Source organism: Plectropomus leopardus, chromosome 18, assembly GCF_026936395.1.
Source record: "Plectropomus leopardus strain MGB_pleo_1.0 chromosome 18, ASM2693639v1, whole genome shotgun sequence".
Classification (NCBI taxonomy): Eukaryota; Metazoa; Chordata; class Actinopteri; order Perciformes; family Serranidae; genus Plectropomus; species Plectropomus leopardus.
The window spans coordinates 3,069,773-3,190,533 of NC_142193.1; the positions used below are offsets into that span (position 1 = coordinate 3,069,773).

The 120,761-nt window shown below is 39.2% G+C and overlaps 1 protein-coding gene across 1 annotated transcript; it reads left to right on the forward strand.

Annotated features, from left to right (window-relative positions):
- The first annotated feature begins 7,032 nt into the window (after window positions 1-7,032).
- Window positions 7,033-112,204, forward strand: LOC121956082 (uncharacterized). Its single transcript, XM_042504171.2, has 11 exons — window positions 7,033-7,317; window positions 26,677-28,248; window positions 82,659-83,072; window positions 86,370-86,498; window positions 97,952-98,033; window positions 100,748-100,885; window positions 101,526-101,643; window positions 102,448-102,543; window positions 104,493-104,589; window positions 105,291-105,342; window positions 107,431-112,204. Exons 1-11 carry the CDS (start codon window positions 7,263-7,265, stop codon window positions 107,594-107,596), a joined length of 2,919 nt encoding a protein of 972 aa, XP_042360105.1. The 5' UTR covers window positions 7,033-7,262; the 3' UTR covers window positions 107,597-112,204.
- The last annotated feature ends 8,557 nt before the right edge of the window (window positions 112,205-120,761 follow it).

A 120,761-nucleotide genomic window follows, 5' to 3' on the forward strand; every position in this document is an offset into this window, starting at 1 on the left:
GTGAGTTACCATTGGAGTACGCTGAGTCCCAAATACCACTTACTGGCCAAACACACAGCTGGTGCGCAGACTTCCTCCCCTCGCCACAGGCAGACCACACTGATAGTTTGCCGCCTAGACGGCTCTACAAGTGACAAACTTTCAACAGCGATGTTGTTGCTTGTTGGGCTTAAGTTTACCATTGGATGCTTTCAGTATATTTTTGGCGCATGCAGTACCTTTGAGGTTATTCTGGAATATTTTCTGGACTGTATTTGTCATTGTTTTGGATTGTTGGAATAATAATAAACATACAATTGCATAAAGCAAACATGTATGCCCAGTCCCATATTGATAAGAGTAATAAAAATGTGAAAAATATCACCCTTAAGGTACATTTAGAACAAATAAAAAGTGTGCGATTAATTTGCGATTAATCGTGAGTTAACTATGGACAATCATGTGATTAATTGAAATTAAATATTTTAATCAATTGACAGCCCTAGAAAATAGAAATAAACCTAAACTCAAACTTGCTCTCACAGTTTTTTTTTAGTGAATAGATTGGGGGGCTCATGAAGTCTTTAGTGGAAAGTATGACATGCCAACACAGTGTCACAGAAATACAAGAAATGGACACAACTTCTGAACAATGTATTATGTATTAGTTCAGGACAAAAATAATGTGCTGGCAACATGAAAATGCCAAATGCAAAATCTGTTATGAACACATGAATTTTTATTGTGAAACACTTGACTAGGTTTACGGAACAAAAATATACTTTGTTAAGTTTAGGAAAAGATCGTAGTTTCGATTAAAATATCTGAATAGGACATAAGGGACAAAAACATATGTACTCTGCGCAGTAAGGGAAAGTATCTATGGAAAGTACTTTCCCCGTTATAGTTTTTTTTTTAGTTTTTCCTTAGCCGATGTGAGGGTCTAAGGATAAAGGGATGTCTTATGCTGTAAAACTCTCTGAGGCAAATCGTAAATTGTGATAATGGGTTTTTCAAATAAAACTGACTCATCCTGAAAGATCCTTATTGACTTTGTATTGGCATTATTCGGCGCTCCCAGTAAGTGATTTCCATACATTTCATTCTCACCACCACACAATGCATTATTAAGACCTTGGGTCAATTTTAGGTGTTTCTATGAAATCTGGCTGTACATGCTGCTAAAACAATATAACCATACATATATCCAATAAAAATGCACATATAACAGTTCACATGATATCCGTCAAAGTAATGCCTCGCGAATGATATTACATCTTCAATGTATAGTAATGTAATTAATGCAAAGTTACGGAGGTTTGGTTGCAGGGGAAAGTCCTGTGTTACTGTCCCAACATGACTCCTAACTGAACAGCGCGGCGGGCTTCCTTGTTTCTTCCCCTCAGTGTATTAGTCACATAATCACAGCCTTCTAAAATGCATGAATTATACATGATGATCTGGCTCATTATTATGTGTGAAAGTGTATGAACAGTGCACGAGAATAGTCTCAGCCTAAAGTCAGTAATTCCATTATTTTTTTTACACACACTTTACACAGACCAAGAATGGACTCCTACACCTCTAATGAAATATATTCAAACATAAAACATGTTTATTAGACAACTGAAAATTTACTGTGCAGCATTTACAGTACGTTTGTGATTGATGAAAAGTGTCTTTTGCAAACCTTCAATTAAATTCATAAGAGCACTTCTTTGATGTCCCACAAACTTCTTTGAAGTGTCTCTAAAAAACAAAGTTTAAAATGCGCATTTCAAAGCCAGTTCCAAGGTTTCTAGACAGTCAGATGAGACATTTTTACTATTGCAATTACAAACTTGCAGGTATAAAACCAGCTTATGATAAATACATCAATCTGTATTTTGTTAAATTTAAGAATGTAAAAAAGAAAATTGTGACATGTTTTGATTCTAAAATATTTACTACTGCCAAAAAAGCAAATTCAGCTTCCAATTTTGAATGTATCCTTACTTTAGCTGGAAGCATTTCATCAGTTGCAACCAGAGAAAGAAGTAAAAGCCTAAGGAATTCTTTTTGAGAGGCTGGAACATAAAAGTTGAAAATCAGCCTGTTGCACACTGGGTTCAGTCTTTAATTCATGATGTTTCTATATATCACCATACTGACAAATGTGTGAAGGCATTTGAATGAATGCAGTCCATATATCATGTACAGTATGAATGCAGTGTGTGTGAGGTTAGGAATTTATTATTATCTTTTACAAGTTTGCAGAGCAGCTGTTTATGGACTGTAAAGGTGCTCCAGGAAGGAGTGTCATGTCAGAATCCAGCTGTCTAATCAGCTTCAATAATAAAAGGGGTCCACACAAGAGTGACCACTCATCAGTGTCTGAGCTCACCAATCACTTTATTTTTCCAAAAGGTCCTGGTGGTTACTAAGGGAAGGGGAGGAGTTTAAGTTTCATTAATTGCCATCTTCATGAGTTACTGAAACCTCCTGTGCATTAGATAAAACTGATTGTAATATGTGTACTACACAGTATACGATAAACATGTTTTGTGTATGCAGACGATACTCAAGTCCCACATTAGACTGGATATATAATCCCAAAAATCGTCTTGGGTCTTCTACATTGTTCTTTTCCAAGCTGGACCTGTTTGGATTACCTCCAAAGGGAAACAAGGATGAGGCATCCTCGTCAGATTACCAGAGCACCTCAAGTCAAGTAAATGTAATTTACATAGCACTAAATCATAACAAAAGTCATTTCATACTTTTCATATAGAGTAGTTCTACCTAAACCTGGCTTTGTGGCTCTCTTCCTAGCTTCTGTAGGGATGAGCCCGGCCACCTTATCAAAGAGTTGTCATTTTGGCTGCTTTAGAGATCTTTAACCATTACCCAAAGCTCATATGTAAGGTTAATGATAAAGAGTAACTGGTATATTGAGAGCTTTGCCTTCAGGCCCATCTCCTTCACCATGCATGAACATTCTATAAAGTTTTGTCTACCGACATGGCAGCAATTCATTATCTCTCCTGGTTCATCCTATTCTTAAACAAGACCCCAAGATAGCTGAACTCCTTCATTAGTACCATGGTCTGACACTGCGACTCCTCCAATTAAAAGCGTTGACTCTCATTCCGGCTACTTCCCTCTTGACTGCAATCCATCCCAGCATGCACTGGAGGCAAAAGTTGGCCAATGACAGCTGATTTCTCCTGTATCCTCGTTTGAGTAAAGAGCTGGTAAACTGTTCTATCCCTTTCTCTTCCTTAAACTGGTCCGATCCCTTGTTCACTCCAATGGACATAACTTTTCTAGGATGTCTACATCTATGAGTACTGTCATCTGACTCCACCTAAACACACAAAGTTACTCGATGGTATGTCTGTCAACCAATCACTCATCATCGAAAGTGGACTGTGTAAAATCACGCCTCCTTTTTTTAACAAACATGGTCGACCGTAAGAAGAGGGGGAAGTGCAGGGCAAATTACAATCTAAAAATCCTCTTAATAAAATGTATTCTGTGTTTAAAGTAAACATTAGATGATATTTTACTTACACATGTCAAAAAAATCATATGAAAGATTTACACCCTTTACTCAGTACTTTTACAAAAATATACAATATGTCAAGGGAATAGACAAGGGATATGAATGTCAGTGGAAAATTAAGAAGGAAAATACTGCTTTGATTTAATTTTCTGATGATTTAATCAGTTTGAAATGCAAATTATGATTATATTCACAAAATATTCATCTTTGGAGGTTTTCAATATACTGTTTTCTGAAAAGACTTTTGCAATTTATGGTATTTTGAGTCTTGATGACAAATACAATACAAAATGTATATGCAATGTGTTTTGAAACACCAATTCATTCCTTGATATGAGTTATATATTCATGAAAATCAAATAATAACTAAATAATAATATTTATTGTCATTTTTTTACTATTAGGCAGTTTTCAGTTTTTAGTTTTCAGGATTCTCCATCTATTGGAATGGACTGGGAAAAAACACACATTACAAGTATCCTAATCTTTTTTGTTTCTTTGTTTTTTATATTTTAATAACTTATGAGTGCATTTAGAGTACAAATCCATTATTATAATACATTTTTAAAATTGGAATATAATTGCGTTCTGGACTGGTTAAATGAATGAAAACTTTTATTTCCACAAAAAAAAAAAACTTCATAAAACACTAAAAAGCATAATCACCTGAAATATTATGGGGAAAAATAAATTAATTATTTAAGTAAATCCACTGTGAAAATGTATTTTTTCACAGTATGTATTTATCGCTTTAATTATATTGTTATGTCACTTTATTATGCATGAATTTTGTTTCCACATCTAAAAACTTTTTCTTTGCCCATTCAAATGTTGCATTGCGGTGTGTAGTGGTTCCCATGCACACTTGCACTCTTTAGTGAATGATATCATATTCAATAGACAGGATGGCATAAACTGTAAAATAACACCAAAGTTATAAAAAAATAGAGTTTTCCTTAAAGCTAATGCCAGTCTTCATGTATCATATTTCACCATGTCTATGAGCCTTTCTATCTAAATGGCTCTGGTATGTGGTGCCTGAATTCTTTGGCCCTGACAATTCACTGCAGACATCAAGCACTGTGCAAGAAGAGTCCTTCAGGCGAGTCAGAGCACGAGTATACACACACACACACACATGCACGCACACACACAGTTGTAGTCGCACTCACACATGTATATACACACAGATGCACCGTCTGGAACTATCGAGCATATCACAGGAAACAGGGCAATTAAGCAGCCGCAGAGAGAGAAAGAGAGGAGCCAAACCCATGTGACTAAATTCCCACAGCCACCACAACACACACACACACACACACACACACACTCACGCACACACTCCTGTTGGGTCGGGGGGCTCTCATTAGCCCTGTGGCTCTGAACCAGGGAGGATTAATGCCACAGTGGCTTTTCATGATCTGAACAGAAGGCGGTGTGTGTGTGTGTCTGTCTGTGTGTGTGTGTGTGTGTGTGTGTGTGTGTGTGTGTGTGTGTGTGTGTGTGTGTCCCTCAGTTGGGGTTTAGTAGGCTACCTGACTGCAAACACACTGCGACTACCCCCAGAAGTGTTGGAGAGCTGCTCAGAGTGTCTGCTTGTTACAGTGAATGAGGTTAAACTTAAGCAACATGCCACAAAAAACAAACACACAGTAGTTTTCTTTATTCATGTCACAAGGACACATGAAATTACTTGTACAATAAGAACTGTATTGACATCAAGACTAATTATGGGGGGGGGGGGGGGGATTATAGTTTTCCTATGATGAGGAATGTTGTCTTTCAGAAAAGTCTGTTTTAACTATACCTTTAAATATATGTTGAAACATTTTATTACTAACATTTATTCCTCCTTCCTTCAAATAAGAAGAAAAAATGAAAAAAGGGAATATAAATGATGAATGATAAATAAAAGACCTCAAGGTGGAGGAACTCATATTTATAAGTTCTGAAATGAGTTTCATAATGTCAAGTCATAAGAACTCATTTATAATGGACATTTTAACACATCATAGTTCCGACACCACTTAGTCCGCAAGGTGTCTTGGTTTTGATTTGTGTTCCAGTTCTGTTTTGTAGAATCCAAGAACTCACATCAGGCAGGAAAACACTTTGATGAGGTTTATTTTGGAATGCAGAAAAATACAGCAGGCAAAGTCCTTCCATAATCACATCTTGTCTGGTCCATACCAACTTGATTTTCTATTCCTATCTCATATAAAACGGTGCAACATGTTGCCACATGATAAAGCACAGTCAAAGACTTATATCAGTCCTCACCTTCACCGACTTTCCGTCGTCTTCTAGCGCAAAGAAATCCTGTCCTCTTTTGTCTACATGTAGGCCTACTGTTGACTCAGCAGAGACCACACTGAATAAAAAGCTGATCGATATAGGGGAATTCATATCTGAACACCACAGAATGCCTGAGAGCTTTACTGCATGAAAGAAATGAATTGGATGAATTTTGTGTTTTACTTTAAATAAAAAAGGCATTTTCACCATAACTTGGTGCATAAAAAATCAGCAGAATGTGTTTTGACTTTCAGAATTTCCTGGAGGGCACCTAGACCCCTGTTTTCTCTCTGGCTGCTGTTTGGGATCAATAATTAAACCTAATTTGAATTTGAATCTGTTAAATTTCTAAATGATGCATTTGTTTATATATGTATAAGTAAAAAAAATGGAATATTAAAAATATAAGAAAAATAAATGGCTAAAAAAATAAATATAATATGTAAACTGGGAATGGCCAAAAATTACACCAAAATTGAGCATTCAACTGAAAATGGCTAACTTCCAGATAGGTTTAGGGTGTGACTCCAAGAGACTTTTTTGTAGATTTTGGGATGTTACATGTGTCACTTTGCCACTTTTCATAGCTGTAGGTAAAACAAGCTGCAGGGGCTCCTTCATTGAAATTTTGTTGGGGGTGCTACTGACACATTACCTCACACCTGAGAATGAGACCCATAAAATATCACATTTCACATCAGTTCTGATAAATGGGCAAAGTTGAATGAGTTTAATAGTATGATAAAGTCCTCAAAAGGCAATGCATTTCAGATAATAATAATAATGATAATAATAATAATACGAACACCACAGAAAACATAATTGTTTAAGAGCTTCAAGTAAAAATAAGCGCTGAAATAAATAAAACACACTTGGGTTCTTAATAAAACGTAAAGTGATGCAAACGTAAAGTGCTGTAAGTGTAAAAGTATTTTTTTAAACAACAAACAAAAAGCAAAGAAACAAAAAAACAACAACAAATAAAAACCCAAAACAAAACAAAGAAACAAAAACTCAAGGGTTAGGTTGATATTCAGATAGTGGGACACACATCTCGACGGGAAACAGTCTTGGACGCAACATCGGCCGGGGGAAAACACAGCCAAGAAGAGAAATTTGGCAGAGGATTTTTTCCAGGTGTTGCACGCGGCTCCGCCCTCGTGCCGCCCGTCCCCCGCCCCCCTGTCACCCCGGGTCCAGGCTGCAGCCTGCGGGCAGCCGAGCAGGGGGGCAGGGGGGCCGGGCCACAGACACGCCGGTGCTCCTGGAGTCTGCTCGGACAGACATCGAGGACACACACACCGAGAGGACAGCGAGGGACACGGCTCGGTCTGCCTGCAAACATCACTCCAGCTCTGTTTTATCGGGGAATACAAGTTTTGCGTCGAGTTCCGTTGTTTGTTCGGCTCGGAGCGGCATCACGGAGCTTCTGCACTCAGCCAGGATGTCGGAACTTTCCGTCAATGACCACCTCGAAGGGATTTTATCAGATTTTGAAGGTATGTAGGCTGTAATATTGGATTACTTTACTGCTGCCTGTTTTGTTGGCATGCAATTAAAGCAAAGTTGTAGCTTCAGGCTCTTTCACCTTCTCTGTTTAAAAACTCGTGTTTGTACGGGGGCTAAACGGTGCTAAATGCGTTTTCTGAGCTAGGTGGACTACTTTTCCCGAAAATTAGACTATTTGCTGACAGGTGCGCAATAACACACCGCAAACAACCACCTGCAATAAAAATCAGATTCTTTGACTTTGTAGTTAAAAACAGAGCTGGAACAATTAGTCCATGTATTTATAGATTGTTCAAAATAGACAATGAAATGAAAACATATAAATGTTTTGAGCCTTTACACATGGTGGAAAACTCAAATAGGCCGACATAGCGGTCCCATGGCCATTCTTTTTGACTTTACAAACATGTAACATTGTAAATGATAATTATCGATTGGGGCGTTAATTGGATTTGAATTACTTAAAAATGGAAGGAATTAAGTACAGTTAGTCAAGTATAAGTATGGATTGAATGGTTATTAGATCCAGGGTTTTTTAAAAATCATTATTAGAGACTGTTTGTTATTTATGAGAGGGGAGGGGGTGTTGCAAAAAGGGAAAGGCATGACAAATTAATCTTACACTGGGGATGGACTCTTATATTTTTTAATTAATATTTTGGCTTAGGGGAGGGGCATAAAACTTGTAATGGTATATTTTCTTCAACAAATGATGATAATTATGGTAATTATTATTATATATGTTTTTTCTTTTAAAATGTGTGATTTGTTTCCCTTCAAAATTTTGGTGACTTTTAAAGATGTTTGGCATTTTTTTCCCTTCAAAATTTTTTACAAATTTAATTTTCTTTAAAATATGGGACTTTTTTGTCTTTACAATTCTTTGGGTAATTGTTTTTTTTTTAAGTTTTGCTGATTTTTTTTCTTTTAAATTTTTGGGGGATTTTTAAAGAAAACATGCCTTTCAAAGCTTGCCAAATAACACCATTTTTCACAACCAGAAACTGTAAAAACAGAAATTATCAATGGATTTTTTTGGTGATCTTTGAACACATCATGTGGGAGGAATATTTCATGCATTTTCCCAGTGTCACTCAGGGAGGTTTAAGGAAGAAATATTTGTAGCTTTAGGGAGGGTCTAAAAAACCAGCCACAGGAATGTATGGATTACATTTACAGCCCATTAATAAATCATTTAAGTAAAATCTGGTGTTCTGAACAAAGTTGCAGAGGTTGAAGATTTTTTTTGTCTTTTTCATAAGAAGAAATAGATTGAGTCACTTCATAATGTTTGGTTTAGTGTGCCTTTAAATGAGACTTACAGTATAATTACTGGAGTCAGATGTAAAACAGCCTGGGTAGGTAAGAGAGCAGCACTAATAACATAGTGGAAGCAAAGCCTTGAGCTCCTAGTGTGTGTGTGTGTGTGTGTGCGTGTGTGTGTGTGTGTGTGAGAGAGAGAGAGAGAGAGAGATAGAGCATCTCATAAGCGGACAATAGTATCTTTTTGAGGCAGTAAATGTAGCTCTGTGAATGAGCTGGCTGTTCGTCACTGTTCGATCTCTCCTGCTCGTTTCTGTGTCAGTCCACACTTTGAAGTTCCTCTGCTGAACATCAACTTTGCAGGCACAGTCCTTTTTTTCTGTGATTTTGTCAGCCCGTATTAACAATTTTAACAGTTTTCATAAAAGTGAGTATTCAACATTCCAATAACACAATAAATGAATACTTAGGCTTTACTTAAAGGGAAAATTGAGAAAATGTCTAGATAATTAACTCAAAAACATACCTACATAAAGAAAATAAACAAAAAAAGAAAAAAAAAAAACCCAGCTACCTAAATTTTGCCACAAAAAAGGGAACTGCGGTCCATATTTAATAATGAGCGCAGTAAATGTTACAGGAACAAAATATGCTCTCTGGGAAGACTGTGCCCTGTTGGGCTCAAGGCCCATTAATAAATAATTTAGAGCAATTGGTAGTGGATTTTTGAAGGAAATACCAATATGAATATTTTATAGTTAAAAAAAATCTAAATCCTGTGATCAGACACCAGCCAAGCTTACAACATTTATAATAAGACGTGCCAATTTTTTGATATTTTATCTATATTGTGATGTGAGACTGGATGTTGATCATTAGATTAATAGAAATATTAAAAAGACCTTCCTGCAGTAATATAATGAAATCTATAGACAACAACAACAAAGACAACAACCACAACAACAGGGGTTTCTATCTTCTGAGCACTTGAACACAGCTTTTTTAAAATACCTTTCAAAGTGAATACTAGGGTTGCAAATTGTTGGCACTTTCGTTAATTGATTAATCCATGAAGTTACTGAATCATTAGTTGATTAAAGTGTTATTAAAAAAAAAAACATGAAATTTTTGCTCATTTCAAACAATATCAACTGCATTTAATCTTCAGTCAAAGCTCACAGCAACATATTGCATATATTTTGACAGCATTTCATAGCCTATCGATGAATCGATTAAATTTCATGTTTGATCAAATTCTAAACAACCAATTAATCAATCATAGATTAATTGTTATTATCCTTAAAAGCCTGGTCCTATGTCACAGTGTGGACATGGAAAACACAGGACATATGATGTGATTGTTGTGATAAACTGCTGCCAGTGACAATAACAATACTCTATAGGCCTATTTGAAACCCTGTTAATTAGGTAAAGGTTAAAAAAAAAAGAAACTGAGAAGAAGAATGAAGAAAAGCTTTAATAACTACTGTATGAATGTCTTTGGTGTAGGGACAGTGAAGGAGGGTGAGAATGTCAAAATGAACAGACTTTGTTCTTCCCCAGGGTGATCCATCATGTCCTAGGACCCTGCAGGGACAGTACAACAAAAGCTGCCCCCTCTCCTTTTATTCTTACTTTCTTTCCACATTCTTGTGTTTAGACAGGTGTTGATCTGTGCCTCTAAACAAATTAGTGTGGCCTTTGGACGCAGACTGCCACTGTAGCTGCCTTTGCACAACTGTTGTGTATTTGACACCTGAAACCAATGTCGTAGGACAGTCACTACCTTTACTCTTCAAAAATGCAACTAGCCAAAGAAATAAAAGTAAAGATTTTTACAGAAATCAGTCGTAATTATCTTTTTGTAAAATTATAATTGTTTTTCTGGCAGTACTATGTTGACAACCTAAATACAGTCTCTGTAGTATTTTGCGCTTGATAATGTGCCACACATTTACAGTGGGGACAGATTTGGACTGCAGGCGGGCCAGTCTATTCTAGTACCTGCAATCTTTTACTATGAAACCACGCTGTTGAAACATGTGCAGAATATGGCTTGGCATTGTCTTGCTGGAATAAGCAGGGATGTCCCCTAAAAAAACATTATCTTAATGGCTGCATATGTTGCTCCAAAACCTATATGTACCTTTCAGCATTCATACTTCCTTTACGAACATTATCCCCCAAAGATGGTGGCTCTTCAACTTTGCAGTGGTAAAAATCCTGATGGTTTAGTGCAGAGGACACAACATCCATGATTTCCAGATGATTTTAAATGTGTACTCGTCAGACCACAACACACTTTTCCGCTCTGCATTAGTCCATCTCGTCCCTGATGAGCTTGGGCTCAGAGAAGTCGGTGGTGTTTATGCATGTTGTTGATGTATGGCTTTCACTTTGCACGCTAGAGTCTGCATTTGCTTTTGTAGGTGCATTGCAGACTATGTTTACACACCATAATTTCCCAAAGTGTGTCCTGAGCACATGCAGTAATATCCTTTATGCAATCATACAAGTTTTTAATGCAGTAGCATCTGAGGGGTTGAAGGTCATAGGCATTTAATATTGGTTTTCAGTCTATTTCTCCAGATTATCTGAATCATTTGAAGATACTATGGATTGTAGATGCTGAAATCCCTAAATTTCTTGCAATTCTGGGTTGAGAAACATTGATCTTAAACTATTGGACTATTTGCCCATGCAGTATTTCACTATGAACATCACACCATCTTTGCTTTTGAGCAGCTGAGCCTTTCTAGGATGCCCCTTTCATATTCAGTCATGATACTGTCACCTGTTACCAATAAACCCATTTACTTGTGGAATGTTCCAAATAGGTGTTTTGTTTTTTTTTTAGCATTTCGCAACTTTGCCAGTCTTTGTTGCTCTTGTCGCAACTATTTTGGAACATGTTGTAGTGTATCAAACATTAATAACCTTGTTTTTGTACTGTATTCAATAGAAAATAGATCAAATTGGGTTTTGCAAATCATTGCATACGGCTTTTATTCACGTTATACACAGTGTCCCAACTTTTTTGCTGTTGGGTTGTACTTGAATATGTTTATGCTATGAATCAAACATACGGAGGCCAGATTTAAGTATTTGATCTTCTGTGCCACAGACACAACTTACTTGGTTCTCAACAATCATAAAGGCTCCATATGATCTTGTGTTGGTGGCAGTGAACCCAGTTCTTCCAGCAACTTGCTTAGGGCCGAGACCCCCAATGGAAGGAGGTCATCAGACGTGACGGATCTAAATTTGATTTGGTAACAGGGGAGCAATTGTTGATGCTGGGCTGGCCTGCCAGCTGTGGAATGCTGTGTGGAAGATAGTGTCTCATCTCCAGTGCCCACTTCTGTTTTAATCAGATGGATTGGAGCCGCCATGTAGAAGGCATGTGATTTAAGGAACAAAAATGAGTTTCATATGTGTCTTCACTCAAACGAGTAGAAAATATTTTTCCCCATCGTAAAGGTAAATCATTGAATAATACTGGCATTCAAAACATTCAGAGTTTTGTAGAATTATTCAGTATAATATTTTTGAAAAACCTACAGAATGTACGAGTAGTGAGTCAGAGCCTTAAATTTGATTTATGGAGCACAATGGATGCATTTTAGAAGTAAAGGACACCTGATTACTGTTACTGCATTTACTGTGTTGTTTAAATGTGTGTAGTGTGAGACATGTATGCTTAGTGTCCACTTTGTTAGGTACAGTTGTTCAGTCTAAAAACCCCTGGCAACGAACCAAACAACAGTCCTTTGTTGTTTTACCCTCCAACAACTACCAGCAAACTTCACACTTCCCATGCTGTCTGTACCCAGGATGTGAATGCAGCACACTGGTCGAATTTTAGAGGTGACTGTGGTGTTACCACAGCTTCGCTAAGCTTGTCTTATAGTTGTAAGGGGCATCACTTGGGTTTTTTTTTTGGCAAAATTTTGTATTAATTCCCTAAATTAATACTTTTTGAGCTTCTCCTACTGAGTTACTACAATTTTTAGAGCTGTCCCAAATATTTTTGGTGCTTTGAAGTTTTATTGACAGTTACTCGCAAATATTCAAAGCTTGGACTGATAGTGACAGGACCTGGATGGGTGGGGATTCGGGGGGGCGATCAATCATATCTATAGAATCTAATCAACCATCTGCACCTGAGCTGACTTAACTAACACTGTGTGTGTGTGTGTGTGTGTGTGTGAGAGAGAGAAAGTGATAAAGAGAGGGAAGAGAATACCACCACGTGCAAACGTAAAAACAACGAATAGGAGGTTTTTCTTTTTTTAAATTGACATGTTTCCATTAGGCATATTTTATATTTGCAGTTTCAATGCACGCAACTTGAGGGTTAATGGAAACTTGCTACATGATGGCATTTCTGAGTAGCCCAACTTATTCTGGAAATGATGTTTAATTGCATTTGAGTGTGAGGGTACATTCCTCCATGTTCTGGAGTCCATTTCATTTTTTAAAGATGGGGATAAACATAAGAGTCACTTGTGCTAATCAGCAGACTAAGTAGAGGCAGCGGACAGTGTTTACTTGATTGGAGGGAGAGACAGGAGCGTTGGGGCCCTTGGGTGACATGGGAGATTAGGAGAGGTCAACGGGGGCTGAGGGCTACCCGCCCAGCCCTGTCACATCCTGGTACTGCACTACAGCAGGGCGCGAACCCTGCTAAGATCAGAGGGGGGTCCCATGACTTACTGACCCAGTGACCACACACACACACACACACACACACACACACACACACACACACACACACACACACACACACAGCTCGTTGTCTTTGCTCATGACATGGTACATTCCAGTCTGCATCAACGCAGTGGAGCACACACACTGACAGAAAACACTGATCAGTTTGTGTTTTCTATTTGCCATTAACACAAAATGAAACAACGGTGAGCTACATAGGTTGAAGTGCACATTAACATGCATGTGCTCACATGTTGCGCACACACTTTCCCCTGATCTCACGGACAAGCGTTTTCACCTCACCAGTCTAAATCCCTCACTGTCTTGAGCCCATGATCACACATGCACACGCACACACACACACACACGCACCCACACACACACACACACACACACACACACACACACACACACACACACACACACACACACACACACACAGGTAGCACTCGATGTGTCTTGGTGCCAAGTCATTCTTCCATAATAGATCAGAACTTGGCACGACATCAGTGCAGGCTGCCTGGTACTCAGACATGTCTGGGGCTGTCAGGCCCTTAAGACACACTGGATCAGTTCTAATGAACCAATGGGAGAGCGAGCACAAAACCATTACTGCAGGGAAAGTGTGAAGAACAAAATACCAAAGGTTCAAATTCAGTATCATGATCTCAGTTTCTAATGTTCCCTTTGCACGCCTGTATACCTTAGTGATCTAATTGCGCTGAACTATGCTCACCGAATATATTAATTTGCTGGAAACAAGGCTCCCATGGCTGATTGGTGAATGGTTGAAAACAGGTACACCAATTAGGTGCTAATTAGTTAAGCCATGTCTTCCAGTACCCAAAACCATGTCATCTGTAGTTATGTATCTACTTGACGTGCTGCTGGTTGTGTCTGGTTGCTGATATAGAGCGGCCCAGGGGTGACGGTTTCCTGTAGGCCAACCTGGAAGCTGATGTTGCCCTTATACCTACATCCAAAGCCTATGGGATTTTTCCATTGGGTTTTAGATTAGGGTTCAATAGATTGTCGACCTGGTCGATTTTTGGGGCCGATATTTGGCATTTTGAGGATTATCTGTATTGGCATTTTATTTGAATTCTGAGTTAAATTAAAATTAGTAATCGGAAAAGTGTGGGAAGGCAGAATGCAATCCATGCAAAAAAAAATGTCAGCATAGGAGGAACTTTTACATTATAAAACCTCAGGGAGCTACTTTTAGTCATTCATTTTTTTTATTTGAATTTTCACTGAGCTTTGTAAAAAAAGTGAACTTGCTGAAAATTATGTTGAAAGTTTCAGTTTTCTTGAAACATTTGCTTAAAGCATTTTAAAAGTTTTGTGTTGGAGTGTGAGAAATATTCCAAATTCTACATGTGAACAGAAATATTTTCATTTCTATTGTAAATGTATATCAGTTCCAAGTATCGTCGGTATCATTAAGTTCTAATAATTGGTATCGGTATTGGCCCTAAAAAAAAACCAATATTGGTCGACCTGTAGTTTGGATTATTGCAGAAAATAAACTCTGTGGTAAACACATATTTATAATACTTACACGTTTTGTCTTGCGAGATAATCTTTACAAATGAACGCTTTTAGGATTTTTGAAGCCTAAACATGATTGCCAGATGTAAATAAACAAACTGCACTACTGTTGTGTTGCCACCACTACGAGGCTGTAAAGCAGTGTTTGGTGCGGCTCCGTGTGATGATGTTCTGTAGTCTCATTTAGCTACTTGTCAGCAACCACCTTTTTTAAAACAAAAATGCCACAAAGTGAAAGTCTATTCAGCTTGTATTAACCACAGACCTTATTTTAGACATCTAACCAAAAAAAAAAAAAAAACATTAAAAAAAACTCATTGACTTATAGGTGAGGGAACTGGAGGTTTACTGGGTTTTAGGACTCATTACTGGGATTGTGTATGGAATATCCACAGAAGTAAACATGCCGGCACAAGGTAGAGTACCTGCTCTGGATAAGGGGAAGGCTGAAGCGTACAGGGAGACAGGATGGACCCACCAACCCGTGGGTTGATTAGAGAAAAGAAAAAAAAAAAATATATATATATATATATATATATATATAATTGAAATATTTCTCTTGCATTGTTGATAATTGGACTAAGGTTGATGAACAGTTCATTTGTCAACTCCTGGTTGGTATTCCAGAAAGCAGGTTATGTGAAACTCTGAGTATGTTAACCCTGAGATGAGGAAAACTCTATTCTATATGTTCCAGAAAGAGAATCAAGTCAAACTCAAGTCAAATAATTAGTATTTTATTGAATTTTCATTTACACAAGACCAAGATTTTAGTCTACAAATCGATGATACCAGTGTGGATAAAATAAAGAAAAATTAAAAAATAAAATATAAAATGAATATATTAAAAACAATAAAATAAAACAAAACCCCAATAATAAATTACATTTAAAAAGCATCCAAACATCCAAACAGCTAAAATACCACCATACAATAAAAGACAGTAAACAAAATCAATAATCAAATATCAGTCAGCTGAATAAAAGTACTACCCCCACATTTGTATGCACCATAATGTAATACACAATCATTATAGTAATTCTCATTCCCATGAAGAAAATTAATATTGTGTTGACGGTTTGAGCTTTGTATCAATATTAAATGATCATTTACTCAGCAGGATATTAGGCGAGAGGACATATATGTGTTAAAACAGCATTCTGTTGGGGGTTTAAATGACTACATGTTGAAATAGCAACTGAAGGAATATTTACTCTGTTTCACGTAAAATATGAATAAAACCAAAGTGAGGTCAGCCTGCAATCATGCCTGAGTGAAATATGCCTCATCTTTCTGATCTTTTTATATGTTTCATTTTCAGTTGCTTCAAAGTGCATTTTCCCCTTCTGGGATTGCACCTAAATGTAAATCAAAATGTATTCAATCCACCACTTTTTCACCTGTATGCTACGATTTTAATAAAGTGTGGTTAATGTTTAGTCAATAGACATGTGCATTCAAACATGCGCATGGACACAAATGACACAGGCAGCGATTTTCTCCCATGAGGCTTTTCTCTCCTTAGTTACTGCAACTGTGTTACTTTTCTTTCTAAATATGGGCTAACATTCGGCGTAGGCAGCATTAGGACCTCTATGGGGTAAAGTAGCTTGGTTTCTGTTTCTCAGCGGTTGCCATGGTGAATTGAGGTATCGGGTCTCCATTGATGATGGCTTTTTATTTAGGTTGTTCACGCGCTGAACTCACATATTTAGAGCTGATTGAACTTATTCAGATCGGCTGTTCTGGAACCAAGTACTCAGAGTTTCCCATCTCAGAGTAAATCGACTCAGAGTTCAGGGTTAGACTCAGAGTTTGTTAAACCTCCTTTCTGGAATACCCCCCTGGTGTTCTGAACAACACAGAATAGGAAGAGCTAAGTGCAGAATAGATGTTCAGCGCATCGTCACGCAGCTGGTGTTTGTAGTGCATCGACAAAAACCATTGAAGCATTGAAAAAAACGTTTGCCTCAATAAAAACGCTTTGGTGGATATTGCCCACAAGAATGAGTGCAAGATTCGTGGCTTTCTGCTAACCTCACAATAGATGAGAACAACACCTGTAACTATGGTTACATCCACATCAAAGATGGCAACAGCTGTAGCCTCAGCTCTAGAAGAAAAAAAATGATTCACGACAAAAACAAGACTAAAGGAGACAAATATTTAGATGATTTAAATGTCATTAGAACTCACAAAAAACGGAATAAATGGAAACTAATCACATGCTCAGCCCTGCAGGTTTGAAAGGTGGCTGTTAAAAGCTTCATCCATTATTATCTTCTCATTATAAAAACTGTATGTAGAGATGTCTAATTCTGAGTAACATTTTCTTGGGAGGACACATTGCTTTTAAGTTTTACAAATTTCATTTCTTACTGCTGTGTGCACAACAAAACCAATGTCATCCACATTTGTTGGTTTTTTGACTAATAATGCCTGGCTATAACAAGGGGTAATTGTGACTTTATACAACATCTGCCTGTCACCTGGAGTGACAACATCTTTCCTTCATTAAACAGGCGTGAAGCGCTGGCAGTTAAACTTTGGACACACTGTCCCTTTAATAGACTCCAGCCTCTGTCCAATATTTTTCAGGCAACAGGTGCTTATGAGGCAAATAGTAGCCAGACATCTCTTTCTCTGTGTGTGTGTGTGTGTGTGTGTGTGTGTGTGTGTGTGTGTGTGTGTGTGTGTGCTTGCGCACGTGTGTTTTTGCATGTTTATGAGTCCTCAGGCACTGTGTTATTTTCAGTGTTACAACATTGCGACGGTCTGCTTGGAATGTGTCTTCCAGATGTGGTTTTAGTAAGTGGAAGTTGTCTTAATGTGTTTTTTCGTGCGTGTGTGGGTTTTTGTGTGTGTGTGTGGCTGAGAGAGAGTGTCTGCCCTGTGTTGTGTTGGCTGCAGTATGCATTTGTCTAAACATAACTGCAGGTTTTCGTGTGTGCGTTCGCACGTGTCACTACACATGCTGTCTTGTCTGTCAGAGGGTTCTACCTGTGTGGAATGTGCAGACAAGGGGGGATTGGACATGGACATGCCCAAACTCAGCATCCCCCTCATTGTGTGTCCACAGGACAGTCTCCCATCCTCTCAGTGCTAACTGGTTCCCAGATCAACACATCTTACTGGCTTGTAGCTGGTTACTCATCAGAGGGCCAAGTTTTGTAAAGAATCGACAGAATGCTTTCCTCAGTTTTCTCACACTTCAACTACAACATACTGTAACTTTACCCATGGGTATGCTGTGTTGTTAACACTAAATGATGTAATATATATATATATATATATATATATATATATATATATATATATATATATATATATATATATATATATATTTTGGATATATAGGAGGATTTATTCACTGTAAGCTGGAAACAAGCAAACACCTCTGCAGGTCATATGTTAATAGTATTTGCAGGTCGTAGTGTTGCTCCATGGTTGCAAAATGTGACTCAGTAGTCACGGTCTGGAGCTCTGCAAAAGCCCTGCATTGTGTGTGTGTGTTTGTGTATGTATGTGTGTGTGTGTGTGTGTGTGTGTGTGTGTGTGTGTGTGTGTTTGTGTATGTATGTGTGTGTGTGTGTGTGTGTGAGGCACAGGGCCCTAGGAGAGAGGGGGAAAATGAAATGCGACACCGTCTTGTGCTAAATCCCCATGTTCAGTATCACTTCTCAGCTGCTCCACGTTTATTTGTTTTGGTGCTGTGCATTGTGTAGACGCCCCCTCAGCACAGACAACTCAGACAGATGCAAAGTGCCATGCTGCTGTCTAGTTAGTGTTTTGTTTGTGCTACATTCAATGCATGTTTTCATCTTTTTATACTTAAAACAAAAAAAGACACTGCACAGGAAGTGCTGCATTTTACTTCACCAGTTTGTGTAATCAGTAGAATAGAATACATTTTGCTTTAAAGACTCTCCATCATCTTTTATAATATAGCAAGGGCATTTGGTGTTCATAGGGACAGCACACACACAGCATGGATTTCCTCTTGGAGGGAATGTGATTCTGACCAGCTGAACTGGAGGCCAGTTGTTCCATGTTTTCCTTCCTCTGGTGTTCTGGCCTTTTGCCAAAAGCTGCAACAACTGCAGCTCTTCACTGGCCAGTGTTTACAGACTTCAGAGCGAGAGGACACATTAGCCCCTTTCACGCACGCTCCTCAATACGTTAAAGTCACAAAGCAGTCTGTAGGAGTGACACCTGAGACATTTAAGTCACATTAATAGCACAAGTCTGAACTGATGTCACATGGACATTAAGGAAGAAGCAGCATAGGTGTTAAATGTGTATATTTTGTTCACCTTTATAAAACATTTCTTACTTATTATCTTAAAAAACATGAATGAGAATTTTAAGTTGCTGAGGAGACTCTTTTCATGTCAAGTAGATGTAGAATATTTATTTATTTTGAACGTATAAATCAAACAGAAAAATAAGAATAAAAATAGAAATAAAAATTGATAATAACCAATGCTTAATGAATAGATTAGAACAAGCAACAAGAAATTGCAATTTATATGCTTGAAAAGGAGTAGGAGGAAGTATAAACTTGTTTCCTACCCCTTCTCAGCTAATCCGTTAATCTGTGAACTTCATCACCAGCAAATATACATACACTTACATATTCATACATGCATACCAATATTTAATGAATAGAATGTGTATATTTGTGTGCACCTGCACACAACCTGCAACCACAGTTTATGCACAGTAATTCAAGTTGTGTGTTTATAAAATGAGGTTGAACAAAAACATTTTAATTAGACGAGCACTTCCTCTCTATAATTTAAGCATTCATGGCATTATGAGTATTCAGTCAGTTGCTTTACATCTAACATGTGAGTTAATAATTTAATTTTAATCTTTAATTTAATGAGAATCTCAGCTGAAATTATTATTAATAATAATAATAATTATAATAATAATAACTTAGCCCCTTTCATGTAAGAAATGCAGCCCAGTGTGCTTTACAAGAAAGAAATTACATACACCAATTGCTTTCTGACAAAAGACATAGAGGACCTAAATACATAATAAAACCTCCATGTAAAAATAAAATAAGATCAGAATAGAATACACAGAATGCTAAAAATAGAGTGTATAGAACACACACTACAGGCAGTGTGTTCTAGAGCTTTAGGGCGTAACTGACAAACGCTGCATCCCCAATTTTCTTCTGGCTATTTTTGGGAACCTCCAATAAACCAGCTGCATATGATTGCAGTCATTCATCTTGTCAATCCATACGTGTCCACTGTCAGACTTTATAACTTATGCAGCAAAATTCTATTATAAATGATAAAAGTTCAGAAAACTCATCGTACCGTTCACTCCCTTGCTCTCATGATAGTCATTAATTAGGGACACTACATCTCATGCGTCAGCTACAAAATCTCACTTGAGATTGAGGCTCCTTTACGGTATTGGTTCTGTCATGTCGGAATAAAGCTGCAGAGAACATTTACACCAAAAAAGCAATTTTTAAAAAGCAATTGCATAAAGAGATATCCATATTCTAGCAATGAAAAGGACTATAGTTGGTAGACTGATCACAATGCAAAGATACCATGGCTTGAACTGATTGGTGTCTGTCTTGGTGTATGTAAGCTAAAAAAAACTTGAATCACAAGGAACGCATTTCAATAATATAAAGGAGCTTTAGTGTGATTACATGGACATGAATAACCTATTTATGAGGCTTATCCTGGTTATGACCGTACTTGGAATATTGTGTTTACATGAACAAATTGAAATTGGATTATTCCTATTATTCCTATATTTTTGGAAACATCTTCAAATGGTCTGCATTTGATCTGGGCCATTCCGTCTTCCTGTTGAATTGGCAAACTTTTACTGCCATATCTGGAGCTGGCGAATGATCAGTTCAACATCAACCTGGTAAGCACAAGCTAACACAGCAGCAGCGACATACAACAAACACAGAGAGGTTAAACAATCCCAACAAACACACAAAGAAACCAAAACAGCTCGATTTTGTTGTTAAACCTGTTAGGTAAAGTTATCTGTGTGATGTTAACAGTTAGCCCTGTCACTGTGTCCGGCATGGAGCTCATACTCCCACAGCAGCAGCTTCAGCAGCAAAGTATTTTTTCAAAGGAACAAGCATTTTTCATGTTCCTTTTTCAAAAATGTACTTCTGTTTTATTCAAGAATATTTTTTATCCAGTAATCTATTTTTTACCACAGCCATGCTACTGAGTCACCGTTATTTCTGAGGGTGCTAATGATACGCTTCACTTAAAACACTGCTCACCACTTTGAATTGTGTCAACCTGTCACTACCACAGTGTAAGACATGGGAGCAGTAGATGAAGATACCCAACATCTTTCATTACCAAAAGGCAAAACCCTTTTTCTACGTCACTCCAGAAGTGAAACAGTGTTCAAAAACCAGGATAAGGTGTAGACATGCAACGGTATCCCAGTTTCTTTCGTAGTACACCAGGTAATATATCTGTGTGTCTGAAAATGGGATATGGTGTTTAAATGCTTAAACACATGAGGGGATACTCCTCCAAACACCTGACACTAAAAAATCTGATTAAATATGGGTTACTCATGTCCATATAAATGCACTAATTGTTTCTTTAATATAAAATTGACTTTGATTGCTTCACTAATCATAAACCCAGAAATATTAGGTTTTATAATTATGCTCGCTGAACTTAACAAAAGTTCACAAATGCAGCATAACGGGGGAAGATGAAGCACAGCACTCACATGCAAGACTGTTTATACAGGAAGCGAGCTATCATCACATACGCTGACCCCCCCCCTCCCACACACACACACACACACAAAAACACACCTATCCCAGTGAGCTGACCTGCAATGGCCATGAAAGGACGCTTCACACATCTGCACACACGCCTACACACACTTTCCCATAAACTCAGTCATGGCTCTGAGAGAATGCAGCACAGTGTGCGCTAATGTGTGTGTGTGTGTGTGTGTGAGAGAGAGAGAGCGAGAGAGAGAGAGAGACTTTGAGCATCTCTCTTTATCAGATTGAGTTGGCATTGTGTAAGAGAAAAGGATTAGGGTCTGCACAACTGTGAGCACAGAGGGAGTGGAGCCAAATGTAGACAGCTCAAACACACACACACACACACACACACACACACACACACACACACACACACACACACTAACATGCAGGTAGAACAGAGCAGAGATGGAGCGCACCACTGCCACCGTAATTATTTCCCCAGCGTTTGACAGGGTGCCAGCAATTACCTGATACAAGGACTCCTTATCTTTTGTATGGAGGGCAGGTTCACACTTGTAGCCTCAGCGAACTCAGGCGAGTCCACACAACCCTCCCCCCAACACACACACACACCTACAAAGACACACACCCCTCCCCAGCCTGCCTGGAGCCTACAGAGGCTGTGATCCTGCTCAGGTAGGAACTAATCTCCGTGAACAGATATCTGCATATGTGCAGAATCTGGAGGCAACGGGACAAAATTTTGGTCTCTGAAGTGTTCCATCTTCTGTAAGTAGTTTGTCTGTAGACTGAGTAGTAATGACCACAAATTGTTTAAATAATGTGCATAGCTACCATGATGTCAACCATTGGTTTGTGGACTGCTGTTTTAAATCCTCGAGTTCGGCCATTTCAGATGTCCCCATTTTGATTTTTTAGAGCCAAAAGTGACCATTATTGGGGGAGGGGGTTGAGGGATGGATTTGACTCGCAGACCATAGTCATGCATCGCAGACAGCCTGTCACTGAAGAGGCCCTGCTCTTGAACATGCGTAACTTTGGCAAGTTGGACATTTTTGTCATTGTTGTTTGTGGGGATTCACTCTTGCAGCCTCAAGTGGCCACTGGATGAACTGCAGGTTTTGGCACTTCTGCATTTGCTTCATTCAGAGGTTGCAGCTTGTTTTTGACCAATCATGTTTGAGTAGCAGGTAAACAGTTAGTATGTTTACACAATGTCACAAAAGGCAAATTATTGTGTTAGTATGATTAAAACTGGACTTTTAAAATACATGTTAACATGTTAGTCCGAATGAGATTGTACTGAGCCAAATTTCTCGAAGCCAGACTAACACACCTAGATAATGTGGTTGGGGGTTGATTTACTCCCTCAAGGATAAGCCTTACTTGAACCTGAACTGGCCTAGGTGTTCTGCACATGGTCCATAGTCCTTATGCTAGGCTTTGGCCCGGAAGTCGAACACGTAAATTTGTAGAAGAAATTTGGGAAACACAAGAGAAGTATTAAAGAAAACAAAACAAGACAAAGGTATCAAATAAAGCATAGAGTATGTATGAAATGTACAGTGCCAAAAAGTTTCCATGGTTTCAAAGTTTGACATGCAGCCTGTTTGCTGCTTGCTAATTTGTTTGGTGTGTGACGTAATAGATCAACAGGAAGGTCCAATAGAAACTAGCTGAAAGGGGGCATATCTTCACCTACTGTGGAGGAGTCGGACATACTTCCACCAATAAATGGATTATCCCCAGGTGCTATATATATATGGCCAAAAACGCTATAGTATAGTATGTCGAAAAATATCAAATTTTAACCCGTCGTAAAAATGGCTGAAAACTACATATTATAACTTGTAGAGACGTGTCATAGTGTACAAACTGGAAATAGAGGCCAAAAAAGTCCAAAAACTTCATAATTTGCATGTCCAAAAAATGGCCAAAAACACTGTAGTATAGTATGTCTAAAAATGTCAGATTCTGACCCGTTGTAAAAATGGCTGAAAAACACATATGGACTACAAAAATAATGTTATTCCAATATTGACTCATGACCCCCTTAATGTGTACGGTGATGTATTTATACACCCAGTGAATGCAGTGTATGTTTTTTTGTGTGTGCGTGTGTGTGTGTGTGTGTGTGTGTGTCACTGAGAGGTCATTGGTCTGGCTGTACAACACAGACTGTGTTTGAAACTTAATGACATGAGAGGAGTCCTGTGATTACACCTTAGCTCACTAAGCTGAGCAGTATGGATGCACACGCTCACTCTCGCCTCATCTAAACAAGTGTGAATGAGCTGCTTTGTGTGTGCTGCAGTGTATTTCACCTTTTTAGGGAAAATGTGTTTATTGCAACCTAGGTTTTACCTTTGTAACTATGGCCTTCAGCGCTCTTAGTCATAAAGTAAGTGTCAGAGATCTTGTAATGGAGCGGTGACAGATGGACGATGAGAAGCTTAAAATGGGACTACAAACAGTAAGATAATTAAACAGGTTGCCAACCAGTTGTAAAACAGTCCTTTTTTAAATTTTTTTTTTTTTAATTCAGAAATGTTGGCACACACAAAATCACAAAATGATATAGTGGGTGCATACACAGACTAAAATTTCCTAATTTTTATATGGTGTATAATAATATGTTTATCCTACAGATGGACAAACAATGTAAAAAATGTGTCCTTTTTTTCCTCAGCAGCAGTTTGTCAAGTGTTAGTCACTGGAGGTGCATGGGTGCATGATGACCGAAAACTTTCTTTTTTTTTTTATTCTTTTAAATGCTTGCTGTCCCTTTTTTATCATTCTGTTTCCCCTTTCTAAATTTGGAGTTTTTTAGAACACAGCGCAGGTGGAGTTCTCTATGAATTATTTTTTCCTCAGCAGCAGTTTGTAACTCACAGGGTGGATGATTGATCTGTCTGAATCTATAAATAATAATAGGTTCTGCACTTCATTATTAATTCACTTACAAGAATCGATCAGATCAAAGCATGCAAAAGGTGACATGACGATAAAATCAACCAACAATAAAAATATGTTAGATCAGGTGGAGAGCTATAATACATTGGTATCAAACGAGAGCATTTTCGGTTGCAAACATTACAAATAATGTAGGTAACAGCTGTGGATGACTGTGGATGACATCTCGGCTTTCACTTTGAAAGTATAATTATATACCCCTCTTTCTGAAACCCACCCACCCACTCCTTCTCATGGTATGTCACGTTGCAGTGGTTGGTTTTCGTAACACAAAACCCCACTGGATGCCCTGACTCCAGCCCCGACCTCAATCCATCCTTTGTGTTTGCAGCTTGCAGGAAATGTGTGTGTGTGTGTGTGTGTGTGTGTGTGTGTGTGTGTGTGTGTGTGTGTGTGTGTATACTCAACAAAGCAAGGGGACACTGTTCCCATACAAAGGCAAGTGGCTAAGATCATTCAGGACCCAGAAACCAAAAGAGAGAGATTTAATATGATCTTCTGAGAAGAGACACACAGGCACATTCACAGAGTGTAGAGCATATATTTCCACACACACAGCATCCATTACATTCTGTCATAGATGTGTCATTTCAGGGATTCACCATAATATTGGCACGTCATTTGAATTGGCAGATAATGGCATTGTAAATGAAATATGGGCATTTTCCCAAATTTTTTTGGGTCAATAAGATGATGCTTTAATTAGCAAACTTAAATTACCTGGAACGGGTCAATCATCAGGATTGTCTCAGGGAGAGCATTAGAGCCTGTTAAAGTTCTTATTTATGCATTATTGTTGTAAATTTGTCTGTAACCTAGGTTAAAATAGGTTTCTTGTTTTGCCCAGTGAATGTGTAGATTTTGAAAATGTTTTTTCAGTCTTCATCTGCCAGTCAGCCATCAAGATAAGAGTAGGTGTAACATGTTCATTTCACTGCAGGGGAGGCTTGATGTTCTCTGCAAGTAAGTGGAAAAACACGTGAACATATCGGTATCAGCAATCTGCCAGTATGACCTGATAAAAACCAGTATGCCAGTATGACTTGAAAAAAACAGATATCGGCAAAAGTCCAATATCTTGCATCCCTGTTCATGAAGTATAGCAGCTGGCAGCACATGCATACTACAAATTATCTGTGTTGTTTTCTATTTTTATTATTGACGGTAAATTGTTTTGTCCACTGTCAACGATAAAATGCCATGTTGAGTTACAAGGTACAAGGTAGAAGATACAAGGTAAGTTTATTGTCATTTTTAAATTTAAAGGTAATCTTAAATCCTGCTACATTGCATTGGGAGTTGAATTTAAAAGAAAATAGACTAAAGCTGTTATTGGTGGGTATTTGTGCTGAACCATCGCAGTACAGGGCTGGCAGTTCGGCGTATGCAGCCGCACGCAGAATATACAATATGTAGATTGATGTGCGAAATGCAACACCAATGTTCATGAACGGAAGTACTGCCTGGAAACTTTTAGCTGATTGGCATAAGAGTCAGCCACAATAGGGCCAGTGCAATGAAAAACTGAAGCTGGAGGGCATGGTTCATGGTCAGCTACTGGACAGAAAGTTGTACAAGATCAGGATGGTGGCTTGGCGTTGCTCGACTATTGTTGGTTATGTGATGCTCGTGAACATTCAACAACATCGACCAGATTTGTCCCCACTGCTTTCAAGCAGTCATTGAACCCAATAAAAGAATAGGATGAAACATTAGGCCTGATCAACTGAACAAACGTCTTAAGAACAATGGATGGCCAGACTCACATTCTCGAAACCCTTATTGCAAGAGAATTTAAACATAACATACACTTAATAACAATTGGGTATTTTTAGCTCTGGTCTTCATTTTTATCAACAATGTTTATGTTATTCTCACCAAATTAATTGCTGATATCTCACTAAAAGTAGGTCCAACTGGTCAAGAAACATTATCAGTCTGACAATCATGTCAATTGGACTTGTTTGGAGGACATAACAGTTATACATTGCAGTTTGCCACCCACATACGGCAAGACTCACTGGTTGAATATCAGTCAGAATTAAGACATATTATTAATGATTCATGTATTCTTTCTTCCCACCCACAGCGCTGAAGAGATCCTTCGACATTGAAGATGTGGATGACATACCATCCTTCTCCTCAACTTCACCCATCTCCAGCCCCGTTTCTCCCTCTTCCTCCCATTTCTTCCTCAATCATAACAAAGCCAGTGAGGGGCGGGGAGGAGGTGGCCAGTCCCCTTCATCATTAGCCTACAACAACAACAACCTGGGCCCCACAGCTCACCACTCCCGCATCAGCCTGAGTTCCAATCCCAGCCCAGTGCTCAAGTCCAGAAGTGTAGGCAACAGCCTGTCCTTCAACCGAGGAACCAAGTCAGCCATCCACAATAACGGCTCCTCAGTGACCAGAGCCGCATCCTTCCAGAGCAGGTTAAACCCCAACAGTTACTCCATTTTGTCTGGGCCAGGCAGTGACAATGACAGCCTTCACAGCTCCACGTCCAGCCTCGAGTACTCAGGTGGAGGTGGAGGTCCCCTCCCTCTTAATAAACCGGGGTCATATCCCAGCTCTCCACCTCAGGGGGAGTATCATCGAACCCAGCCCCACCTTCCACAGCAGCACAGAGAGGGAGGTGCCAACTTGGGAAGCAGCCCCAACCTGAAGAAGTTTTCCTCTCATGGGAGTGTTTTCCACTCTGAGATGGACCACGGGCCAGGGGTGATGCCCAGTGTCCCAGAGCCTTGGGGGGTGAACCATGGCTCCATGCCCAGCCTAGACCTCCAAATTCATGATGGAGGAGGAGGAATGGTGAGTATGCAAAGAGGCGGAGGTGGGGGTATCGGCAGGATGTCTCCAGGGTTGAGGTATGCCAGTGCTAACGCCAACTGGAATGGGCGTCTTCATCACGCCAGTTCCTTTGGGGAGGAGGGCTACAGTGGCCCCCAAAACCACTGCCAGCAGCAAGGGTCTCAGATCCTTAAGTCCCCTCAGCCCAAGGCCAAAGAGACTTCACGTCTCAACAAGTTTCCCTTGGATCTGGACAGCTTAGTAAGCAGCACCTCAGCAACTCCTGCCACCATGGCTCAAGGAGGATCCACGAGCCCTAATCCCCCCAGGCCTCCACCAAGGAGCACAGGAGGCCTCAAACACAGCATGAGCCCACCGTCCACCCCAGCCAGCCCTTCAGCCTCCCTCAGCAGCCTGGACAGTTCATCTGACACCATTCCCCTCTCCCTCCACCATCCCTTTCTGCCTCTCTCCCCACGCTCTCAAACTCCCTCTCAGGGTTCCATCCCTGTCCCACAGATGAGCTGCTCCCCGGGGCCCCTTTCTCCAGCCCAGAGCCCACAGCTGGAGATTCTTCCAGGGCCCCTAGGTGTCCAGGTGGTCCCTAGCCTGCCAAACCCTTCCAGCCCTGCCAGTCCCAGAGGCATTTGGTCTGTAGAGGATGGCCCAGGTGATGCAGGAGATAGTGTGGGCTCAATCCTACAGAGGATCGCCTCCTTCTCCCAAAACATTGGTACTGACACCAAAGCGGCACCTATGACGCAGCCCCCTGCAGTCCAAAGCAATGGTGAGGTGTCATCTGCATATGGACATCCTGCTGAGACCACACACATGCCCACATGGAAGCAGGGGAAGAGGAACCAGAAAGGTAAGATGTTTTGGAAAATTCTTAAAAAGCTGCATTTGCACTGTGTGTATGTGTAGCTACCTTCATCTTTTTTTATATGTACTTGGTGTGTGTATTTGAATGTGAATATTGCAACATGCAACATCTGTACCTTCTTATGACCACTGATATGAGAAAACACTACTCACAAAGAAACACATGCACACACTTTTTAAGAAAGGTTTGTAGTGTTTTCAGACTGATTTGATTCTACAAGCTGCCATCATATTAACCAGATCAGAGTTAAATCTGTGCTTTGTGTTTGTGTGTGTGTGTGTGTGTGTGTGTGTGTGTGTGTGTGTGAATTTGTACACACTCTAGTTTTTTCATATAGTGTTAAACTCTTGTCATCAGTAAAAACGAATGAAGTGGCCATTAGAGGAAGCGCAGTTATTGGAACTTCTGTATAAGTCTGAATTTTCAGCCCGAGAGGCTGCCAATCAAGTAGAAGCTGACAGTCATCTCTTTGGTGGTTCTCCAATGTTTACAGAATTAACATTATTTTCAGACACTCAGCTAGAGCATTCAAAAACATGGGGTAGCAGATCATGTAAAACACAAAAGACTGATACACCTAGAATCCATTTGTGAGTGTGTGGGTGCAAGTGTGTAAAAAGGTTTGTTTTCTGTTTTCATGTCAGCAAAGGAAGACAAGTCAAGGTTAGCAGATGAGTCTAGCAGCCACACCCATTGTAATGGTTTCCTGTTGTATTGAGCTTCATTTTACACACATGCTCACACCAATACACATTCAGTATTTTTTAAATGTTTGTTTTTGGCTTAAACCAATACATCTGTATCATTTTCAATATTTCGTTCAATGCTCCAAACTTAATCCAAGCAAACACATTCCCATGTTGTGTGTCTTTGTGTTTCAAGCTTATGTGGCATTTTAACAGGGGTTTTAAAGCTATTTTTAGACCACCTCCTCCCTGTTGGCCTTTGGCTCCCACTTCCTCTGATAACAGAGTCAACTTTTCTGTCTCAGCACGACATTTACTGAAAACAAGTTACATTGAGTACCACCCTATCAAGCCACAAAAACAATAGGAAAGGCCTACATTAGAGAACATTAGGAATGTAACTACGGTTTTGTGACTCCTAGATGACCACCAGAGTTTTCTGTGTTTAAGCACAACCTCTGGCGATCAAAAAGGATGAAATAGAGCCACCAATAGTGAGCACACCATTGACCGGCGAAGGGGAAAATCAAGCTTTGCATTTTTGAACCACAAATTCAAATTAATCGATAGAATATATTTATCACCAAGCCCCAGGTTGCAGGTTCAATCCCCACCTCCTCCTTTCCACATGTCACAATCTCCTTGGGCAAGACAGTGAACCTCAAATTGTTTCCCTTAATACCTTAACTATGTTAATGTCATCCATGCAAATCATTTGTGCATCAACATCAGATAGATGTTCTGCTGTGTTCCAGTCTCACTCTGATTACGTCCAATGAGAAGTCTGATTCCACAAGAATCTTGTCCAGTGCAGATTCAAAAACACACAGGAGGCATCTGTTTCAAGGCGCCTATTGGGATTTTCCCCCCTCACCTCATCTAATCTCGTCAGGGAATTCATCCAATACCTACCTGACAGAGACAGAGAGAGAGAGAGAGAGAACAGAACATCCAACTTTACTCGTAGCTGCCTTCTCAATTTACAAGCTCACATGACAACAGGAAGGATAAACAAGAGGATGTGAGTGAGTATTTTACATGGTATGTCCTGCAAAAACTCCTGCTGATACGCTTAACTTGCTGATGTGATATTTTGGGCAGACTGGTTTGTCAGGGCAGGGAGATATAAAAATCCCGATCATATAAGCTTGTCACGTTTCAAGTGGCAAAGAGAGCTGTTTAATTTTTGAGATTTTGGAGGCTTTAAAAGACTAACAAGTACTGGTACCCACCTTTTTCCTTACCCTATGATGCCTTGTGGGAATTATTAGTGCAACATCCACGTAGTTTGCTACAGGTGTCATCCCTTTTCTTCTACTTTTTTTAAAAATGTATGACAGCCTGTCACACCTTGAAATAAAAGTTTGACATTAAACTAGTGTTTTCAAGCTGTAAAAACTCCCACTTTTATTAAGGCTGATGAAATTCTGCCACTGCAGCAATGGGGGCGTCAGAAAGATTCAGATCTAAGCAGATGTGACTGAGGTATAGGGTTTAACAGGACTAGGTCAAAACCAAAGTATAGTATATAGCTGGACCGTATATAATTGCTAGATGGTTTTAATTTGACTCAGGAAGTGGCGGTTTTTACTCAATCACAGACTTTGCCCCGCTGTTGTGGTTGCACCCAAAATGAATATAAGTATTTTTAAAATGAGCAATACACTTAGACTCAGTCACACAACAGAAGGGTTCTGCTTTCTCTGAAGCTATAACTGATGATTTACCATGACCTTCCCTCTTCAGCTCCGGGTGGTGATGTATGTATCAGCCACGATCAAAGCCGAGTTCAGTCAAAAACAATAGTTTCTAATTGTCTTATGGGTGCTGATTAATCTCCCAAACCGCATAATTTCTGTGTCATCCAGACGCAGCTATTCCTCAGACAAATTGATCAGGTGATCCTCTCTTTCCTCCATTCAAAACTGCTGTTTCTCTGTAGCTGCCTAGTTTGGTGTCATTAATTAAGTAATAACAATGCGCTTACCTACTCTGTGAAAAGATTGTGTTGATGAAGCATTAAGTAAAATTTACTCACGTAGTTGCTAGCTGGCTAACCAGTGTGCTAATTCCACTATGCTATCATATAGGGCCTGGCAATATGGCTTTAAAATAATATCGCAATATTTTTACGCCATATGGCGATACACGGTATATACCTTGGTATTTTTAAATCTCATTTAAAACTACTGTTAACTACTAAAATACAAAATTATTTAATACAAAATATTAACTACTTTTATAAATAAAGTAGCTACTGGCACAAAATAAAGTTAAATAAAACACTGTTATAAAAACATTTTAAAATACTGTTATAATGTAAAATAAAGTAAAGTATCAAGTTTAATAGTAATAAGTACTGTTATAGTAAAGTTAAATTCAGTATTCCAATTAAATAAATCAAAGCAGAACCGATGGATCTTTTGTTTTGAAGGAACTGCCTCATCTCGGGCTGGAAGCGTTGATGCTTTTGCTGCTGCTTTTCTTGAGTGTGTGTCTCTGGGAGGCAGAGAGCCGTAGGAGAGAGAGAGAGAAAATTGAAACACCAAAGCGAGTCTGGTTGCTAAAAGAAAGAGACAGTTTATATTTGATGTTCACAATATAGTTATTTTACACATCGCATGTAGAACAAGCCGCGATACATTTCAGTATATTGTCATATTCACCCTGCCCTAGCTCTGTGTCTGACTTTTCATACCCAAACCACGTCCAAACAATAGAAGTAGCTTCTCCTGCTTTTGAGCCAGCTGGTCAGTGTCAGCAGGTTATACCACTTCTCTTGCGAAGTTATGTGACTTTCCTATCGTGATAACATACATCCAATAATAATGGCGTTGGATGTCCAAAACATTGGCAGGCTTATTTCTATTGCAGCCACTCAATAAAGCCAATCTAATATCACCGTCATTTCTTTGTCTCGTATCAGAGTTAAAAAGATATGGTCTCTTCCTCTGTCCACACATACTGAGTCATGTTTTGTAGAGTGTCATGTGACTTTGTTTTACTTTTTCTTCTTGTTTGGGTTTAATGGCAGTTGGCATCCACGAAGTCACATTACTGCCACCAGGTGTTACATCATATGAGCTATAAAAGCAAAAAAGTGTTTCCATTGCAGTTTTGAGAAATATGGCTTTTTTAAATTGCCTGAAATACCACCTCATGCATGTGTAAAAAACTTTTTTGCAATAAACAGGACTTTTTTTCCCGAAATTGCAGTCTTTCCATTAGGTGTATTCCACACGTTCAATATCGCTCTCTAGCTCCTTCATGTTTGTTTTGGTGACATGTAATGTGTCGACGCCCCCTTGGCTGTGCAGACTGACTGTGTTATCAGATGAGAGCATCTGCTGCTGTTAGCAAATATTTGTTCACTATATAATACTACCTCCACCTTGTAGCCCCTTAGAACCTGAATCAAAATCAGTTTGCTGATACCTTTCACAAGAATTTAAACCTGTGGGACCTGAGAAAATTGGTTTGATTTCTTTTAAAAAAATGGGGAAAAGGTGATGAGCAACATGGCAAGAATGGGTCCTGCAAATTGCTAAAAAATAGTAAAAGGTGACAAGACATGGACTTAAAAAATTGGCTGTTGGGAGATTATTAGATTTTTAAAAAAGGGAAAAATGTTCAGGAAACAATATTCATAATTCGTATAAATATATATATTATTTAAAATTATGTGGCAGTTGTCTTGTTTCTTTTTTTTAACCTCCATTTATTTATTTATGCAATTTTATTGTCAAGTTTACTATTTTTTTTGCAATTTTTTGTTGGTCATTGCTTATTGCCTTCTCCTAGTGAAACCAAGCCAATTTGATAAGGTTTTGAAGCATTAATATGTAGTTGAAGAAATGTTGTGCATTTGGGCCATTTGCTGTCACCTTGATGTCAGTTTTTGGTGGAGGAGTTGAATTCATATAGCTGTAGTTGGCAAGAGCAGCTTTAATGAAGTTCTCAGTCACACTCAGAGTGGGGATAAAAAATAAAAATAGATAGATAAAATTTCTAGAGAGATAAAAAATCTTTCAGGGTGCAGCTTCAATGGAAACTTTTCCCCAGAGTATCCACAACCATCTGTGCTGTCATCAGTGTTCACTTTGTAAATAACAGGCTAATGTGCAGTAATGGGTGTTCACGGTGAAATGATTGTTTTGCTCTGTGCGGTGTTTTACTCACATCATTTGTTTCCCATAAAATACTCAAAACAAAAAAGTTGCCCCCAGGGGCCTTTTCCTCTACTCCCTTCCTCTGCTCTTAGAGAAACATACAGAGGAAAAGAAAAGGCAGACAGTAAAAGAAAACAACAGGAAAAGAGTGAAACAAACAAAAATACAGAGGCTGTTGGTCATCATCAAACTCACAGTGAAGAGCTCTGAAGTAGAAATGAATGTCTTTTGTTTTATCAGACAGTCATAATGCAGCCAGCGCTGTTTGTTGTCATGCACTGAATAAAGATGAGTATTGTTGAGCCCACAGATAATCCTCCTGTTCATATCTCACATCTCCTCCGTCCTGGGAAAGCACTCTTATCTCTGCGTCTATTTTCCACACGTCTTTGCTCCATCAGTCCTGCATTCCCCTCTACCTCTTCTCCTCATTATATCTGCCACATGTCAACTGAGCATTTATTCTACAGGAAGCCACCAAACAGCACAAACAGCACCGTCATTATCCACAAGAACTTCATTCAGTCCTTCCTCTCTGCTCTTTTAATCATTTTCAGACCTCCTCTCTCTCTCTCTTTAGCTGTCATGCCCAGGCCTGTCTGGACTCCTGCTCCCAGTCCCTCTCTTTTTCTGATTCCAGCTTTAATGACAGTGATTTGGGGAATAAATTCCTCACCAGCAGATGTCTAAGCCCTTGTCCTCTTTCACTCCTCACTTTATGTCCTCTCTGTGACAGAAAAAAAAGTTTGTTTTTTGAAAATATATTGGTAATGATTTTATGCATGATTCACATGTAATATTTTCTATGATCATCTGATCAACAGCAGGTTTGGGCACTGTTCTGATGGCAATGACAGGGTGACAGTAACAGTACCTACTGTACTTGTAGAGTTGATGATGATGATGATGATGATGATGATGATGATTCTGTCAGTAACAGTACATATTGTACTTGAAGTACTGATGATGATGATGATGATGATGATAAGGTGACGATAACAGTACATAATGTACTTGTAGTATCGATGATGATGAGGATTTGGTGTCAGCAACAGTACATATTGTACTTGTAGTACTGATGATGATGATGATGATGGCAGTAACTGTACACATTGTACTAGTGGTACTGATGATGATGATGATGATGATGATGATGGTGATAAGATGACAGTAACAGTACACATTGTACCTGTGGTTTTGATGATGATGATGATGATGATGATGATGATGATGAGGATTAGGTGACAGTAACAGTACATATTGTACTTGTAGTATTGATGATGATGATGATGAGGATTAGGTGACAGTGCCAGTACATATTGTACTTGTAGTATTGATGGTGATGGTGATAGGGTGACAGTAGAATTACATATTGTATTGTGGTATTGATGTTTATGATGATGAAAATAATTGGATGACAGTAAAAGTACATATTGTACTTGTAGCACCAATGATGATGAAGATGTTGATGATAGAGTTGTAATAACAGTACATATTGTACCTGTGAGCTATACTGCAGCATCGGCCTTCATGCTGCTGGTCCTGATGCTGCATTCTTGTGACTGTCATCACTTGTTAATGGTGATGTAAACTACACTGGAAATGTTTTACATTATTAGCAGCTGTCATATTTAACACAGAATTATTACAGGCCCTATTGCGTGGACACTTATTAGTCTGCTCCTGTGGAGCTTGAATATGCACAGGTGCAAGTCACCCTGTGTACAGATTAATGTCAAATGCTGTATGTTTTTGTGTCATTTTGTTTGCACTTTGTGTGTTTGTATTATGTTTTTACACTTGCTGCAACACAAATTGCCCTCTGGGACAAAAAAATGAATTGAATTAAATTAAACCGAATTGAACTGAACAACCGATGAACACATTCTGTTTGACAGAGAGTTGCCATCAGAAAAACACTCTTGCATAAGTTCCACTTGTGGTACATAACTCCTGTCTCCTCGTTGCTTCCTCTCTCCTCATCTTGTCCTCATCTCCTCTCTCCTTTTTCCTCGTCTCCTCTGGAACCGTCTCACCTCTGTCTTCTTACTTCACATCTCCTCTGAGGCCTCCTTTCTCCTTGTCTCCTCCAAAGCCTTCTTTCTCATCATCGTCTTTTCAAAAGCCTCCCCTCTCCCTGTATCAACTGAAGCATTCTCTCAAAATGTTCTTTTCTATACATTTAATGAACATTGCTGGAGGGAGTGTGAGCTTTAAGACTGCCAAAGACTGCTTCTCTGTGATTGTTTTGAGTATGACAGAAAAGCAACTTGAAAAAGGAAGTACCCTGTACAAGTGACTAAGTGAACCCTAGAAACGAGGGCTGCCTCTTGAACTCGTACTTCTGGGGAGGTTTTGCTCCTTAGATATTGCTGTGGAGTGAGTGCTCTTGACTTTCACGCTCCTGTTTTCAGCTGTGGACATGCAGACAGCGGCACAGAGGGAGAGAAAGAATGCACAGTAAAGTGAGGAAGTGGTGAATTTATAGTTCACAGCAAGTTAATAGGATACAGTCTCTTCTTCTGTTTCATATCCAGTGTTGAAAAAGAAAATGCTGTTGCGATCCATCATTAGCACTGGTAGGTTTATATACTCGTTAGGTTTCCATATTATAGCCACATTTACACTGTCTGTCCAAGGCAGGAATATCACACCGCTATGCTGCTTCGCCATTCTGTATAAAACGTCTTATCACGGACAGGTGGGACAGAGTGGTCTCACCTCTGAGCCGGGAATGGAAGTAGTAACGGCACCGTAAAGAGCTCTGTGTAAAATGTAAAGCCAGAAAGACCATGACCCCCACGGGTGGCAGAGGTGTGATATTTTGATCACATGTTTATGTGTGCGACCCACGACCCCAAAGAGCAGAAAAAAATGTCCGCAAACTAGGCAAACATGAGCTTCAGGAGCTCTTTACCCCCTGAGCAGAGGACAAGATCAGCTGTCATATAACAGAGAAGTTAAATAATTGTGATTTATGTGTTATGCTTTTATTATTGTTTATAAAGCGCTGCTGACGCATATATTATATGTCACACTAGAGGTAGACGCTTTTGTTTTAAACATCACGCCTGTCATGCCTGTTTTACACACTGGAGCGTAGTGATGTTTGCTTGATTGTTTGGCTCTGTGTAAATATGCAGTGCAGTATAAAGAGGGGACTTTATTGCAGCCCTATAGCGCCATCTCTGTGTAAAGTGGAAATGCCGCTGTCACACTGAATGTCACGTCAAGTCCCATTTAAAAATTTTCGAACTTTATGTGAAACAAAACCAATTGAGAAATATTCATATTGAAAAGCCAAATCTGATTTGACTGGCCTAATTCTAAGTTGGGTACAGCCATACCAGAAACATCAGCTGTCTGTGAACACAACACCAAAATCACTCACAGCAACTCAACAGTCAGAGGAGTGGTGGAGAAAGATCAACAACAGTCTCAAAGAACTTTTTTTTCCTTCAGTCCCAGCAGTATTGATAAAAAAGCACAGTTCTGTAGTAAAGGACTGGAGAGTTGGGTGATCAAGAACATAACACATGAAAGCCAATCAGATCTCTCTCTGAGGGAACCTCCTCTGCACTGCTGTTTGTTGCTGTTTCAGCCCACCAGTTTGTCCTTCCCATCAGCTCAGATTAGAACCCCGTTTCCTGTCCAGTTGTTTGGTTCAGGGCCCTGAAATGTGTTTCCTGCACCAAATAAGATTAGCTCACCCTGACACTTGAGGCTTGTTTTATGAACACATATACACACCCACGCCAGGATTCACAGCAATGAAGACACTGACAAGCAAACATGGAGAGACTTAAGATGACTCATTCTAACCCAAAACAGGCCTCTTATAGAAGAGAGGCTTAGTCAAAAAATGACCTCACTTTGTAAAAAGTGGCCTCAAAAGAGCTTGCACACATAAGTACTGCCGTAATGGTAACTTCCATTTTAAATACAGGGATAAACAGAGAGATAAAGGACAAGAAATCAGGAGCGATGACTGAGTGAGGCTCGTGCTTCAAAGGTGTAAGAGGTAAAGGTAAGACTGAGTGCACAGTAAATCACAGCAACATCAACAGATGGTAGATTAAAGGGCGTTTACAGGGTAAAACTTCTTCAAAACACTTCTGTGCTGATGAGTCACACAGGTCACTGAGAATGCTGAATATTTACATTTGTAATACAAAGCTGCTATGCATATGTGTATGATTGTGTTATTATTATTTTTTTTATGCTTATCCGCTGGTATTAGTCATGGCCGGAGGCATCATGTTTTCAGGTTTTCCGTCTCATTTTTTTTTTCAAATTTGTCACAAAAGTTCACTTGGACTCAACAATGAACCGATTTTAGTGCTCCAAAGTCAAAGGTCAAGGTCATTATGACAAAACCAATTATGACACAGTTTCAGACAAATGTCTAACAGGATAAAATGGTGAAGTGCTGTCATTTTATATTCAGAAAGTCAAAGGTTAACTGTTATCACGTAATGTTCTGCATGAACAATTTTTTGGACATTACTCAACATCATATCTCAGAAGGAGAAGGGTAGACATTTGGTCAGGTACTGAATTGGCGATTCTCATTTTGAAACTGTGCTGATTGTAGGTCTTTTGTGCTGCTGGGGGGAGGATATGTTTATAGCCTCTATGATTTTCCAGACATAGATGTAAACTGTAAGTTGAATGATATTTCCTGTCACTGATGGCTTGGTCCTGCTGCAAGCTGATCATGGGCACTGTGTTTTCTTCTGTGTCACTGTCACTTATTTCACTCACCACCATTCTATTTATTTATTTACAAACCTGTCAGCTAATGTGTCTGCATACATACCTCTGATCCTGCAATGTGATTGACAGTTTGTCTACATCTTCTGTTTAATGGCAGGGGGCAGCTAGCGTTTAATGTGCATAAACGCCTCTCCCTCTCCCTGTGTATGGCTGGTTTAATTATATCAACATTTGTTATATTTCTATTGAGTACATTAATATCAATATAGTTATCTTTATTGCTTTATTGTGCGACCCTAGCTCAGGTCAGACTTAGTTTTAACTGTGAGAACACGTGATGTGAACCTAAGGCCGATTGTGTCAATCAGTTAAGCTATGAAACTTCACAAATGCTGTTTCACATCTGTTCATAGCTAAATAATCTATTCATATCTGGTTGCATGCTGTAACATTGACATATGGATGTGTTGTTGATGGCTGGTATGTGCAGGGAAAACAGAGAGATGACAGGAACTGATAAAGAAATGCATTTTTTTTTGTCTTGGCGTCTGGTAACCGTTTGAATTGCATTCTTCTGTACATTAATCACAGAGACACTCAGTCCAATGGATGATTTGCAGCAATCACATTATGTGTTCTTGGCAGCTTTGCCTCCATGTACAATCCCTCATCTAATTACAATATCACTGAATCTGTGACAAAGACAGCCAGTGTTTGTTTGCAGTGTTCAGGGTGGCAAGAGAAAGCAGGAGGCTGACACGGAGTAGCAGAGAGTCCAGAGGAAATCCTTCACTAGATGTCTTCCTCTCTGGTTTTATGAGTGCTGTTTGGTATAACTGTTGAGGGATCTCTTGTTTCACACATATTTTCTGTTTGCTTGTTAGAGGCTGGTTAGTACATGTCCCAGTGGTAGCTCCAACCTTTCTGTAGAGAATGTTCTGAAGTGTCAGAAAAACACAGGCCTTGTCCTAAATGTGTCTCACTCACTCACTGCAGCCATGTGTGAAGGAAGCGAAGTAGGGATTTCTCTTTGGAGGCACGTACAGACTGGTCACTCTGTGTGTGTGTGTGTGTGTGTGTGTGTGTGTGTGTGTGTGTGTGTGTGTGTGTGTGTGTGTGTGTGTGTGTGTGTGTGTGTGTGTGTGTGTTAGGTGCAGAAGCAGCAGACGCCTGCAGCTGGGCTTGGCTTGGATTTGTTTCCAATCTGTTTAGTTGTCTCAGCATGGCTGCCCTTTGGCTTGTCCAATCAAACACAAGAGCTGTGGAAACAATCCTGTGAGCTCCACACACCTACCGAGTGCTTATCTAAAGCCCCTTTGCAACTGGACAAAAATCCCACAACACCCACTAACACCTGGCTTTTGTCTGTAGTGGGAAAGGTTACAGACAAGATTCATTCCCAGGACTGTTGTCACAAGTATTTAGAGGCATTATGTGTTTGGGTTGTCTGTCCATCCGTTTGTTTGTCTGTACGTCCTATTCTTGTGAACGCAATATCTCAAGAACACGTTAAGCGAGTTTCCTCACATTTGGCACAAATGTCCACCTCTAAAAATGGGTGTATTGCACCAGAAAATGTAGTGTAGATATATATGTATATATGTACACCCATTTTTCTGGTGCAATACAATCACAAGCCACCAAAAATTCCATCCATCTCCATCCAAGCAGCACTCCAACATCATTCCAAATTTAAACAAATTTAAAAGAGAGACTAAATAACCGATATATAAAAAGTAGCCACCATAACATTTTCACCGGCCTCAATGCTGCTTTCCCATGTTGACTGGTCCTGTTTTCCGATGTATTAGTGAGGTCGAAGCTAAAACACAAGTAAAAACAACAGAAAGTTATAATTGTCTATTACAGAGCCATGTGCACAGCTCTGATGTACCTTCCCGTTCTCATTCCAGATCATCAAATACAGACATTTCACCTCGGTGGCCACAGTTCGTGTCCCATGTAAAGTGCCTGTTGTTTCAACATAACATTATGTTATTTACAAATGTTTGTTGAACACTGATGTAACCCACTTGGCATATTTATGTCATGTTATGCACTTTTTTTTGCCCCTAACAGTTTTCTAAACCTAACCAAGTAGTTTTGTCATCCTATGCGAACGTTTCACAACATTAACCTTATCTTACAATGTGTTTCATCTGTGCGTCACGTAGAGACGCTGAAGGATGCCCTGTTCATCACAGTCAGAAATTGCAGGGCATGACAAAGCATTTGACAACCTATAGACTGATTTCTCATAAGCACTTTCGAAGGAATGTTGTTTTTTCATTCCTCAGGAATTTGAACGAGACTTGAAAAGTACTTGCATTATTTTTTTTTCTCCATGTAATCTCTTTCCATTCATCATCTCTGTCTGTACATGCATCCACAGAGGTATTACATTGACCTGTACATGTTATCTTTGATCTACTTCCTCTACCAGCAGCAGCAAACTTTCCTCCATGCACCAGTCTGGCTTATTTTTGTTACCACTTTGACCGGTTTTAAACAGAATAAACTCAATAATCATATAAACAGATTATTTTATTAGATTTGTTTCCCCAAAATGTCCTTTTTCCCAAAAGTCTTTGATGTTATTTGATTGGCTGCCTCTGGCTTCAGAACAAAGCAACAACCACATGATGAGTATGAAATCATTGTATAAAGATTTTGGGAAAAGGACATCCGTCAAGGCAGGACGAGTTCTTAATGAATTCAGATTATAAACACAGTAATCAAAGGGACAGATTTGGGCTAAATCCTTGGTGCTGATTGACTGCTGGTCTCTAAGCACTGACATGGGTAACCATATGAAGTCACTCTGTAGTTTATAGCAGTCAGCTGTCGTGAGTAAACACTTGAGAGCCCATTTTCAGGGTTACTCCTACACTTTGCTGAAAAGAGTGAGCTCTTCAGTAAACGTCTTATTCTTCTCCTCCTGTAATGAACATTTTTACCAATTCGCTGGTTATGCACACACAGAGTGTCCTTGAGTGTAATTCTCAGACTTCATAACCTCTTTGACCGTTTTCATGCCCACCCCACCCTAAACCTACATAGCTGCCCTTATCCCTAACGATTATCTCTTCTCCAAGGAGATTCACTCAAGAGAATTCCCATGATGTGCAATGGCAGGTCCTTATAACATGGTCCTTGGCCTCAGGGGGGGCAGCAATCACTGCTAATTCCTCTAAAGTAAGACAGACAGAGGGATAAAGAGATCGGCAGAAACGAGGGAAGAAATAGACAGACTAGAGGAAGAGAAATGGGGATGAAGAGAAGAGTAAGTAAAAGAATGAAGGAAATTATGAGAAAGAAAGCGAGGTATGAAAGGCCTTCCTCTTGCGCCTCAGGCATAGTAATGTTCTGTCAGCAGTTGGCGAGAATGCTTGACTCTGTCCTAACAATCTTCACGTCTCCAGAGCTACAGTGTGCGTGATTTAGTATAGAGTGGAAAAGCTGCTGATTTATAATCTTCTCCAGAGTGATTCTATCTGTGACACCCGCCTAATGGGCTGCAGGGAACATCAACAACCTGTCCAGCCCTGACTAATTGCTTTTAGAACATCATAAATAGTAGCTTAACTCTGTTTCACCCGGAGCCTTTTTTTGCGGGCTTTTCGTGTTCAGAGCAGGTTGAGTGTGACAGATACAGGTCAGCTGAACATGTGAAGAATAAGGCTTTCAATAACACATAATTGATGAATGAAGATGTACTAAGGTTAAGATGGAGCCTTTCTGTCCCATTTTTCTTTTTTTGCAGCACCAAATTACATGGTTCTAGACTTGAATGGATGCAACGATTGTGAAATATCAACAGAACATTTAGTCTGCATAAAACTGATGTGACACAACGGAGAAACATCATCTACCACTGTTACCTTGTGTGCCGATAGACTGATGGCTGTCAAGCAGGCAAACATCAGATGACACAGATGTGAAGCTGATAAATCAGTGCATCTCTAAAAACTTCAGATTATTATGAAATGATTGGGAAATGATTGACCAAAGGGAGAAACTTACTGCTGACATATTTATTGAAAAAAAAAAAGAAAGCTGAAGTTTCGGTCAAGCAGACAGTCATCGCGTATGATGGCAGCATCAAAACATTTCTCTACAAATACAGAGACTGCCACAATATTTTAATCATCTAATCAGAGGACTGCTGAGAGCATTTTTTCAAATGATTGACCTGTAAAATAACAATAAATAAAAGTTTGCTATTCCAACAACACAATCTTTATCACATTGGCTGCATTGAAAAAGATTACAAAAATAAATAGTTAAAGATAAAAAAAAGCTACCATTGTAAGTTGAACCATTTGTGAATAATGACATTTTCTCCACAGTGTTTAGAAGGGAGATGCAGAGGGTATAAAGGAGTGTTTGGGTCTATTGGTTGCAGTTACTAGAAGTTGAAGTAGGATTCCAGATGGCAGAAACTAAAAGTGTTGATGTAAAGGATGGGAACAATCATACAGGATTGATTCTGCTTTCTTACTGTTTGTTGTAAAGATCCAGATAAAACGTTATTGTCATTATCTTGATTAATGCACTGCACTGTTCTTCTAAAGAATGGCCTCTAAGAGTGCTATGGGGAGATGTTTACTTGTAGGTCAGCATGGAAGTTAACTCTGCTCTGGTTCTTTCGTCAAAAAGCCCATGAGATTTTTCCATTGGATTTTGCATTGCTGCTGTAAATAAGCTCTGTGGCAAATAAACGTTTATGATATTTAAACGTTTTGTTCAGCAAGATAAACTCCACAAATGAACACCACTTTTATGATTTTTGAAGCCTAAATATGACAATTCCCAGAACAAAATAGTTAATGATGCTGTGATGTCTTATTTAGCCACTCGTAGAACAAAACATTAAAGTCTCTTAACAACCTTATATTAGGCATCCAACCAAAACCTATCCAGAAAACACATTGACTTCAAGACTAGGGAACCAGAAGTGTTCAAATACTGATTCCTGGTTGTAAGGCCTCATTCCTGCACCAGTCTCACAGCCCTTAAAAGCGATTTTAAATGACACATACTCACATAAATGCCAAACAGTCCTCCATGGCACCACAATGACTCATGAGTGGTCATGAGTCTGACTCATTTTAAATTTTACAAAATTTGTTATTTGTAAAAAATCCTTGTTTTTCTTAGACCACATTGACGATTTTCAAAAAATATATACATACATCCATTATTATATCTGGATGCTAATTCTAAATTTTCAGGTAAAAAAAATGGAATTCAAAGGATTGTGTGGCTTTGGTGGAGGTATCTAAACAGTGATCCTAATCACTAAACATTTGGAGGTTATCCAAGTGCTGATCTGTGTGTGTGTGTGTGGGGGGGTTTGTTGCGGGCCCAGGGCCACACAGTACTTTACCTAACTTCACATCAACAGGAAACTGTAAAGCTTCAAGTACCACTCTGAGCAAAGCTTTCAAGCCTGACTCATCTTTAATAAACCCCTACGTCTGTGGAAGTGAGTGTGCACAGACACTTGTTTGTGAGACATCCTCTTTGGTATAATAATGGTTGTGTCTGAGTTCAAACTGTACGGAGAGATTTACAGGACAAACTGGCTCCGCTCTGACATCCACAGCAGAGGATCCATTCAGCAGGGAAACATGGACTGCAGTTAGAAAAGGCTCCCTCCACAGATGTTCTTCTTTAGGGTCAGTTTATTAGTCGTGACGAGTACTACTCAGCTCAGGAAAACAGTTATAAAATGTGTTGTGAAGGAGCTTTGTCAAAGTCTGGCAAAACAAAACAGATGATCTCATAGTGGTTTCAGATATATCTCATATTGGGCTGAGATACTACAAATGTATAACAGAAGGCCAGCATTATAAACTGGAGATGCACAGGTGGTGTTTTAGCAGCATTTTCAGGCGTCCATCTGAACTACAAAGGTGTTGCGTTGGGTTTTTGGCACTGTCAAAATGAGAGGGACCAACTCTCAGAACTGTGGCTGAACTCAAACTGTGTAAACACAGATGGAGCACTGAAGCTGACTTCACTGCAGACAAGTTATAAAGGGCAGGTGATTACCAGATAGGAAGAGTCTAATGAAAGGACATCTCTGCTGTAAAAAACAGCCTAAAACCAGCTTATGCTGGTAGCTGATTTTAATTGTTTTTAGCTGGTTGAAGATGGTTTTAGATGGTCCTGACCCAGTTCTGACTGGTCTTTGACAGTTGAGATGCCACCAGCTCGACATGCTGGTGTGAGCAGCCTGTGCAGATTTATTTTTATGGATATCACATGACAGGAGACCTTACTGATTTATGCCCTTTGCTTTTCATACTTCTTATTTCTCCATATTTATGGACATTGGTCTGGTTTCAATTTTACAGTAACTTCAACAGATAAACCAGCCAGAGTGTCCATCACACGCTGATATGAGTAGCTAAGCCATCAAAAGTTATGTGAAAACATACATTAAGCTGGTCAAACATGCTGGTCAGCCAGTTTAACCATCTTAAGCTGGTCAAGATTTATTTCTCAGAAGGGATTATCGATTTAAGAAATATTTTGTTTATGTTTCTACATTGAATTTTTTATTCAACTTTTTTTTTTTTATTTTAAAATCTGATGAAAAATAGTCTGATTTTTGCATTTATTTTTAATGACTCGATTTTAATGACTTTTATCAATTATTATGGTTTATTGACTTACATAACCTTTTACCTTAGGTTGTACAGATTTTAGGGATATGAAGCATGTCAAGATGCTCCCAGAAAGTTTTAAGGGTTAATAGCGTAAATTCCTCACATACAGCCATCAACAAATACATTCAGTTTGAAAAATGTCTTTCCAACCAATATTCCAACTTCAACAGTTAAAATGTTTTTTTTCTTTTTCTACTCTGCATTGATTGATTCCAGACATGTGTACAATGAGTCTCAAACAGCCCTGGCACCAGCTCTTATTTTATTGCTCATTAGATGAAGTGCAGCTGGGCTCATTAACATCTGCAGAAATTGTGGTGACACAAAAATGTTGCACCGTGAAGGTAATTTGCAGGAATAAATATCTTGTCTTGTCTTGTTTACTAGAAGAAGAGTGCTGAACCCACTGTGGCACGCGTGCGTGTGTTTGTGTTCATCCTCAGCTTGACAGTTTCATACAGCAAACCCGGTCATACAGGGACGTGAATGCAGACACACATACACACACACCACAAACACACAGCATGTATTGGTGTTTATGCTTCCGCTGGATGAGAAAAGAAAGCAGGATGAGGAAGCAGAAAATAATAGAGAGATAGAAGACGGATGGAGAAACAGTTACCTGCCTTCCTCTCAGCCTATCAACAGCTCATAAACCTCCTCCTGACTATGAGGAAATACCCGAGATAAGACATCTGTATTTTGGTGTGTGTCTGTGTGTGTGTATGTGTGAGTGAATGTGTGTGTGTGTGTGTGTGTGTGTGTGTGTGTGTGTGCTTGTGAGGTGCAGCTGTGTGTGTACATACTGCTGTGTATCTGGGTGTGTCTGTTTGTTTGCAGTCTGTGTGTGTGTGTGTGTGTGTGTGTGTGCTCTCCTCTTCAGCCACATCAACTCTCTGACCCTCACTGCCTCACTGTCACTGCGTCAGCACTTTTGACACTTTTGTTCTGCCAACATGAAATAAGCACGTGTCCTTTTGTTCAGCTGTTTGCTTTATTTATTTCCAAACACAGCCATGTTGATTGATTTTACACTGTAGGTAGGATAACATACGTGGATAACAGCGAAGTTAATAGTACTTTCCCCAGCCAGAGTTTTACTCACTACTTAGAGTTTTGAATATATAAACAATAATCACATCAAACTAAATAACAGATGTTGTTGTTTTCATACCCAGAAAAACATTTTATTTTAGCTTCTTCCACTCCTTTTGTATCAACACCTGAATTTGTGCATTTTCATAAGAAAAACAGCATTTCAGACTAATAATAATAATAATAATAATAATAATAATAACTTCATTAATATAGCACGTTTAAAAACAGTGTTGACAAACAGGGCAAAGCAGAAGCAAGAGGTATTACTTGCAGAAGAACATAACTGAAAGAGCCAAACAATAATACCAACTAAGGCCAGACAAGAGAGACAAATTACAGAGCAAAAATAACAACAAGCCATACTAATGAGAGTAAATGCTGTTTAGAATATTAGCACTGAACACAAAAATAATAGTACTGATAGTAGAATTGAACACGATCAGATCAGAATAAAAGAATAAATTAAAAGATAAAATAAAATGTAATCTAAATTAGATGAATTAAGATAGAAAAATTGAAATAGAAATGAAAAAAAAAAAGAAATAGCATTCATTTTTGTCAAAGAAAGTCGCATGCTAATCCGCTTGTACTAACCTTAGCAGATATTGTTAAGAGTGTACAGCTTTCTGGGTGGAACTCGCACTTATTAACTTAAGTTCCACATTGCGTGCATCAATACAGTCTACAGCACCAGTGTAATATGTCGGGTGCAGTGAAAATGTTCAGTCGCACTTGACACATTTTTGCAACCAGGATCCCTGCAGGCATAAAAAACGAGCAGCTGTCATTCTGCTGTCAGTCTCTCCCACTCTGTCCCTCTTTAGCCCTTTTGCTGTGGTTGTATAAACACATCAGAGTAATGATTAACTTCAAGCCGTCATACAGACATGCACACATCTTACCTCTGATATGCACTGTGCTTCTGAAGGAGAGAGAAGAGAGTTCTTTTTCATCTCACTTGTCCAACAACATCAGTATCCTCATATCCTCCTCCACCAAACACACACACACACGTTTGCGTTCCTAATCTTGTGAGGACCGTCACATTCGATTCTTCAACTTAATTTTTAATTTTAATTACTGTCAGTCTCAGAATTAGAAAGAATGTCTCCAAAAACATCTATCTAAACATCAAATCTAAAATATCTCCAAAATATCTTCACTTGTCACTTTCCCAACTGTCTCTAAATACATTTTTTTCTTTTCCAAAATGTCCTCACTGTCCTCAAAACATCTTCACTTAAAAAAAAAAACCAAACAAACAACATTTTCCCCAGTAATGACCGCAAACATTTTCAAACTGGATTATGAATGAATTATCTCTGCAGCTCATGTCTGTGCTTTTGCTGTTTTTAATGGTGATTTTTAATTTTAAATGTTCATTTAGTAACTGATTTGACCTTTTTGTTTTATGTCATCGCTGGACTCTTTTATTGTAAATCTGACTCCTTCATTATATTTTATTGCTCTGTGAAGCAGAAATGTGCCATACAAATAAAGCTGCCTAAAATGTAAAATATATCCAAAATTTCCTCGTCGTCACTTTCCAAACCGTCACCAGACATCTTTAAAAATATCTACTTTTTTTCCAAAATGTCCTCACTTCTCAAAAAGACTCCCAGTGTTCTAAAAGTGTCTCTAAAATGTCCCCTTGTTCTAAAAATGTCTCCTTTTTGAGCGATTTCACTTCTCAGGTCTCAAAGTGAAAGTGTCCTCAGAGAGACGGACATCCTGTGACATCACTGGACACAACCAGTGGACTTTTCCAGAGGACATTACTGCAGCGTCTTTGTACCCAACACACACAAAGACGTAGTGAAGTTTGTTTCCTGTCTGATGTCCCTCAGCAGAGGATGGAGAAGACACACTGACCACTGCAGCACTGATGGACTCAAACTCACAACACAAGTCTATCAGGTGGAGGACAGACACAGCTGGAGGACAGGTGACTCCTAACATCGTCCTCTGTTGCTGTCCTGATTCGTATGTCAACACCAGGATGCTGAATTGATCAAATGTCCCCCAGAGGACAGAGCCCTGATTTGACCCTCCAGATGATAAATGTTTGTCCCTTAATTCATCAGATTGTCTCACTATGAGTTTGGCATTATGTAACTCGATGTGTCTGGACAGGTCGGAGTGTGTCTTCATATTTTCAGTGTGTCTTCATATTTTTGTCCTCAGTCACGTACAGAGTGTCCTGCAGGTCATCTCATCGTTCAGCTGGAAACTTACTGAGAGCGTCAGTCTTCAATTCAATTTTCGGTTTAGATTTTTATTACAGACATGTCGAATCAAAAAGGAGAACACAATACAATTGTGCAAGAAAAACAGCAGAATGTCCTTTGGACAGATTCAGGAAACAAACGGAAGTATTTCATGTCCAAAAAGGAGGAAATGACACTTACTACTAAAAAATTTAAACAACAGCTTTCCGAATTTCTGCCCCGATATTCACCAAACACTAAAGAAACAAGACGGAAATGACTTCACCTCTCTGTGAGGTGTTTAGGGGGCGTTACCTGTGCTGACAGGTGACTAACCCTAAAAGTGCTCGCCATGACGCCACCGTGCCGCCCCAAGAGATAAAATATCAGAGAAATTTAAGGCCGTGTTGCTGCATGAGGGCCGGTATGAGCAAGTTATCATGAAGGGTCACAAGTAGACGCTGCTTTGTTTTGATGAAGTTGTGACCTAAAAAGAAAACCACAGGATGACATCTGCAAACCCAATTTTCAGTGTGCCATCCTGATTGTCAGCCCTGAACTCCACTCTTGATGCCTCGGCTGGTGTTGTGTACATATAAATAAATAAATAAATAAATATCATGAATAATTATGGGTAAATAATGTTAAAAATACTCATAAGCCTGTCAGTGATAAAAGTCACATGATTTGCCCTACAGAAAATCAGTTTATTACAGAACCAGCGCCTAAAATACCATTTGGAACATCTTTTTTAAAATAAATTGTATTTATTGTATTTATACAATTTTTAATGAAACAAACTTACGAGTAAATACAACAGAGAGAATGCAAAAAAGAGCAGCAAACAACAAAAAATAAAAAATAGACAGACTGCCAGAACTCAGACAAGCCAGAGAAAATAAAATGTACAAGTACACATGTCAAATCTTGAACGCAATCACCCAGAGCAACTATTCCTAAAATTGGGAGTCAGAAATTAAGTCCAAGGGACCAGTATCAAAGGAGATCAAGGCAGGCCCTGTGCAAGATAGGGTAGCAAAGTTCCATGGTAAGTATACAAAAATCTCAGTACAGTACAACTGAACAGGACAATCAGTTCATAGATTGTGATCTCTCCCTCCTGACCCTAAATCTTATTAAACTTGGCGTGAGAGTCTGACAGAGTGTACCTAATCTGCTCAAGATGTCATTTAGCCACTTTTTGAAGCAGGGGCGAGATCTTGACTTGACAGAAGTTATTCCAGGTCATTTCCTTGTTTTAAAAAATAATTTTTATTTCGAAGTAGTCTTTTGTTGTTGCTGTTTATTTAACTAATTTCCTGCTTGCATCATCAGTCTGGTTCATGTCTTTTCAAGTTGCTCATTGCCTTCTCACTTTTTGAAGAAATCAAGCCAATTTGACAAACTTAACTTTAAACAGATACTAGTGCTTTTACTTCTTATGTATTTATTCAGCAAGGCAGAAACAGTAAATATTAGATTGGTGTTTTTATTTATTATGATATTATGTGATTGAAGTGGGGAAACCTGAGCTCCAGGAGAAACTATATTAATAAATTATCCCCAAACAGTTCCTCAATCAAGTCAAGTCACTTTTATTTATAAAGCCCATTATCACAAATCACAGTTGGCCTCAGAGGGCTTTACAGCATACGACATCCCTCTGTCCTTCGACCCTCACATCGACTAAGGAAAAACTTCCCCAAAAAATCCTGTAATGGGGAGAAACCTCAGGAAGAGTGGCTGAGGAGGGATCCCTCTTCCAAGACGGACAGACGTGCAATAGATGTCGTAAAAAAAAATAAATAAATAAACTACAGTAGATGACAAAATGATGTATAGCAGCAGCCAAAGCAGGGAAGCCCAGACTTCCCTCTCCCCGGCCACTTTGTCCAGCTCATCCTGGGGGATCCCGAGGCGTTCCCAGGCCAGCTGTGAGACATAGTCTATCCAGCGTGTCCTACGTCTTCCCCGGGGCCTCCTACCAGTGGGACGTGCCCTCAACACCTCACCAGGGAGGCGTCCTGGAGGCATCCTAATTAGATGCCCGAGCCACCTCATCTGGCTCTTCTCAACGCGGAGGAGCAGCGGCTCTACTCTGAGCTCCTCCCGGATGAGCGAGCTTCTCACCCTATCTCTAAGGGAGAGCCCAGCCACCCTACGGAGGAAGCACATTTCGGCCACTTGTACCTGCAATATTGTTCTTTCGGTCACTACCCAAAGCTCGTGACCATAGGTGAGGGTAGGAACGAAGATCAACCGGTAAATCAAGAGCTTTGCCTTTCAGCTCAGCTCCCTCTTCACCACGACAGACCGGTGCGGCATCTGCAGTAATGCGGACTCTGCACTGGTCTGTCGTGATCCGCCTGTCGATCTCCTGCTCCATCCTTCCCTCACTCGTGAACAAGACCCCGAGGTGCTTAAACTCCTCCTCCTTGGGGCAGGATCTCGTCCCCAATCTGGAGGGGGCACTCCACCCTTTTCCAGCTGAGAACCATGGCCTCAGATTTGGAGGTGCTGATTCTCATCCCGGCCGCTTCACACTCCGCTGCGAACCGATCCAATGAGAGCTGGAGGTCACGGCCTGATGAAGCCAACAGGACCACATCATCTGCAAAGAGCAGAGACCCAATCCCGAGATCACCAAACCGGACCCCCTCAACACCCTGGCTGCGCCTAGAAATTCTGTCCATAAAAGTTATGAACAGAATCAGTGACAAAGGGCAGTCCTGGTGGAGTCCAACCCTCACTGGAAACGAGTTCGACTTACTGCCAGCAATGCGGACCAAGCTCTGGCACCGGTCATACAGGGAACGGACAGCCAGTATCAGGGGGTCCAAAACCCCATATTCCCGGAGAACCCCCCACAGGACTCCCTGAGGGACACGGTCGAATGCCTTCTCCAAGTCCACAAAACACATGTGGACTGGTTTGGTAAATTCCCATGCACCCTCAAGGACCCTGCCAAGGTTCCAGAGCTGGTCCACAGTTCCACGACCGGGGCGAAAACCGCATTGCTCCTCCTGAATCCGGGGTTCGACTATCCAGCGCACCCTCCTCTCTCGTACACCCGAATAGACCTTTTCCAGAGAGGCTGAGGAGTGTGATCCCCCTGTAGTTGGAACACATCCTCTGGTCTCCCTTCTTAAAATGAGGGACCATCACCCCAGTCTGCCAATCCAAGGGCATTTGCCCCCGATGTCCACGCAGTGTTGCAGAGTTGTGTCAACCATGACAGCCCCACAACATCCAGGGCCTTGAGGAACTCCGGGCGGACCTCTTCCACCCCCGGGGCCCTGCCACCGAGGAGCTTTTTGACCGCCTCGGCAACCTCAGTCCCAGAGATAGAGGAGTCCACCCCCGAGTTCCCAGGCCGTGCTTCCTCACCGGAAGGCGTGTCGGTGGGATTGAGGAGGTCTTCGAAGTATTCCTTCCACTGATCCACAACGTCCCGAGTCGAGGTCAGCAGCGCCCCGTCCCCACCATACACAGTGTTGACAGAGCACTGCTTCCCCCTCCCGAGACGCCGGATGGTGGTCCAGAACCTCTTCGAAGCCATCTGGAAGTCGTTCTCCATGGCCTCACCAAACTCCTCCCACGCCCGGGTTTTCGCCTCAGCAACCGCCGCAGCTGCATTCCGCTTGGCCTGTCGGTACCTGTCTGCTGCCTCCGGAGTCCCAATATGACTACCTCTTCAGCTTCACGGCATCCCTTACCGCCGGTGTCCACCAGCGGGTTCAGGTGTTGCCGCCCCGACAGGCACTGACCACCTTACGGCCACAGCACCAGTCGGCAGCCTCAGCAACGGAGGCACTGAACATGGCCCACTCGGACTCAACGTCCCCCGCCTCCCCCGGGACATGGTCAAAGCTCTCCTGGAGGTGGGAGTTGGGAGGTGGGAGTTGAAGCTCCAATAACAAAACACCACTTGGGTTCAGATCGGGGGGGCCATTCCTCCCGATCACGCCTATGGTCCAAACAGCAGTTCAGAGTATCCACCCTTTTTGGAGTCCATAGAGGGGGTGCTGGAGAGTGCTCCTTCTGGGGACTCCCTCGTTCTGCTGGGGGACTTCTGCTGGGATAAATTTGTGTTCAATGTATTTTTTTTTTATGTGATTGAAGTGGGGGAACCTGAACACCAGGAGAAAACCCACAAAAAATATTAATGAATTATCCCCAAACAGTCAGTCACATAAAAGTTAAGAATGGCCAATTCTTTATTGAACATTGACTTTTATGTGATTGATATTTAGGGGATACATTTTTATGTGATTGAAGTGGGGGAACCTGAGCACCAGGAGAAATCCCACATGGAAATACCATTGAACACTGATGTGGTTGATATTTGGGGGATAATTTAGAGTGTCCAATCTGCCTAAAGTAAATATTTTTGGGAACGCGGAGACAACCAGGAGACAACGCATGCAGACACAGGGAGAATATACAAAGTCCACACAGATGGACAGGTGGAGGTGCTATGAGGCTGCAGTGCTATTTACAAAGCCACTGTGTCGAGGGGGTGGTGGGTGAGGTGGGGGTGATGTTGATGGAAAAGGGAAGGGGAGTAGAAGAACGGATCTTCCTTGGGGCAGACCTAGAACACACTGGAGGTATTATATTTGCCATCTGTAGTAGGGAAGGACGATCTTGAAAGCACTGCAAGGGAGCGGGTAGTCTGGGCTATCCTCATAATGCTGGTCCTGCGACACAGCTGCAGATGGGAGGACGGCAGCGGATGGTTGAGGGACAGTAGCGGATGGTTGATGGACGGTAGAGGGATCTAGGTAGGGAGGCGTCTGAAGGACTTGTCCAGCTTGAACAACCAGGAGCCTCCTCCTCCCTCATCTCCAGATGACATAAAATGCGCTATTTTCCGAATCAAGATTTTGAATTCGGTCTTTCTCCAGACATAAAATGAATGCGCATCGAACCCGCGGGACTCTACCGCATAAACGCGCATGTAACTCTAAGAGTTTCTGACACAGCACAGGCTTTGCACCGGCCATAGTAATGGATATTTTTTGCTGTAATTCATCTTTTTTTTAATCACAATTCACAATTTTTACCATTTCACAACACATCCATACACTGTTGGCTGTAAAGCCTGTAATATGGACGTCTTACCGTGTCTGTGTCAGAGACCGTATGTACAGTCTGTGGTCTGTATTCAAACTACCAGTTATCAGTGAGCAGTGCGGAGCACTAGTGACAGTTACTGAAAGGTACTGAATGTAGTATTTACTTTAAGTTGAGCTGTGTAATAAAACATGGGGCAATATTACAAGGCACCACCTTTTATTACCTTTTTATGGGCACGACACGTTCTGATTCTGTTAATTTGATTTCTCTGGTCGTGATTACAATATCATCCCCTGATGAGTTGTATGTATATTTGTGTGTGTGTGTGTGTGTGGAGAGAGAGAGATAAATATACCATTATCTGATAATCACGTAAATATTAAAACCGACAGCATTGTCGTTATACCGCCGATTAGCTGCTGTTGCTAATAAGCTAAGCTACTTCAAGCACTCGGGTCATCTGTGTGAGCGAGCCAGTGAGTTGGAGTCAATGCTTGGGTACACTCGGCTGCATTTGGCTGTCGTTAATCACTTCCACACATGCTCTATGGGCCAGTAGATCCAGGTATTTTACACTTTTCTAAACCCGGAAAAAGAGTTTTCTCTGCTTCATGCGCCACTGAGCAGCTCTCATAGGAATGAATGAGGCCCCGCCCCCACGGCTGTATCCAGACTTCCTTATAATACATCCATGATGTAAACGTTATCCTCCATTAGTCTGAAATGTTGGAAATGTATTTTTTCATGAATGTAACTGCTAGACTTTGATACTGAATAAAAAGTTAATTTAAAAAAAAAGAAGATGATATCATGTTTCCCTGTAAATGTGACGTGGTCTTTTCACGGAAGGCTGTTAAAGACCACTACTGAAATAGTTTTGATACAGAGCCTCATACTGTATGTAGAACCAATTCTGCCATAATTAAAAATAAATAATTAAGTGAATAAGTAAAAAATACCTCCAGATATATGCCATAAATAAATAAATAAACATATCACTTAATACCTAAATATATGCTATAAATGCTATTTAGTTATTTATTTATGTCATGCACGCACGCACCAAGAAATGTAATGCAGATGAGGGGGCTGTCCATGCTGGCTGAGCTTTTCACCTACCTAAGAAGCCTCTTCAATGAGAGGTGAAACGTCTTCAAGAAAACTGTACGTCCAGTTGACCTGACTTAACTACAGTCGATGAACGATGACTTGGATGAATGAGAACCTTCACAGACACCTATTGGTTGATCAGCAATGCACGGATCGAGCCGACGCAGGCGACCCCACTTCAAATCAGTAGACTGTTACAGAGCTGATGCGCTGAGCTGATGTTTACAGAAAGTAACACTGTTAGTCAGGGCTATTTAGATTTTGCAGTGGAAAACCCGACTAATATGCTGTTACTTTTGGTGCTGTACACTGACACAATGCTCCTGTCCATTAGGCAGTGGGTGAGGCTGTCAATGTCCTCCCCATGGGCGTCACTGAAAACATCCTATAGTGTTATGTTGAAACAGTGTTTCAGGGCCTCCTCAGCTTCTTCAGACCATTTCTGCCAGCAGGCTGCCTGTGCGCAAGAGGTTTACTGTATACACAGGCAGGAGGTGCACAATATTGTGGTTGGCTCGGCCCAGGGGAGGAAGAGGAATGTGAGCATGTGATGTGTGACTGGTACGCCTCCTTGGTGTTGGCATAAAACAGGTCCAGTATTTAATTGTCTCTGGTGTGGCATGTTACATACTGGGTGAATTTGGGCAGAGAGGAGGATGGAGAGGCATGATTGAAGTCTCCAGAGATGAGGAGGAGGGCATCAGGGTGCTGTGTCTGCAGCATGCTCACTGCCAAGAGCAGGACATCACAGGCTGCACTGGCGTTAGCAGAGGGGGGGGCGTTCACTACCATTGCGAGGGCATGTGTGAACTCCCGCAGCCGGTAGTAAGGCCTCATGCTCATGGCCAATAGTTCAATGTCCTTGCAGCAGTGCTGTTCCTTGATAGTGATGTGCCCAGGGCTACACCATCTGTCATTAACAAACACTGCCAGCCCTTCTCCTTTCCTCTTACCACTCTCCCACCCGTAGGAGTGTGAAGCCGCGCAGTTCAGCAGCCCTGTGGCTAACTGTGCTAACTCGCACAGTTAGCCACGTCTCTGCGAACAGCAGGAAGCTGCACTCCCGATGAAAAGAAAATTTTACAACACAAAAAGTAGGAAAACTAGAAATAGTATAAAAGTATGAAAGTAAAGAAAAGAAAAGCTCAATGGTGTGCAGGAGCTGCTGTTACAGGCTGCCATTCAGATGGTGCCGCAAGTCAACTGAGTGAATAGATAAATTAATAGCATTTATGGCATATATTTAGGTATTAGGTGATTTATTTATTTATGGCATATATATTTAGGTATTAACTGATTTATGTATTCAGTTATTTATATATGGAATGTATCTGTAGATATTTTTTTATTCATTCATTCATTTATTTTTTTATTTTTAATTTTGGCAGAGTTGGTCCTCTATAATACTGAGCCGTACTGAACAGCCAAGCGAGTAGTGTGAGGAAAGAAAAACATGAAAAAACAGAAAATGGATGCCAAAGGTCACACAACAATGCTTTAGCTGGGTCTAAATCAGCCCTGGGCAATTAATTTCTATAGGGGGCTGGTATATCTAAATGCTTTAGATATCATATTCACAAGAAAATGATGAATATAAGACTCCACGATCCTGACCTTTGACCTCCAAAATATCACAATTTGATCCTACCACCCAAGTGTATATGTCTGCAACATTTGAAAAGAATTCCTCAAACGGTTCTCTAAATATGATGTTAACAAGAAGCCAATGACACTTTGTATTGCAATTATATCACAATCAGTTATATTAAATTATTTAATTGTTTCAAATGTTTAAATGCAACTGAATTAACTGTTATAAGTTAAAAGAAGCAAGTCTTTACTTCAGATGGCTGCTTATATGTCTACTTTAGTCCAGTGTGTATCAAAGTGTGTGTGGATGCAATACCGCTTTCCACCATTGGGGGCCAGCACTGAGTTGCCTCAGTCATACACAGTCTAGCACACTTATGTTGGTAAATGTGCATCATGGGGTAACCCCTGAAAATTTGTTAGGGCATTTTTTTAACCATCCTTTTACTGAATTAACGGTTATTTTGTGGGGACCTGGTTTTTGGTCCCCACAATATTTTCAGTCCCCACTCTGTGCGTGGGCTAACACCAACAGGTGCCCACAATGTGATAAAGACACACACAAACACACACACACACACACACACAAACTCACAAAAAAACTAACTACACACAAAACACATGGAAACATTAACAAATACACACACACACACACACAGTGGAAACAGCGTCCAATAGCTTGTTCAAAGCCAAAAAACATGGGGTCATCCACCACATGTGTTTCCTGTATCTGACCGCTGTCATTCTCATCTTGTTTTCCTGTAACATCAAATCAGATTTGCTGGTAAGGGTGAGGCTCAGGTATGTCTCCTCTGTATAACAGAGAGGGACATACAGTGGCTCAATGTTCACCTTACTTGAAAAGGCTTCTGGGGTGGAATCTGTGTGTTTCTGTTGCTTTTGCTTCGCAGTAACCACCACAATCTGACAGCTAAAGGAATAACCAGGAACACTTTCTATGAAGAGCACATCCATAATGCATTTTGAAGGCATTACATAGTTAGGTAAAGCATATTGTAGGGATACTGAATATTAGTAGTTATTGAGACCAATAACCAATATTTGGAACTGATATGCATTTGCAGTAAAACAGAACATCTTTCTGTTAATATTTAGAATTTTGAGTATGATAAACTCCAGCACAAAATTGTTCAAATGTCTTTAGCAAATGTTTCATCAAAACTTCAACATCATATGCAGCAAGCTCCCAGCAATGTTTTTATTTTTATAAAGTCAAGGGAAAATTAAATTAAAAAATAAAAAAAAATTAAATCCTGACACTTTCTTTGCACTTTTTAATTAATTAATTTTATTACCAATAATTAAAACAAAATGCCAATATAGATAATCTGCTAGTTTGGATCATTTCAGCCATGTATGTATCTGATCAGTTATCTCTCAATGTGTGGGGAGATGATGGAATTTAGTTTTTTAGTATTGACAGTTGTTTTTAGTGAAATAAATAAGCACGGCAAAAGTCCTAACTGGTTGCATGATGTGCAGTTTTGGTTTCAGCCTCTGCACCGATGTTTCCACAGTGCACTCTGTTTCTGGGGGCTTGGTTTATCCCTGCTGTGAATGTTTTCCCTCAGTTAGCTCAGAGCATGCTGTGATACACTCAGCCTCCCTGTGATGGTGACTTCAGTATAATAGAGGACCTGTCTCTAGTCTTCACATTATGTGACTGTGGCTGCTGAACTATGCCTTTAATATCGGCTTTGGTTGCAAATGAACATCTCAGAGACTCTGTCGTACAAATATTTGCTATGAATACTTACAGGGGCGAGTGGAGTAGTAGATGTTTGAATGCCACAAAAAACATCTGTTCAAGAGCAAGGCAGCAAAGAATCTGGACAGTTTTTTGCAGAGGTACAAAGTAGCTCATTAAGAGCAATGTGATAGCTGCATTAGTCATTGCACCGACCTAAACATGTTTTTGTCACCGCAAATCATAGCACAAGTAATATCTCAAGTTAATAAATTCCTGCTCGTGTTGGAGGACCCTAGGGTCAGGCACACGTTCACTTTAAATCAATTGGTGGCAAATGTTGGCACCTGAGAGTGCATCTGGGTCAGCGTCTGGTCCGTTTTGTTTTCTTTTTTCAATCCAAGTATCACTGCAGATTGTAACCTTTTTTTTATTCAATTACATACTAACACACTTATTTCACATATATTTCAGTTATGAATCTGAAACTCAGTCTACACTGTGCTATTGGGCTATCTCAGACAAAAGATGATCATTGTGAAGGAAATGTGGCAATATCTTTGGTCGTGGCTCTAAAAAGGTGGTACGTCGCACAGTGAGAGAGGTTCACGGACAGCCACTGTCATGTTTGTACGATCAAAGACAGCCTGGGATTAAATTCTGACAGTGTTAGAAATTTGCGACGACCATCTCACTGTGTGACTGCTGTAACAACCTACGAACCAACCAATAGAAATACAGCATGAAATGCTAGTAGATGCTGATACTCTTGTGCCAAGTTCGTCTTTCTTCCTCTAGCCACAGCCGCATCCACATTCTCCTCCTCTTCGGACTTTTTTGGACACATAAACGCTGCGATAGCAAGCGCTCCATTTCTTTATTTACATTTCTCTCTCCACACTACAGCAGTGTAGATGGATGACGCACACTGATGACGTTTGTTCTTGTGTATTGACATCGATGGACGTATATCGTAGCCTGTGAATCAGTAGGTCATTGCACACTCTGCATACATCAAACTTGATGTCATACCCAAGTTTATTAGATCCAATTTGCAGAGTGAAGCTGCACTAACCTTCTTAGATTGCAAAAATCAAACAGGGATGGGCCTTAAAACTGATAGAATGTTGCTGGGAGAAACTCGAATACAAAGGAATGCATTATATACCCCCATCAACTGAGTACATAACACTGGTGACCATGAACATTCACAACAGATTTTAAGATATTAAGAAAATAAGTTTTAAGATTTTTAGAAAGAGGGTGGACATACCTCCATCAACAAATGCTGGTATACTGGGACAAGGACAATAGTCCCATTAAATGACCTAATCAAGCTAAAACCGTAGTTCAGCTAAACTGTGGATGAAAATATTCTGATTGACAGAGAGGTTAGGGGGTGTGCCCAATGATGGACATGGATGACACCATATGTAGTCCATAGACAGGAGACGTGTGTCTCACATGGGACAGCACTCAGACTGTGCAAAGTGTCAAAGGAAAGGTCAGGAGGTCAGCTCAAGCACCAGCAGTCGTCAAGATGTCTTTCAGCGGGCCGACGTGTTGCACTGACAGACTGACTAACCATGATCACCATCACGTTGAGTACAACCTTGTTGAATCTTTTGTCAGAGTCCTTTTGATAAGATAATTGTGTTTTCAACAGTCTGTGTATGTTCTTCACATGTGCATTGTCATAAATATGATGTGCTGCTCTAAAGAAGACAAACAAATCTTCTGATTAACGCTTGGGGACTGTTTGGCGCATTTTATGCGTTTTTCATTCTTTTTTTTTTCTTGATAATTTTGGCTGTGTTCATGCATATGGCATACATTTTGGAATAATCTTGGAATTTTCCAGCTCAGCTCCTACAATAAGTCTAAAATACACTGTGTAAACACATTTTTTACATTTATACTGTTAAGTGCAAAAAATGCTCCATTGAAATCCATTCAAACTGCATTTTTTGATGCCACAGCCATCAAGGCATAAAAACATGCATTGTATTATTTCTGGGTGTCATTCTGGGGTTTTGCCTCAGAATTTGTAATTTTTACTATTTTCCATCTGATGACATCAGTTTTTTCTTTTTTTTTTTTTTTTTTTACCACATTTTGCATATGGAGAAAATACATGCTATTTCCACAAGGTGCAGTCACAGTCTATGTTTCTGCTCATCATTGACATGACATAACATTGACATTGATGAAAAAAATCTACTTTGCATGTAGTAAATTGAAAATGATATATTTTTTTGTGTTTTCTTCGACTATAAAAACATAGAAGCATCATCACAGAAATCTGGCATTTAAAGGGTTAAAATTCTGAACATTAATGAATATTTGATTTATATTTAGGACTTATGTTAATTAAAAAATTAACTCAATGAAAGTAAAAAATAATATTCATGTATAATATTATATTATCTTTTTAAAAGCGCATTTTGTGCGCAGAGCAAAATGAGTGTGTGTAATATTAAAGCGGGCCCTAAGGGTTAATTATAGCAAGAGCATTTAATCGGAGGAGTGAGTACGCTGAGAAAAACATTCCTGTGAGAGGAGATTTTGATTCTATCTGCTGTTGTTCTCTGCGTTTATCAGTCAGGTAGTTTAGTTTTGCTTCACAGAGTTTCTCACATAGTTTGAATAAATAGCCCACACTCTTCACCGGCCCTTCACCGCAGTATGTCTCTGCTCCAATCTCTGCTCCAATCTCTTGACAGGTCTGTGTGTGACTTCATGTGTACACCTTTTCACCACTTGGGGGAAGCACTGAACCCTTATGGAATTCACCACCATCCTGCAGAGCGGTAGCTCCCTCTTTATTATGTCCCACACATTTGAACCACATTCACCCTTTGGAAAGTGGGCAAGTTGGCTTGATTTCTCTCTTAGCTTAAGAGGAAATGACCTAGAAATTAGTAAGAAATTAGAAATTAAGAAATTAGTATAAAAAAATAGAAAATAATAAAAATTACCTGATAATTAACAAAAACAAAAACAAAAAACAAAGGAAAGTGGGAAAAAAACATGGAAACGACCTGGAAAAAAACTGCTTAAAATTATAGTAATTCTTTCAAAAATAATTCTAATAATATAATTTTAGAAACATAGTTCTCTGGACATTTTCCCAAGCTTTTTTTTTTTAAAAAAATGTCTGAATCTACTAATTTCTTGTAATTTCCAGACATTTTTTGGTATGTTGCCCATTGACTTTTTAACCCTCAGTTCTAGTCTCAAAATTATTGCCTATTCTGTTCAATACTTAATGAACCACAGATGAATCTGGAGGAGTTCAGAGTGTGTTCAGCTCTGAGCTAACCATATTATGTTATGGGAGCTCAAGCTAAAGGCAATAAGCCTTGATAAGTGTGTGCATGTCTCATATTTGCTTTCAGACAGGCCACAACAGTCTATGACAATGAATTACACATGCAGTGAAAGACCAAGAGGTGTGGACTCAAGTCATATGACTTTGACTTGAGTCAGACTTGAACTACAAATTTGATGACTTAAGATTGACAAAATTAAAAAAAAAAGAAAAAAAAACTTGTAACCTGGCTTGGACACTAATGACTCGTGACTTCACTTGGACTTGAGTCTTTTGACTTGGAAACATTTGATACCTTCCTCCAAACCCAAAGATTACAAAGAATGTTATTTAAAAATGTGACACTTAATTCCAAGATGATCTGCTTTGGTTGAGCCAATCTGACAGCATCCAACCAGGTTGCAGCAGAGAACCATGAGAGAACAAACATTATGTTACTGGGCGCCAAAGATAATTTTGTTAGCAAACAAAAACTGTGGCTGGTTATCAAATAACAAATTGCAATATGTAATACAGAGACGAAGCAACTTCCAACAAATTTATTGTAACAAAAGCATTCATGATTTCTGTAAATGTAATATATTATTACTCTGTTGTTCAGATAATGTTACGTTTGGTATCGAGTGCATTAAAACTTGTTAAAGACACGAAAGTCAAAGTTTAGGTGTTAGGACTTGTGATTTACACAACAATAACTTGGCCTCACCTACTTTTAGTGTGATTACAGCCCTTACATGGATTATACATAATTTGAGATTCTTAAACACCTCCTTTGATGCATTTAACAGTTAGATCGTAAAGCCTACTATGTTTTTGTTGGACCAAACAGACAAAAATCTGTATTTTGTAGATGTCGCACAGTTTGTCTGCATCCATGTCATCATTTATATATACGTGTGTGTGTGTGTGTGTGTGTGTGTGTGTGTGTGTGTGTGTGTGTGTGTTGCTTTGTGAATTAAGTCATACAATCTGATGTCCCATCTTCAGCCATCGCACAAACTTGAAGAATGTGTGTTTTATCGTGACTTTAGGACTTTTCCTATAAATACAACAAACAGTAGCATGATAGCAGACTGTGCTCGTCCAGCAGAGAGCTGGGAGGATTGTGTGGATGGAGAGATGGAGAGAACAGAAACGGAGGGGGGGAACCAGTGGTATCGTCTGGCTGCAGCCTGTTCTTTTGTGTTTGCATGTTGACACTTGCAGGGAGGCACACACTCCACATTCCTCTCCTAACCTCTGTGTGTGTGTGTGTGTCTATGAAAGGACTGTGTGATAATTGGATATTAGCAGACATTATTTTTTTAGTAAAATTGTGTTGCTTTATGGAGTTTTGTTCTCAGATGAATTTTTAACAGCACGCATGGAATTGCTAATGCCAGATAAAGTTTGTTCCCCATTGCCAGCTCTGACATGTTGAAGTGAAAGGGAAAGTTAGTTTGCAAAATACGTCTTCTCTGCAGCATTATGGGATTGGTTCCTTACATTTGTTTTGTAATAAACCCTGGAAGTCTATCTGTGTTCTTGAGACTGTCATTGTTATGCAGCAATTTCAAAGTGAAAATACTCAGCCATGGTGTGTTGACTGCTTATTATGCTCATGATATGTCTTCTAGCATATATATAAAAAAAATAAATAAATTATATATATATATATATATATATATATATATATATATATATATATATATATATATATATATATATATATATATATATATATATATATATATCATATCGACATGATAACCAAAAAAACCAGTGACCGCCTCTGGTTATTCAAAACCAGAGGCGACTGTCATGGGGGTTCATCTTGTCTGTTGTCCAAGTGTGTCCGGGTGTTTTTTGTGATAGAAAGGTATCTGTGCTTTACCAGCATGTTGCACGCAATGGAAAACTTTTTTTTTTTTTTTTTTTTTGCAGAACATCAGGGGATTGCCAAGCATTATCTTAAGAGGTACCTTTTTTGGTAAATGTGAGACATTTGTGTTGCACAAGTCTGCATCGTCACAGCCAGAAACAAGAAAGTAAGTTTGGTGAGCTGTGAAAACTACAAATATTGAATTGAATTTGCATTTATTTTTGTGAATATTGCAACATGGGCTGCAGAATGATTACTTTTACTTTTATGTAGATTTTGCTGATAATACTCCTACATTTTTTAAGTATAATTCTGAATGCAGAACTTGTAGTGGAGTATTTTTACACTGGTTTATTGCTACTTTTACTAAAGTAAAGGATCAGAATACTTCCTCCGCCTCTTCTCCTTTCTCATTCCAAGTAGCTTAAAACAGCTAAATGTGAAAATTTCCATGTAACTGAGTAAGCTTGGAGGGAATGCAATATTTCATATCTTTCTACCTTCCTGAAATTTCATCGAGGTAAAAGTTATATAATGGTTTCAGTGGGCAGCGTTAAAACCCCCCACCCCTTTTTCAGACTGATAAATTCCCAACAGACACTCACAACGTGTTTAGAAAAGTAATATTCTCACGCCTATTAAACAGAGACATTCAACTGTACATCTTTTGAGTCCAACTTTCTCTCGGTCACAGAAGACTGATGAGGCTTAATTGCCTTTGATTTTTGTTTGTTTGTTTGTTTGTTTTTTAGATTATTTTTGCTGGCTTTTTCTTTTTTCTTTTTGCTTTTATTGACAGAACAGTTAAGCGTGAAATGTGGAGAGAGGGGGGATGAAGTGCAACAAAGGGCCGAGGCCAGAATCAAACCTGCAGCAGCTGTGGCAAGCACTCTGTGCATGGGACACCCGCTAATTAACTGAGCTACTACTACTGAGCTACTTATTGCTTAATTGCTTTATTAACTCATCATAAACCACAGTTTATTCAAACTGGACAGAAACAAAATAAAACTCACTCAAACCATCTTGGTTACTCTTGCTGGTAATCTAGTCAGTAAGTCCACTGTTCCAACAATCACCAGCTCTGGTTTGGTCGAAATAAATCCTTAATTCACCAAGTTAGATGTAAAAAACATGCTATTATTCCCCAAAGTCTCTCTGCCTGCTGGCCACCAGCTGTTGAAAGTCCTGTAACTTCTACCACTAGATGTCACTGTGTCCTTCAGCTCAACTACCTGTTCCACCAGTAGAGACTGGAGACTGAGCTCTGGTGGTGCGTGCTGTGCACTACTTATCATGAGTTTAATAGAAAGAGAAGCGCTATTTATTACGGTATTGAAAAACATGCTTTCGGGATTTCTAAATGCCTTAATATACCGTAATACAGTGATACCACCCAAGCCTTTAGCTGGCTGGTCTTTGACTTATTGTATGGTATCAGCCAGCACTAGCTAATTTGTATCTACTCCTATAATGAATCCATCATGTTTACCTGTCTAATTACGAGTACATAAAAATTTAAATTAAACTGACCTCAGTAGTTGGTTGAACATTGTGTGAAATGGTGTGTTCATTGTAAGATAGTTTTGCACTAAGTACTGCAGGTTTTTGTTGAACTGTGTCAAACTTGAATTGAATTAGGTGATATTAGGTCTCTCTCATGTGTATCCAATGTGGTGTTTAGGACAGACACAACTAGTGGAAGGACATTATTTGGTGTATTATGTTAAATGTTTTATGTTACTCTCTGGGGATCAGTATTTTCTCACGATATTCACAGGGTTCAGTCATTGAGCAGCTGTGTTTCTGTAGTGTAGGATGGAGGAGTGGGATGGGAATGTGAAGTGTCTGGGAATCATATAATGTGGGTGATGCAGGAATGCTGTCACCTCTCAGTGTTCAGTTAGCAAAGTCCTCCCATCAGCTCGCTGTCATTTATGGGCACAACAGGACAAACGTATGTTTACATTTATCACTGCAGCAAAAACGAACAGGAAAGGAGCTAACTGAGACACGGTCCATTTATTGGCAACATAATAGTATAAAAAATAAAATAACTAATCTCAAATTAACCCTTGGATACCTGAACAAATTGGTTTGATTTCTTTCAAAAAACATGGGAGGAAGGCAATGAATGTCGAAATAAAAACTGACCCAAAAATTAGTAAGAAGTTAGTATAAGATAACAGAAAATTACCGGAAAATTAGTTTAAAAATATATAAAATAAATAAAAATAAAATAAATGATAAATTTGTAAGAATCTGGAATCCTGTCATGAAATATATTTTAACTAAACTTTAACCCCCCACCTTATTTAATATAACTCCAAATGAACTAAGTCATATTTATTCATCTACTTGCGTCTTTTGATAGCCAATCACAATTGGCTTTTATTTCTTTATTTTGTGCAACTACATGTTTTTGTTTTGTTTTTTTATGTTTCTGTTTGTGCGTCAGTGTCTATATATGTGATTATGTATGCATATGGGTATGTGTTCATTTCATTTTACTGTTGTCTTTCTTTTATGCTGTGTGGCAGTTTGCATACTCCCAAAAGCCAATAAAAATGTGTTTAAAATAAATAAATAAATAATTTCTTAAAGTTTAAAATGAGGCAAACAAGACTTGGAAAAAGTGTTAAAAAATGATAATAATTCTGTAACATAATATTAAATATATAATTATGGTTACTATTATCAGTATACTTTCTCTAGCTTTTTTATATTTTTTTTTTTATATTTTCCTAAATCCTCTAATTACTGGCAATTTGTGAAACATTTCATACCAAGTTGCCCATTGCCTTTATCCCATGTTTTTGAAAGAAATCACAGGAAATTAGCTCAGGGTTCAAAGGTTTAAATACTTGTGTAAAACACCTGAAAGCAGCACACGAAAAATAATGTTGCTCCAGGTTTCAAAGGGTTAGAGGATAGTTTCTTATCTTAATACTCACCTGCCTATATGTAGAGTGACGCTCTTTTTAGTTGCATACCTCCGGTCTATACAAGCCATAAAGAAATCAAGTAGAAATTAGACAAATCAAGTGGTCATCCTCTAGAGTGAAGGCCACTGTCATGTGAAATTACCTCTTTGTCTTACTATTCCTCCCTAAAATGTTACTTTGGATGAAACTCACTTGATCTGTCCAACTTAGACTAACACCATATTTTTTCCATTTTCAGATCTGTAGTTTTCAGATACAGCTGAAAAGTGACAATACTTGAGTCACACAGCCCGTTCTGGAGCCACAAAGTTTCCCCTAACTCCTTTCACACATGCAGTGCAGTTTTTCCCACAGAATGAGGATCTATGTGTGGTGGTGAGTGACATCAAATGGGGAGGTTGTGTGTGTGTGTTTGTGTCCTTTTGTGAACATTCTGCATCCCCTCTCTGATTTTGAGGTTTTTGGAGGCAGTTTGTTGAGTTTGAGTTGCTGGAGGGAGAACTGGATCAGTCAGTGGAATGTGGTGAGATTGATCAGAGCTGATCAAATCAGATTGTTGAAGTAGAGGAGCAACTGCTGCAGAGGCGAGTGAAAGCAAAGTTTTAGACCTGGACAGTGGCATGCACACAGTTTTGGTGAAAACATAACAGGTTTTATCAGAAGTGGGTTGGAAAAATGATGGAGCATGTTGTTCTAAGAAATAAAGCGTTATATTTCAATATTGATGCATTGCAGCTTCATCTGTGCCCAGAGTATGCTCTTCATACCTTCCTGAAAACAATGTTGTGGTACTGAGAGTAGGGGTGACGTGTGTCATGTCTTATGAAGAATTCCATGGTCTTCATAAGTTCCCTTTTTTTTTTTAGTTTAGTTTAAATTTTGCCCCCTGCTTGTTGTTTATGGCTCCTGCATGGAAATAGTGACATAATAGGAATAAAAACACATGGTGATACACACATAATGTTTTTGTCATGTAACAGTATGTTATTGTTCAGTTAAACTGCCAGCAGAAGATCTAACCAGGAAACAGTTTCCCCCACAGGCCAGGAAATGCATCATCCTCTGACACACACACACACACACACACACACACACACACAGTGCCACGCCCCTCCACACACACACAGGCAGTGATATGACATCCTGCCTAGTTGTATATGTGTGTCACTGCTGACTGCTGTGTCTCCACACCAGGTAAAGAACAGCTCTCTCTCCTTCCTGTTTTCAGGCCCTTTAAACAGTTTTTAACGTGTCCACAGTCCTCAGAGCCAGACTCTTTTTAATGTGCTGCTTTATTTACTCTGTCGGTCAGGCACTTGTTATTCTGTGGTGAAAATGTTTCAGGGTTGGTCCTTGAGGATCTGAACATGTGAAAACTAGTTTGCATGCTTGTCAGCTGTGAGTGTGTGGGTGTCTTAGCACAGGGAACAGAGTTTAGTAAAAATAGTAGTAACTACAATGCAAACAAATGAAATGGCTGTTGGAAGGCTAATTCTTTTCACATTGAAGATTAATATTAACACATTCATTGTGGTGATATTGTAGTTTTGGGTTGGTATTTGTTTTGGTTTTTTTGGCAGTTTATGAATAAGCATTTGATGTGTGGTGTTGAATGAACAACTATCTATCTCAATAATTGTTAAAAAGAATTACCATAATTTTTACACAGAGATTGCACTATAGAGCCACTATGTAGTGCCGTCTGTGCACTGCCTTTACATTTGGACTCAGAATCAAATGATGGCAGCATCATGTTGCTTCAGTGATTTAAGACAGCATGCCGGCAGTGAGGAATCAAAAGAGGTGTGGCAGGCCTGACGTTTAACCCAACAGCGTCTGTGTCTAGTTTGACATATAACATATGCATTGGAAGCACTTTTTAAACAACAACAATGGCATAACATGTCAATAGCAATTATTTATCTTCTCTGTTATACCACTTTTCCAACAAAATCAGCGCGTACATGCAGTTTTTTTTTAATCATAGGTAAAACTGCTAGAAGTAGGCTTTACACTGCTTTCCCATTGCCAGTAGAGCAGAGTTTACACAGCTCTACCGAAGATGGGCATGTGTGTGTGGGTTGTTTTGGTTTGTCCATCTGATGTCACGAACAGGCAGAAGAACAGGTACACAGTAGAAAGAACAGACAGAGGTCTGTAAAAACTTCATGATGGTTACTTCCCCTCATATATCTCTTAATTATTCAGTGTTCTCTTTTAAACTCTGTGCAGACAAATCCAAATTTGTCTGCACATTAGTGTGCTAACAAGGTGGAGACGGACAATAGTTAGTTGTGGCCCATCATTGCATCTCGCCAGTTAAGGAGCACAAAGTAGTACATTCACCTGTGTGTTGTGTTTTCATCAATGCCAATCAGAGCCAGAGGAGATAAATACTTGTGTCTACTGCATTCATTTGAAGCAGGAGTGAATGTAGATCATACACTTCAGCTCAAAGGCGGGACAATTCTGTCCCTCCATTCTGTGATAGTACCTTTTATACAGAACAATGAGGCAGCATAACAGCAGTTACAGCTTGTTTAATGCTGTGTCACTATGTTTAAGGCTTGGCCGGTATTACAGTATACCATGGTATTTAGAAATCCAAGAGGTATGTTTTTCAGTGCTATCATAAAGACAGATGCTCCTCTTTCTATTAATCCCATTGTTCGTAGTGTACAGCACGCACCACCAGAGCTCAGTCTCTGGTCTCTAATGGTGGAACAGCCAGCTGAGCTGAAAGACACAGTGACACCTAGTGGTGGACAGAGAAATTACAGATCTGTAAACAGCCGGTGACCAGCAATGACAGAGAGACTGTGGGGATTAATAGCATGTTAGTGCTGCACACTTACAGTCATATACTGAATACCCTGGTAAAATTGCAAGTAGGTATGAAATATTACACACTGCCCAAGCCTACTGTGTTATGTATATAATTCTCATAGAATTTTGCTGCAATGCATTGATTATTTCTTATAAATTATCGACAAATCGCATGAATGGTTCATTGTCACTCAGTTCTCTATGCTGCACTCAGCCCATTCACTTTTACTTAAGCCATACAACTTATTAACAGTTCATAAATAGACAACAAAAAGTTCAGGAATATGCTGAAAGTGGGCACTTTTTGTCAGGTACAAATTGCTCATACCCGTGGAAATAGTGCATTTGTTTAGGACTATTTTCAGTGGTGGATAAATACACATTTCAATCAATGAGACTTTATTTGTATGATGCCTTTCATACAGGAAAGATTCAAAGTGCTTTACAGATGACTGACAAGCTGATAATAAGGCAGTACAGATGTAAACACTAAAACAGTTACACATGAGACATAAAAATAAGGAAAATATAATAATAAAACCAATGAAGATAGATTGAGAAAAATTTATTATAAGATTAACTAGGGAAAAAAAAAACAAAAAAAAACATTTGGTGATCTAGAGAGTGTTTCCAGCAGCAGGGTGGTGTATGAGGGACTGAGTCAAAACAAATATGTCAGCAAGTGCAACGATGTGGCTCACTGATTTGTTTCTAATAGTTTTGGACAACAATAGAGCTCTATGATACAGAGGAATACAATATGTCAGCTTACAGTCATACTTGGAATCAATTCACTGACAGTTTGTCTCTGCAGATGGGACATTTTTACTAACATGGGATTGAGGAAAAGTTTAGAATAACAACTGGAGATACTTTTGAGTCACCTCAAAGAGAGAAACATTGCCTTTTCAGAGTCTGTTACTGAGTTTTCTCTATGTAAAGCTGAATTTCCTGTTCCCGAGTTTCATCAGCTTGGTTAACTTTTGAGTGGCACGAACATGCAGCAGTGAAGTCTTCTGGGTTTCCTAACAAACTTTACATTACACAATTCTAACAGTCTTGATTACTGTAAAGGCTGCTTGTCACAAAGAAGTTGCAAAATAACATCAGTGTTTAAAGATCATGACTGTGCATTTAGATTCAACTTGTAGGAAATGTTTCTTACTGTTAATAATGGGTAAATATTTTGATAATTATAACAATAATTTTGACTAATAGTTTATATTTTTTAGCTCCAGCAGTGATGTAGGTCACATGGCAGGATATTTCTGTATGCACAACCAACTCCTATTATTTACCAAAGGCTCAATGTGATCTCATCCCCACTTGGCAATTCATGCCTCCTGGGCAGAAGCCCTGGCATAACTATTATGTTGCCCGGGGCAACCGTTTGCATAGTACCGTGATACAGAGGGGTCGGCGGATAGGTTAATACAACAAAACTATTTGGTTATGGTCAGAAAAAGATTAAATAAACACCCAGTTTTCAGAGTGGCACAAATATCCTACACCTCAAAACAGGGAGAAAATGTCTAAGGTGAAAAAAAAAAGTTAGTGGAAAAAATTATGTAAAATGATATGTAAAATTACATATTTAAAATTAAGTGACTTAATTATTATAATTTTGAAGCACTTTTTTCAAGTTGTTAGTTTGTTTTGTTTTTATAACTTTCTTTTATTTCTTTATTTCTTTATTTATTACTAATTTTCAGGTCATTTTCTTGCACTTTTCACTAAATTCTTTGGTCATTTCTTGTTTTGTTGTTGTTTTTGAAATAAACCAAGCCAGTTTGCTCAGGTTTCAAAGAGTTTAACAAATAAGTCAACAGGTTTTGACTATACCAACAGTTTTATTAACTATGTTAAAAACTATGTTAGCCATAGTAATATTAAAAATAAAATTGTCAACAACATTTGGAAATAAATTCTTAGTCTAATTTGTCCCTGCATTCCAGCCTTCAGTGCTGTTTTCAAAGAGATAACCCATTCAGAACCCATATACTTTTAACACCCCCAAAAAATATTGTAGTGATGGATTTCTACATTTAATTCTCTCATAAATGAATTGCATTTTTTTAGTCAGGATACTTACTGGGTTTCCTGGTTTCCTGTCCATTCCAATGGATGAGGAATCTAAATGTAGAATCCCAGTGAAAATGGTTTTGACAGACTTTTTTCAACTAAATGTGAGATTATTGATTTTCAGTGGGTAATTAGCTCATATCAATATATAATGTGACGTCTTAAAACACATTACATATATATTTTTGGTTCATTTTTCTCAATGTGGCTCTAAATATCCTTGATTTCTGAAGTATCTTCTGAGAATAGCTGCTGCTGATCTGCTGCTTCTCGACTGAGAGCACAGTTCCAGTGCATGATGGTACATGCATGCTATGATGAGATGTGGCAAAGCAGCTTTTTGGAGGGGAGAGGTGAAATTAACTGGAAATGTTGATCAATTACCTGATATTGCTTCAAACCATTTTAACGTAGGTGAGTCATTTGAAAATGTTTCTAGTCATAAGATTACCTGGCAGTACAGTGCACTTTTGGAAATCAGATAAGATTCTTCTGCTCACGGCGCCGAGCTGTGCTCCTGACTTAAAAGCAGTTATATGAGTGTGAACGTGAGTGTCTGATGGCATAATAAAAGAAATAATTTACAAATACAGTCACACTTCCCCAATTCTCTCCCCTGACACATCGCTTTCCCATTTCTCTCTGTCTCTGCCTCTTCCTGAATGCAAAGCAGGGTTGGGGTTGTTATTTAAAAAAGTTAAGTAATTCATATTATTAATTTAATACAATTCAATTATTATTTATTATGCTCTCCGGTTATGTTTTGAGGCAGAAATGTGTTTGGCAAGGTTTTTGTTTTTGTTTGTTTGTTTGTTTGTTTGGTTTTTTGCTCAGAGCATCAGGGAGTTGCTTTTCACTGTCTTTAGTGTTTATTTTTGTTGGTAAATGTGAGAGGTTTATGTTGCACATGTTTGCATCCTCACAACCAGAAACAAGGAGAAGAGTTTGTTGAGTTTGGCTAGGGACCACGATGAGTGGTGAAACTCCCAGGAAACTGTGATGATTAGTCACATTTGGGGAGAAGTTGTGTTGATTGGACAGGATTCACAGGGATTGGTTGAATTTGTCTCAGCTGTTGCAGTCTTAGCATGGCAGCATCTAGGGGGGCTGACTGAGTGTCTGCAGGTCTTCTACTCAGGCTGCAGACATTCCCAATAACCTCCACTAATCAGATGGTCAGGACTGCCTGAACATGTTGCCTGCAGGCAGAACCCAGGGCTGAGAGTTCTCAGTAATAACTGAACTCGCCCCAGATTAATTTATCAGCATATTTTTCAACAGATAGTAAGAGGAAGCTGTTCGGAGATTGTAAACCAATAACAAAAATGTTTAACAGTCAAAAATAGACATTTGAAAAGGTCAAGCTAGGGAAGTGATAAAAAACAGGAGGCAGGTGTGTGTGTGTGTGTGTGTGTGTGTGTGTGTGTGTGTGTGTGTGCAGGAGACAGTCTAATGATGTCTCTTTAAGGAATCACACTTGAATTCAGCTAATTGGTTTTATGGGGCAGTCACAGAGCCACTTGGAGCTGCTCTGTGCCTCCATCCCACTGACTGACAGCTCAGCCACGGCGGGGTAAATGATTCTGACGGGGGAGGGGGAGGAGGAGGAGGAGGTTGAGGAGGGATGGGGGAGAAGTGGGGAGGCGTAGTCCTTCTCCTCTCAGGGATTAGTGGAAGCTTCTCGGGCCATTTGCATGTGAATGGATCCTGGAGCTGCTTTTAGCCACCAACAACCTCCCTCTCTCTCTCTCTCTCTCTCTCTCAGTCTCTCTCTGTCTCTCTCTCTCTCTGTGTCTCTCTCCTCTTGTCCCTCACCCTTTCTCCACTCCCCACACTCGTCCTGCCATCAGGGAGAACCAAAGAGCGAGAGAGGGAGAGAGGCGGTAAGAGAGGGAAAACTGTGACAGAGAGAGTGCAGGACCATCAGTGCTGAGGCGGACTAACTTTGCAGAAAGAGGAGTTTAGAGTGCAGAGACACTTTCTTCAGTCTTTTCAGAGAGCCGTTCGCTTCCAAGAGAGTCACACATCTGGCTTTGGTGAATGAGAGAAGGTAGGATTATTTTGTGTATGTGTGTGTCTCATCCCCTGTGGATATCAATGGGGTACTTTCAGTCTTCAGGGCTAACAATGAAAGCTGACAGGACTGGTCCACTTTGGCGGTCAGGATGGGGGTGTGAGGGTTTTTAGGCCTCGGCTGGCTTCTTACCAACTGTTGAATCAAACACATCCTACACAACAGACATGTTGTATAAAACTGAAGCGCACTGTGGTTTGCACGGCTGAGGCAGTACTATAACTTCTGCTTTGTTTTGGTTTTAAACGAATGTTCAACTGAGAACTGCGCTGCTTTTGAATATCAGGCACATTTTCAATTAACTGATTCACTCACTTCATCCAAATGCCACTTTTTCAACATGTTCTGTAAGTCATGGAACTGCATAACTGCAAACTAAATGAAGATCAGTTTTCATGCATGACATATTTTAATGTATAAAGCTTGTTTTTTATTAATTTAATTGTTTGTATAGTGCCTATTGACCACAAGCATTGTTATTTTCAGACCCTTTAGACCAGTAATATTCAATTTACAGCCCGCAGGCCAAATCTGGCCCCTGATAGGGTGCCAGGTGGCCCCTCAACCGTTTTTCTACTTCACAATAAAAATAGGGATTCACTCTGGAGATTTTTTGTTAGTATACATAAAAGTGCATAAAACACTATCAAAATAGAGCTAGTTTATTAAAAAAAAGGGCTAGTGGAGGATCCTCCACATACCCAAAAAGAGGTCCTAGCTCTGTTTTAATGTACTAAAATTTTAGAACTGTCCTAAGATCCTAGAAACGTCTAAATTTCTAAACATGTGCTAAAATCCTAGATTTGTCTTAAAATCCTGGAAATGTCTTAAAGTCCTATAAATGTCCTAAAATCCTATAAACAACCCAAAGTCCTAGAAAGAAACTAAAATCCTAGAAATGTCTGTATATCCGAGAAACAGTGTAAAATCATAGAAATGTCTTAAATTCCTAGAAACGCCAGTAATCCTAGAAATATCCTAAAAATTAAATTGTAAACTGAAATGCTACAGGCTGCAAAGATCATTTTATTGTATAGGTATAGTTCACTAATGTATGAGAAACTTTGTGAGCAGTGGTTAAACCAGCACAGCTCAGTCCAGTTGATTCTCTGCTGACCAATCAACAGTCTGCAGCATTTCTAGCACCACCCAACAAAAGACTGACAAAAAACAGTAGATTTAAGACTTTTCAAGACTTTTTTTGTAATGCCACACAGAAATAAGTTTAAGGCCAAGTTTCTAATAACCAAATTTAAGTTATTTGAACAAATGTTTATTGTACCATAAAATATGAACATGGGAAATTGTGTGTTTATGGCCAGTTTTCTTGCCGATTTTGTATTTGTCAATCTGCATGTGAAATTCTGCTGCTTGGATTTCCATCATGATGAGTTTAATAAAAGGAAATTCTTTAACAAAAAAATAATTATTCTTTCTCTCTTCTTCTTCTTCTTCTTCTTCTTCTTATTATTATTATTACTATTATTATTATTGGTAATTTATTAATTATTGACATTTTATAGTGCAACATCAGGAAAAAAAACTATGCATAAAATCCTACTTTCCATGTCAGCATTTTTAAGACTTTTGGAAGAATAATTGAAGTCAATTTAATGCCAAAGAAGGCCTCATTTTTAGGTAAATTTTTAAGTCAATGCCAAATACTTCTTAAAAATCCATAGGAAAAGGATAATAAAAAAAAAAAGGATAATTAAAGGATAATCTGGTTTATTAAGAATTGGATCTTATTTTTACTGGTTCTGGTTTACAGTATATATGATAACATCATTCTCACCAAAACAGTGTTTAGGGGAACACTGTGATATTACTACAGAACATCAGAAGTTCAGAGAAATTAGAGCATCTGGTCAGCCCAAGCTGTTTGAGAGAAGAAAATGAAGATGAAAAGCAGCTTTATTACATGATTACCCAAACTGTTATTAACATCCATGACAATTTTACACACAATCTCTCTGTTTCAACTCACCTACTGTACTTTTGTAAACTGTTTTTCCATGCAGTCAGGTGTGATGACATTTCAGGTGTGATGACTCAGTTTGACCTCCAAATTAAGAAGTTTACATAATCTGGATAAACGGTTTGTTTGTTTCCGACCTGTCTGATCATCTGACTGCTCGTGTTCGATGCCTCAGCAGCAGATTTAATGTGCTGTAATGTGTCTGTTGCCCCACATCTCTTAGCAATTCATTTGATGAGTACAATGTCATTATAAATCAGAGACAGTATTGCCAAAACTACTCAGTGAAACTAAATTGACATAAACTGGAAGTATCATATTGTTTGTTTGTTTTTTAAGATAAATAGAAGTAAGCCGTTCTATACAACTTATTTTGACCAAATGGTATTTTAAAAAAAATCCTGACATTGGAGAACACCAGAGAGATGGAGTTGTGGATAGTACTCAGTACTTTTGTTGGCACAACCTCGGTCTAGGTTTTAATTGAGCTGAGTGGGAATTAAAGAAGTCCTTTACTGCTGGAAAGATGTTTTTTTGTTTGTTTGGGTTTTTTTTTTTGGTAAACCTGGGCTGTCTCTGCAGTAGAAAGAAGCAAATACTTTTGAAATTGGTGCTACATGACCGGAGAAAACATAAGGAAACTGACATGGTTGACATAGTTGCTCATGAGGTAGAAATTCTGCATCTACCAGAATACGCTGCACCACAACCATTAAACACCCCTCTTGGTGGGTGACATAATGCAAGCCAGTTTTTTTTCCACAGGAAACAATATGGTGGCAGATTGGTAACAAACAATCTTAAATTACAGTTAAACAGCCAGCTAAACATGTTTCTTAAATCATCTGAGGCGAGAAATATGCAACTCACTAACAGAATCTTGGTTTATATTTTATCAGACTGCTTACTTTTACTGTTTGATCTCTTTTAGCCTCTAATTTTACAATATAGGAAACAGCATGGCACACACTTCCTGTTCATAAATTCTTGAATTATAGTTAAAGAGTGCACTAAAATATATTTCCTAAAGTTTTTTAGGTGGGAAAAAAAGGGCAATACATTTAAGGAACCTTGGTTAATATTTAATCAGCGCTGCTCAGTTTTACCGTTAAATCAGATTTGGTCTTATTAAGAGAGCGTCCTTACTCCTTGTGTTCATGTTAGTGAGGTTTATGGAAATGCAGAAGTATAATCTGTAGTTTGAGCAAAAGGCGTGTTGTGGAGCCATAATGGAAAGGCAAGCCCCTTATACGTGGGAGTGGCCATGTATGAGGGATTTCTAGGAGGTGATAGTCCATGATTTCACAGAGAAATTTGGATTCAAAACTTCCGGATGATCCAATCAACTTTTGAAGAGTTATGTGATGCAATCATGAGGGAGACAGTTCTTACTGACAAGCACATAGCCATAGCATCACGAAACCTAGAAAAGCCAAAAAATTGTTTCCATTGCAGTTTTGCAATCTTTTCTGTGATAAATGGGATGGGATTTTTTTTTTCTTTTTTTAAATGTACGTATTTCCAGTAGGCGCATTTTATATCCACTATTTTAATTTGCGCAATTTACACCTATTACCCATTATGTTATGCTATAAAACTGGTTGAAAATCTGCAAAATATCCCTTTAACACATTGCATCTTTAGAATTGTCACTTGTGTGACATGAGACATTATGCACAAACCCGACATTTTTTAGTATCGTCAGCCACTTTTAACAGTAAAGCAGCTGTCAATAGCACCCACATTTTTTTAAAAAAAATAATTAATTCAATCAAAATTTTAAGGATTGTCAGCTAGCAAAACTATGTCATACACCTCACTCAAAGAAGTGCAGATGCTAACTCGAGTCGAGTCAAGCTAAACCATTCAGTGGAGATGAGGCATACAGAAATTGCTTAGGACGCCTCAGTCACAGAAGTACAGAGTTACGAAAATTCAGAAACTCCCGACTAGTACATAATATCTGTATGTGTAGCTACAGTGTAAATAGTGCCTCTAAGTACCTGTGGATATGTCGATTCATGCTTTATACTTCAGCAGGTTCACTGCAAGATTATTTGTTGTGAGCTCTGCTGGCTCAGCACTAAATCTGTCTACTTTAGAGTTTTTCCTCACTCCAAACTCACTTTGTTTTTTGTTAAATGCTCCAATTCCTTTTTGAACTCCACACACCGTTGTTAATCATGACTCATCATGTGGAGTAAGTTCAGGCGGAGTGTCAGGTCAAGCTGAGTGGGACTTAAAAAGCCCTGGGGGAATTCAGTTGCTGTGGCTATCATGGTCTGTTATTGACGAGGCTTGAGTGAGCTGGGTTTGGCTCGGGCATGTCGTGGTGGAGAGTCTGACTAGGCTTGTGTCTGCTTCGAACAAAGTGCTTGTTGGATTGGCTAAGAACATCTTAAATCCCTGTTCTGAGGGCACAATCACACTTTCAGAACTTGTCAGGTCTGACTTTTTGGAAGACAAACAGTTACACGTGCTTCATGATGAGGTGAGAAAATAGGTTGGTTTTGAACTTTTCTCTTTTTTTCCATTCATTACTAAACTACTAAAATCAGTAGTTTCATATATATATATAATATGTTTATATAAAGTTAGAAAAAGTTGAATCAGTCCAACTAAAGCTGGAGTTTTAAAATACACGTATACATGTTAGTCCCACTGAAATCGTGCTAAATCTTATTACTTGAAGCTGGACCAACACACGTAGATAATGCTGTTAGGGGTAGATTACTGTTTCATGTATATGCCTCAGTCACACCTGAACTGGCCTCAGTGTTCTGCACAATGCTGAAAATGAATTATGAGAGTTTGTTTTTTTCCTGTAACATAAATTCAAATATATAATTATACCAACTGGAGTTTTCTGGAAAATAAAAAAATAAAAAAATAAATAAAATGTATATATATATATATATATATATATATATATACATATATACATACATACATACATACATACATACATACACACACACACACACACACACACACACACACACATATATATATACATTTGGTAATTTTTTTAAATATAATTTTCTAATAATACACCCAGAAATAATAATAATCATTTTAGGTCAAGTAACAAAAAGTAACCCAAAAGTGCTGAAAATAAAGTAATTATAGTTAATAATTAGAATTTTCTGGACATTTTCCCTAGACCTCCCCCCAATTCACCACCACCATATTAAAAAACAAACAAATTCTCTAATTCACTAATTTTAAGGTCATTTGTTACCACTCTTTGAATTAATTTTTCACAATGTCTTGCTAAGTCAGTCATCGCTTCTTATAATAAATAATAGTAATAATACATTTTATTTATGGGTGCCTTTTAAGACTCTCTAGGTCACCTTTCAAGGAACAGCAGCAATAAAACTGCATAAAATCACAAATGAATACATAAAAGTTCAACAAAAGTGAATTACAGAGAATAGGCAAGTTTGAAAAAAAAAAAAAAACCCCTTTTTGCTAAATTTTCAAAGGGTTGAATCTAGTATGATATGGGTATAGTTTCTGTAGGTATAGAGTCTTCATAGGATTGTCTCGATAGGGATGATGCATGAATATTGCAGTCACTTTCAATATTTCTCTGGTAAAACCACTGACCCAATACAGTAATGTTCCCAGTCATCCTGCTGATCCTATCCCAGTGTGCTGTCATCATAGCTGATGTACTACTGTGGCTTCACACCATTTGGTTAATGCAAACATTTTGTCTATTGTTTGAGAGGACAGTCACTCTCTGAGCCCAAATGTTGTCACATGTGATGGCCGATGACCTCCCCTCTATTTAACCAACACCACGTTCATATTTGATATTCATGAGAGCATTAACACCTCCAAAGAGCTGAGTGGGCGAGGCTGCTGCTGCATGGTCCTGTGGGTGATCTGCTTCTTTGTCATTGTCTGATCTTTGTCATGACGTTGTTTAGACATGTAGTTAGAGGATGGTGTTTAGGAAACATTGAAAACTACAGGTTAAAACATGTTAAGTTGTGAGGTTTCAGCATTTGGGCCCTTTGCAATCACAGGGTTTCCCACACATTAATTTATTTGTTGCGGATGGCCACAACTATATCATCCACCGGTACATAAACATTTTTGGTGCTGGACTGGTTATTAGGAGCGCTATTGGAATACGAACAGTCACTCTTATCCATCCATATCATCTGATCAGCTGTGAAAGGATCGATGGATCAATTATTCACCCTGTGAGTGACAAACTGCCGCTGAGGAAAAAAAGAACTCATGGAGAGCCCCCTCCCCTGTCAGATGTGATTTTTGCTGAAGTATTCAGATTTTTAAACAGCCTGTTCAATGCAGGAATGTTGCACAGTAATTCAGCCTTGTTGTTTTTCTTTATATAACGTATGAACACAATGAATAAACATTGTTGTTCTGCTATTAATCCGTTTATAAATATTATAATGATGGATTTATACTCTAAATGCACTCATATATCATAAGTAAAAAAACGTTTTAACCCTCTGAAACCAGAGCAAATCGGTTAATTTCTTTCAAAAACATGGGGGAAAAGGCAATGACCGACTTCGCAAGAAATGTCCTGCAAATTGCAAGAAATCAGTCAAAGGTGACTGACAAAATGACCTGATAAAGTAAAGGGTAAAGGGGTAACAAAATTATCAAAAAACTACAGGGAAATGTCCAGAAATCTATATTCATAATCATTATAATTATATGTTTAAAATTATGTTACAAAAAAAAAAAAAAAATTGCACCATTCGGGTCATTTTGTTGTTTGTTTTACTTCGATCGTTTACTTTAATCGTTTGCTTATTTTCAGGTCTTTTCTCTCTAATTAACAAATTGATTTGATTTCTTTCAAAAACATGGGAGAAGGTGATGAGCAATTTATCAAGCGTGGCCCAAAATTAAGAAAGAAATGAGAAGGAACTTACAGCAATATTACACAAAAATTAGCAACAAAAAATATAGTAACAAACAAGAAAATAACCCCCAAATTGCTGAAAATAAGTAAAAAAAAGTGGTATGTGTTTGTCTGTAACATAAAATCAAATGTATAATGATGATAGTTATAATTCTCTAGACGTTCTAGTTTTTCAACAATTTTCTAATAATATACCCCCTTATTAAAAAGAATAGAAAATAAAATAACCCAATTTACAGGTCATCTGTTGTCACCCGTTTTACGAATTTTTTCACAATTTCTTGCTTAGTTGCTCATTGCCTTCTGTCCATGTTTTTGAAAGACACCAAACCAATTTGCTCGGGTTTCAAAGGGTTAATAGAATTCTTCATTATGTGTTACTTCAACTGTCCATTCCAGTGCATGGCTGTCCCATAGAGAAATATTAGAAACCACCTGATAATAAAAATGAGAATAAATAGTTTTGACAGACAGAAAAAAATAATTTATATTGACAGTTTATTCTTACAGAACCTTACAAATGCATTACTGCTAGAAGTGTGAGTTGACGCTTTGTAGAGACTGCCTTGGATGAGACAGAAAAGACAGAGAGTCTCCTTATGTCTGCCTCTCTCTGGCCTTTCATTTGTATTTTTGCCACCCTGAGCAAACGCTGCCTGGGGTTCTGCCAGTTTCTTCCCGCTGTGGTTGAACACACTATTTGCATTTCACATGCATCTCCAGTCTACGCAAACCTTTTGGGTTACTTTGTCTCTTACATGTGTCTGGGTCTCCACATTATTTTTTGTGCTTTTGTGTCCACGTCTTTACAGTTCAACTCAATCACCAGGAAAAAAAAGTTGGCATTGTACGTTACTGCAAACTACAGATTTATTACATTTGTACATTATTATGTTGTGGTTATGTTGAAATGCATGTTGCAAAAGCGCAGGACAAACCCCAAGAAAATGATAATGTTTCAGCTTAAAATACTCAGTTTGGCTGGAAAAACAGCAACAGTTCACCACTAGACACCCAAGTTTGGTGCCTAAAAAGCATCTGGAAACTCAACAATAAAACTTGCTAAATTAAAATTTGTTTTGTTGTTTGTTAGACTTGAACAGTGGTCTTCAGCTCAGCAGGCATCTTGCTTAGGTGTCACTCTATCCACCGTCCCCTCCACCGCCTGGTGACAAAGTCAGCTTATATACTGCATCACTTTAGAAATGGTGATAATGTGCAAATGTCATGCATTACTGGTTTGCAGAAATGCCATTATTTTCTCCTGAGCTGTACAGTTACATATCAGTATCATTTACCACAAAACTTGCCTGAGGATATCATCAGAATATAATTTCATATCTTTCATGGAATAATTTTAGAGCACCAATATACATTTTAGAAAAAGTGCATCACACATGAGCAAATGAGTAATATATATATATATATATATATATATATATATATATATATATATATATATATATATTAGATAAACATAGATTCTGTTTACAGTACGACTGTACAATAATGTTTTTAGGTTTTCTGTGTGTACATCTGATTCTTGTGAACGAGATATCCCAAGAATGCCATGTGTGAATTTCTTCAAATTTGGCACAAACGTCCACTTAAAGTAACTTATGAACTGATTTGAATTCGGTGGCTAGAGGTCAAAGTCACTCTGTTATTCTTATTATTTTTAAAAGTAAAATACTTCCTACTTCCTACATGTGGCATTTCATGATGCTTAAAAACAGACAGACTTTTGTGTGTGTGTGTGTGTGTGTGTCACTCTGCCCTTCTCTGTCCTGACTCATGGGGATTAGTTCTGTTTCTGTTCCAATGGTTGTACAGTTGGATATTTATAGCTGATTAAATTATGTGGACTAACACTAACCAACGGCTTCTGTGTGTGTGTGTGTGTGTGTGTATGTGTGTGTGTGTGTATGTGTGCTGTGAGAGTAAGGCCCTGTAAAATTGCACAGCTTGTCGAGTCATGCAAAACACACACATACACACAGACACACACACACAAACGCACACACATTAGCTTCCGTCATGCTGGTTTCAGGCAACTGTGTTATTATTGCATTCAAGAGTATCTGTAAGTCACACACAGACACACACACACACATACAGGTGCAAGTTCTCATGGGGATTGTCAGTGCCGTCCAATCCTCTTACTGCACAGACCAGACTACACACACAGATAAGAGAAGGGCAGACTTCAGTATGACAAAACATAAAGACCAGCTAAGTCTAACAGCGTGTGTGTGTGTGTGTGTGTGTGTGTGTGTGTGTGTGTGAACATGCTACTAATAGCCTTGGAGAACCATGTATAGTTCCCTGTCACCTGTGGATGAGCATGTGTGTGTGTGATTGTTTTATAGTATACAGATGTGACTTTTATAGCTGTGATGTTTCTGTGTTGCTTTTTTAATGTCTGCACATTCAACTATTCTACTGTTCGCTTTGTCTAGACACCATCAGACTAGATATTATGCTTTTTATGATAGGGGTTTGTTACTGTAGTAACTACCTAATAGGAAATCATACTCCATCTGTCTCTGCACATTTGTGGTGGTGTGAAGCTTTCAGTCAGCTGTTGTTTCGATGTTCAATTGCAATTAGCACAGCTCTTTCAGGGCTAAGAGACCAGCGACGTGACCGACTGTGAAAGTATTTAATACTCACCACACCCACAGATCGAAGCTATTTTCACCTTTGTGTAGCCTTTTTCACAGTGAGCTGCTGCACATACATGAACCAAAATAAAAGGTGTGCATGGAGACACCCACACAGTCCGTGCGCCTACTGAGCAAATTTAAGTGAGGGTGCAAAATAGTGAACTGAGAGCGCAGGACATGCCTTTGCATCCCCGTAGAAGTGGACCTATCACACACACACACACACACACACACACGTTTGTATTTAATATTTTTTAATGGTAATTTTGAAGCAGTTTCTTCATTACATAGCTTGTCCACCACAGAACACTTTTTGTTAAGATACTGATGATTGTTGCTGACTATCATCTGGTGCAATGTAATGTAATGTATTGTAATGTAAATGTATTTAGTCAGGGACAGTGCACAATAAAACATTAATAAATACAATGCTGCACAATCCTTAATCCTGACCTGATCCTGGCTCATGTTGTTTTTTCTGAGCTGAGTGTAAAAATGCGTTTTTTGTGGCGCAGCAGTATTATGAATGATTTTAAGCAAACATTGCAGTGCATAATCAGATTTTCAAAATTTGAAATATTGTATCCAAATCCAAACTTCAGACATGAACCTCCAGAAATACACATCAGTGTAAACGGTGTCTAAACTAATCTTCCTCTCTCTTTGTGTACCCACAGAAACTGCTGGAGAGCTGGAGACAGACCCACTCGGCCCAATGGAGGAGAGAGAGGAGAAGGAGAGGGGCATCATGGGACAAGAGCATGAAGATGAGGGCAAGTGCCAAGGACAACCAGCCAGCAAGAATACTCACAACTCCACGACAGAGAAAGAGGAGAATGGTGTCGATGTTCATGCAGAGGTGGAGGAGAAAGTGAAGGAGAAAGGAATGGAGGAAGGAGAGATGAAGAAAGAGGTGGAGATGGAGCTGGAGGCGGATGTGAAGATGGAGCTGTGCCAGTCTGTGCCTGGCCTGCAGATGAGCTACATCCGAGGCTCGGACTTGTTCGGCTATGTGGGCATCGAGGCAGTACTGGACCAGATGAGGCGCAAGACCATGAAGGCCGGCCTGGAGTTCAACATCATGGTGGTTGGTGAGTCTCACACAGTGCCTGTTCCATTAGGGTTCTCTCCAAATAACTTTATGAAAGTGTTGTGAACTATCTTGTGCTTACATGGCATTTTGGCAGGAGTTTAAACGGACTGAATCAAGAGGGAAAAGGAGCGAAAGAGGAGGGAGAGAGAGAGAGAGAAAAGAGGATTGCAAGGCGTCTTGGTTGACAGTTTTTGTTTCTGCCTCTTCCAGCAGTGGAAGAGATGTAAATGTATTTATTTATTTACTTAGGCAAGGCAAGGCAGCTTTATTTGTATAGCACATTTCATGCAACAGGGCAATTCAAAGTGCTTTACAGAGCAATAAAATATAAAAACATAATAAAGGATACAGATTTACAATAAAAGAGTGAAGAGATAAGATAAAACAGGTAAAATTAACAACAAATTATTAAAAAAAAAAAATCGAAAATGAAAATCACCATTAAAATAGCAGACGTGCAGACAAGAGGTGCAGTGATAAAAAGATTATTTAAAATGATTTAAAATCAAGTTTAAAATAAGTTTGCAGTCATTACTAAATTGCAGTCATTATTTAACCAGGTTGGTCACACTAAGATTAAGAATCTCTTTTCCGAGGGAGACCTGGCCAAGACAGACAGCCGTGAAAACACAAAGCTGCAGACAGAGACACAAAGGGAGACAAAAGACAAAATTAGTATTAAAAGAGAACTATAACACATCCTACAGAATCTGCTTCGTTTTTATTTTAGATTTAAAAACATTTAACGACACCAGCTCCTTGAGTTATTTTGCAACAAATTCCAGGCTGAATGTGCAGAATACCCCAAAACCCTTTTCCCAGTTTCTGTCTAAGCATTTGTTACAAAGAGCATAAAGAGGTTCTGAGAAAATGATAAATACTGGCCGGTACTTTCCTGCATGATAAGAACACGTAGGTAGTGTGGGAGCAAACCAAGAATTGCCTCATGTGTAAAGGTGTACCAAGGTGTAAATAACATGCAGCGGAAAGTGGTGATTAAGATATGCATCACCATCACAGCATGTGTCATCGCCGCTCCGTATTAGAAGCATGGAGGGGCGCTGCCTGCTTTCCCGAACATGTGATGTATGAGATAACAGACAAACAGAAAGATGTGAAGAAGTCGAAGTGGTGTAAGGAAACACACTAGCCCCCAGATTGTAATACATGTTTCAATATTAGAAAATATTTATTTTATAATCTATCAAATGTAAGATATTATAGGTCTATTTTTACAGTACAAATTGGGTTTTTAATCAAGCTCTGCCACTGTGGACCGGGCTCAGGTCGGCATTGGACAGAAACTGTGCAGGTTCATGTAGGGCTGGGCCTGAGTTTTGAGACCTGATCAAAGCTCTATGCAGTGTAATTATGTATGACAACTACAGAGAGAGGAAATTACTATTGGATCACTTTGGAATCTGTTCTGATTCACATATTATCCAATATGACATTAGCCGCTTTTATACAGAGATGGCGCTATAGAGCCACAGAGGAGCAACGAAGTCCCCCCGTATACCGCCCCTGTACTTTTACACAGAACCAAACAATGGCGGCATCATTCCGCTCCTGTGTGTGAGTACACACTGCATCATGGCATCCCACCATCAAAGGAGGCATGATGGGCGTGGCATAAGACACATGCGTTGGCAGTGCCTTTATACAATAAAGGCATAACTCATCAAACAGAATCATTTACCGTCTCTGTTATATGAAAGCTGATCTGGTCCTCTGCTCGGAGGGTAAAGAGCTCCTGAAGCTCTTTCTTTTCCCAGTTTGCGGACATTTACGGACGCTGTTCTTCTGTGACTTAGCTGTGATGCTAACAGCTGCTTTATAAATCTCCTCATTGGGTCGCACACATAAACATGTTGTCAAAAGTTCACCTCATGCCACCCATGGTCACATCTTTCCAGCTTTATGTTTTACACAAACAAAGCATAGCACATTGTTAACTGTGTTTTAGTGTGTGTGTGTATCAGAGAGCGCACACGTCAGAGAGAGCTTGTTGGTGTCGGTCCAGGGCCAGGTCGGGCTTGGGCTGTAAAATTGCAGAGCTAATTTGTGTGCATGTGCGTTTGCCAACTGCTTAAATCTTTGCTGATTCAAAGCAGCCACCCTGCTGTGCTTTGGCCAATCACAGAGCTCCACAGAGAGGTCATCTGCTTCTGAGCCACTCAAAGCAAAGCTCTCCTCTGTGGTGAGCTCACAGGTTGACCAATGGCATGACTGACGTGATGGCCACCAGGTCACCCAAATGTCACAGGGTTCCTTATGTTTTTCCTTTTTCAGGTATAAGAAACTCCACATCATTGTCCTGCATATGCTATTAAATCTTATGTATGCAAACTTTAAGTTTGTTACTCTCACTGCGTGTGTGTGTGTATGTGTGTGTGTGATGGGTCACTGGGTCTCTTCCTCTTTAAGAAAATGTAGTTTGTTTTTTGTATTGGAAGAGGAAGTATGATTTTGTGAGGAGGAAGTGGTTTTGAGAGTTGGAGCTGTCTGCTCTTTCCTGCCACACACACACACACACACACACACACACAGATGATAAAAACTTCCCCTGCCGTTTGATTGAAAACAGGAAGTGTCCTCTTGATAATTATTTCTAATTCAAGCATGCAAATTGTTCACTTTGTTTTTACACACTTTCTACAACTTACCATAAGCGGAGGGCTCTTACTGTGAATTTCTTAACTGTTTGAATAATATGTGGAACTGAGAGGATGTGAGTGAGATGTGAACTGAAGATGTGAGTATGACTGGAGACAGCATGCTACACACACTTAATAAGTGCCTTTTTAGGCCACATTTAGACGAGAAGGGCCTTACTGAAAATGTAAGTCTTTCCTTTGTGTGTTTAAAAAAGATCTGTGTTCATATGATAACATTATGAAAAGATCCCCGTGTACACAGATCCACCTCAGTGAATCTGGAGCTGGGCTGTAAACATGTTTGCCCAACACACAAAACTTTGTTTAAATACCTTCAGCAGAGGTTTAATCAACACTTAAATAGTCAAGATCATATACAGCAAGTTACCACCAACAAATTGAAAAATTAAATAAAAATCTGAGCATTTACAAAGTAAGAGTTCCTTCCATGCTGTTACTTTCTTTGCCCTTTTTAATTAATTCATTTAATCTGCGAGCATTACAACAAAACACTGATATAGATAATCAGTAAAATGTCCAATATAGACCCCAGTAATTGGTCAGGCCAAGGTTGATAATCTGTCGACTCTTACTCTCATGTGCAACAAGACATTAAATGCATTTTTCTGTGTGTGCAGGTCAGAGTGGTTTGGGGAAGTCCACACTGGTCAACACTCTCTTCAAGTCCAAAGTCAGCCGGAAATCCTGCATGCCCAACTACGAAGAGAAGATCTTCAAAACAGTGAAGCTGCATTCAATCAGCCACAGTGAGTAAACACACACACACACACACACACACACACACACACACATACACCTTGTACAGGTACACACACAGAGAATGTGTTGTGATTCCTGAGGCTCCTGAAGGCATGACATGACCTCCCCGTCTGTCAGTATGGCTGTCTGCACTCTCTCTCTTCCTCTTTCTGCCTCTAACTGATTGCTTTGGGCAGAGCAGAGTGGAAAGGCTGTGACTGATGATTTAATAGCAGACAGCACTCACATCCCTCTTTCACATCACTTTTCCTTTCACTTCTTGTGTTGTGACCAGGAATCTCAGCTCGGGACAAACGTTTTCTAGATTTTAAAAGTGTTGCATGGGCTACCTGTTGTCAGATAAATCCAAAATATATCAGTTTCACACTTAGCATATCCCATCTGGATGACTAAACACAGAAAACGTTGTGTTCCCTTAAAGGGTCAGTCCACTCAAAATGTCTTGCGTTGTATTGCTTCAACAGGGAAGATTTCTTTTTTCTCAGACGATATATTTTTTGTAGTTATTGTGAAACACATTTAACACCCTCTTTGTCCTGTTGTGAAAACCTATTTGTCTTTTCATCATTGACCTTTTAAAACCTGAGCAAATTGGCATGACTTTTTTTTAATCAAGAGAAGACGGTAATGAGCAACTTAAAAAGAAATGATCCAAAAATTTGCAAGAAATTAGTAAAAAGTAAAAGAAAAATACCCAAAAACTGGCAGAAAAGGAAAGAAAACGTAAAAACACACACACATACAAAAAACACACAAGGAATTAACCTGAAAAAATAGGTGGTTAAAAAGTAATAATTATTCTGTTGTATGAATATTGAATATTAATAATCATATAACATAATAACTATAATTATAAATATATTTTGGCGAAATAGGTACATTTGCCACACAAGAGTCAGTAGTTGTATGAGCTCATGTAATTTATATTCATTTTACAGCAGAAGATAAAGACCTGTGACTTTTTCCCAGAGGGGCGGGCCCTAAACACGCCCCTGTGCTGTCTGCCCAGTGCTCTCTGGATAATTTTTTTTACAATAGTGGCATCCTTTCAGGCTTCCCCTGACTGAAGTTACACTAATACAACTTGCATTTTTATGAGAAAATCATTGTCAGTTTTCCTCTTCAGAAGATTAATTTGCGACATTCAATCAAGACAAACTGGATGTAACAACTTAGTTTCACTTTTTTAAAAATTTTAATTATTTTTTATGCATCTGCACACTCTTGTAAACTTGATATCGAAAGAAAGCCTTGAGGCAATTTTTCAAATTTTGCACAGACATTCACCTGAAGTCAATGAAGAGCTAATTAGATTTTGGTGGTCATAGGTCAACATTCACTTTGACCCCATCAGTCTAATTCTCTCAAGAGCACCTCAAGGGAATTTCTTCAAATTTAGCACAAACGTTCACTGGTACTAGACATGAATTGATTAGATTTTGATGGTCACAGGTCAAATTTGACACAAACATTCACTTAGACTCAATGATAACCTGATTAGAATTTGGTGGTCAAAGGTCAAGGTCACTGTGACCTTGCATCAGTCTTATTTTCCTGAATGCAATATCTAAAGATGGCCTTTAGGGAATTTTCTCAAATTTGGCTCAAACATGCACATGGACTCAAGAATGAACTGGTTAGAATGTGGTGGTAGAAAGTCAAAGGTCAAGGTCACGGTGACCTCCAGGTTTAGAAATTAGCACCAGCCACCAGCCAAGTGCTGGTGAAATATACAAGTTGCTGCCAGATTTGCTTCATTTACCAGCTGCAAAAACAATGGTAATCTGTTGAGTGGCTGGTAGATTTTGGAATCTGTGGACAAAAAAGTTCATTTCTGACCGTGGTGACCTCATAAAACATGCTTTTGGCCACAACTCAACCCTCAAGAACCACCTCGAATATGTGCTAATTGTATAGATCTCGAAGCATCCATCTTTCCACAGACATGGATGTAAACTGTAAGTGCAACTTGACTGATATGTGGAGGCATCCAACCATGTGGCTGTATATCTATTTTCTCGATTCTTTATTTTTTTCAACTTCCCAGAGAAACTCATTTATAAAAGTGGTGAAAATCACAACTGCAAGCTGTCAGCAGCACTGGGGGACATTTCAGCAAGTACTTGGGGTGTAATCCTCACCAGTAGAGACAAGTAGTGTGTGTGTGTGTGTGTGTGTGTGTGTGTGTGTGTGTGTGTGAGTGTGTGTGTGTGTGTGTGTGTGCTGCCAAAGAAAACATCAGGTGAAAGACATGAAACATTTATCTGTCACACAAACACAGACACACACAGGCAGTCTGTCTCTCTCTGTTGGAGGAATGCTCTCTTTCGTCTGTGACTCAAAGAATGTGAAGCGGCTGCCGACCATGACATCCTCCATAAACATCTTCCCCTGCACTCTCACACGGATCAGCTCGTGTGTAAATGCTTGTCACATTTAAACTCTGCACACTGTGAAACTGAAAACATGAAAAAGAAAATGCTCAGGGGAAGTTTGGCCAGGTATAACGAGCACAGCATTGCAGCAAAAAGCCTAAATATGGCCATGATTCAGAAGCAAAATCACAGCATGTCATCCAAAGGGTGAGTATCCAAAGATTTAGTGAGCAGCTCTTGTGTACAGCAATGTTTTATTATTCATTATGTTACATGATGTTAGTTAAAGCTGAATTATTGTGTGTCCGACGAAGGTAAAGTGTAGAGTGCATATGAAATGTACAGCACCAAAAGGTATCCATGCTTTCACCATGACTTGTTTGGGGGTTTTTTTTTCCCAAAAGGTATGTTGCACTTTATTATCTCGGTCGCATGTTTCATTTGGAAACCAAGTTTATTCATAATTAGATCACAGAATGTAACACATTTTACCCAGTATGTGTGCATGATGTTAGAAAAAGTCTAATTATTGTGAAGGTCCGGCTGAAATTGGCCTTTCAAAATACATGTAAACATGTATCGGACTAATACCCCTTTCCCATCAAAATTAACAAGTGCACGCTGGTTTTTCAAATATGGGTAAACCCACAAAATACTGATTTCCCACTACCCATGAACACACCACACAAGTCTTTTTTGTAAGTATTTTGTGTGTGTGTGTGTGTGTGTGTGTGTGTGTGTGTGTTGTTTTGTTTTGTTTTTGCTTTGTTTGTGTGTCCGTGCGACGTCACAGACAGAACTCCTCCCTCTGTCTGTGACGTAAACAGCAGACAGCAGCAGGTCTCTGAAAAATTTTCAGTGGTTTCTTCTCTTTATTTATCTCATTTTATCTAATTTATTTTAGCTGCTTAAGAGGAGACAGACTGTAATTAGGGACTGCATGTCATTGCATCTCGTTGGTTAAGGAGCTGCCGAAACTGGAGGCGATAAAGACGTGTGTCTACTGCAGAGTCATTTGACCTGGGTGTGAATGCTGATCATATGCATTCCCATAGCATTATAAAGCCAGATGTTAGTGGGTGTTAGTGGTTTTTTTGTGCAATGGGAATGAGGCTTAACACACCTAGATAATGATAAGTAAGTAAGTAAGTATTTTATTTATATAGCACCTTTCATAGATAGAAATCACAAAGTGCTTTACAGTAAAAACACAGTGCTTCACAAACAGAATAAACAGTGATTTACAAAGGATAAAATACAACACAGTTCTTCGAAATAAGGCAAAAGAAAATACAATATAAACACCAAGTTAATAAAAGAGGTTAATTAAAAGCTTGTCTGTATAAAAGTGTCTTTAGCTGCATTTTAAAGGAGTCAATGGAGTTGGTGCAACGTAGAGCCAGTGGCAGAGAGTTCCATAGTCTCGGTGCTACTGCCTGAAAAACCCGATCACCACGAGTTTTAAAATGAGTGCGTGGGACGAACAGCAAATTCTGGCCTGCTGACCTCAGAGCACGAGATGAAGAATGTGGTTGCAGCAGGTCAGAGATATATTGTGGTGCTTCACCATGTAGGGCCCTAAAAGTTAAAACTAAAATTTTAAAATGAATTCTAAAATGTACTGGTAACCAATGAAGAGAAGCTAAAACTGGAGTGATGTGTGACCTTCTATTTGTGCTAGTTAAAAGTCTGGCTGCGGCATTTTGCACTGTCTGGAGACGATTTAAAGCTGACTTATTTAAACAGATAAAAAGACTGTTACAGTAGTCCAGACGTGAAGAAATAAAAGCATGCATAATCATCTCAAGTTCTGCTTTTGACACCAGTAATCTGAGTTTTGAGATGTTCCTGAGGTGGTAAAAACAGTTTCTGACCAGCTGTTTAGAATGTTGCTCAAAAGACATTGATCTATCAAAGAGGACACCCAAATTTCTAACTGATATTTTATCTGAAAACCCTAAAAGCTTATGTGTTTTTTGATTTCTGGGATTTCCCTGTCTGAGCTATAATCAAAGTCTCTGTTTTTTCATTGTTTAATTGTAGAGAATTATTTTGTAACCATGTCTTGATGTCTGTCAGGCAGTGTATTAAACTAGATAATTTATGAAATTCAGAAGCTTTGAAAGAGCAGTATAGCTGGATGTCGTCCGCATAGAGATGATAAGATATAGCATTAAAATGTCTTATAATTTGCCCAAGGGGAAAAATGTATAATAAAAACAGAATCGGACCCAGAACGGATCCCTGGGGGACCCCACAGGGTAGGTCCGCTGTATCTGACATTATTCCATTTAGGCAAACACTGAAAGATCTCTTAGATAAATAGGATGTAAACCATTCTAAAACAACACCAGTAATGCCAAACAAATCTTTTAGCCTGTTTAACATGATACCATGATCAATAGTATCAAAAGCAGCGGAGAGATCGAGTAGAACCAGAACTGTGTACTTCCAGTGTCTGCTGCCATCAAGATGTCACTAGAGACCTTCAGTAAAGCAGTTTCTGTAGAATGAAATTTATGTAAAACCCAGACTGGAAAGTATCCATCACATTATTTTTTCCAAAAATATAAAAGTTGCTCTGCTACTGTTTTTTCCAAGATCTTTGACATGAAAGGTAATTTGGTTATTGGTCTGTAGCTGGTTGGCAGAGATGATCCAAGTGAGGTTTTTTTAACAGAGGTTCAACAACAGCTTTTTTAAAGAAGCTGGGAACTGAGCCAGAAAGAAGAGACACATTAATGATTTCAACAATACAGGGCCCAATAGAGTGAAAGACATTTTTAAAGAAGGGAGTAGGGAGGGGATGTCAAGAGGGCTTGAAGTCTGTTTCATATGACCAAGTATAGTGGTGATGTCCTGTAGGGTCACAGGAGCAAAAGAAGACCAAGTTTCAGATGTAACCAAATTGCAGATATAATGTTGAGGATTTAAAGGGGAAATACCTGATCTGATGGTAGCAACCTTATTTACAAAAAAGTGTAAAAACTCATTGCACTCAGTCTTTGAGTATACTGGTGCATGGGGAATATCAGGAGAGATGATATTACTGATTGTATCAAACAAGACTTTAGGATTTCTTTTTGAGGCAATAAGATTTGTAAAATATTGTGTTCTTGCCTGTTTTATCATGTCATTTAAGGAAAAAAATCGATTCTTTAAGATGAAGTCTACGAACCCTCTAGTTTAGTGGTTTTCCATAACTGCTCTATTTTCCGACAGTATCTCCTAAAGTGACGCGGATACTTTCACTTATCCAAGGACAGTAAGTTGAATGCTGGGCTCTGTTTTGTTTCAAAGGTGCCACTCTGTCTAAAATAGATGCACATTGGTTGTTAAAAGATGAAACCAAAACATCGACATCACTATGAGCCATGTTTGCATCAAACAAGTTTGAGAACCTTTCAGCAGCAGCCTGGTTTATGATTCTCCTTTGAATCAGTGGTTTGGGTGGCAAAGGATCCAGGTAAAATGATAGATTAAAATAAATACAGCTATGGTCACTCACATGTACATCCTCTAGACATACGCCATCTATGTTTAAACCCAAGGAGAAAACAAGATCCAGCATATGACCCCTTATGTGTGTGGGGCCAGAGACATGTTGTTTAAAATTAAAAGACTCTGTAATAGTGAGTAGTTCTGCAGCCATATTACAGGAAACATTATCAATATGGAGGTTAAAATCTCCTAATATTAAAACATTCTCCAGTTTAATAGTGGCTGATAAAAACTCATTAAAAACTGCTAGAAAGGCTCCAGCAGCACCAGGAGGTCGATAAATCAAATGCAGTAGAAAAACTTTGGGTAACCAACCTTAATCATCTGTAACTCAAATGAAGAGAATGAGTCAGAGTTTACCAGTCTGCAAGTAAATCTGTCCTGAAACACGGTAGCAAGTCCTCCGCCACGCCCAGAAAGACGTGGGGTTCCAATGACAGAGCAACCAGGTGGGCTGATTTCTTTCAGATGAATAAACTCATGTCTTGCTGCCATGTCTCAGTCAGGAACATGAAGTCTAAAATTTCTCCATAAAAAGATTGTTCAAAACGAAGGATTTGTTCCTTATAGAACGGGCATTGAGCAGGGCGATCCGAATCGATGATGGTCTATCAGTGCACTCCATAGCTGACTGTAACGGCACTGGAATCAGACAATTTGCACCACTTTTGTGGGTTTTCTGCATAGATCTCTTTCTAATGACAGTTTGGATGGGTTTAGTGGATGATTGAACAGAAAGAAGACAGCAGGGGGCACTAGAGCTAAGAACAGTAGGCTGAGGTGTGTCTGAGGTGATATCTGGGGTAGGGGGCAGCTGGTGTTGCAAGGGGGCACTACTGGGCCAAAAGGAGTTTTGTGAGGCTGACATGGTGGCTGTGGAAGAAGTGTCTGTGTTGGTGAACAATAATCTATCATGAGTAGCTATAAGTCATCCTGATCCTTGATTTACATTTAATGAGTCACAACTTCTGTTTAATTTGGTGTAGGGACACTGTGGTTGAACCAGTGCATAGTCAGTGTTTGCAGAGAGCAGTTTGGCTCCATGCCAGTTAGGATGGAGACCATCAGGTCTGTACAGTTGTCTCCCGGTTCCAGAATAAATCAAAGTTATCGATAAAATCCATTTGAGCTACTCTACATTCGCCTTTTTAGCCAGGTGTGAAGGGACAACAAACGGGAGAAGCGGCCACAGCCTCTACCCAAGGTGGGATTGGGCCACTTATAAAACTGCTTCCCAGTGTCCTTTAGGGCAGACAGAAGTTCCCGAAGTCCACACGCGAGGATTTCTGATTGTTGATTTGACGTCATTCGAGCCTACATGAACGACTATATTGGAGCAGTCAGAGTGGCGCGCTAATATGGCTGGTATTTTATCAATTATGTCCAGTACACGGGCCCCAGGAAAACAGTAAGTGTGGGAGTTTTTTGCTCTGATGTTCCTCACCATGGAGCACCGATAATCACCGTTGGAGGGGCGCGACTGAGACGAGCTGAGTTCTGGCTGGAGCGGTGGGAGAGCTGACCACGATTGACCTCCTGCACCTGATGTTTTGTCGGGGAGGTTAGGCCAGAAATTCTCGTGCCATGGAGCGTTGGAGTCACCGGGTTGAGGACACCCGTGAGCAGGGACAGCACAGCCTGGAGGGGAGACTACCACAGATTTTGCAAGGCCACCGCAGCACTGCTTTTATTGCCTCCATCTCCAACCCACCGGAGATGAGAGGCGGATTTACCCGCTGGATTGTTCCGCAGGCCTGCAGAGGAGCGTTTGTCAGCTCTTCCTCCATGGTCACCGAAGCAGCCTGGTCCAGTCGGGATGGAGAGCTGCAGCTGCCTCCTTGTACATCGGGCGCAGTGAAGTTGGCTGGAGACCAGTGTCGGTGTGTTTCGTGCTGTCTGATGGGAAGAAGGTGAGGGTCGATGTACTCCAGCTAGTTCAGGAAAGTCCTCGGCCCAGGATGTCAAAGCGTGTTTCCCAGCTGGATGGACTGTGTGCCGCGGGCAAGAGAGTGTAGAGCAGAGCGCCGGGTTCTTTTGTTGTGATCGCCAACCACCTGCCAACTTTCCGGTGTAATGAAGTGTTGTTGTTGGTGGCCCGATTTCGGTCTGGCCCCCGCACAGAAGCCATGGATCTGATGGGGTAGATGTAACAACAGCAGAGACAACAGGTGGAGGAGCAGCAGCTGGCGGTGTAACAACAAAATCCTGGAGTGAATCAGTACCAGTCGGGCAGAGAGGAGTAACAGCCCGCTCCGCAGCGATGGTTCCTCTGGTACCGCACCTAGGTGAGCCGGCGGCAGCCGGGTGGGGATGTAGCGTCTGTCGGGCACGAGATTATACCAGATCGCTCCTCTGAGTGGGATGCACTGACTCGTGTTGTCCCACCAAAGACAATCGTATCCAGAAGTCTTTCAGCGTCTTGGATTTGGTATAATTTGTGGATTCTTTCCTCAAGCTCAGCGATCCTCTCGGTGAGGTGGAGACAGCTAGCACACCCGGAAGTGGAGGTAAGTGAAGGCATTGCTCAGCAGTGTGAGGTGGAGGGTGGGGGATGTTGGGGGATCAATTTACTCTTTCATGTATACGCCTGGACCTGAACTTACTTAGTGCTCTGCACATGCTCCATAGTCCCTACACCTTTGATATGCAACCTGTTTGTTGCTTGCTAACATGTTTTGTATGCGACGTATTGGATCAACCAGGAGAAGGTCCAGTAGCAACTAGCTGAAAGGGAGCATATCTCTACCCACTGTGGAGGAGTCGACATAATTCTGTCAATAAATGGATTCTCCCTCAATGCTTGTATACTGGGGCAAGGAGAGTAGTCCAGTTAAATGGCCCAATCTACTTAACTGTGCATGTGAACATACTGACTGTTTTTCTCAGCGGAGTCTGGCTTTGTGTAGAGGGATATAACGGTTTTAGTTCCCTGTCAGAAATCACAGTCTGACAGCAAGGTGAAGCGATGAAGTTATTCCAAACATAGCACACACTTAAAGTGTTATTCTCTTTTTTTTATAGGGGGCTAAAATACATTTTGTTGCTGGCCCCCATCCACAGCAGTACATCACTTAGTCTCTGTGTAGGCTCCAGCCGACTCTTCCAAATAATTTTACTGTACGTAATACACTGACTATGTTCTAACTAACTACCTGATACAACCCCATTAAAAAATATCTGAACTGTCCCTTTAACTCAGTATGCAGTTGAATTACCTTTGATAGTAACTGTTTGTGTCTCAGAGTGACATTTTATTTTACAAACAGTCAGAATGAAGAAATGTGACAGTCTCTAAACCAGGCATGTCAAACTGGTCCACAGGGGGGCCGGTGTGGCTGCAGGTTTTTGTGCCAACCAACCAAGAGCACACAGTTTGACCAATCAACTGTCTGAAGACGGAGATCAGTTGATTAAATGAGTCAAGTCTGGTGTGCTGCTACTTGGTTGGAAACAAAACCTGCAGCCACACCGGCCCCCCTGTGGACTGGTTTGACATGCCTGCTCTAAACCATGTTTAATACCCACATGATCAGCTTCAGTGAAATGTGTTTTGGTGAGCTATAAGCATTGCACATATATAAGCACCATATTTACATATCATTGTGCTATTATTGGTACAATAATTTACCTAAATAATGGTAAACTGATCTGTGAATAACTCTGTAGTTATGAATATTAATCAAACATTTTACAGTAGTTTGTTCTCCATCTGTTGTGTGAATGTTTTTATGTGTTTGGTGACAGTCTTTTTTCAGTCAGTCTTTTCAGTGTCTTCGCTCAGAGGTGTCTCAGATTTTATTTGACACTTAGAGTCAGCCCACAATGCAGTAAAGCCAGGAAGATGATCTCTCTCTGTCTCTCTCTCTCTCTCACACACACACATACACACACACACACACACACACCTTTTACTAGGTTTCTAATGGGCTTTACAGTTGCTTGAGGGGTCACAACTGTTTTTCACTTCCCAAATTCTACTGGATTTATAGGCAGTGAGGTCAGCATGGCCTCAGACTGATTTTTGGGAAACGTTGAGGAGTTAGTAACTTTAGATGTCTTATTCCAGGTTTGAAGCTGCTGGGAAGTTTCCATTAGAAGTATTTTTACAGAGACAGGAGCAGGTAGCCAGAGGCCCCGAGACTGTAAATATCTTTCAGTTTGTACCTCAAATTGTGGAGGGAAATGGAAAGATCACTAAACAGTTTATTGCCTTGACTTATTAAGTAATGATAATAACTGTATACTGTACACAACACAGCAGAATGAGCATATAGTGTTTGGCCTGTGATAAAGGGTTAAATATCAGCTCGTGGGGCTGACATTTAAAGAGAAGCACAGATCCAGAGACAGTCTTGTTCTTACAGCTCTGTGGAGGCGAGCCTCACTTCCTCATCTCTTCATCACACCACCCTCATTTTGTAGACATGATCTCTGCACTGAGGTCCACAGCAAGCACGCTTTTTGTGACCCTAACCAAACTGTCCCTGTGTCTGAATATCTAACCATTTGAAACCTAAGCAATTTGGTTGAATACTTGTAAAAGCATGAGAAGGCAATGAGAAACTTAACAAGAAAATGAAAATAAGCAAACGAAAGACAAGAAATAGAAAAAATTAACAAGACAATGGCAATAATTCTATAACCTGACATAAAATATGTAATTATAATAATTAGAAATATAATTTTTCCCAGGCTTTTTAAAAATAATTTTCTAAATCTGCTAATGTTCTGCAATTTGTGGAACATTTCTCACCAAGTTGCTTATTGCCTTTTTTTACCCATGTTTTTGAAAGAAATTGCATCAATTTGCTCAGTGTTCAAAGGGTTAAGTTATATCACGGATTAAAGCCCCGTTCATGTACATCGTATGCAGACCTCAGCTAGAACTCAGCTGTTACAAACAGCAAAAACTGCATTCAGATCAACATAACCGGCACTTCAGCTGTGACATGTATGTTGAACAAACAAAACAGGAATGTGTTTTTCTATTTTTTTTTTTCTTTCCAGTAAAATTTGTGTAAACCAGTGAAACCAGTTGCTGTGCTGTTGCGTTGACAGGCTGACTGGTTTAGGCAGCCACAAAGTGTTACCTTATTGCAGGTTGGTGAGAGTCTTAATGATTAGGTTCCAGATGTTTGCTCACATGCTTCCACTCTGATGTGATTCCTGAGTGCTTACTCAACAATGGAAATGGACTCAAATGATAGTCATTACTCTGCTGCTCAGCTTCCCTCAAACATCCGCACCTCGCCACACACGCGAGCGTTACACAGACTCAGTCCAGGTATCACTTTGATCTCATTATCACACCTTTGCTTTGCAGTGCTTACAAAGATTTACCATTCCCATAGTTAATCCTAACCCTTTCTTCCCCCAAACCTAGCCTAAAACTACTGCTCCTATGACATTCTTATAGCCATGACCTAACTTTAAAGAACAGTTCAGCCCCAAATAAATCAAAAAAACATATTTTTCCTCTTACCTGTTGTCCAGATTCCTGTTTAATGGCATAAATTGTAACGAATGCACGTGTAACCCCTCTCTCTCTTTCCCTCTCTGTGTAGTGATCGAGGAGAAGGGGGTGAAGATGAAGCTGACAGTGATCGACACTCCAGGATTTGGAGACCAGATCAACAACGAGAACTGGTGAGTAGTGAGAGGACGGAGACACAAGTGGACAGAAGGATGGAGGCAGAGAAGAAGATGATGCTTTTCTAAGAGGCTGTTTACACAGCAACAGTTCTTGCATGAAACATTAAACTTTTGTTGCAGTTTGGGGCTACACAGTGTAATATTTTGAAAACGCCTTCCCTTCTGTCACTGTGTAAACAGGCAGTGTGTGGGTCCTGTGAGAATGGTGACGTCACAACCGCACTTTGTGCATCAGCGCGTTGTTCTTCTACGGTGTGTCAACTCAAAGTTACACCGCCAACTACTGGCCTGGCATGCATACTATAGTGTTTTTTTGGTTTTTTTGCGGATCCGTGTACACAAGGACCATTCTCACAATGTTCATATGAACACAGATTTTTCTTAAAACCCAAAGAAAAGACTTTTCCAAATTTAGCAGGGCTGCTCTTATCTAAATTTGGCCTAAATCTGGCTACCATAGCATTTAGTTTAGTAAAGTTGGTGTAATCCCAACCGGAAGGCAACAAAGTTTACGGGAAATTAAGTTTTTATTTGAAGACACCCAAACATTAGAGGAAGGACCTAGTCAGTGTTGTCAGTCACAAGTTATACAAGCCTTATAGTCTCAAGTCTTTGCATTCAAGTCCCAAGTCCTAAACTTTGAGTTTCGAGTTCTAAACAAGTCATAATGCGCTCTTTTCCAAATGCAATACCATTTTAGTGATAATATATTAAATTTAAAATTCTAATTTTAATTTATATATTTATTTGTTAAAAGAAGTCTGTAAAAAAATTACTAGGCTATTCCGCTAAAGTTAGCTTAGTGTTAGCTGGCTAACTGTTAATATTGGTGTTGACTTACTACTTTTTTGTTATTCCCTGTTAAGACTTTTTAGACAGTGTATTGAGAAAGAATTTGGAGTTTGGGACATGTGTCATCTTGTTGGCTGCTGAAACACCAACAAAGTCGTCATATATTGTATTTGGTGTCATATTCTCACCGAGTGTCTGAAATCTTGGACCCACTGCTTTTCTTTGAGAGGCTCTCTGCCTTCAGTCTGGTCTGCAGCAGTGGAGCACTCGGTCAGTTGAATTTAGGACTTGGCCACATGCATCTCTTTAGTTGTCTTGCCTGTTTGTTATGGATTATTGTCCTGCCCTGTCCTCAACAGAGTCTGATTCTTTTCACCTAATATGGTTGTAAATAGTGCGTCTCAAACAGCCTCAGAGCTGAGAGGAAGCACTAAAACCTCAGAGTCAGCCTTTCATTCTAAATCCACAGTGCTGGAGAATAAAAACTGAGCCACACTGTTGCACTAAAAAACCTGTTCCTTCATTACCATGAACACACACACTGTAGTTCATATTAAAGCCTCTGGGAACCCAAGTCACCCAAAAACTTTCCTAATATGTAATTTAGGGTCTGATATGCTTAAGAAAAAGCATAAAAATGATTAAAAAATTTGAAATATTGTCATTTTAGTTTTTTTTTTCATTTTTTTTTTTTTAGTTTCCTGAAGCTGGGTTGATTTGGGCGTGCTTATTCCAGATCGATATCACAAAATAGGGATAAAGACAATCATAAATTCAAAGTCAGACATCAGTTGATACAAATTTAACACGTCAAACTGAAATCTCTTTACGCTCATTTCAATAGGATGCGTTCAGAAACACTGACTCGTAAGTGCTGGAGTACTCTGACACAAACTGGAGTGTTGGTAAATTAGGAGCACTGTTGGAATGTACCATTCAGTTATCCAGAGCACGACACTTTGGGAGTGACAGACGATCTGGAGAAATGCTGTTATCCTCAAAATGAGCTGTTTTTAACTCGCTTTTCTAATAGTTTGGAACATTTATTTTCCCCTCAGATTGTTGTATATACTAGAACATGACACTCAGCTTTGGTATCATATGTGCATTCTCACTATTTCAAGCCACCAGAGGCTTTAACGTAATCCCACATACATTCTCCTGCTAACACTCACTAGGGAACCAATGTGTAATAATCCACTGCTGAAAATAGTTCCAGTTGTTTTAGTAAATGATTTGTTAAAATGGAAGTATATATATATATATATACATATTTGAGCCACATATAAACATGCATGCCTTCAATAGAAACTAATAGGCTTTAAACAACAGACTTAAGGGAATGGTTGACAAAAATTAAATAATAGAATAATGCTAACGTTATCCCTGCAGTTGGTTCAAAATGCTGCTGCATGACTTCTAACTGTTGCAAACAAGTGAGAGTACATTATGCCTGTACCAGCGTCTCTCCACAGGCTCCCAGTACACCTGAGAATACAGTATAAGCTCCTTCTGTTTGCTGATAAAGCTCTGAGCAGGCTGGCTCTCCTACATTTCTGACCTTTTACAGCTATGTATTCAGTCACGGTCACTGAGGGCTGCTGACAAATCATTCCTTGTCATCCCAAAAGCACGGTTGAAACGTAGGGGAGACAAAGCCTTTGCTGTCATGGCATCCTAGACTCTGGAACAAGGTGCCCCCTTTTTTAGACCATTTTTTGTCTTATTTATTTATATATGACGATATTTATGCAATTTTTTATTGATAATATTTTTAAGCTATTTATTGATGTACAGCACTTTGGTCAACTCTGTTGTTTTTAAATGTGCTTTATGAATACATTTTGGAAAGAATTGGATTAAAAGAAATGTTCAGAATACTGCTGACTGACTCATCTCCGCTGCTCCTCTTTCAGTTGGGAGCCCATCGTGAAGCACGTCAATGAGCAGTATGAGAAATACCTGAGAGAGGAGCTGCACATCAACCGCAAGAGGAGAATACCAGACAGCAGAGTCCACTGCTGCATCTACTTCCTCCCTGCCACCGGACACAGGTCAGTGCTCTCTCTGTCTCTGCTGGGTTCAGCATCACACCTCTGCACTGACACCATACTCACTGGTTTAATTTGGTCTCTAGTGTTAGAGACCAATGGTAGTTAATGAGACCAATAACCGATATTTGGAGCTGATATGCATTTACAATAAAAATGAAAATCTTTCTGTCCGTATTTATAATTTAGAATATAACAAATTCCAACATAAAACAAGCAAGTTCTTTGCATTGATTTTTTTGTAAGTAAGTAAAACATTTAATAAAAGTTCTCCCTAAGTTTTACAAAGTCATAGTGTCTACTATGCTGACACTTGCTTTGCACTTTATGAAGAATTAATTTTATCAGTGATTATTAAAAAAAACGCCGTTACAGGTAATCGGCCAAATGCCAAATACTGGCCCCAATAATCAGCCAGGCTGATAATTTATCTAATGTTAGATTTTATAGTCACATATTTTACTCACAAACCAGGTTGAATTTAAATTAGATTGCAGCAGGTAACACATATCACAGTCTGACAGACTTGCCATCAATAGACTGATGACACCAGCAATTTGTTTGTTAGAATATATTTTATTTTTTTTAACAATTTTAGGGCACTTTTGCCATAGACTGAGCAGAGTTCTGTGCTTGTCTACAGGTTACGCCCCATCGACATTGAGTTCATGAAGAGGTTGGGAAAGATAGTGAGTATCGTGCCAGTCATCGCCAAAGCTGACACACTCACCATCGAGGAAAGACAGGAGTTCAAAGAGAGGGTGAGGAAACATACACACACACACACACATATGCAAACACCACTAAAGCTTGTTTTCTTTAGATCCCTTTTGTGTCAAAAAACAAAATCTGGTTCCTTGCTTCAGGGTACACATGGATCCTTAAAGAGTCTTAAAAGGCATTGAATTAATTAATCATAAAATAAAGACTGAATTGGTATTAAATTGATTTAAATTAATCTTTCAAAAGTCTTAAGAACACTTGGACATGGGAAGCAGGATTTTATTAATCTTTTTTTTTCTGAAGTTGCATTGTAAAATCTTGAAAATAATTTTTTTTTTTTTAAATAATTTTATAAATTCTTTTTCTTAAAATGGTCATGATGGGAATCCAAGCAGTGGAATCTCACATGCAGACTGAAAAACACAAAAGCATCCAGAAAACTGGTCAGAGATGCCAGATATTTCCCACTTCTGTCGTAAGACTAAATACATACCTTTATGATAATCTAATATTTTCATTCTCTTCCATGTGTTCCACGCTAAAGAGACAACATTTGACAAAGATAATCTTACCTTTTCAGAGACAAAAAAAGTCGCATTTTTGTTACAATAAACATTTGGGCAGAATAAAATTGTCCATGTTCAGTTTTTAACATTAGAGAATTGGTCTTATATTAAAGTCCGAACAGCATTAAAAAAGTCATAAAAAGTCTTAAATCTAACTTGCCTTAAGCCGCAGGAACGCTAGTGCTTTTGTAAATGTTCACTTCACCACCTGTCATCATGCCTGTGCTCCAGTTAATATTTCCTCCCTGAACTTTTTGTGTTTTGACCTTTTGACAGATAAGGCAAGACTTAGCAGCCAATGGGATCCACGTTTACCCCCAGAGAGAGTACGATGAGGATCCAGAGGAACGCAGCATCAACGACAGGATCAGGGTAACATCTCCACTCCTGATTCGGTCTTCTGTTACTCTTCATTTTACTAGAACTTCATTTGGGAATGAAAATGAATATCAAATGACAGCTGACCCAGAGATCAATCACACACAGGCTGCCTTTTTTATCAGTATGAGCTTAAGCAGAAACATTTTTAATGTGTTATTGTATCCAGTTTGCACACTACAGTTCTCTTCTTTATTTTGTTGTCCTGTCTTGCACAGGGACTCTTCGCCAAAATAGAACTTTGAAACCTGATTTATTTTAGTTTATACTGACCTCAGTCTGAGTCTGCAAGGGCACCCCACTTGAAGGGAACTTGCAAGCAACAGGGTACATACACCAATCAGCCAAAACATTCAAATAAATGACAGACAGAGTGAATAATATTGGTTTTCTGCTGGGAAACCTTGGGTCCTGGCAATCATATGGATGCCGCTGGACACACTCCACCCACCGAAACACTAAAACAGACCAAGTGCCCACCTTAATGGGGGCAGCACTTCTCAATAGCAGTTGCCCACTCAACAGATCAATGCACCATGCCACACTGCAAAAACTGCATCGACCTGGCCTCTATATCCCCCAGATCCCAATCTGAATGAGTGTCTGTAGGACATGCTGGTGCCCCACCACACAACCCATGGGACTCAAAGATTATGCCACCAATGCCCCGATGCCAGACACCACAGGACCCTCCAGAAATCCAGTGTCCATGCCTTGACATGACATAACCAAGTCCATGACGGCCCCACCGTTGATTGAGGGTAACTCTGGAGTACCAGCACATCACACAGATGCTCAACAGATTGGGACATGGGGAATTTGTAGGCCATGTTGACACCTTGAGCTCTCTGTCATGTCCCTCAGGCCATCCCTGAGCAGTTTTAATGATGGTGTGGCATGCTGCATTGTCCTGCTGGGTGGGGCCACTGCGATCAGGGAGCGCTGTTGCCAATGGGGGGGGGGGGGATTACATGGTCTGTAATGGTGTTTGGGTGGATGGCGCCGCCTGACAGACATCTACATGGATGCCAGGGTTTCCGAGCAAGGGAACACGATTAGTGTTATTCACGAATGTAACAGCCATGAGGAGCAATTAGGCTTGTTTCTGGGGAACTGATTTTGTCAACGTGATCTCACAGAAACATGTGAAATGACCATGACCTCTTAAAACTGCATTAAGCTGAGGACACATTGTTTTGAAATAACATGGAGCCATTGTTGGGTTTAGGCACCAAAAATACTTGTTAAGTTTAGAAAAATGGCATGTTTTTGGTTAAAAAAATACTTTTCTTACATACGGGACTTAAGTAAGTTGTAAACTGATGTAATTATGTGTGATGTAGTAAGTAACATGAAGTAACTAGGATAAGGACGTAAGCGCATTAAGTTAAAAGAAGTCAGCATATTTTTTAGGACTGTACCCAGCTCAGAATTTTCAGTCAAATTGGATTTGACTTTTCAGTAAGAATATTGCACCATTTTTTCCTTTTCTCTCTACATACAATGTGAGAGTTTGAATGGGGTTTGCCATGACATTCAGATTGACAGTGACATTCACGCAATTTAGTAAAAATGCAAAGTTAGCTCACTCAGCTAATGCTTGCTGACTATGTCAACAACAGATCATAAATCAGAAATGATTGCCAACACCAGAGAATTATGAAATTATAATTATAAAATCAAGCGACTGTCTAAAATCACCCTAATGAGCTGAAATAAAGGAGTAAATACTATAAATGAACATCACGGTTAATGGTCAGAAAATAATACTGCATCGTAATGTTTAACTCTTTTATAAGATAATCGTTTTTACAGTGAAGGGACTAGTGTTTGTAGTCATTTATTCAGAGTGTGTTGAGCCTGCAGATCTTATATGTCATGCTGGCTGAATGAAGCATTCTGAAGCCTGAAAGGACTAAAACATGCTGACATTGTGTTTCTAGGCAAACATTCCCTTTGCTGTGGTGGGAACAGACAAGGAGCACCAGGTGAATGGAAACAAGGTGCTGGGACGCAAAACAAAGTGGGGAATCATTGAAGGTAAAGACTCAGTTTAACATCAGCATGACATCATTCACACCTGGCAATAACATTTACATCCTGCAGTTCCCGTGCACAGATTGTGATCTCATTTTGGCAAAGCACACGATTAGGTACAACAGAGCCCTCAACGACTGCAGCAGCTGCCTCTGACCACAACACAAACTTGTGACGGCAACATTTATACAACCCCTGGACACATGTGTGCATGTTACAATGTCTACATTAACACATCTAAATTGTATAATGCTGTTTTTTTGTGTGCAAACAGCTTGAGTCAACACAGTCTAGTCTTTCTAGGTGGTCTTATTACAGACAAAGTCTTAATTCACAAGTATTTAAACCTTTGAATCTTGAGCTACTTGGTTTGGTTTGAACGTGGAGAAAAAAGGGCATTAAGATACTTGGCAAGAAATGTCCTGCAAATTGCAAGAAATTAGTAGATTTATACTTTTTTTAAAGCAATGGAAAATTTTTAGAAAAGTATATTTACAATTATCAGTTTTATTTTTTTCAGTTATTTCTTTCTTGCAGGTTTTACTAATTTTTTGCAAATGTTTGGTAACTTCTTCTTCAGCTGCTCATTTCTAATGTAGGCTAATTATTATTACTGAATAGTCCAAAACACTCCTGTTACTCTTCTAATGAGCTCACTTCTATGTTAATGGTTTTGCTTTAGAAAGTTCTTTCTCTTTCCGCAGTTGAAAATGTGGCACACTGTGAGTTTGCCAACCTGAGAGATCTACTCATCAGGTGAGTTTGACTGAATATTTCTACACAGTTCATCACACAAGAGACATGATTTGAGTCGCTGTTACTGTTTATATATAACCATTCAGGTGGGACAAATAGAGAAGAAAAAATAAAAATATGATTTTATGTCATATATTTAATGCATTTCTCCCATCTTTCTGTATTTGATTTGTTGTCTCATAGCTGTGTTCGCATTTCATATATTTTATTCACAAGATCTCTCCATTTATGATTATTTAAGTGGGCATTTTTAACCAATTTATTGTTATGTATTTGTTTATCAATACCCTCATTATTAGAACAAATAGGAGTCTGTCCTCTCAGTTTTTTCTGGTATTTTCCCTAGAAGTTAACATAGTGTGTTTTTGCTCATGAAGGTGCCAAAGATTTTAGTGATTTGTTTTACTGAATTCTCCCACAAACCACTTCTAACATTACATGACAAGAAAACACAAGTGTAACTGGCTTTCTGTTCACCATATTATCCCCAGAAATTAGAGTTTAATTTATCTTTATATTTACTGAAAAATCTCTATCTTTAGTCTTATGTTTAGATGTTGATGGATGATTTGTCATATGAATTGTGTCATTTGAGTAGCATATTTATACTGTATATGGCCAACTTCTGTCTCTGTTGATGTGGTAAAAAATCTACAGTTCTCCATGTTATTGCCACATACAAAAGACATCCAGCTCTGATTGTCCTGAGATGTGTGAAAAGATCCGACGGTGTGTCCTCAAAGTTCATAAATTCATCCTTATAAACCACAGCTTCTCCTGTATGCTAGAGCATGAAATGAATGTTAGTTACGATGTTTACAAAGATTACAATTAAAGAGAGTGATCCCTGATGAGCCATGTGATTATCAAAAGTACTGCAGACCGTCCTCTGAACCGCACAGCTCATCAAGGATTATCTCTTACATAACATCAAATCTATTATTCTCCACTAACTGCAGTGAGAGGGAGATAATCCACTGATACAAAACACCTTTTACGATTCAGCTCTCATCTTTTTTTACTGGTAAATGTAGATTACAGTCAAGCAGTTTGGTTTGCACTGTGATATCTATTCCCCTGGGATTGTCTTCAAAATTTCAAGGGCACCTTGAGAAGGCTTATGACCACGTTGGGAGTCTGCTTGGTTTGACTGGAGAAGTTTGTTCCATGTATAACCCAAGAGAAAGAAAGAGCTTTGTCAGCAATCTTAACAGGAAGTTAAAAGGATAGTTGTAATTTTTTGAAGTTGGGTTGTATAAGATACTTATTCATAGTCAATGTATCCTCCTTACAACAGTTCATAATATCCTGTGAATTAGCACCCCACAGTTGGCATGTCCTTAATAAAAGTCAGGTATTTAATGTGAAGTTACTGAGGTTACGTTTAGGCGAAAAAAGTTACTGGTTAGGTGGTTAGGTTAGGGACAAGAAACTTTGTGAGAATCTACATTAAAATGACTCTAATGATCATCAGGTCGGTTCAGTGCAGTTAGCGTTTATTTTGTGTTTCCATTGCAAAAAGTTGTGAAATTGTTCCTCACTGTTCTGCCCGGGGTACCTAGCACACTGATTGTACTAAAAGGTGGAGCTAGAGATGCTGCAGTCTGATTGGTCAGTAGAGAATCAGCACTTCATGCTCAGAGCTAAGCTGTGGCTGCTTTAACCTCTGTTACCATACCGTGACAAGTTTTTTATACATTATTAACTCATTATGGAATGAAAGGATGTTTTTTCAGACTGAGAAAAATGAAATCACTCAATCGCTCAAGCTCCTGTGTGTAGCGATGTAAAATTAATGTTTTAGTCAATGGAGTCTGGTGCCTTTGATGAGAGCATATGTGGTAGACTGATTGCACACTCTAAATAAAGTTGGGGTAAGTTGATTCTTGCGATTCTTCGATCGATTCCTGGGGGATTGATATATTAGAAATTTCAAATGTATGACTCGCTACAAAAGGAGCCCCTAACAGCTTAGTCCATTGGGACTTCCATGAATTACATATGGGTCTGAATCAGATTAATCAGTCAGAGAATATCAAGTTGTTAATCTCTCTCAGATTGTTTTTTCTGTTTGTTTTTTCCACAAAGGTCTCACTTGCAGGACCTGAAAGATGTGACACACAACATCCACTATGAGACGTACCGCATACGACGGCTCAACGAGAGCAACGTGAACTTCAGTGAATTGGGACTGTCCCCCTGGCCGGTGGAGAACGGAACTGCTGACAAATGGGAGTCAGAGAGCCACCTCTGATCCCTGCATCAGCCTCCTTTCTTTGTGCACCTGCCCAAAGGAACGCTGATTCTCCTCAACCAATCAGAATGAGAGATGTGAAAAAGAAAGCTATTTTTATGTTTTTTTTCCCCCCAACATAAAAAATGAGATGGAGAATTTTTTAAAATCGTTTTTCCTTTTTTTTTTTTTCCTTCAGTATGGGACAAACTAGTGGATTGTTTTAAAATGAGAAATTCAGAGTTTTTACACAGACATAAGAAATGCATCAGATATGGATCTATGTGAAACAAATGTGAGCTCATGTATTTTCTGTGAGGATTCTGACATATACAGGGCAGGGGAGAGCAGGCAGCACAGTGAGAGGAAACACAAAAATAAGTCTCCCAGTGGTGTCTAAGACGCTCGGTATCTGCTATATAAATTGTACACAAATGGCCAAAAGTATGCAGACAGCCCAGGTCTTTTCAACCAAAATGGGAAAAAAACAGAAGAGTGGGAGCTGTTAGAGCAGCACATTACGTAATGCTGTCAGCATCACACGTTGGAACTACGGCATGTGGGTGGAATGTTCAGGTGTCCTCAGACTTTTCACAAATGAAAACTAGTCATTATGTCATCGCTTGAGTACATAATGCGCCGGTGGGAATATTTAGCTCACAGTGGTGCTCAGTACTCCACCCAGTGGAGACAATGATAGCGAGGGTTTATTTTGAGTCTTTAGTAACTCAAGTATGTGCACGATGTAAAATCTAAGTGTTGAAGGTATGACCATTAACTTTGCAAGATTATAATCAAGTGTGAGTTTCACATTTCATTGCTACATTAGGGTTAGGAGAGGATAGCTGATGTGTTTTTATAATTAGTGGTATTTTTAGTGAATTTTATCCTGTTACCTTGTCAGAACTGCAGCTGCGCAGGCCCATAGCCAGAGGGAACTCACTGGACGGGCATCTGACATCCCCTGACGTGCCTATTTCTTTTTTTTTTTTTGCATTCATTACTCATTAAAAACAATGAGCTTTAACTGAAAAAAATTCAATATTTTCATTTGTTTCAAGAATATTGCCAGGAAGAATTCAGAGATAGAATGATCATTTTTTTGTTTTGAGTGTCTGCTGCACTTGTTGCATTATGACCCTCATACAAAATTCACTGTATTGCTTCAATGTGATTTTCTTATTAAACCAATTTATGCATGCAATAACCTTTTATAATCTAGCCACTAAAGCCCTTCATTATATTTCTGTGCAAAAAGTGTTCATGCTGCACTTCCAATGTAGTAAATCCCATCTTGACAGCGCCACATGGCAGTATGAAAAAACAGCATCATTCAGAAGAAATCAACATAACTACACTGTCAGCTCAGAGTTGTGGCTCATGTCCAATCCAGTTAGCAGAAGCACATGTTGGCATTGTACAGTTATGCAAACTGTATTGTATCAACGTTTCAAAGGTGACTCAGTATGTGAGCTGACTCTGAACAGGGAGTTCCCATTGCAGCTGACATGGGGGAGGGGGCAAGCACCATTCATCTACACACACACCCCCCACTCCATGGCAACACAGACCTGGTTAAAAATGGGAAAGTAATGTAATTTCACAAATGATAAAAATGTGCCATGACACCATCATCAGATGAGGTGTGTCAGTTGGATGGTGTGACTGTTTCAACAAAAAAAAAAAACGCAACTCCACTTTGTCTTAACAGGAAAAAGCTTATTTCTGTCTCATCAAACATATTGGGTGTTTCAGTGGAGCTGATCACACACAATCATACACTGTGTTTTGTCATTGATGTATCTCTCTGGGGAGGAATACCTGCTTCATCACCAACCACATCACAGCTGAGTCTGGCCAGACGTGGTACATTATACTTGTGACCACTTGTGTGAGAAAAATTGCACAATAAGGTGCTGTAGTGTACGGGGTGTGAACAGAGCACGCTGCAACTGCTAGATGGCAGCACAGGCAGGATTTTCAGCCTGGTTACACTCCTCTTTTCATAACAATGTCATAAATGGAGGAAAGACTGACATTTGTTTAAAAAAAAAGTGCATATTAAGGTTTATCCACATTAGTGCGAGCATGGCCTGTTACATCTTCATTGTCATTTCATGTTCAGTCAGCTCCAGTTTACTCTTTAACCGTTAAACTTGTGCTGTATTATATGTAATGGCCTCTTGTTTACTGCCGGCCATCATTAGTTTACACACAGTTAAGTATTAACTGATCATCTGTTGTGCTTAAGTGATAATTTACATGATATTAATCTACTTGAGTTTCAAAATACATTATACAGATTCTCCAAAAAGCATTTTTAACATTTTTTTCTTAATCCAAGGAAATCCGTTCATGCATGTTTTCTGTTTTACATTCTACATTTACAATGATTACCAGTAGTAGACTGGTGGCCACAGAGCAGCTGGAGATGGATTATATGTATAATTTGTCAAGTTTGACTATATGTGCCTTGGTTTTGTCATCATGCATTATGAAAATAACATTTTCCTCACCGGCTTTATCATAGACATTTTAGACGGGGAAGGATGTAGCTTAAAAACAGTGTTCAATGTTTACTCAGACAGTTCTAGACAAGTCCAGTTTAACCCGGTTATGAAAATTTCAAAACCCTGAATGGCTGCAGACCAGTACAGGACCGTGGAACATTTGCTTTCAAGCTGTAAGAAATCATCAGAATTTGACAAAATTATAGTTTTAATGTATAGGCTCTATACGTTGACGTGGTGCAATGATTGCATCTTTTCTCATCCCCATGTCATATGCAAGTAGAGTTGCAATGACCATTGGATGAAGCGAAAGCTAGGTAATCACACAAAACTATATGAAATGACCACAACCTCTTATCACAGTGTTACATGCTAGTTGCATATAATGTGTTAAATTACACGGTGGCGACATAGTAACTGTGTTTGTTATGTACGGGATGTAAGTACATTGTACAGTGACCTCAGTTAAAAGAAGTCATGGTGACTTTTTTTTCACACAAGACAAGAAAAGCAGTCTTCTGGGTAAAAGTCCTGTTTTTGTTTGACCCATCCATCACCCTGTCTTCTGCCCTATTCAGACTTTTTGGCTCTTTAATACAATACACTCAGCTACCATGTACTATTATGAGATGCCAAGAAGCCAGGGTCATTTTATGTATTTTTGTGAATCTTGGTTGAGCGAAAGTGTTTGTCAATGGATGGCATTAGCCTAGCAGGTAATAGATGAAATAAAGCAAATAAAGCTTTAGGTCAAAGGTGTTGTTTGGGTCTTAAATTGGCAGCACAGTCAGTTTAAGTCATGTTTGGCCTTACAAGTGCTGGTAATTAGTGTTTATTTTGATGCAGACCTCTGGTGGTGCGTTGCTATTGCTGTTGCAGCTACCTAACTATAAGGACTAAAGACAAAACCACTGAGAGAACTTCAGAGTTTCTTCAGGGGAGTAAAAGGCATGTGATAAAAGCATGTGTTCTATTGTGTTCTAATGAAGCCGAATGTCTTCTGCGGCTACAGTGAAGCCTCAAACCAACCTAACCAACCTTTAGCAACAATCTTGTCAATATTAAAATGACACAAATCAGTTATTTTGACTGAATGCAGATGTGAGAGTTGTTGAGATGCACAAGTGTTACCAATAACTGGAACATCCCAGTAAGCTACAAAGACAGCGTATTGAAGTCCCACCCCCCCACCCCCAAAGGGGAAAACAATCCATCACTCTTTATTGACTTTATATTGAGTGAAAATGTCTCCATACCGTTACCCTCTGTTAGCAAAAACAGAAAAAATACCTAAAAGCTGCTATGTGATTACATGCAATACTAACAGTGGAAAGAATCCAGAACTCAGTTTTTTATAAACTGAGCTTTAAGAGGACAAAAGTGAAAACAGAAGTGAGGGATCAGCAGAGATAGTGGAAAAAGGGGAAACTTTGGGATCCTGACACATAGTGTGGCATTTTCAGCATTTATTTTGCTATATGTGACCAGACACACTGTAGAGGTTGAAGTAAACTATTTTTTTAATGTTTTAAACAAGCTGCAGGCATTCTGTTAGCTTTACACCATTTCTTTGCATACTGTGGTGCCGAGAGAAATAAACTTTTAGAGAAGCTAATCAAACTTCTCACTATAACACAACCACACATAATATGTGCATATGCTAATATGTTAGCATACACAGAGTGCAGTAATAGTGGACACACTTGAGCATAATCAGGCTAAGTGTTGGTCTCACCTTATCCAGTTGCTGCATTTTTTCCACGCAACTAAAGAACAGAAGATAAATCCTCAAAACTATTCAACTGTCTGCTGACCAAAATGTCCGTCTGAAGCCACCCATGACACCAAACCGTCCACAGCCACAGTTCACTTTGATTCATACAGCCTGTCAGACATTCAGTGTTACTGTCCTCGTCCCTCGCAGCTCTGCTCTGTATCCTGAGCCTCTGTGTCAGCCTCCTGCCCGTGTATTTTATACTCAGCATGTACTAACAGTTCCTGTATGAAATTGATTTTTATAGTATTAATGTCAAACTTGTTAACACTGTTGATTTACAATTAAATACTTGTCACTTTCTCAGTTCAGTGTGGAGTCATTGTAATAAACCTACTGATTCACTCTGTTGCCTTTTGCACTTCATCACATCTAAGGCTGTAACTACAAATAGGGCAAATATTCCGGGGCCTCAACATGTCGAAGTATCTTTGGGCAAGATACTGAACCCCAAATTGCTTCTGATGCTGCGTCATCGGAGTGTGAGTGTGTGTGAATGATTACTGAGTAGCAGGTGGCACCTTGTACAGTAGCCTCAGCTACCAGTGTGTGAATGTGTGTGTGAATGGGTGAATGTGGCATGTAGTGTTAAAGCACTGTGAGTGGTCAATAAGACTAGAAAAGCGCTATACAAGTATAGTCCATTTACTATCAGGGGACTCAAAACAATCCTGGGTCACTGTGTGCCATCTAGATTTTCACAGTAAAGTTGCACTTGTTCCAGAGGATTTGGCAATTTGATGAATTGCAAGTTTGTAGGGATATTTTCAAAAATAAAATCAGCCATACTTCTAATACCCCTTTTCCACCAAGATGGAACCAGTTCTGTTCCAGTTCTTGCTCCTAATTTTGAAGCATTTGAGGCATTTAGACCAAAAATAAATTGGTTCAGAGCCTGAGAAGTTGGCTCTCAGCTCAGCTCTCAATCAAAACAATAGAAGGTTTTCTTTGATCTGAAGGGCGAACCATGATGACATCAGTGGGCGTGTCATATTTTAGGGGTTGAAAAGAGAGGATGGAGAAGTTAACTGGAAATTAACAGAAAACAGAGCATGCAGTGGTTTCATTAAGAGTTGGTCCAGGGTGCTGCCCTCTCACCCTGCCTTTCCTTGTCTTCCCTATGTTCTCTCCACTTGTGTCCCTGTGTGGTACTTGTCAGTCTGTTTCCTTGTTTGTCTGTGTCTGGGCTTGGCGTCCTACTTTTGGCTGATCACCTGCACAGCTGACTCCCATCCACTAATCACCAGCAGCAGTATATCTACCGGCTCTTCTTCACTCACTGCCAGATTGTCTGTTTCCCTGCTTGGTAACATAAGTCTCTTTAGAGAGAGTTCAGTCTATATTTTCTAGATTTACTCTAATGCTTGATCTGCCTCTGTTTAGGTTTATCTACCTTTTTCACTCACCTGCCTCACTCAGCTCTCAGTCTGCTCCAGATCACATCCAGATTTCCTGCTCATTCCATGTGCCCACCACCAGCCTCCAACTCCATTCAAGTTTGGACCTTTCAATAAAGCTCTTTAAAACTGCTATCAAGTCTCTGCCCACTGTCCTACATGTTTGGGTCAATTTACTAACAGGGAACCAACTTTTTCAGGTTTTGAATCAGTTTAGTTTTGGGTTGAATGACTCTAAACAGTTCAAAATTAGGAGGGGTGACTGAAAACGGAACCAGTTCTATGTTAAAGGGAAAGGTGTTAGAGTAAGCTGATGTGGTTGAGACCTTGAGTTAGGAGTAATATGTCAAAAGATACATATTGTCTGTAGTTGCATAACTACTTGCAACATTTCACCTTGCTCATGAAAATACTGGCATACTGTAAAACTAAATTAATAGCCCCAGCTATTATTTGCTTAAAAACAAAACAAAACAAGAAAAAAACCCTGAAGTCAACAGGCTTATATTTGAGACAGATGTCTGTATAGGACACACTTTTATTTTCTTCATATGAAACTGTTACTTAGCAAAGATGGGAAATAAAATTGTTTCATTAAATCATTTTGTCTTTAGTCTCTTTTGTTTACCCTGCCAGTAATGCCGTCTTCTTTAAAATTGTGGAGAATCTTAACAAGCAAATCATGTGTGTAGCATGTCCATATTGACAAAAGTTTAAACATTTACATTTGCATGTGTGATCTAAGCAGCTAACTAAGGTTATCTCCAGCAGGTAGCCAACAACCAGGTTTTGTACAGCCAAAGAACTTGTGGAAAAATGAAGTGCATGGTAACTGGGCCTCTAATTGAGACAGGTCTTTATTGGTCAAAGTGTGGTGCCACATTTGCATGCTAGTGAAAGGGATTGGGGGTCTATTGGGAGTAGGCTTATATTTGAAGTTTTAGCATCAGTTAATTGTCCTTGTTGATAGATATCAAAACCACTTGTTACCTCAACACATCTGGCTCTGGCTCTTTTTTGTTCATATCCACATTTATTTGTATTTTGTTAGTACACATTGATTTCTGAGATTCTCTTAGGTAAGAGCAAATGTTCCAAGTAGTCTAGAGCACTCTTGCTAAGATATCTTGTTTTTACACCCCAAAAATTGTTGCCCAAAGTGAGGAAAATGTATGATTTTTTTTTAAATGCATGAATTTTGTATCTATGATGAATGTTTGATTACAAATGCAAGCTAAAGAAATACTCACCTACTATATTTGGTCTGTGTCCTAAATGCAGTAAGTTCAGTTACTGTGTGTCACATTTACTTTAAGTTAACTGACCTATATACGTCAATTTCACACTAAAGTTCTTCCTATTACAGTCTCTTTTTCTTGGGTGGCACCTTTCCAATTTTTGGGCATGCGCCAGAATATTTGCACAAGCCACAAAACCTGTCCTTATATAATGTTACCTACAGTATGCCAGTAGGTGACTTATGATCAAGTGGGATTCATCATTCAGTATATCTGGAAAAGAACAAATTTGGATAGTTATAAACGTTTGGTGCATCTCAAGTTGTCTTGTCTTATTTTTTCTTAAAGAAAATTAAGAGGAAATACAAGAGAAATTGTTGCTGCATGAGGCCCAATATTTTTTTTTCTTTTAAAAGGGTCATGTGCTGGTACCAAAACACAAAAGCCACTGGCAATCAGTGCAAAGATCTTTAGTCAAAGTAAGATCCGCACAGGCACTTGGCCAGAAACACTCAGACTGAAAGAGCACACAAAATCTGCCAGTTTCAATATTATCAGTAAACTGTCAGTATTTATTTTACTGCTTACTTAAAGTTGTGCTGTACAAGGGTTGTAACAAAATGGTGACATATGTAGACCAAAGACTGTAGACAGTAAGAGAAGTAAACAGAATTATTTACCTTAGAAAATGTACCTTAGAAAGGTCTATTGTTAGTCGTCTGTAACTGAGAAATGCATGACTGTGTATGTCAGAGTTCATAATATGTAAACTAATATTAGAATCCTTTGGAAGCTCATTAGAATTAGTTTGTGCAGAACCTGTTTAAGGGACCAATTAGAGATCCATCAATTTATTACTGACAACTCCATATTACTGATTGATTTTTGCACATTAATAATTTTGCATGCTGTTCTGATGCTTCAAACTAAACAAAGTAAATGACTTTTAAGTTTGCTTGATGGAAACCATTTATTTCAGTTATTAAAAACAAAATTATAACTTTAAATATTGTCATTTTTCGTTATAACAAGGCCTTTTAGTCTTAAGCCCCCAAAAAACAAAACTTACATGACATTGTACCAGATGCAGCAAATTAATGATAATTGAGAGTTGGCCAAAGTACAAACAATGAGAGTCTTCTTTACAGGTTTGGTATAGTTACTGTGCAACTAGTCCCAGGGGGAACAGTAATAAGCTGAGTTTCTACCAGCAGGTCAGTTCAGTTCAGCTCAATATGCATTTTTTTAGCGTTTCCATTGTGAAAAGTTGTGAATGGTACTTTTGTTACCTTTGGAACCATCCCAGTTTTTCTTCTTGGGGTACCGAGCACACAGATTTGGTACTAACAGGTGGAGCTAGAAACACTGCACAAGCCGAGTTTTGACAAAAAATGGGGCCAGTTCCAAGGGCACTAGGTACAATCCACAAGTTTTTACAATGGAAATGCAAAACAGTGCGTACTGAACTGATTGGAACTGACATGCTGGCAGAAATGCAGTTGTAAACACTTGATGTTGCTCCATGTGAGGGCCTTCATTCTTGAGTAAGGTGTTTTCATTCACGAGGATCCACTTATGTGGATTTTTACAGTCATAACAAAGTCAGCACGCTTACCGTCCTCAGGTTGTCTTGTATGTGTCATCCCATCATAAAGCGGTAAAAAAAAAGTAACTTTAGTGTTTTTCATCCTGGACCCTACTGTCCCATGTTTGTATGTCGAAGTGACTTATGGAGTAAAACAATTTTGAAAATAGTCCAGTTTTGAGTGAGACTGCGGTTGCTAACTGCCACAAAACAGGCTGTAACCACTTTTAGGGCATTTGTGAAGGTGCTGTCAATGTACTACCACGGAAAGTGTTTGTTTTTGCCATTAACAGGCTCAGATTGTTATTTTAAGACCCTGGCAACATTATGGAAAGGATCCCAGAGATAGACTTTTCCTGTTAAAGAGTAACATCCTTTTTACTTCAGTAGAAATGGTCTCAAAACTTCTATTGCCAAAGCCACCAGACTCTATTTAAAAAAAAACAGTAATTTTATCATTGTGAGACACACTTCATTCAGTCAACAGAAACAACATAAAACCTATAGAGATGATATTGATTTACCTTTTAACTGTTTCATCAGACCCTAATTTTGATTTAGTTAAAAAAAAAAAAAAAATCCTCGTTAGTTGTGAAAATATGCTAGCTCTAAACAAGCTTGATCTGTTTGGAGATGGCAATTTCGGGTCTGATTCTAGTTAAACAAAACTAATTTTAGTCTTGGGCAAAAAGCTCTGTCTCTCCATAATGCTGTCAAACTTATAATAAACAGTGTAAAGTCAAGTCAAGTCAAGTCAATTTTATTTATATAGGCCATTATCACAAACCTACCTCAGAGGGCTTTACAGCATACAACATCCCTCTGCCCTTAGGCCCTCAAATTGCCTATGGAAAAACTCCAAAAAAAAAAACAACAACCCTGACACAGGGGAAAAAATGGAAGAAACCTCAGGATGAACCAAAATGGCTTTGTGAGTTTTATTTTATTTCCACTGACTTTGAATAAAGTGTGTTTTACGAGAATAAAATTATTTTATTTTATGGCGATTTCAGAGCTGTTTCTGGTGCTTTAAAAAAAATCACTTTTCAACAAAAAGATCGACCTCTGTAGGATCCTTTCCATAGTATTTGTCAGAAACTTAAAATAACAATCTGAGCCTGTCAGTGGCAAAAAAAAAAAACACTTTTCGTGGGTGTAAATTGACAGTGCCAAATGCCCCTAGTGGTTACATTACAGCCTGTTTCTGCACTTTAAGTTGCAATGGTCTCCTTCAAAACAGGAACAATTTCCAAAACAGTTGTTCCAATGGATAACCTGGACACAAAAACATAGGAAAATAAAATCCAAAAAAAAAGCCCACTTAAGTTTCCCTTTATGCTCTAACAAACCACAGCTAATAAGCATAGAGCTAGTGCTAAAGTTAGCTTGCTGGGTCATGCTTAAAGCTTGTTTAACTTAGTGTTTCTTTCATTGTTCTTGTCAGAAATGAGCTTCCATAGAATCCTCATCTTCCGAGATCTTGCCCTTTGTCATGTTAGTAGACAGTGTAAACATTGCTTAGCAATGACAGAGGTCAATCTCAGACTTCAAATGCTTTTATGTATATCATACTCTGTATTTCCACATTCAGGACAATGACAGTAAATATAACTTATCACCACTGTTTGCCCCCTTATTCTTAATGATGGATCTGACAGCAATACAAAGTTGACACATACTTGCACAGAGGAAAATATACTCTTGCGCATTATGAAGATTTAAAAACTTTAAGTCAGTGTTAATGATGTTAATTGTCACTGGTGTCTAAAAGTGTGTTGTTAAATGTGTAATAAGTACATTATTTCACTGCGGGGTCTGAAATGTCAGAAAATCATAATTAAAAAAAAAAAAAACAACAATCAATGCATAAGCTAATTCAGGCCCAAATTTGAAGCAAGTTCCATAAAACAAAATCCTCAGAAGAATGTCTCTTCAATAAATAAATCACGTAAATAAGACACAAATTAATTTAAATAAATAGATAAATAAATAAATATACTTATGTACAATGAAGAGATTCGGAACAACCTCTGAAATGAGCCTTCTTGAGACACAACGCAGACCAACTAAAAACATGCATGGTCCGCCGTGCACGTACAGTACACGCTCAGTCCGTTTCAGTGTAGTCAGCGAGAGGCAACCAGCCACATTTTATGTGCTGCTGCGGATGCATTTGGCACAACCTAATACTGGCTGACACTGATCCAATCCCTTCAGTTGGCAGTCAGCACATCTGAGGACACACAAGAGGCAAAAAGCGGCACAGCGGCTAACTGTTGGGCTCATTCGTTTCCTTTTAATATCAGACGATCACGGGAAAGAAACACATCTACTCTAAAGTAGCTTTAAAGTTTTCCCTTAGTAGCATCGATAAATTATTTCCATTTTAAATAAATACTTTGATTTGTGGTAAATTTACTATTTTGCCTTGTTACCCAGAGTCAGACACACTTTCAGGATCAGTTTAGCAGTACAAAGGCAACAAAGCTTAGCCTAGCTTAGCTCAGTTTATGGATGTGGTATCTAAGATTTGAGAAAAAATATGATTTTTTACAAATTAGATTTGGTTAATAAGTTTAGCTTTCACCTTCAACTTTTCTTCCAAATAAGTCTGGCTAACTTAATGGTTTGTTTACAACCTGTGTGATCATATGACTGCTAAAGTCTCTTCATATTTTGTTGTACCTTAGTTCTTAGGGTGTCATTATTAGTCATAAAACCAATGGTTGAAGTTGCATTTAAATAAATTGGAAATATGCTTTAAGACAATCAGTTGAACCTGTCAGGCATAATGTCCATCTTTGCCAGGTAGCCCTTAGTGGGTGTCCATGGCCACCCTGATACAATTGCCCAACCAGCCACAAGAAAATAATAGAAAATAATTTGAGGCTGATATTACTGTGTTTAAGGGACTGTGGCACACTTATTTGTTTAAGCTAGCAGAAGCAGAGGTATCTTTTGAGACTACAAAACATTTAAGGCATCCATTGATACCATGCCATGGAAAGGAACACCATTTCTGTTCATCATTGCTAGTAGCTCAACTCTGGATGGGCTTGTGTCCCCCCGACTTGCCCAACAGAAGGGGACTAAGAACACCTTAAAAGTAACAATGGCTGAGTTAAGCTTCATGAACTATTACCTTTACTTTCTTAGCCCACTAGATGGTACTCTTTGTTCAACAAAGGGTTGAAAGCACACTGAATTGCCATTCCTTGATCCCTTTTCTTTAAACCAGGAGTGCCATCAAGTGAGGTCAGCAAATACAACTAATGCTGTGGACATCACTACTTAGGCCTTTGCACATTTCTGTAAACTATAGAGAGAAAACGCATCATTCAACAAGACAGATGTTACATCAAACGATTGAAAAGCAACAAAAGCATACTCCTGAACAGTGACAGGTTGTTGTATAGCTTATTTTGTGATAGTGATTTTTGTCCACATTTCATTCAGTCCCAAAGGCTGGTCTGTCTTTAGAAGGCTATTTGTTGTTTTAAGTTTCATATGAACTCACTTCTCAGTTTGTAGTCAAACATTTAGTGTAGTTAGACCTGCTGACAATTGTGGGGCTATGGACTAAAAGTACTTCTTACTTGATCCCACTGACATCCATTAGTTGAGCTTAGCTAGGCTAGACTTCAAACATCAACACAAAAGGGCCACTATTAAGTATCTCCGACTCTGGGTTTGTAGGAAAATTTGTCAAATTCCCACAGAATTAATGATCCTTTAAAACCTGACACATTGCCCTTAGCTCCTGTTTATTTCTGATCCCGGTCTGTAGTGCTCTAATATTAAATACTGAATGAAATGCCTCCCTTTTTGAAGTAACCCCACCTTCGTCAAGGTGGTCACACAATGCATTAGCAGCTTTAGAACCACACAACTCAAACACTAAACATTATGTTTTTCTATCAGATTTTTAAAAAACGGAAAGAAGAACTCCAAAAACCAGATTTACCCCCAAATTTTGATTAAACAGAAAGCTTGCTTGCAAAACTTCCCCCTGCTAACTGAGTTATTTATTAGTTTGAGTCCAGAAATATGAAGTATTCACTGTCACTCTAAGCTCCACAGTCATCTTGTTTTCCCATTCATGATTATTTCCTAGTCATTATTTGAGAGAAAAAGCATTGTATCGTCAGCATAAACTCTCACACAATAAAGTCAGATGCTTTCTGCACACTCTGCTTTCCATTTGACTGACTGCTTGTTCATGTTGCGCTGCCTCAGCGACACATTTTCCCTTTAAAAACACAACATTCACAGTTTACGACAGCTTATCCTCCAGATCTGTAAATTAAATAATATGCGTACAAAAAAATGAGGGGAAAAAGTGAAATAATGAGCCAATCAACTCCAACACAAAAACAAAAAATGTAAACTGTTGTTTTTCAAATTTTCTCCTTTTTTTTGTATTTCTGATTAAGACACAGAAATGGAAAAAAGGTGGCGGTATCCCAAAAAGACGGGAACCTGTGAGTCCATGACACACACTTCACACGCAGAGGAAGAGAGAGAAAAAGAGAGAGAGAGAAGTTCCGTCCCTGTCAACCACTTCCTGAACATCTTTAGTCCTCTCTGATTCCTGTGTCTCCAGCTGGCATTTGGTGTCTCTCTCTAAAAGAGGAAACTTAACCTTTTATACCTTCTAAGAAAAAAAATAAATAAATAACAGC

What these genes read in the sequence shown, in the direction of transcription:
- LOC121956082 (XM_042504171.2), top strand. Translation starts at nt 7,263, where the DNA reads ATGTCGGAACTTTCCGTCAATGACCACCTCGAAGGGATTTTATCAGAT. An exon ending in GCATCAACGACAGGATCAGG is followed by an intron (nt 102,544 to 104,492) that starts GTAACATCTCCA and finishes TTGTGTTTCTAG; the next exon opens with GCAAACATTCCCTTTGCTGT. An exon ending in CTGAGAGATCTACTCATCAG is followed by an intron (nt 105,343 to 107,430) that starts GTGAGTTTGACT and finishes TTTTCCACAAAG; the next exon opens with GTCTCACTTGCAGGACCTGA.